Genomic DNA, 142,304 nt, shown 5'->3' with positions numbered 1-142,304 from the left:
CTTGGATGCTTCAGAGACTGGAGGAGGATCAAGGTGAAAGGTAGGCCCTGAGCTGGGCCTTAAAGAAAAGGAAATTGGGAGCCCCTGGAGTCCATTAAAGTTGTGCTGTGAGCACAGTCAACAAGAGAGGGGAGACTGCAGGGCAAGAATGGATATTGAGTAATTCAATTAGACTAGAATGTAGACAGTTTATGAAAGAGTCTTTGTATGAGAGAACATTGGAAAGACAGGTTGGAACTATGTGAAGAGAATACTGAATGAAGGATCAGAAGTGTCTTTGTTCCCCAAGCAATGGGAAAGCAATAGCTTTCTATTAAAGTGACACAGAGTAATTCACTAGAAAGATTACCCAGGCATTGGTATGAAGAATGAGTTAGGGAATAGACTGGAGACAATCATTTTGGCCTACATTGGAGAGCATTGGGAAGAACAAAGGCTTCGGGAGTAATAAATTCAAACCCCAGCTTTGTATTTGCCAACTATGACCTTGGACAAGTCATATCACCTCTAGGCCTTGGTTTCCTCAACTAGAAAGGAGAACTTGGACTAAATTTAGGACCTATTAGGTCCTTTCTAACTAAATTTAGCATCACTATAATGACCAATAACTAGTGAGCTGAGTAGTTTAAGATAAGATTCCAAACCTGGGATCTGTGAACCTGATATTCTTTTAAGTACTTTGATGATTGTATTTAAAGCTGGTTTCCTTTGTTATTCCTATATATTTTATGTATTTAAATGCACCCAATAAAGGTTGACTTCCTTTTTAGGGAGACTTCATAATGAAACATGGACAAGAGTCTATCATAAAACTGAAGAAACGGCAATCTTTCAGTGCAGGGTGTAATAATTTGGGTTTATATACTGTAGTTGCACAGATACATAAGGATTAAAGCCTGGGGTTTGTAAGCTCATCACACTTAAAACTGGAGAGGTGGGGGCAGCTGGGTAGCTCAGTGCATTGAGAGCCAGGCCTAGAGATGGGAGGTCCTGGGTTCAAATCTGGCCTCAGACACTCTCTAGCTGTGTGACCCTGGGCAAGTCACTTGACCCCCATTGCCTAGGCCTTACCACTCTTCTGCCTTGGAGCCAATACACAGTATTGACTCCCAGACGGAAGGTAAGGGTTAAAAAAAAACAAACCTGGAGGGGACTTTAAAGACCATTTAGAGAAATTCTTAACCTTTTTTGCATCATGGACCTCTGACAATCTAGTGACCTCTATGAACCTGTTCTCAGAATAATGGTTTTCAATCCATAAAATAAGATATGGGGGATTACAAAGGAAATGAATTCTATTGAAGTACAGTTATCAGAACATTAAACTCACAGATCCCTGGATAATCCAACAGTAATATTTTGTAGATGAAACTGAAGCCCAGAGAAGTGAAATCATGCCCAGTCACCCATAGCAGAACTGCCCTTTGAATCAAGTTATTCTGCTTTCAAATCCAGGAGTCAAACCACCGTGCTACACTGGTTTCCCGACTCCTAAGTCCTGAACTTGTCCCATGTAGAAATCTCACGTTGGGCCCTTAGCTCCTGAAATCCTTGTGCAGACTCAACTGAGAAAAGATTCGAATCCCAGAGCTTTGGAATATACCCACAGGTAGGGTCATTATCCTGACGATAACTCGGGCCAAAAAGGCTAAGAAGGAATGGTTGGACAGTGAGGAGGAGAAGCAAGATAGAACATATCACAAAAACCCAGAGAAGAGAATGTCCAGGGGAGAGAACAGCCAACAGTATCAAATGATGCAGAGAGGTTGAGAAGGAAGAGAGCTTGGCCACAAGTTCTAGCCCTGCCACTTTGCCTTTGACTGTGTCAATTTACCTCTCTGAGGACCAGCTTCTTCATCCCTTAAAGAAGGAGGTTGGTGGGACAGCTGGGTAGCTCAGTGGATGGAGAGCCAGGCCTAGAGATGGGAGGTCCTGGGTTCAAATGTGGCCTCAGAGACTTCCCAGCTGTGTGACCCTGGGCAGGTCACTTCACCCCCATTGCCTAGCCCTTACCACTCTTCTGCCTTGGAGCCAATACACAGTACTGATTCCAAGATGGAAGGTGAGGGTTTTAAGGGGGAAAAAAAGGAGGTTGGTCCCAGCTATCTAAAGCTGTGAGTATCAAGTGAGGTCATGGATAGAAAGAACTTAAACCCCCAAGAACTGATACAGATGTCAGCTGGGGTCAGAGGACCAAGGTTTGAGTTGTAGTGAAGCTAAGGGACTGGGCAAGTCGCCTTTCTCAGCCTCACCTTCTTCTGTAAAATGGGGGTGATAATATTTGTACAACTAACCTCACGAGGTTCTTTGAGGAAAACATGTAAATATGAGCTATACTATATACTACTGACAGTCAGAGTTGAATCATTTTACTGATGGGAAAAAACTGTGCCCTAAAATGTTAAGTGGCTCCCGCTAGAGACTAGAAATCAGGCTTTCTGACTTCTGTCATCTGTACAAAACTTGTGGTTCCTAATGCCTCTCTCTAAGACTTGAGTTGGACTGAAGCTTATCTCTTTGGAAATGGAGAAGTGACTTGTCCAAGGTCACATAGTAAATTAGTAACTGTACCTCTTTATTTTTCCTTGATCTGTAAATATGGTCTCTAAGGTCTGGTCCAGCTCTGACATTTTGTGTTCCAAAGGTTATTTGAAGAAATGGATGAGATGATGTATTCCAGGCTAGCTGACAGCCATGGCAACAAGGACATGGGGTTAGGAAATGGAATATTTGGGAGAAAACAAAAGTAGACCAGTGTGGCTAGATTGTAGAAGAGAATAAACTATAAGAAGATGGGAAAGATAAGAAGAGGCCTCATTGGGAAGAATTTCAAATGCCAGAGGACTTTCTATGTTTTCCTAGCAGTAATAGGGAGCCACTGAAGTTTGAGGAGAGGGTGACATAGTCATACCTAACTTTAGGAAAATCACTTTGGTAGCTGAATGGAAGATGAACTCCCAAGGAGTTGGGAATAGACTTGAGATGAACCAGGAAGCTATTCCAGAAGTCTAGGCAAGAGCAAATGAAGGTCTGCACCAGAATGGCTGTATGAGTAGAGAAATAAGGATGTATACTGGAGATAAGGAGGTAGAAGCCAAATAAGATTTGATAGCAGATTGAATAAGTGAGGTGAGAGGGAATGAATAGTCATGGATGACTCCCAACGTTTCCAGCCTAGGCAGCTGGGTGGATAGTGGTACCTTTCAGGTCTTGCTACCTTAAAGCACCTCTAATGACTAACTTCTTTACTGTGCTTTACTGTAACATTTACAAAGCACATTATTCATATCTTGTTTGATCCTCAAAATAAATCTCTGAGAGGCGATGTAGCTTATTTTTCTACACTTCCCAAATGTGGAAACTGGAACACAGGTTCAGTGACTTGTGCAAGATCACACAGCCAAGAAGTGGTCGAGCTGGGGTTTGAATCTAAATCTTCTGGCTCTAATTACAGGGCTTTTTCCATGGAACCTCCAGTTATCAAAGAATGGCCAGAGCTACCCTCCTCGCCTTAAATCAGAAGTGTCCATCCTCATCCCAGGTTAATGTCAGTGCTCCTGATTTAAGAATTTCTGCCTCCTTGTAATAGAGATCAGTGGATTAATCATATCACACCTCCTCTAGATTTTAGCAATGGCGCTATATTGCTTGTACAGAGTTGTTTGCATGTTGGCCCCCTATTAGACTATGAGCTACTTGAGACCAAGGGCTGATTTTTTTTTCTTTCTTTGTATTTTCAGCACTTGACATGGTTATGGCACATAGTAGGTGGTTAAAAAATGCTTGTCAACTTGACAGAAATTTGTATGATTTCTGTTGGAGTTCCTGCTCCATTACTAATGCACCATGGGACCTTGGGCAAGACATTTTCACTTGGTCTCAATTTTTTTTTATCAATTAGTTAAGACGTATTTAAGTCCCTACTAGGTTCTAGGTATAGGAAACACAAAGACAAAAACCTCACGTCCTATTGGGGAAGACAATATATGCTTAGATATGTTTTACAAAATAAGTAAATACAAGGTAATTATATTAATTATTAATTTATTGATATTATTAATAATTAATATTAAATTAATGCTGACACTCAAACCGCTGGAAATCAAGAAAGGCTTCCTAGATGAGCTAGTACTTGAAAAGAATTTTGAAGAAAAGTAGGGATTTCCAAAGGCTAAGCTGAGGATGGAGTTACAGACAAATGTGAGGGACAATCTGTATAGTGATACTGAAACAGGGTAGAATGTTGTGTGAGGAATAAATTAGCTAAAAGCCAATTTCACTCTGTTTGGAATATGTGAAGGAGAGATATGTGTATCTAGACTAGAAAGGTTGAAGCCAGGTTTTATGGACCTTACATAACAGACAAATTTGTATTTGGTCCTCACACAATAAGGTGATCAATTACGTGATCTCCAAGGTCCTTTCTGGCAGGAGGATTATGATTTTAGGCTTTATTGAGGAAATTGTAGGGAAAACCCTCAAGTTAATGTGGTTGGTGCTGAGCCTATGGCTCATCTTTGATCTGTGTTCTTGCTTCCCTTGCTCAAAATATTCAGAAAGATAAGGTTAACTTCAGGATTCCAACTTTCCCTTTTCATATCCCCCAGTGAGGAAGAATCATTGCTATCTTCCTCCTTCCCTTTCCTGGTAATCCTGCTTGGTGAACTTCCTAAGTTCTTCCTAAGTGCAACAATCAAAGAACTTAGAACCCTTTGTACAAGTGTTTTTGTTTGTTTTATTGTTGTTTTGCTTTTGGAAGGCAAGAGGAAAGCATGTAGATAGAGAGAGGGAGAAAGAAAGAAGGAAGGAAAAGAGAAAGAAAGAAAGGAAGGAAGAAAGGAAGAAAGGAAGAAAGGAAGAAAGAAAGAAAGAAAGAAAGAAAGAAAGAAAGAAAGAAAGAAAGAAAGAAAGAAAGAAAGAAAGAAAGAAAGAAAGAAAGAAAGAAAGAAAGAAAGGAAGGAAGGAAGGAAGGAAGGAAGGGAGAAAGGAAGAGAGAAAGGAAGGGAGAAAGGAAGGGAGAAAGGAAGGAAGGAAGGAAGGAAGGAAGGAAGGAAGGAAGGAAGGAAGGAAGGAAGGAAGGAAGGAAGAGAGAAAGGAAGGAAGGAAGGAAGGAAGGAAGGAAGGAAGGAAGGAAGGAAGGAAGGAAGGAAGGAAGGAAGGAAGAGAGAAAGGAAGGAAGGAAGAGAGAAAGGAAGGAAGGAAGGAAGGAAGGAAGGAAGGAAGGAAGGAAGGAAGGAAGGAAGGAAGGAAGGGAGAAAGGAAGGAAGGAAGGAAGGAAGGAAGGAAGGAAGGAAGGAAGGAAGGAAGGAAGGAAGGAAGGAAGGAAGGAAGGAAGGAAGGAAGGAAGGAAGGAAGGAAGGAAGGAAGGAACAACAAAGAAAGACAGAATGAATGAACAAGTCCTGGTACTTATTTCTTTCTCCATGCTTCAGATTTGTTACTTGTTAGAGGATTAACCTAGGTTAGTTCTCTCAAGTTCTCTCTTAGCCTAAGAAAAATATTGGCTTCTTCATCAAAAATCTTGTTAGAAGCAAAACAAAGTTTATTTGACTTTTTTTAAAGGAGGAGAATAAAGTCTGTTTTATTTAAATTTTTACTAAAAATCTTAGTGGCACTACCAAAGAAATATAAGACGAGTCCAGTTAATAATAATAACACTTGGCGGTTGCCAGTGCTTTAAAGATTGCAAAGTTTTTCATAAATTATCTCATGAGTTTGATCCTCACAACAACCCTGGATGTTGTTATTCCTGTTTTATAGATGAAAAAATCGTGACAGAGAGGTCAAGGGAATTTGCTCAGGGTGACATGGAAACAATTTTTAAATTTTGTTTTGGGAATCCTGTATTGGTTCCCAGACAGAACAGTATGGACTAGGTAATGGGGAGTTGAGTGACTTGCCCAGGGTCACACAGCTAGGAAGTGTCTGAAGCCAGATTTGAACCTTGGTCTTCCCAACTTCAGACCTGGAGCTCAATGGGTGCTACAGAAGAAGGATAATCTCTTTTTTTCTTCTTCTTAAAAAAACCCTTCCCTTCTGTCTTAGAATCAATACTGTGTATTGGTTCCAAGGCAGAAGAGTAGTAAGGGCTAAGCAACACGGGTTAAGTGACTTGCACAGCTAGGAAGTATTTGTGGCAGATCTGAGCCCAGGATCTCCTGGCTCTCTATCCACTGAGCCACTGCCCTGACTTGGAAACAATTTGATGAAAGACTGAGAAACTATAAGATCACATTGCATTTAGAAATGGTCAATTTGGTGCCATCACTAATGAATGCCAGAATCATACATATGGTCATGATGGTTTTGAACTGCTGTGGAAACAAAACTATAATGCTTCAAACTTGCATGTGCTTGTCACAAAGAAAAGTGTATTTGTAACAAATTAGTCAATGATTGCTGCTTCAGGTTTTGTTAAAGGTTTTAAATTTAGGAATGTTCCATTAGAAGACATAAACAAATGAGAAAAACTAGTAGCTATTACCTATAAGATTTATGGATAGGAAAGGAATTTATGAATCAACAAGAGATGGGGAGCATTATGAGATGTGAAGTGGATAATTTTGAGCATATTAAATCAAAAGGCTTTTGTATTAAAAAAAAAACAACTTGCCAAGATAAGAAGGAAGGCAGAAAATTGGTAAAAAGAAAAAAATGTTTCCTATTTTCTCAGAGGTTTCATAGTTGAAATGTATAGAAAACTTTGTCAAATATATGGGAATAAGAGCCATTCCCCAAGCAATAAATGGGCAAAAGATATGAACAATTTTTGGATGAAGAAATCAAAGCCATATACAGGTATATGAAAAAATGCTCTAAAGCACTACTGATTAGGGAAATGCAAGCCAAAACAATTCTGAGATATCTCACATCTATCAAATCAGCTAGCGTGACTAAATGGCAAAATGACAAATGTTGGAGGGGATGTGGAAAAGTGTGGATACTCATACATTACTTATGGAACTGTGAACTGATCTAGCCATTTTGGAGAGCAATTTGGAATTATATATACAAAGAGAGCTATAAAACTGCATCCCAAGGAGATCAGGAGAAAAGGAAAAAAAACCTCACATTCCAAAATACTTATAGCAGCTTCCTTTGTGGTGACAAAGAATTGGAAATTGAGGGGTGCCCATCAGTTGGGTAATGGCTAAACAAATTGTGGTATATAATTATCATGGAATTCTACTTTGCCATAAGAAATAATGAGCAGATTAACGTTTTTTAAAACTTGAAAAGAACTACATGAGATAATGAAGAGTGAAAGGAGTAGAACCAAGAGAATGTTGTATACAGGCCCAGATTTAATATTTGAAGAATGACTTATGAATATTCACCTCTAGAGAATGTACTGAAAAATGGAAACATGAAAGACATTATCTATTTAAATACATATCTGTTTGCTGGATGATGCCTCCTATGCTGTGGGCAAGGGAGGGGAGGCCTGAGATACCTGAAAATAAATTCTTTTTAATTTATTTTTATTATGAAGATATTTTATTTTACAAATTACATATAACAACATTTCCACATAAGTTTTCAGAAGTTATTCTATCCCTTCCCTCTCCACTCCCAGAGCTGGCAAGCAATTCAATCTTGATGGTACAGGTATTATCATGCAAAACACATTCTGGAAATAAATTCGATTAATAAATAAATTTAAAAGGTAAAAAAAAAATTGTTAAAAACAAACCCCTTGGACCTTTGTCACAACCCCCAAGGGATTTCCGTACCACTAAATGGGAACTATTGGCCTAGCATATGTGTTTGTCCATCCTGAGTGATATTTTTCCTTTTTATCCCATAAATCTTCCACTGAAGGCCCCCCCAATGTGCCTGCATGCTGGAGGCCATCCTCACTTTCTTCTGACTTTGGGAGAATGTCAGAAGAACATACAGAGTGTACACTGATTTCCCCTGACACATTCCATGTGACTAACCCATTCCCTTTTTCAAACAGTGCCTCTTTGATGACATCCTGTCTTATAACTCTTTGCTTGCAATGTGTTACAGCCCTTGGGTGGACGTCAGTTCCAAATGTTTACAACTGAAATTATTAAGCATGGCACAATGAAAAAGCATACATACCTGGTTCCAATCTTGATTCTGCTACTTAGTACATGTGGCAAATTTACTTAAATTCCATGGATTTCAGTTTGCATATCTGAACAATTAATAATTTAGTAGACATTTCATACCATGCACTGTTTTATTATTTATCCATAATTGCTGGGGGACGCAAAGGAAGACAACTTGTGACCTCTGCTCTCAAGGGGCTCAGACTAATGAGAGAAACAACATGAAAACCATTACATACAAACAAGCTACAGAGAGAATAAATTGGGGATAATTAACAGAGGGAAGACACTAGAATGAAAGGGGATTGGGAAAGGTGGAATTTTAACTAGGACTTGAAAGAAGTCAAGGAAGGCAAGAAGCAGAATGATGAGGAGAGAGCACATTCCTAGGATAGGAGATATCCACTAAAAAGATCCAGAACTGGGGGATGGAGAGACTCATTCAAGGAACAGGAAGGAGGCCAGTGTTGCCGGATAGCATAGTACATTGGGTCTGGGGGGCAGAGTGTAAAGTAAGAAGCCTGAAAGTTGAGATGGGGGAATCAGATTTTAAAGGACTTTGAACACCAAACAGATGTTATATTTGGTCCTGGAGGCCATAAGGAGCCATTGGAGTTGATTGAATAAAAAGATGACACAGTCAACCTGTGCTTTGGAAAGATCATGTAGGCAGATGAGCCAATGACGGACTGGAGTGGAAGCTTGTAATAGCAAGCTCTTGTAATAGTCATGGGGTGATGTAATAAAAGCTTGGACCAGGATGGTGGCAATCTTGCATATGAGATACGCTAAGGTAAAATGTCAGGGCTTGACAACAGATGAAATGTGAAGGATGAGAGACAGTGAATAATCAAGGATGGCACTTGGGTTTTAAATCTAGTTCAGAGAGAAGAGAATGATCAACAGTGCCAAAGACTATAGAGAAATAGAGAAGTATGAAAAAAAGGCAATGAGATTTAGCATTTAAGAGATTGTTACAATTAATTTAATTGTAATTAAGTAATTACAATGAACAATTAAGAGATTGTTAATCCTGGAGAAAATTTCAGTTGAATGATGGAGCTGGAAGCCAGACTACAGAAGTAAGAGGAAAGGACGTAGAGGGATCTATTGCAGACAGCCTTTTTAAGGAATTTAGTCACAAAATGGAGGAGGGATAAGAGAAAGCCACAGGGATAGATGAACTGGATGAGGGAGATGGGCATGGTCATTGGTCCCTAGATAGAGTTTGAAGATTAATGAAAGAATGGAGATGGTAGGGGGTGAAATCTGCTGAAAAGGGTGGCTTGGGTGGGATGGGACCTCTTGTACCTCTACAAGGGTTTGCTTTAGCAAGGAAAAGGGCTACCTCATATGAGACAAGGGTGAAGGAAGATCATGGCAGAAGGCATCTGGGAGATGCCAGTTAAAGAGGAAGGATGAAGTGGAAACTCTTGGAAAGTGGGCTCCTTTTTTTCAATGAAATATGAGTCAAGGCTCTCAACTGAAAGGGTGAGGGAAGAGAAACTGTGAAAGACTTGAGGGTCCAGAAGAGTTGCTGTGGTTAGTGAGATAGTCAGTAAAGGAGATTTAAAAGAATTGCCTTGTTGCAGGGAAAGCCCATTTGAGGTTACATACATTTGTAATGGATCTAGTGGAGTTTCATGACTTTCTTCAACTTCATTTGGCAGCACATGAGTCGGAGGTGAAGGCAGTGGAAGGAGGGAAAAATACAGAACTAAGGCTTGGCAGGGTAAGATCAGTGATAGGATAAGGAGTCAAGAAATTCAAAGGAAGAGAGCCTTGTAGAGTTGAATAGGTTCAATAATGGATCAAAATGGGGAAAGGAACAGAGTGTAGCCAGTGCAGGGGTAATGGCCTGGGAAAGAACTAAAAGATCAAAGGATACAGGAGATCCTGGGTTCAAATCTGACATGAGATACTTCCTAGCTGTGTGACCCTGGGCAAGTCACTTAACCCCCTCTGCCTAGCCCTTACCGCTCTTCTGCCTTGGAACCAGTACACAGTATTGATTCTAAGACAGAAGGTGAGGGTTTACAAAAACAAACTTCAAAAGAAATAAGGAATTCTCTGAGTGAACAAAGGACAGAAATAATTCTAGGCATGGAGGACAGCCAGGGCAGAGGCAGAGATAAGAAATGGAAGAATAGCAAAGGGTCAATTTAGGTAGACTTGTAGAATGCAGACAAAGGGGTAGTGTATAATGAGGCTAGAAAAGGAGGTTGAACTGGGTATAAAGGGCTTTAAAAGTTAAACAGGGATCAAATAGGGAATCATTTGTATTACTGACCCAGTTTTGTGGGGAAAGGGATTGGAGAGAGGAGAAATGAGGCAGGAAGACCACTGAGAAGGTCCCTGAAATCGTTTTGCCGAAAAGTAACAAAGACCTCTTCATTACTGAAGTCATGAAAAAGAGGATGCATGCAAGAAATGTTTTGGAGATAGAAAGAACCAGATTTTGCAATTAGATATGCAGGGGAGATGCAAGGGAGGAGTTAAGAACAACACCAAGGCTGTAACTCAGTGGTTGGAAGAATGGTAGTGCTTTGAGTAGAAATAGGCAAGTCTGAGATAATCCGAACTGGGTTTGGGGAGGGGAGATAATAAGTTCTTTTTTGGATATGATGAGTTTGAGATGCCTAAGGATATCCAGGTGAAAATATGCAAAAGGAAGTTTGCAATGCAGGTCTAAAGCTCAGGAGAAAGATTTGAGGACAGGAGAGTCATCTGAATAGAGATGATAAACCCATTGGAGTCGATGACATCTCCAAGTGAGAGAAGAGGTGGGAGCTAGGTGGTTCGATGGATTGAGTGCCAGGCCTAGAAACTGGGGGTCCTGGCTTCAAATCTGGACACTTCCTAGCTATGTGACCCTGGGCAAGTCACTTAACCCAATTGTCTAGCCTGATACTTAGTACTGGTTCTAAGACAGATGATAAAGATCTTAAAAAACCTCACAAACCCATAGAAGTTAAACTAAATCACATCTTAGGGTCTCTACCAATTCTAAGACCCTGGGATAGTAGGAGCTTTCTTTTTCTTTTTTTTTTAATTTAAAGATATTTTATTTTCTCAGTTATATGTAATAATTTTCAACATACATTTTCCAAAATTATAAGATTCAAATTGCCTCCCTCCCTGCTCTCAGAGATAGTAAGCAATTTGATCTGGGTTATACACATGTTATCATGCAAAACACTTCCATATTGGTTATTGTTATAAGAGAATACTTGTATAAACCAAAGCTTCATACTAAAACCATAAATAAACTAATGTGAGAGATGGCATGCTTTGACCTGCGTCTGCCTCCAACAGTTCTTTCTCTGTAGGTGAAGGACATACTTTATCATTAATTATATTGCTGAGAGTAGCCAAGTCTTTCACAGTTGACCATCGTCAACATGGAATCTAGAAACCCCAAACTTCTCGCCTAGTAAGATCTGATGAACCCCAAGTTTTAGGACTAGCATGTAAGTTGGAGACCCCAAACCTTGTCCTTGTTCCCTATTCCCTGAGAGTCATGACACTTTCTCCATTCTGGAGCTTTGAAGGCAAGAAATGTTGAAAGCGCTTCCCTGTCACAGTCTGTCCCAAAGAAGTGCAATCCTAGGAGATGATGGAGGTCCAACACTGCTGCTTGGATTAGCTTTAATCAGTTTGAAAGCCTTCCCCTATGGAGCCTGAAGTTATCAAAGAGTAGCAATTATGGCATCCATTACAAACCATTATTATATATATATATATTTTAACCCCTTATCTTGCGTCTTGGAGTCAATACTGTCTATTGGTTCCAAGGTAGAAGAGTGGTAAGGGCTAGGCAATGGGGGTCAAGTGACTTGCCCAGGGTCACACAGCTAGGAAGTGGTTGAGGCCAGATTTGAACCCAGGACCTCCAATCTCTAGGCCTGACTCTCAATCCCCCTCCCCCCACATTACAAACCATTATTGAATGCTGTTTTTCTCCAAGCCAGAGCCCAGTTTGTCAATACCCCATGATGGCTATTTCTAGCATTAGGCAAGTTACTCTGGGAACTTGGCCATTTGGGTATTTATCCTTTCTTGAATCAGGGATACCTGGGTTAGAGAGATAGAAAAATACATTGCTTCCATACAGGAGGGAGCATACAAAAGGACTATGGGATCTGGTGTGTAAAAATAGACTCATATCCAGGACTTAAATCCCCAGAAATCCTTGCTCCACTTCCCCAGAATGCCCTCTAATCTCACTGAATTCTCACCTGGGCCGAGAGCGAGATGGGGTATTTAAACCTAGTTGTGAATAGGCTCGGTCTCTTTTGGACTTTCGTTTTGGAGCAGACACGTCTCTTTCATGATGTGAGGTTATCTTGTCTAGGCCTCTCTGGCCTAGGCATGTGCTTTCTTATTCTGTATTTTCTTTAATCTTTAACCTTTAATAAAGCTCATAAAAATATAATACTCCTTGCAGAGAGAAACTAATTTCTACCTGCCTCAGTCTCCCCTAAATTTTAACTGTTACAGGTGTTAGCCAGAGAACCTTGAAATAATTTAGACCACTGAGAGAGGCAGTGGAGTGACATGTTGGATTTTGAGCCAGAAGATTTGGGTTAAAATCCTGACTCTTCTTCTTAGCTCTGCTAATCAAGGCAGGTCAGTTTCTTATGGGCCTCAGTATCCTTGTCTGTAAAATGAGGACAATGATAGCCTGCCTCTGTCACAGGACTTTTACTATAAAGCAGAGCAGATGAGGTGTTTGGGGAAGACTGGCTCCTCTGGGGTAAGGGCTTGCTGAGCCCTTTTCATGCCTGCTTTCTTTCTTTGGTGTCCACCTGTTACCCAGCTCTCACCTGTGGCTCCAAGAAGCTGTAATCTATTTCTGCAGATGGACTGACTCCGGTTGAGGGTAACCAACAGTCTTCAAACCCGTCGGTAGTTAGAGGGGATGTCTACCCCAGGCTTATGGAGACTTCTCCTGGTAGAAGGCACAGATGAGAACAATTTGTTCCAACAGCCCTGAAGGAGGCTAATGCAGGCACCGTAGAGGTCTTAGAGCTTAATTAGACATTAAAGAAGCCAAACTCATCCACTGCATCCTAAGCCATCACCAGTCAGCTTGACTTTTGTCTTGCCACTGAAAGTGGATGACTTTGGAAAAGACAATGAAGTGGATAACTTTGTGCAACTCTGCCTCACTTAAATCCAATTTATGCACAAATCAATAGATATCAACCAAGTGGCTCAATAGATTGAGAGCCAAGCTTGGAGATGGGAAGTCCTGGGTTCAAATCTGATTTCAGATACTTCCTAGCTGTGTGACCTTGTGCAAGTCACTTAACCCCCATTGCTTAGCTCTTTTGCCTTGTGTAAAAATGGAGATTTCAACCCTAGACTTCAATCCCCAGAAGCCCTTGGTATTTCCCAGAATTCCCTATAATCTCACCTGAGTCTCCACCTGGGTGAGATCACAATAAGTATTTAATTGGCAGTAATGCCTCCCATGCTCTCTGCTCCACCATTGCAATGATGTAATAAGTAAGCTTTGAATGGGCTAATTAGCCCTAGGCATGTGGTTTCTTATTTTGTATTTTCTTTATTCCTTGATTTCTAATAATCTTTAATAAACCTCACAAAATATATTTTATTACTAGAGACTAATTTAATTTTTACACTTGGAAGCAACATACAGAATTGATTCTAAGGTAAGGGTTGACAAAAATGATCAGTGATGTCATTTTAGTTCTCTTCAAGTATGAATTATAACAGCCATCGCTATCAAAGAAAAAGACATGGTGGCACATATTTGGAATTCATTTCTTAGATGGCTGAGACTGGTAATTTCTTGAGCTCAAGAGTTCTGAGCTACTCCAGGATAAGCCAAGCAGAGATCATTACTAATTCTAGCACTAACATGGGAAAACCCTGAGTGAGGGATGGGAGGTCGGGGCTAAGGGTAAAGAAGGGAAGTGACCAACATACCTAAGGACAGGTGAACTAACCCAGGCTAAAAAACAGGGTGAGTCAAAAATAAATAAATAAATAAAAAAAACAAAAACAAAAACAAAAACAAAAACAAAAACAAACCAGGGTGAGTCAAAACTCCTGTGCTGATGTTCAGCAGTGAGGTCAGACCCCTAATTGGCTAGGCAAGTGTGAATCTTGAAATTTCTCAGACTTGTGAATGTTAAAAATTTCCACATTGGGGAATTCTCCATTGGAACAATTCCCTACTAGGAACATTCCCCATTTTGACAGTGAGAACTCTACTTGGATCAGAAATGGGAGGACCTCTGCTCCACCCGTACTTGTGACTGCTTTGGGGGAGAGAACTCCTTGCTAAACAATTAAAGTACTTTAACCCATACTTATAATGAGGCAAAAAGTTCTTTAAGCCATGTCTATTTTTAGAAGTAATACAATGGGATGCTAGGTACCTATAAAGGTGGGGCAACTTGTAAACTTGCCAGGAGCAAAGAGGTGAAAACTTATTCAGAGGTTTTCTCTTGAGGGGATTAGTCGACTCAGCTGTGTTTTCTCTGGTTCAGACTTACTGAGGGGATTAGTCGACCCAGCAGTGTTTTTTCTGATTCAAACTTACTAAAGGGATTAGTCGACCCAGCAGTGTTTTTTAGAATGGGTTGTCCTTTGGAAAACGTCTACTGTGATTGGTAAATGGAAGAACTTAGGGGAGGTGACATAGGAGAAAACCCCCTATATAAGAAAAAGCAGAATCTCTTGAAAATCAATCCTTTTGAGGAAGATCTCTTATGAGAAATCCTTTTGGAAAGATTTCTTGAGAGAGGCTCTGGAGAAGGGAAGCTCTTGGAGGACAATCTAAGGAGGTCTCACTGGAGCTCCTCTGAGGGGACTCTGTCCCTCTGGAGGCTCTTGAGAGAGGCCCTTTGAAACAGTCTCTGGCTGGAAGGCTCTTTGAGGAAGACTCTGGCTGGAACTCTCTCTGAGGAGACTGTCACTAGAATCCTTGCTTAGACAGACCTTGTGGTGAGTGATAAAAGACTGACTGAGTGATCTCTCTCTCTTAAGACTCAGGTCTAAGCCATGTTGGATTAAGGCCCTTCATACTTATTTCCTTTCTTACTCTTTCTCTCTTTCTTTAATTCCTCATTGTATTATTAATTAAAGTCTCTATAAAACCCAGTTGACTTGGGTATATTCATGATTGGGAATATATTCCCTGGCAACCACCTTATATTTGATTAAAAAACCAAGACACTGTAGTGAAAACATATTTCCAGCGGTCACAATTTACTCACCCACTCTTATATCTATCATAATTTATATCTTCCACCATTTTACTCACTTACACCTTAACTCTTTTAATCACCACATTTTATGACCATAACTATTTTAACTATTACACAAGGTAGGGAGATCTAGTCTTAAAAAAAACAAAACAACTCCTCTCCAAATAAGCACCCATTATAGAAAGTATTTTATTTTTTATAGAAAGTATTTTTTTTAAAAAAGTAAACTATTGATTGCTGTTATTTAGCCAAGCAATGCACTTGATCCAATTGGAGTAAAGGAATGATCTGTTGAACTTTGATCACTTCTCTGTACAGGTTTGTGTTATCATGGAAAGGAATACTAGGTTGAAAATCCAGATATACTGGTTCTAGTTACAGCCTTGCCCCTTCCCCTCTCTGGATCTCCATTTTCCCTTCCGTATAATGAGAGAATTGGGACAGATTACCAGTAAAGTCCCTTCCAGTTATGCTATTCTTTATTCTCTGGTCAGTTAGTGACTGTATATATGTTGATTATATAATAATAATGGAGCCTCCCAAAGACTGTCTAATGGAAGCTGACACTGTACAAATAAGATATATGAAGGATAAATTGGAGATAATAGAGGGAAAGCACTAGCATTAAGGGGGAGTTAGGATAGGCTCCCTGTAGAAAGAGGACTTTTAGCATAGATTTGAAGGAAACCAGGAGGCAGAAAGAGAGTATTCCAAGCATGGGAGAGAGCCAGTGAAAATGCCTGGATGGGGCAGCTGGGTAACTCAGTGCATTGAGAGCCAGACCTAGAGAGATGGGAGGTCCTAGGTTCAAATCTGGCCTCAGACACTTTCCAGCTGTGTGACCCTGGGCAAGTCACTTAACCCCCATTGCCTAGCCTTCACCACTCTTTTGTCTTAGAACCAATTGATTCCAAGATGGAAGGTAAGCATTTTTTTTGAAATGCCTGGAGTTAGGAGATGAGTATCTTGTTCAAGGAACAGCAAGGAGGTCAGTGAACTAGTTTCTTCTGGTTCATTATACCCTGATTTTCCTGGAACAAAACTGGAAAAATCAGCAAAATAAATGTGTGAAGTATAGTATATGTCTCATTTTTATCAAATATAGGTAAAGGTCTTCACCTCCTAATAGGTACTCAGTGTACAATATGGATATTAGGTACAGTGCAGTAACTTTATTTCACTCCTACAGAAAATGAATAAGATGAAAAGGACTCACAAGAGCCTAGGAACAAATAAAAAAAAAAGAACATTAAACAAATCACGCAGCCCATTAGACTCCAAACCAGATCTCTCTTCTCCTCCTCCTCACTTCTCTTTATGTTATCATGACATAGTTTTAGTCTTTCAGCTGCAGAGTGATCTTTAGTGGGTGATCTTTTTTTTCCCCCAAGAAGTACTTTGTTGAGGAAACCCCCAAGAGACTCTGGACTGAATGCTCAGACGCAGGAATTTGTAAACTGAAGGTTACCCACAAGGCAATTCCCAAAGCTGATACTGACCAGGAAATGTCTCTTCTTTGGCTAGAAGGCTTGATTCTAGAGCATCATAATGACTAAGGAATCCAACATTTCTCTCTTCCTCAGAGGAATTTGGGAATCATGAACATTCTTGATGACACTATCTGTGTCTAATCAATGGGCTAATTAGAACAAGAACACATTTCTGCCTCTGCCACAAATTCCATGTATGCCAACTTGTGATTGTCTGTTCCTGGAGGAAAGGGAAGGGAGAAGAGAGAAATCTTGTCCCCTTTCCCCTACCTTCACATTGTCCCACTACACTTCTGCCTTTATAAATGACACAAAGGAAAAGGAAAAGGAAAAGGAAGGAGTCCTGAAGGTGGAGACAGCTCCTGGATTTCACTTCTCAGCTCACTGAATATAAACTGAAAAAAGGAGGAGGTCTCTTTGACAATAGTCTAGTCCCTCTGATTCTCAATCACCAATCATCTTGTTTCTTGATGTCTCCTGGATTAATTTGCTTCCACTCGCCCAATTCTAATTTTTGAGAAATTGTTTTCTTTGGTGAGATTTTGGATCTCTTTTTCCATTTGGCCAGTTCCACTTACTAAAGAGTTCTTCTCTTCAATGGGTTTTTCTACCTCTTTTACCATAAGGCCAATTTTTTTTTTTGAAGATATTATTTTCCTCAATATTTTTTGTGCCTCTTTTACCAAGCTGTCAATTTTCTTTTCACCATTTTCTTGCATCACTCATTTCTCTCTCCAATTTTTCCTCTAACACTCCTAGTTCTTTCTTTCACTCTTCCAGAATTATTATTGGGTTTGGGTATAATTAGCATTAATCTCTGAGGCTTTTTTTTGCAGCTGTTTCCACATTGTTGACTTCTTCTGAGTTTACATATTACTCTTCCTTGCCACCATAGTAGCTTTTTATGGTCAAATTCTTTTGTTGTTGTTGTTTGCTCATTTTTTCACTTTGAATTTTATGTTAAAGTTGTACTTTGCCCACCTGGGGGGTGGGGGGGAGAGGCACTGCCCTAAGCTTCAGACTTTTTTGTGCAAGTATTTTCAGAGCTAGTTCTGGGGGTCTGTAAGTTTTTTGTGCTTCCAAGGTGTTATGATCCTAGGGAAGTTAGAGTCAATGCTTTCCTAGTCTGTGCACAAAGGGCCCCTGGATCTCTGCAGCTACAAATGCTAACACTCCTCTGCTTTGGGACTGTGACTAGGATCCCTGCTTCCTTATGACCAACCACCAGTGTTCTTCTCCTTCCTGAAACTGACCCAGAATTGCTTATGGCCAATAGTGTTGCCAATCAGTACCAGCTGTACCTAGTGCCAGCAAAGGGTCCCCTGTTATCTTTCTGAACAGTTGTCTAATCTCTTTACCATCTCTGGGTTAAGAGCTTCCCAAGCTGTTGCGTCTGCAGATGCTGTAGTCACTTGCTACCACAGCACCTGTGGCCTCTGGGAAGGCCTCCACCACAATGACCCAGACTTTTCCTGCCTGCCGTTTAAGCTTTCTTAGACCAGTAAAATGTCTCACCTTAACCTTTTACTGGCTGTCATTTCAAAATCTGGTCTAAGGCTAAGAATTTAGCTGACAGGCTACTCCTAATCAGCTATCTCACCAATCATCTTTTTTTTTTTTAAGACTCTTACCTTCTATCTTAGAATCAGCATTATGTATTGGTTCTAAGGCAGAAGACTGGTAAAGATTAGGCAATGAGGGACAAGTGACTTGCCCAGGGTCACAAAGCTAGGATGTGTCTGATATCAGATTTGAACTCAGGACCTCCCATCTCTAAACCTGGTTCTCATTTCACTGAGCCACCTAACGGCTTCCCACCAATCATCTTGAAAGCAGCCCAGGTACTGAAAACCAACTAGAAGATTCTCCTATGTGCTTGCTTACCTCTGTGGGAGGTACCCTTCCTCCAGGCCAGGGCTCATACACTGACATTCCATCCAGTTGACAGAGGAAGACATGACATGATTCAACTCCTCCTAGTTCAACCAACCTTACAAGAACTTCTGGACCTGAAATCTCAAGTGTGGTGAGAGCTGGCTTTTGATTCACCCATGTTCATGTAGCCGCAGGGCTGCCAACAAACCTGGGGGTAGGTTGAGGACCACAGAGGCTTAGGCACTTCCTTCCAAAGCTGTGAAATTGGCGAGCTGCCAAGGGGAACTTATTGGATTCTGAGACACTCCTGACAGCTTGCCTGTACAACCCAGAGATCTTTCTTAATCCTGCCTTCCCCTCAAGAAGAGGAGGTGCCTCTTTCCAGCTGCTAAACAGCTGTGGAGTAGGGTCCTGGGAATGAAATTTCTTGCAAAACCAGAGTCCTGGGAGTAGAGAAAGGAAGTCTAGCCTCTTGGGGATTATAGAATTCACATTATTTATTGTTTCTTCCCCATAGACTTATAAGTTAGAGGTCCTAGACATCCTATCCAGCCCCTTCATTTTACAAATGAGGAAACTGAGGCCCAAAAAGAGGAAGGGATTTCTTCAGTGTCACTGAGTTAGTGACCAAACCAAGACTCAAACCTAGACTTCTCACTTCAAGTCCAGGATCCTTCCCCCTCTCTTGACAATGATAAAAGACCTGAGCAGGATGCAGGTGAAGAAGAGTTGCTCATGGCATAAGGAGGTAGCATGGTCGATAAAATGCCAGGAATGGAGTTGGAATGACCTGGATTCAAATCTGACCTCGAACACTTCCTAACTGTGTGACTCTGAGAAAGTCACTTAACCCAGTTTGCCTCGCCCTTGGGGTTCTTCTGTCTTGGAATTGTTACCGAAACAGAAGGTAAGGGTGATCTTAAAAAAAAAAAGTCACCCAGAAACTCCTATTCCTTTGGAAGAACAAAGGGCCCTGGGGTCTCATCTGCTGTCTTTTTGGCTATTTCCTATTCAGTTTACACTAATAAGGTTAGGAAAAGAAGGCATCAATGGCTTTGCTACCCTCAGCTGAACTCTGTGGATCTACCAGACTAGGGGGAAGTATCTCCTCATCTCCCTATGGGGAAGGTAAAAGGATTAGTATAATCTATGTTGCCATGGTGACATGACCCCAAATCTACCAACTAATATACATTTTGAAACTGGGACTTCTCAGATAGTATTACAGAAATTTCTGAGATAAAGTCTAAAAAACAGAGGGGAAGTAAGAATTAAGGGTTTGCCTTCCTTCTTGAATCTTGGAACACAGGGACAGAGGACATATGATGTTCTGGCATTTTCCCCCCCAATATTTCTGTTTTTGTTTTTTTTAACCCTTACCTTCCATCTTGGAGTCAATACTGTGTATTGGCTCCAAGGCAGAAGAGTGGTAAGGGCCAGGCAATGGGGGTTAAGTGACTTACCCAGGGTCACCCAGCTAGGAAGTGTCTGAGGTCAGATTTGAACCTAGGACCTCCCATCTCTAGACCTGGCTCTCAATCTACTAAGCTACCTAGCTGCCCCCCAAATTTCTGTTCTGAGAGAATCTAGTGTGGCATTGCCCCATTATCTGAGCTGGCTTGGGAGTACTATTGAAAAGTCCAATTCCTCATGCTTTCTAATCCAATTTATACATTTCCTTGGATCTCAAATCTCACTGCAAACATTAGCCACCATGTGGCAAGGATATGTGGCTGATAAGTTTTATCTTTTGTACGTAGAAAGAGGGAAACCTACATTTATTAAGTACCAGGTGCCAGAACTATATAATAAACACTTTACAAATATCTAATTTAATTCTCACTACAACCCTAGCAGATAGGTGCAATTGTTATCTTTATTTTACAACTGAGAAAACTAAGGCAGGCATCAGTTAAGTGACTTGCCCAGGGTCACATGGCTAGCAAATGTCTGAGGGAAGATTGGCACTCGAGTCATCCTTATTCCAGGCCCAACATTGTGTCCATTGTACCACCTAGCCAAGAATTTTAGATGCAGAAAGGGACTGACAATATTTGTGTAAGGAAGACTGATAAAACTGGGATGATCTCATCAGCTTCCATTTGTTCAGTTATTTTTGCTTTTAAATTACATTTATCAATTGTAGAAATGTATTTTCTTTCCCTCCCCATTGGGAAAAAAAAAGAAGAAAAGCAAATCCCTTGTAATAAATATGCAAAACAAATCCCTGAATTGGTCAAGGCCCTACATATAATCTCATTCTGCACAATGAATCCATCAGTCTCTAGATGAGCAGCCTCTTTCATCACATTAAATCTCATTTTGGGCCCTTAGCTCCTGAAATCCTCATGCAGACTCATCCTGGGAAAAGCCAACCTACCAGTAAGTCCTCTGTAACCCATATCCAACCCCACAGCCTAAAAAGGGAATCTCATAACCATCAAGTGCCTCATTCAGCCAAGGAAGATTATAAGTATGTTACAGCTCCCCTCCCTCCAGCAAGAAGTATGGGGAAGGATAAAGAATCTTGTCTGCCCTCAGTGTTTGCAGACATCAAAACCCCAGGCATAGCTGGTGCAAAGGCATGAAGAAGGGCAGTTGGGAGGGACCATAGTATTCATGAAGAGTAAACGGGAACAAGATAACAAAGCTAGATTGCAATCAGGTCATGAAAGACTGAATCCAAACAGAAATTTTAGATTTAATTCTTGCAGTGAAAGATATTAATATTGAGCTATGAAGTAATATGGTTCAGCCTCATTTCAGGAAAATCACTTTGGCAAGTAATTGGAAGAGGGGTTCAAATAGAGAGCCTTTAAAACTGGAGAGGCCAGTTAGAAGGCTATGCCAGTGGTCCAGATGAGAGGTAATAAAGACTTGAACTTGGGTGGTAGCTCTGGAAGAAAAGAAGAATGTGGAAGATATGGAGTGGGAAGGTATAAGAATTGGCAACTGAATGCTTACGTGGGATGAGAGAAATGAAGGATGCCTCAAAGTTCCAAAGCTGGGTGACTGAAAATATGGTAGCTCCCTCCACAAAAACAGTAGTTTGAGGAAGGCCCAGTTTGGTGAGGAGTTCCATTTTGAACATGTTGAACCTGAGATGCCTTATGAAACTTCCAGCAGGCAAGTGGTAATGTGGATCTGGAGCTCTAAAGAGAGATGGGCTGGATAATTAGATTTGTGAATCATCTGCATTGAGATGATAATTCAGCTCATAGGAACTGATGGGATCACCACAGAGAGAACAGTCAAAGATCAGAATTCTTATGACCTTTCAAAGTTTTTTTTTATAGTGTTGTTGCTATTTTATAAATTGTTTTCAAGGTTTTTCTCACTTTACTCTGCATCAATTTATACAAATTTTCTCAGGTTTCACTGAAAGTGTCCCTTTCATCATTTCTTATGGAGGGATGAAATGGGTTTGGGGGGAAAAAAAGATAATATTGAGATTGTAGAAAGCTTCAAATGAAGTTTGTATTTTATCTAAGAGGTGTGAAGATAGAATGAACTCTCCTTTTGTCTATTTTAAGTTAATCAAATCAAGAACTTAAAGTATCTCTACTTAGTACCTAGATAACCATTAAGGAAGAGAGCTCACAAGTCACTTACTAGTTCACACTCCCAAAGGCCACAAGCACTGACCCACCTTGGGCAGTGCTAGGCAAACTGGGAGCCTGTGATTGATTCCCGTAAAGTGGAAGAGAGATAGGAAATGATATGGGAAAAGGACTATTAAAGATGAGACCAAAGGACAAGACTCATGCTTGGCTTCCTTGGTTTTTTGGGGAGGAGACCCTCTCTCAGTTGGTGCTTTGGTGGGATACTCTCTTCAGTGTGAGCTCTGAGACTTGCTGGGTGAGTGACTAGAGGTGAAGGAAGAGGCTTGTGTTGGTGGACTCCTGGCCAAAGATGACACCAGTTCTTCTATGTGGAGATTGGGACTTGAGGGAGCCCCTGCTAGGGGCTGAGCTGGACATCACTAGAGAAGCACTTAGTGTGGTAGGCTAGACAAGGCTCTGTCCCTTCCTACATTTCCCATTTTCAATATCTCTACTTTGTTGTAAAATAAAAGTTGCTAACAGTCATTTTTGACTTAAGGGCTAATACTTTATAAATGGCGACCACAATCTCACTTTTATAACTTTCATATTGAGTCAAACCTAATTTTAAATCTTACAGAGGTAATAGCAGACCTATGAAACTAAAAAACAAAACCATTACTTTCTTGTCTTGTATCAATTCTAAGACAGAAGAGCAATAGGGGCTAGATAATCAGGGGTAAATAACTTGGCCAGGGTCACATAGCTAGGAAGTATCTGAGGCCAATTTTGACCCAAGGTCCTGGCATTCTATTTGTTGTCCTACCTGGCTGCCTTTTATGAAGATTTTTTTTTAAACCCTTACCTTCTGTCTTGGAGTCAATACTGTGTATTGGCTCCAAGGCAGAAGAGTGGTAAGGGCTAGGCAATAGGGGTCAAGTGACTTGCCCAGGGTCACTGGGAAGTGTCTGAGGCCAGATTATGAAGATTTTAAAGCATGAGACTGATACAGCCAGACTTGTGATTTAGGAATATTAATTTGTGCAGCAACAGGAATGGAGGCCTGTAATTTCGGTAAAGAGGGCTTGTTTGGGCAGGCCCAGTTTGCCCAATATAGTATTCCTTCTAAGAGTCTTTTGGAGCATGTCCAGATTGCCTGACATGGTGGCTTCTTCACCTCCTACCATGTGAGTTGGGGTGGCCTCCTTTGACTGACTGTCTGAGTTTAAAACAGGGGAGGCCCAGGAGTCTTTTTTTCCCCTGAGGCTCCCTTTATTGGCTACTTCTAGTTGAATCTAGAGGGCAAAGGTCACACAATTCCCCCACAGTTTGGACACTATGAGCTGAACCTATCAGAGGGGAAGGATTTTCTTCCTTTCTTCTCCCTCTTTTATCCTGGCTCCAAGAAATGGGTCTGGGGAGGTTGTTCTGTGTTGTTTGTCCTCCTCAGTTTCAGGTGCTGGACCTTGGAAGAGTTCTAGCCATGGAGAGTCAGGATTGTAGGCAGAAGCTGGTGCAGACAGCCAGCCTGGCATTGAGGCCCAGAGAAGCCAGGGTGTCTGGAACTCAAGTCCATGGTGGGTTTTAGAATTGGAATCACGGCTATGCTCTATAGAAACTCAGCTAAACTCTGTACCTAATCTCCTCTTTTCCTGAGTCTGAGATGCAAAGGGAGAGGGGGATTATACCATCCATATATTGGGGAATATGTTTGAATATTTGTGATTATACTTTCTGAAGTGAACATTTCTTTATAAAAACAAATCTGTTAGTTGCTAATGGAAGTGGGGTGCAGGGAACCACTCCCCTACATTTGAGGGAACACCACTGATGAGGGCCAGACACATTTGCAGAAAGCCTAGGCCCCAACCCCTAATTTAAGCATACGGAGGGACCCTGGGAAAGTGGCAAAATGTAAAGTATTTAGCTTTTAGGCAGTGGGGGTAATGGCAGCTTTTGTTACATCTGGAAGAACTTCCAAATCATCAAGGTTATATCCTTTACTACTGAGTAAATGCCAGAGCCAGAATTTGTTCCCAGTGCTCTAGCAATAAACAACAACAAAAAGAATGTTAATTTAGCAGCTGTCAGGAGGACAGACTGGAAGCAGAAAGAAAAATGAGAAAAGAATTTTTTTCTCCAACCTTGTAGATCACCTAGTCTTTGCTTAGTCCATAAGTGTTGGGGAATTATAGTACCTTTCCAGGCAACCCATTCCACTCTGGAAGAGTGTTGTTAGGAAGTTTTTCTTTATGTAATCATCATCAAACCTAAAGATGTCCCCTTTTGCAACTTCTACTCCTTGTTTCTAGTTCTCCTCTCCAGAACCAAACAGAACAAGTCTAATCTTGCAAGATCCAATCAGCTTTGTTACTCCCATCTCATTAGTAGCCTCTGATTGCAGGGTGGAGCCATACTTTTAATTTCCCAGCCAGCTGCTCTCCTTTTGGATTTTTATGGCTTCTCTACTGCCCCAGAGCCTTTCTTTCTTTTCTTTTTTCTTTAGGGTGCTTTCTTCCCCCATTAGAGTAAACACAGGGACTATCTTTTGTGGTATCTGTTTCTCCAGTCAGGCACATACTAAGCACTTAATTAATATTTATTGACTAGGATTATTTTTTCAAAATAAATTTATCATTTATTTTCCCATTACATGCAATAACAATTTTCAACATATGTTTTCTGAAATTCCTTTCCCCTTTCTACTCAGAGATGGTAAGCAATTTGGTCTGAGTTATACAAATATTAGAATGTAAAACACTAATTTTTAACATTTTTGAAACAAAATTTTGAATTCTAAATTCTTTTCCTCCCTCACTCATTGAGAAGACAAGCAATATGAAATCATGCAAAACATATTTCCATATTAGCCCTATTGCAAAGAAAAAAGCAAGAAAAGTAATGTGAAAAAAATGTACTATTCTGTACTCAGAGATCAGCTGTTCTTTCTCTGGAGGTAGATAAGATTTTTTCATTATAAATCCTTCAGAATTGTTTTGGATCACTGTAGCTAAATCTTTCACAATTGACCATCATTACAATATTGTGGTTACTATTTACAATGTTCCCTTGGTTCTGCTCACTTCACTGCCGTCATCCTGCTCATCATTTCTTTTTTTAAATTAAGTTTATTTAATTAATTAATTTAGAATATTTTTCCATGATTCCATGGTTCATGTTCTTTCCCTCCCCTCCTTACACACCCCTCCCTATAGCCAATGAGCAGTTCCACTGGGTTTTACATGTGTCATTGATCAAGACTTATTTCCCTATTATTGATAATTGTACCAGGGTCTACATTTAGGGTCTATTCCCCAGTCATATCCCTATCGACCCTTGTGATTACTGCTCATCATTTCTAATAGTAGTCATATACCACAACTTGTTCAGTCATTCACAATTGATGGACATCCCCATAATTTCCAATTCTTTGCTACCACAAAAAGTACTGTTATAAATATTTTTGTATATAAAAGTCCTCTTTAATTTGCTCTCTTTGGGATAAGGATCTAGTAGTGCTATTGCTGGGTCAAAGGGTATGCTGACTTTTATAGCCCTTTGAGCATCCTTCCAAAACTCCAGAATGGTTGGACAGGTTCACAGCCATGCCAACAATGTATAAGTGTATTGACTGATGATGATTAATCTCTTCCAAATGACCTCTCTGAGCCAACAGAAGACCTTTATCATGTTTCTTCCCAAGTCTTCTCTTCTCCAGGCTAAACATTCCGACCTTTTTCCTCACATGGCCTGAATTCGAAGTCCAACACCATTTGGATAGCCTTCCTCTGGATGCTGTCTCTTTTATTAGTGTGTTCCTAGTGCAAGGGAAGGCAGGGGATCTGCTCTGCTCTCTCAATGAGGTAGTAACAAAATCACAGATGATGTGTTAACACAAGACATTCACATTGTGTAATAAGCCAGAGGGGTTTCCTGGGGGACCCAACCACAGAGTGAGAGTTGGGGAGGAGGAACCAGAAGTCAGTCAATAAGCAGTGTTTAAGCACCTACTATGTGCTAGGAATGGTGCTCTAGAAGCCCGGGGGAGGGGGGGGGGAGGGAATGAAAAGAAAGGCAAAGAGTCTCTGCCCTCAAGGAGGTCATAATCTAATGGGGGAGATAAGGCACACACAACCAAATAAGATATGTACAAGCTAAATTCCAGATTATCTATGGAGGGAAGGTACTGGCTTGAAGTGAGATCAGGACAGATTTCTTATAGAATGTAGAATTTTAGCTTGGATTAGAAAGACAGATGAGGAGAGAATTCCAGGCACAGGAGACAGCTGGTGGAAATGCCTAGTCCTGAGATAAGAATGTCTTTTTTTCAAGGAACAATTTGAAAAAATTGCATAGGAGCTTTTGGTTAAAAAAAAAAAAGTGACTATAAAACATTACCTCTGGGGCAGCTAAGTGGGTGGGTGGATTGAAAGCCAGGAGGTCCTGGGTTCAGATACTTCCTAGCTGTGTGACCCTGGGCAAGTCACTTACTGTTCTTCTGCCTTGAAACCAATACTCAGGATTGATTCCAAGATGGAAGGTAGGGTTTTAAAAGAAATTAGCCCCATAACCCTGGGGGATAATCTCCCACAAGTGCACCAAAGGTCCATGGCAAGAATGGGAACAATTTTAGAGACATCAGAAATGAGGCACACACGTAGGGAACATATACGACCGATTCAACTCAATTCAGAACTTCGGACCTGTCCTCACTCAACATGAGGATACATTCCTTTATCAGCTTTAGTGTGTCGCTGGTGCAATGCCTATTCCTCAGATTCCGGCCCAGAGAAGTTCTTCAGAGCTGCTGTAAGGAGAGAAGGGAAAGGGGGGTGGGATGGGGGTGGCGTCCTGTCTCTGCCTTCCCCGTCTCTCCTGGTCGGGCCTGGCTTAGTGAGGGCCGAGCTGTTTGACGTGGCCCTCCTGCTGGGCAACTCCAGTCTGCGCTTTAGGAAGCCAGGAAGCGTCCTAGGGACGGAGGAAGTAAAGGATGCCTGCTGGCTCGGAGCCAGGCCTCCCCGCTGGTTTCTTTGCATTGAAATGCAACCACCTCTGGGGAAGAGAGCAGCTGCTGGGCCCAAACCTGTGGGGACTTCCCGGAGGGCCTGGCGGGAGGGACCGAGATCAGGCTCCCCGGTGTCCCAATGATCCATCTTTGTCCCTGTGACCTTTGAGGCCGACGGTTTTAGGAAAAGAAGGATTTGGGGGTCTGCATGCAGAAACTCGTCCCTGCTCTGTCTTTGAAGAAATTGCATCTACTATGTTTTATGTCGGATGGGGGGGGGGGGGGGTGTTTATGTGTGTGGGATAATTGTTTGATTCTGTCCTTTGGCGGTAAATGCCCAAAGTAGGTACTGACTTTTCTAACCCTTCCTCTTTCCCGGCTCCCCTGTAAATTAAATGGGAGAGCCAAAAAAAATCTTTCTAAGTTTGAAGGCTACAGCCCTCTTCCCATAGCTGGGGGGAGGAAGGTGGGGGTGGTGGGGAGGGCTTTACTGCTGTGTAGGGGAAAGTGGAGAGGGGAAGAGGGAGGGAGGGAAGGAGGAAGGGAGAAGGACAAGAGAGAGATGAGACAGACAGATGGAGGAGAGATGAGAGAGCGAGGTGAGAGTGAGAGAGAGCGAGGTGAGAGAGAGAGAGAGAGAGAGAGAGAGAGGGAGAGAGAGAGAGAGAGAGAGAGAGAGAGAGAGGGAGAGAGAGAGAGAGGGAGAGAGAGAGAGAGAAAGGGGGGAGAGAGAGAGGGAGAGAGAGGGAGAGAAAGGGGGGAGAGAGAGGGGGGGGGAGAGGGAGGGAGGGAGTCCTGTTGCTAATTTGTCAGAATAAACACCTTCCAAACAACCAGAGAAGAACAAGAACACCTTAAAACAAATCCTGAAGTGACAAAACCAATAGAAGAAAGGCTGAAGCAGGGCTAGGGCCCAGAATTGTGAGGAGGGACACCGTGGAGGCCTCATCTTCCTGGGTTACAAGAGAAGACAGCTGAACAAGCCTCCACGGAACCCAGACATGATCGGGCCCAGGGAAAGAGCAGAACTGGCACGGTCTAGCCTTAACTGGGGAAGAATGGAAACCAATACAACAGAACAGGCAGCGTTGGGAGGAACTGATCGCAACAAGCTCCGGCCTCGGTGGAATGGGGCAGAAGCCAGCGTGACCCAGCTGAAGCGACCAGCTTGCAAAGCTTCCCAGAGCAGGCCAAACTGGCCGCCTGTGCAGAGCGTGCCACCTGGGACTGGGACAGCTGAGCCCACGACCCCCATCACTGTACTCCCTCATCCTGGGGCTGCAGCTAAGCTTGAGCACTTAGACCAAATCAAGAGAGAAAATGACCCCTGAAAGAACAAAAGCCCGAGATGCTAGAAAAGGATTTCAAGGAGGGAGATGGCTCAAATGCAGGACTGCAATAAAGAAACGAAAACGTGGTGAACCTCAGAGGAAACAGTGAAAGGATGTCAGAGGAGCTCTGAAAAAGGGCAGAAAAACAAATAACCAGAGACTCCGAAAGAACAATTAAAAAAGAAAACGACCGAAGAAGAGCAGAGGACTTTTTAAGGGGGCAGGATCGAGTGTGATTCTCCCTCTTATAGGCCAGATGGCCCTGGGAATCCCTTCTTTCCTTTATTCCTATGTAAATTAGAGCGAATATACTCTCTACCCTTTAGGATTTTGCAAGGACCAAATGATACAATATGTAGTGTTTTGTCAAACTTGCCTCATAAGTGATATGTATTATTTTCTATCTGTTGCACTGCATTTTCCTCCTCCCCCTGGCCAGTGAGGGGTGGGTCGGCTGGTTTTGTTGCGGCTCCCTCCCCCATTTCCTGTCCCTCAGCAGGGGCCCCTGGTGGCATCTCCTTGGAGCTGCTACCCCCTGCCTTAGAAGGACAAGGATGCCCTTCTCCTGAGGCCCCTGAGAGCTGGGGGGAGGTTGGCTCCATTTCCTAAACACTTAAACCTGCCTCAGTTTAAGGCTCTGAAATGAGGTCTGTTTTAAATGAGTTGCTTCCTTGGCTTGGGAAAATTCCAGCATATTAAAAGTTGACTGACCAGGCAGGAAAGATTTAGGTCAGCTCCCAGGTCCACACACGTATCCAGGAAGCAGGAGAGCAGTCACAGGGGACAGGTGGGTTAGTATTCCTATAGTTGGGGCCTGAGGAAACCCCACATAGGGCCACGATGGGCAGGTGATGGAGCAGAAAGAACATGAGACAGGAGATCCAGTTCTGCAGCTTATCACTTGTGTGAGCCAAACGTTTCTCCTCTAAGCCTTAATTTCCCTCCCTATAATAGGGAAAGAGACTGGCTTTAGGATCAGAAGACCTGAGCTCTGCCACTCACACCTCCCCTGGGTCTCCTTCTCTCATCTGTAAAATGAGACTAGACTAGACTGAGGTCTAGAATCTTTGATTCTCTAGATGGCTCTAGAAAGTGTTTACCTACTATATTTGGGGTACAAGGTGCTAGTTCTTCTTCTCTGGGCTCCTCTCTGGACGTGGACTTTTGTAGCCTTCTCATACCCTGTATCTGTTCCCCCCCCAACTCCCTTTCTCAGATTGTCAATTCTTCCAAGAATCTTCATTTTTGTTTCCTTCTTGGATCTTTAGATTGCTCCATTTCTCTTCTGTTTTCTGGCTTCTCCTCACTCTTTTCAAGTACCTTTTATGTGTCTTCTTCTAGGAGAGTGTAAGCTCCTTGAGGTCAGGGAATGCCTTTCTTTTTTCTATTCTCAGAGTTTAATGTAGTGCCTGGCACATGGTAGGGGCTTAATACATGCTTGCTAATTTGCTAGTAAAAGACAAGACAAAGAAGAGTCTCCACCATAGACTCTGAGGAGGGAGGGTGCCAAACAAACGTAACTGGAAGAACCAGGAAAGGTTTCTTTTAGGTGGTGGAAGAACCAGTTTCACCTTGCTGGGACAGGGGGTAGATATGGAGGGCTTCCTAATCCCTATCCCATGGGTCCATTGCCTTTATTCCTTCTTTTCCTGCTATGAGACAGGGGCAGCAGAGAGGCTCCTCACTGGAGCCCCAGACAGAAATGGAACTGACTGGCTTGGAGCCAGCTGCAAGAGTCAAAGGAGCCTGAAGAGGACCCCAGGGTGCATGGGAGCAGCTGGCAGCAATATCTCTCCCCCCTTCCTCCAAATCGTCCCTGGGCAGCACACTAGGAAAAAGAATCACAGAATTGTAGGAGAGACTTTGAAGATGGAGAGAAAGGGGAGGGGGCTTGGGAATATGGAAAGGAACAAAGACTTGGCCATCACCGGGGTTAATCTTTCCCCTGCCCTCACCTCCTGGCTTGTGACTAGACTTGTCTCTGTGGTTTTGTGAGCCTGAGAAGTAGCCCTAATCTTCTTTCAGGAAAAAAAAATGACAAGTTGAAGTTAGAATTTGAATTGTGAACACTTAAGATTAAAAATGATCCATTTCAATTCATAGCAAGTGTGTGTTAGAGATTGATATAAATATGAATCCTTTTCTAGATCATAAAATGGTACAGTGTAAAGAAAAATGGTTTAAGAGATAGTTTAGATAGCACAGTGGATAAAGAGCCAGGCTTGGAGTTGGGAGGTGCCCGGGGTTGATTTGGGGGGAGGGTTGTGTTGCTTCCAGTTGTTCCCATGCACCCTGGGGTCCTTTCCAGTCTCCTTTGCTCTTGCAGCTGGCCCAAAGCCAGTCAATTCCATTTTTCTCTGGGGCTCCCTGCTACCCCTGGATTCAAATCTGACCTCAGACAGGTCCTAGCTCTGTGTAACTCCTTCTTGACTAGCCCTTGCCCTTCTGCCTTAGAGTTTCTAAAAAAGTAAGAGTTTTAAAAACAAAAACTGGTTTTAGAGTCAGAAAGCATGAGTACAAATTTTAGCTCTTCTATTCATCACTTATTGGTCTCTCTAGGGCTCTTTCCAAATAGAGGTCCTTCTCTGAGTATTATTTCAGGCCTCCTGGAGGCCATGATCTAGGCTAGACCAAGACCACCTGGCCATCTGGGGAGGACCTTGTAAAATACTGTAGGATGTCCAAGGAGGCCATGAATTAAATACTTTTTGATAGCTATACCTCAATAGTGTTGTTTTTGTTTATCATCCCATATGTTTTCTTTTATGCACCATAAAACATTATTTTGAAAAGTGGCCCACAGGCTTTACCACATAGCTAATGGAGTTTGTGACACCCTCCCCCCCAAAAAAGATTAAGAACCTCTATTGAGGGAGAAAAAGATATTGTCTATAAGTCAATCAATTTTAAGTTCTGCATCTAATTAGGTGCCAAATATACAAGGCAGTAGACGTTCAGGATAAAAATACAAGAGTAAGATATTCCCTGTCCTCAAGAAGCATAAATTCGAGTGACTTTTCTAACTGGTTTTTTCCCTTTTCACATCAGTTTATGCAGTCTCAAAGGAATTCTCTGAAAACACAAATTTCTACATATCTCAATCTAGAGCTTCAGTGATTCCACATTATCGACATCAACTTTTTAGTCAAACACTTCAGCCAGGTCTTCCAAGTCCTTTCCTGTTGGGTTCCATCTTATTTTTCTAGCCTTATTTTTGATAGCTTCCTTCCACTCAAATCTAAACTGACCTCTCTACTATTTCCCAATTTGGGCATTTTCCCTCTTGTCTCAGTCTTTTCACTCAAAGGCCTTTCCTTTCCATGTTAAGACTGAATCTAAATCTCACCTCTATAAAGTCAATAGGAACCACTGGGACTCATGGTGCAGTGATGGGATTCTCTCTTCTGTACTCCCACCAGCACAGTTTGATGTTTAGCTTACAATATAGCAGGGGTCTCATATATTTTCCTCTTCTCTAGGCATCCTTTATCCCTAATTGTGTTAGTACTGAGACATTATGGGGGTCAAACAGCCTTGGAGCACGTACTAGTCTTAGAATCAGAAGACTATATTTCTGATCCCACCCTAGCTCTGTGTGAACCTGAGCAATTCACTTAGAATTTTACAGTAGGAAAGGAACCTTAGAGGTAGGATAATAGTTAAAGCTGGAAGAGATCTAAAAAGGCCATAATCCATATCCTTTTAAAAAATGAGGAAATCTAGAGGGACTATAAAGATCATAGGTAGAAAATAGCAGATTCAGAAAATCATATTTAGAACTGGGAGAGAATTTAGAGGTAAGCAAGTCCTCATTTTAAAGATAAAAAAACTGAGTCACAGTTAAGCCACTTGCTGAGAGTCAAGTAGCTAGTAGTGCTGTACCTACTACATAATGCTGTTTCTCAAGTAAAAATGAAAAGTCAGGCCTTCTCACTTCAAATTCAGTGCTATTGTTATGGCCTGTACTTCAATGAGTGGTTATGATATAAAAGCTTTATAAGCTGTAAAGTACCTTAAAAATGTGAGTTGTCATTTTCACCCTTTACTGTGGAAACTGCAGGGATTCTATCTTCCCTATCTGTAAATTGGAGCTAATGACAATTGTATTACCTACCTGGTACGGTTGCAAAGAGGGGGACAGAATATTGGAGTTGTTATTGATAAGTTAATTGGTATTGCTGGGCCTGTTCTTTTCTCTGGACCATTCCCTCACCAACTTCCAGGTCTAATATCCAGTCCTTATCTGTCTCCTGAATTCTAGTTTTGCCCCAGGAACTACCTGCTGGTAGGCAACTCAAACCCAACACCTGCAAGACTATGATCTTTCCTCCTAAATCCATTCCTCTTCCTGTTCTGTTTTTGTTCAGGTCACCATAATTTTTTCAAACCCTTAGGTGTGAAAACTAGGATCCAGCTTGAATCCACTTCTTACCTCCACATGTAATCATTTACTAAGTCCTGACAATTTCACCTCCTTTAACATTGTTTTTACTCCATACCACAATCTAGTCAAGAAGCATTTAGGTGTTTACTATGTGAATCATCCTAGTTTTGGCAATCATCACCTCTCCCTGAGGTTTTTCTAACAGCCTCCCTATTTGTCTTTAGGAATCTAGTCTCTAGTCAATATCCACTCAGCTGAAATTGAGCACTCTTTCGACCATATCGTTTCCCTCCTCAGTGGTTCTCCTCTTGATTTTAGATTAAAATGCAATTTCTTTGGTATGAAGTCCTTCATAATCTGGTGTCAGGGCATCTTACTCTTTTGGTTACAAATTACTTTTGGGCTATATCTACTTTCCAGCTAAACTATATCTACTTTCCAGCTAAACTTGGCTTTACTTCCTGTATATAGTTCCTCCATCTCCAGCTCCTTTTTTCCCCCTGTGCTTTTATGTTCCCTGTGCTTCAAGTGTTCTTCCTCCTCACTTCTCTGCCTCTTAAGCCAGCTAGCATACTTTCCAGGTCCAACTTTACTGCTTTCTCCTATGAGATGACTTTCTTAATTCCCCTCAGCTTTGTACTCCACCATCACTGTGTAATTATTTTCCATATATCTTGCATTTATTTATCAGTTAGCAGGGGAGGAAATTCTAGCTTTTGCAATCTAGTGCCAGTCTTCTACTTGGATGGGCTGCTACAAGGATTTGTTAAGCTTGGTTGCTGGTCTCCAGTGTAGGGAATTAAAGGTTAAAGTATGTACTATCTCCCCAGTAAAATTCAAAAGACCTAAAGGGCAAGGACTTGTGTATTTGTAACCCTAACACCCAGCACAGTGCCAAGTACACACTTGACTCATTGGGGGTAGGGGGTCAGGTTTTATATTGTTTTGTGTCCCTAGTGCTTTGCTTGAACATAGTAGGAGACCCATAAATATCCAGTGGTGACTGGGCAGAGGGAATTGTTGGTTGCTATGGGAACTTTTTTTCTCCCTTTTCTGGTGAATAGGGAGGATTCTAGGGATATCTCCTAGATCCAGGGGACCAAGCTAGGTGGACTTTCCTGGAAATGGCCCAAAGAGATGCAGTACAAACCTTATCTGCAAGGCTTTTTCCTTCCTCCCTGTTACCCCCAATCACAGCCATAAGAGCTGAGAAGGGCTTTTAGAGGTGATCTAGTCTTGACGTTTCTAACTTGAGGAAGGAGGTCCCTGTAAGGCTTTCCTTAGCTTGCTTGCTGGCTTCAAGAATGGAGGAGTAAGCAGGTAAGGAAGATTACCTGGGCGGACCTTTAGGCCGAGTTCGACCAGGACTATTAACTTCTCCTCCTATAATGCGATGGCAAATTCATTTTTTTTCATGTGCCCTGCCCTTCTGTTCGACATCTAATTCTTGCGATCCTAGCCATCTCACATCTGGCTTCCTGAGCCCTGGGTCTCTAGGGAGGAGGGGCAGGAAAGGGCCCTGGGGAACTGAGTCCCAGCTGAGGTCACTCCACCCCACCCTTCCTTTCATTCCCTTCCCCCACCGCCTAGTAAGTTTCCATTTCTCTCCCCCAGCCCCTCCAACCCGCTTCCCCGCTCCCGCCACAAGCTGTAAGAGAGCACAGAGATGGAGGCGGGGTTTCTAAAAGGCCTTAAGTATATGGAAGGGGGCTACTTAGGGTGTCGGTTCAAGCGCTTAAAACTTCAAATGCATCGCTCCATTTCCCTTCTATGGCCCGGAAGAAGGGACGATCGCTAGCTAGAGGAGAGGATGTAAGGGCAAAAAAGGCGGATAGAAAGGAAGGGGGTGAGGGGGCAAAAATCTGTCCCGCCTCTCTAGAATTTGTTCCCGCCCCCTTTCCCCCCCTTCCAGACCAGTCTAGATTCTGGAGTTGCTAGCAAGAGAGCGAGTTTATTGTCGGGTCCAGCAGGGTGGAGGGAGGGCCAGCGCCGATCTCGGCCAACAGGGGGCGCCTCGAGGTCTTAGGCTTCTCCCTCCTGCCAGGCGTAGTGATGGCACTCCACTTCCTCCGGGCTTCCTGCGCGGCCGGACCCCATTTTTTTTCCCTCGCTCTATCCCTAGCATCTTGGTCATGCCCCTTTCTATTCCCACCCCTCGCCCACCACCCCAACTACCTCCGGGTCCCGCGAAGGGGAGGGGCGGCGGCCTGTCGCACGCCCCTCGACTAGGAGGGCGGGAGAGAAAGGATAAAAGGGGTGGAGGGGATGAGGTCAGAAGGGCTTCCTGCTCCTCTCCCCTGGGCGCCGTGCGCCCTCGTGCCGCTCCCCCTACGCGGGGTCGGGGGTGAGGGTCAGTAGCCTGGGAAGAGGGAAGGCGGAGGAGATTGGGAGGGGGGGGGGCGCCTGCGAGGTGGGCGCTAGCAAGCCTCGCCGCGCAGCCAGCTGTTGCGGGCGACCTGACCAGCGGAGGGTCGCGCGGACGGGCTGAACTGCAGCAGCTCTGCGATGAGCGCTTTGCAGCGCTCGGCCAGCTCGAGGCCGTCGGGGTAGAGGACGCCGCGCTTCTGGCGGCGGGGCAGGCCCGCGATGTCCGAGTCGTCGAAGGGCATGCAGCCGGTGACCATGACGTAGAGCACGACGCCCAGGCTCCAAACGTCGTACTTCTTGGGGTCGTAGGGGATGCCCAGGAGCACCTCGGGAGACGCGTAGGCGGCAGAGCCGCAGTAGGTGGTGCTGAGATCCGGGTAGCCGTGCGCCTGGCGGCCAAAGCCAAAGTCCGTGAGCTTGATGCGCCGCTCGTCGGGGCTCAGCAGCACGTTCTCGCATTTGAGGTCGCGGTGCACCAGGTGGTGGTCATGCAGGTAGCGCACAGCGCCCACAATTTGACCAAAAAGCTCGCGCGCTTGGGCGCATGGGATGTGCCCACTGCGCTGCACCACCTGCAGTAGGTCGGTGCCAGCAGCCTCCATGACGATGTACAGCTTCCCGTTGCACACTTCGATGAACTCGAAGACGTGCACGATGTGCGGGTGGCGGATGCCGCGCAGGATGGAGAGCTCCCGGGGCAGGAACTTGTTGACAAAGTCCGGGGGGGCCCGCCGCCGGTCCACCACCTTGATGGCCACCGTGCCCTTGTACTTCTTGGAGGTGGCCACCTTAACCTTGGAGTAGCTCCCCTCCCCGATGGTGCGGCCCAGCTTGTAGCCCAGCTCATTCAAGAGTTTGTCTCCAGACATGATGGACGGGGCGAGAGCGTCGGGAGGGTTTTCCGAATTTCGAATTGGGGCTTAACCCATGGCGCTTGGCACCCACAGACCTTGACCCCCATGTGCCCACTCCTGCCCCGGGGCCCCCCACCGCCCTTTATCGCCCAGGTAACAATTTCCTCCTTGTGAAGTGACTGGGGGCGTCACGGGCCGCAGCGAGGCTACCGCATGTTTCCTGGCCCTGAACGCCAGGGTCCGGTTTGTGACGTGGGCGGAGGGGGCGCACCTGAAGAGATAGAGATGCTGCTGGGTTAGAAGGTGGCAAGACGCCCAGACCTGGGAGCGTGGTAGGACGTAAGCGAAGTTGGGTTCCACTGATAATTGGAGCTCCGAGGCGGGTAGGAACTATCTCATCCCTCTTCTGCGCTACTCGTCCCCCTAGGTAGAGTAACTCTGAGACTGCACTCCCCCCTGGTGGCCTCAGTTGGTACAATGCAAGCGATGGGTCGGGAGAGGTTGGACCGTGAGCCAGTTTAGAACTGGAGGGGCACCTTAGCAAGACTAGCTGGATAATACAATCCGTTGTTTCACTGTTCAGAGGAAACTAAAGAGAAATAAAATTTGTCCAGTGGGGGTCAAGGTCAACGAAGAAGCCGGTTTGGAACTGGGACTGGAACACTTGTACTCTTAACACCTAGGCTCCTCTTGGGCATCCCCAATAGCCTTTAACCTAGTTAACAGAACTTCTTTCAAATCAGATAAAAGTTTGCAAACTTTAAAAAGCTACCTAACTGCCAGATATTACTATTAATATTAGCCGGGCTTTCCCTTTCGAAGGCGCAGGAGGGGTCTAGTCTTGGCTCCACCTTTTCCACACCTAAATGGAGCGTCTGCCCCTTTAAGAACTGCTTGTCGCATTAGGTTCCGCCACTCTTTAGATGGCGGAGCGTGCTCACCACCTCCTACCCCACTCCACCCCATCCGACGCCATTTCTGGATTCTTCCGTCTAGGAGCTCTGCTGCCGGAAGTGCTTTGAGTCGGCAAGATGGCTGCGTCCAAGGTGAAACAGGACATGCCCCCACCTGGGGGCTACGGCCCTATCGATTACAAGCGGAACCTTCCCCGCCGGGGAATGTCGGGTCAGTGCTTTGTTGGGGGAGGCGGGGAGCAGTGGATCTCTTCCCCGCCTTCTCCTGGAGACTTCGCCCCGCTCTATAGTATCTGCTCGAGGGTTCTTGTCACATAGCGGATTAACCATGGCGGCTAAGTGGGCTCCAGGCTTGGGGAGGAGGAAGGCTACCAGAGATCTGGACATCCGGGTGTCGAGGATTTCTAGTTCATTGCTTTGAGTTGCCTACACCGAGAGCAGTCTAGAGTTCTGTGGGGGAGGCAGAGGGGACCTTTGACCACTGCTCCCTCTTCACTCCCCCAGGAGTAGAGCCCTCTTAATTACTACTACCCATTCATTAATCCATCAACCTAGGAACTTTAGAGCATTGAATGGCCCAGACAGGAGAGAACTTAGAACACAGAGTGTCAGAGTTAGGAAGGCCCCTAGAACCCAGGGATGAATGGGCCCCAGGTTTTAAAATAGAGGCATAATGGATTTTTTGTTTAGAAGTGACTAAGGAGAGCTGGTAAACAATTTTTTTGCTTAGAATCGTAGCACATTTAAGAGATTTTAAGCAGAAATGGAAGTGGGAAGGCCATCTCATTACCTTGTGGTCCATGGTTAGACCTTTCAACCTGGGAAAGTAACTTAGAGGTCATTTGCTAAATGCCTTCGTTTAAGAGATGAGGAAACTGAGGTCTAGGGAGTGCCTGATCTGTTAGTTATCAATTATCCATCAAATATACCCCCTTATTATTATCTATTACAATATATACATACAAATTCACTCAAGGTCACCCAGCTATTCTGTCTCCAAATCTATTGCATTTTTCTTTTAGACATTGCAGGACATTCACTTATTAATGCTCATCTTAAGACCCCCATTTGTCTCTGTGTAGTATTGATTGTATCAACCTTTGGTAGATTTCTTCACTGGAGAGAAGATTGTTTAACTATCTGCCTAGCTAGCTACCATAGGAAATAGGGCTAGTAGAACAATATAGGAAGATAAGTAACAGATATGTAGTGTGGTGTAGTAGATAGAGCAGTGGACCTGAAATCAGGAAGACCCAGGTTCAGATCCCAGTTTAGACGTTTATTAGCTGTGTGAACTCTGATCAAGTACCTTAACTTCTCAGTCTGTTTTTTTGTCTGTAGTAGTGAAGATAAAACATAGGATATGAATTGTAAAGGTTTTTGAAAATCTTAAAGAACTTATATAAATGCTCCCAGATATATGTCTAGCCATAGTTTCTCTTTTGAGTATCTCCATTACCAGTTGTTGAACATTTCAAGCTGGCATTACTGAAAGGTTCTTAGAATTAGTGTATCTAAAAAAGAACTCATTTTTTAAAGTTATTCAATGACTCCACCTTGGAGTCAAAATTGAGGCTTTTATTCTACTTTCATACTTTCTGCGGCATTACTTTTATTCCTATTCGTATAGCTACCAACCTAGTTTCATGTACTCATCACCTGATCTCAATCTTTGGGTCTTTTGTTCTGTCATTGTTCATTCCCTACCAAACTTCACACCTGGATTCTTCTCATCATTTACTTCCTTCCCTCTTACATGCTGCTGAATGGAGCTAGAAGAAATCATCAAACTATATTGATTAGCTAGACTTCAGATTTGTTATCTAACCTCAGCTAAGTTCCCATTATAGTAATGCAGCCCTTTTATTTCTAATTTAGTTCCTCTCACAATCCCCTTTTTTCTTTAGGCCTCCCAGACTTCCCTTTCTTCTCTTAGCAGACAACCATGCCTCTTTCTTTACTTAGAAAAATGAGGCCAATTGCTGTCAGTTCCCACTCTTTCCCCTTCCCCTCCCTTTTAAAACCCCCCTGATATCATCCTTTATTCTTTTTTTTTTTAAACCCTAACCTTCTGCCTTGGAGTCAATACTGTGTATTGACTCCAAGGCAGAAGGAGTGGTAATGGCTAGGCAATGGGGGTCAAGTGACTTGCCCAGGGTCACATAGCTGGGAAGTGTCTGAGGTCAGATTTGAACCTAGGACCTCCCATCTCTAGGCCTGGCTCTCAATCCACTGAGCTACCTAGCTGCCCCTTCTTTATTCTTTTTTACTTAATTTCTGATATTGAGGTGATTCTTTTTCTCAAGGCATTTTATCCTGCACATGTATCCTTGTTCCTAACTCCTTCAGTTAATTGTCTTCTCAATGGTTATCATTCTTTTTCTAATGTTCAAGTTTTTCTATTTACCAATTCCTTCCCTATAGAAAAACCGAGTATATAGCATGATTCACACACTTTGAATGAGTAGGTTTTCAAAGAGCTCAGATAAACCTTAGGATATATAACTAGGATTCTGTGGCCTAAACTTTACAGGGAGAGCCAGTAAAAGAGGGATAAAGATAAAGAATAACGTTATATTGACAAAAATGATTCCTAAGAAGAAGAAAATAATGATAAAAGGTCATTGTGAGGGAACTTTTTTTAGCCTAAAAAAAGATTTTTTGATCCCTATAACAGTGCTGTGATATTGATGTTTTATATATTATTATCCTCAGTATACAGAAGAAGAGACTGAGTATAGTTGTGACTTATCCAAAGTTATCCACACTAGCCAAGAAGTGTCAGAGTTGGGATTCAACCAAAATCTAAATTCCCCACCATACCTGCTACTGCTAAGCCCTGGCATTTCCCTGGATGTTGTTTTTGAAAGAGATGAATAGCTTCTTTCAGGAACAGATTTGGCAAAGTCTCTGTCCTTGCTCTTATCATGGACCATAGTGAAGTGGTGTGGGAGATGATAGTATATGTAGGTAGATTTAAAATGAGGAACTCATCAAATAATTTAGATTTTTAAAAAGTATAGAGGAAACAAGGGCAGATTGCTTAGGACATGTGTCAAATACAAAATTCTATAGTGTAGCCTGAACCAGCTTAAAATATAATTGAGACATATTAAAAAAAATAAAACATAAAGTAGATAATGTTATTTTGTGGTTTTCCCACATGGCCTGTAGGGATCCATTTTTATTTGAATTTAACAACACAGAAATTAGGATGAATATGAAAATCCTATAATAAGACTAGCATTAGGAACATTTAGGCCAAAAACAAAACTTATTTTATGGGAATGGAACCAAGAAAATAAGGCTGAACTACAGATTTTTATAGGAAGGAGTGTGATTTTATGGAGTAGGAGGTATAGTCCCAAAATGGCTAATGGAATTGAAGCACAAGTTAAGGAGATTTGAGGTGAAAAGGGTACCTATCTATATGAAATGAAAGATCCCAGAGCAGTAACAGATCTGTTAGTGTTAGATAGGTGGTTCTGTTGGGGCTTGTGAATTTGGGGGACTAGGAGAGAGATTGAGCATTAGGCTAGAGAAGGGAAGCCAGATTTTGAGAAAAGAGTATTGGCTTTTTATGCAATAGTAGCTTAGTGAAGTTGACCGATATTCTTGGCAGAATTCTAGAATAGCTTATTAAAGGGGTGATTTGTAAGTACTTAGAACAAGGCAGCTTGGTTTGATCAAGAAAAAGTCATGCTTTGCTGTAGTAGCTATTGGTTTTGCTTATTTTGTTATAAGGAAGGGCTTCTTAGGGTGGGGGTTGCGTGGAGATGATTGTGATGTAATAACAGAGTTACCAGTCAAGCTTATTACAAAAGAATTAGGCTGCTACTAAGATAGCAACCACCTTCAAACAACTCCAACTTGGTTTCCCTTTTTGGTGAATTTACTATACTGGTAGGTTTGGGGGAACACTAGATATCACACACATACACACAGACAGACACACACTTTACCTTTCAGCAAATGACTTGTATTCTTCCAAGACAGAGTAGTAAAAGCTAGGCACTGGGGTTAAGGGACTTGCCCAGGGCCACATAGCTAAAAACTGTCTTAAGGCCAGATTTGAACCTAGGCCTAGCTATCACTCCATGGAGCCATCTAGCTGCCTCGTTCTATAATGTTCCAAGGGCCCTTCCATATGAATAGGACTTGTCCCACTCTGACATTTATATTCCATGTGCTAAAGGCCCTTCTATATTGACTCTGTGATTCCGAGACACCTTCCTCCTTTACTAGCTGAAGGTAGGCATATTAATAGAAATGTCTACCTGCCTTGCCTTAAGTGATAGTATGAAGACCAGCATCTGTTCCATGCCTCCCCTCCCTCTTCTTTCCCTTCCAGGCTATAGCATGTTTGCCATTGGCATTGGGACGCTGTTGTTTGGTCACTGGGGCATGATGAAGTGGAACCGAGAACGGAGGTATGGTCCTTACCTTCCTTTGCCTGCACTGGTTATACAGCATGCTCTGCCAAGTTGTCTCATAGAATCAGAGATTGATCCACTGTGGCCGACTTATGTCATGGTCCTACTGCTGAAATGTTGAAGTTGAGACCACAAGGTTTGATACCTGTGAAGGCCATTAGCTATTCTGTGTTCATTGATCTCAGACTCCACCTGCAGTTTCTCCTTATTCTTCCTATTCCTTCTCGTTGTGGTTTCTAACTGTTCCTTTTCACTTCAATCCTACTCTATGTGATAAATTGTTTTCCCTCTCTGACCTCAATTTTCTTTGTAAAAATGAAGGGATTAGGAGTAGATGATCTCTAAAGACCTTTCTACTTAGCAGTTTAGAGTTGGTTTCCCCACTTGTGGCTCCATATCATTTATTAGCCTCCTTCTGGGCCCAGGCCTCTCTCCCCATCTTTCTCTGAGTGTGTCCTACTGAAACAAAGAAGAAAGGGTCTTGTAATGTAGGTGACTGACCGCTTATCCCTAGCAGTGGGAAGCAAGCTTGTATAGTAGTATAGTCTTCTGATAGCAAATCTGGAGCCAACTTTTGGACATACAGGATTATCAAGACAGTCTCCAGGCACTTTGTATTCAAGTGAGCATGAGCAGGTCACTTGGGGAGAAAGATTATGCTTGTGACTTGAAAACAAAGTGAATTTCTTTCTTCTAGATGATGTAAATCTGGCATTTAAGTCAGTGACCTTTCTAATTTTGTTTGCTGTGGGACACAGTTATCACCAGAAATTGTTTTTCTTGTCATAGGATCTGAAAAATGAACCTTGGGTACAAATATGTGTGGTAGGAGTGGTATCTACTTTACATAGGCTGGGTTGGTTTCCCTTTAAGAGCCAAGGTGGCCACCCTTGGAGTTTAGTTAATTTGGAAGACCAAGGTTTGGATCATTGGTGGAGCTTCCTTGTCATCTGAGGAAATCTCTAGTTGCTACAGAATGGATAAGGTGGGGCCGGATCCTTATCCATCATCTAGAATTAGCTGTTGCACATTATGAGTTGGGTGATGCAAGGTAGTCCTTTTAACAAGATGGGAAGCACTCAGGAACGTTCTGTTTGTAAATGGAAATATTCTGTGTCATGTTCTTTTAGATTGTTCATAAATAGATTATACTTGTCATAATGGGCTGAGATCTCATGCCCTACCCCAATGCAACGCTCTGCTTCCTTTGCTTGTCAAATAGGCTTCTGCCTAGAAAGACTTGGCTTTAAATTTTTTAAAATTTAGTTTTTATATTTTTATTAATAGAATTTATCCACAAGTGTCCCAGCCCCTCCCCACATCACAAAAGGAATCTACTGGGGGATAGACACCTTTATACAATTATGTTTTTCATGTTTCTGCCTTTCAGTTTATTCTCTGGAGAGTTAACATTCGTAATTTATTCTTCCAATATTAAATCTGTAGCTCTGTATGATGTTCTCTTGGTTCTACTCATTTCACTGTTCATTATCTTGTTTGGTTCTTCCAAGTTTAAAAAAAATTAATCTTGCTCACTGTTTCTTATGGTGTAATAGCATTCCACCACCATCATATACCACAGTTTGTTTGGCCATTCCCCATGTGATGTGCATCCCTTCAATTTTAAAGAGAGTGACTATAAATATTTTGGAACATATAGGTTTTTTCCCTTTTTCCTGATCTCCTTGGGAAACAGACCCAGCAGACTAGGTTTTTGAGGAATGCTGTTTTTGCCTGGTTTATTTTTATTTTTATTTTTTTAAACCCTTACCTTCTATCTTGGAGCCAATACTCTGTATTGGCTCCAAGGCAGAAGAGTGGTAAGGACTAGGCAATGGGGGTTAAGTGACTTGCCCAGGGTCACACAGCTAGGAGGTGGCTGAGGCCAGAATTGAACCTAGGACCTCCCATATCTAGGCCTGGCTCTCAATCCACTGAGCCACCCAGCTGCCCCCTTTTTGCCTGGTTTATTGATGGTTCTGCCTGCTATGAGAGAAAAATGTGCAATTGCACCTTATCCATTAATCCAGTAATGGAGATTAACTGAAGGATGGCAGTTTCTCCCAGTGGATCAAATGACTGACTTGTACAAGAGCCTTGGGGTTTGAGACAGGTGGATCTTTATTTATACTGATTCTTCTAGTGTAGCTGCCTGCAGCCACAAATTAATATATTTGTGGGTGGACACCTGAAAAGGAGATTGGAAACTGAGGGAAAATGGGTAAAGGAGAGAGAGAGGCAGCAAAGGAATAAGTGGGCTCCAGCAGCTCTTCAGGTGATGGTCGTGAGAGAGAGAGAGAGAGAGAGAGAGAGAGAGAGAGAGAGAGAGAGAGAGAGAGAGAGAGGGAGCGAGCGAGTGAGCGCGTGCGAGTGCTGCACATGGTCCCAATCTTTTATAGTAAAATTGAGGAATTTGAAGTGGGAGGTAATGGGAAGTAATTAACGAATGTGATGTGGCATAGGTCTTAACATTGGTTCAATTGACAATCACATAATCATAGTGGGTAAGGAGTGTGGTCTAACTAGGAGGTAGTTAGTACCCTGTGGCAGTTAATGCCCTGCCCAGGAATTCTTTTGACCTTTGGACTGAAGATTTGGAAATACAATGATCAATAAGTAACATGACCATGTGTCTGGTATATGAGTATTTAGGTTACAATATCAATATATCAATAATGCTTTCAACATGAGACTATACTTGGGATGCTACATGGGGAATAGTGATAGAGCTGAATGAGTGGTCTAGGGTCTGGAGAGAACAGGGCTAGATAAGGTTCTCTTTGGGGTCAGGACTAATAGAATAATTTTGCTTATGCCTCCTATGGCCTACAACTGTGTGGGGGCATGCTGTTGCCCATTAGAGATAATTATAAGTTCTCTGACAGTTTAATACCCTATGAAAAAGTCAAAGATTGAGGTCTGTCATTAATCTGGACAATAGGGGCTATTATGAGTGATGCTCAGGTCAAGCGAGATATGATTATATAAATATATAAAATATAAACATATGTCTATTAGAAACAGAATGAAGAAGACTTAGTGTCCAGAGATAGCCACATGCATGTTTTCCCATAGGTTGGATTATTACATGTTTTCATTTACATTAACCATGAGACTAGAGGTCATGTTCCCACCATACAAATGACAAGAAATTATGGTATATGAATGTAATGAAATATTGCTCTATAAGAGACCATGAAAGGGATGAAGAAACCTGAGAAAATTTGTATGAACTGATGAACAGTAAAATAAGTAGAATCAGGAAAAATAATTTTTACTTTAGCTGAAATGTAAAGTAATTCAATTTTGAAAGACTTAAATCTGATCAATACAATGATTAACCAAATGATCAATTTTATCCTAACTCCTGGTTTTTGAGATAGAACTAATGAAACAGAGGTACAGAAAGAGTTTTTTGACAAGGCCAAAGTGTGAAACTTTTGCTTTTTGTTCAATTATAGTTGTTTGTTAAAAGGAAGGGCATTTAGTTTGTTTGAAAGAGTAAGGTTATGAGAGAGATTATTATGTTCTATGATTTATAGTCATTATCAGAAAAATACTGTTGTTAAAAAGACAGGTTTTTCTTTTTGGTAAGAAGCTTGGTGCCATTGAAGACGTCGTGGAATCTCCCAAATGTAATTTAGCAAGTTTTCCTTTTCCTGTGTAATTTTGGATTTAGATTATCACTTCTCTGCAGGGCATGTACAAGATACCCTATATATGGATTTGCCACCCATTTATATATCTGTGCTATAAGCATTCTTCATCCACTTATATTTTCCTATGTGCATTGTTACATGGAACTTTTTTAGATATCTCTGAATTTAATTTACAAGACTGAAGTATTTATGCTAACTATATCAGGTCCCGAATGTCATTTGGTGTACATCTACTATTCATGCTAGACATTTCCTATAACAGTGGTGAAGTCCTTTGAGCATATATCTTTTATGCATCATAGTCAGAAGATCATTGAAGAAAGTCCATCTCTGTTGTGTCCGTTAAGGAGTGTATAAAATGTAAACATATACGCGAGAGCCTCAGAGACTTCATTTTGTTCTACTAAATCAAATATTAAAAAAATATATATATAACACCATAGGATTTTATTCTCTGCACATGTTGGTGATATGACATTAAAGATGTCTGTTATAGGTTTTCTTTCTTTTGAAATAGTTTATTAAAGCTCAGTTGTCACTTAACAGTGACTCCTTCCCACTCAGCAGAATATTCCCTTATAGTAAGCAAGTTCAGTCAAACAACACAAATTGATGCACTGGCTGTGTCTGAAAATGTATGCTTTGTTTTACAACTGCAGTCCGGCTACCTCTTGAGAGACAAGAGGAGTGTATCTTCTGAAGTTACTGTTGAACACTGCATTCATCAGAGTTCTTAAGTCTTTCATTGTTATTTTCCTTTTCATTATTGTAGTCATGTAAACTATCCTCTTGGTTCTGTTTCTTTTGCTATGTGTCAGTTCATACAAATCCTCTCACGTTTCTCAGAATTCTTCATAGCTTTCATTTTTTTATGATGTTTCAATGTTCTACTACATTTGTATATGACAGTTTGTTCCGCCATTACCCAGTTGATGGGCATCTGTTTTCTGTCCACTTTTTTTGCGATTACAAAAATTGTTATACAGATTGGTAAAGATGACAAATGATGGGAATTAGTCAGTGTTGGAAGAGTTATAGAAAGACAGATAACTCATCATTGGTGGAGCTAATTTTGTACAGCTATTTTGGAAAGCAATTTGGAATTATGTGAACAAAGTGATTAAAATGTCCATATTTTTTGACCCAAAGATTTCACAGCTAGACATTCTCCAAGGAGGTCATTAATAAAAAGAATGGCTCCATAAATACCAAAATATTTATAACAGCACTTTTAGTGGTTACAAAGAATTGGAAACAAAGTAGATGCCCATTGATTGGGGAACAACTAAACAAATTGTGGTACATGAATGTAATGGACTATTAAGAAACAGTGAACATGATGAATATGGAGAAGCATGGGAAGCCTTAGATGAACTTAGGCAAAGTGAAATTAGTAGAGCCAGGAAAACAGTTATAGGTCATGATTCATATAATGTAAATAGAACAACCACCACAAAACAATTGGAACTGAACATTGTACAGTAGAAAGAACAAGTTTGTTTTTAAAGAATAGACAGGAGAAGATAGTTCCCTCAGATTGCTTGTAAGAGGGAAGTGGTCCGTAAGTGTGAATCTACATAGAATAGCAGAATTTTGGGATATGTTGTTTGCTTTTATTAAACTTTTTTCTCCTCTTTTCATTCTTTATTATAAGAGATAGCTCTTTGGGAGGAGTGAAGGGGAAGGATATAGGGGGAAAATGTAGATGTTGTAAAGACAAAAAAATCAATAAAATTTATTTTTAAATTTTTCTTTATTTGTTAGAAATAATTTTTTATATACAAGAATTTTCTCTCTGTTTTGGAACTCCTTGAGTCATATGTTTTAATAGTGGTATCAGTGTGCCTAAAGTAAGTGTTTATAATTTTTAACTCATTTGTTCCTCACAAGAGCCATGGGAGGTAGGTGCTATTATTATTTCCATTTTACAGATGAGGTGACTGAAGTAGATAAGTTAGATGACTTGCCCAGGGTCACACAGCTGAGACCAAATTTGAATTCAGCTCTTTCTGATCCCAGACCTAGCACTCTATTCACTGTGCCACCTATTTTGTACATATGGGACCTCTTCTTATTTCCTATGTTTTTGATCTCTTTGGGGTATTGACCTATTGCTGGGTCAAAAGCTATGGTTGTTTTCATTTTTTTTAAAAATAGGTTAAATAGCATTTTGGGCAGAGTTCCAAATTTCTTTTTGGAATGTCTGGACCAGTTGACAGCTCCATCAATAGTGCATTATTAGGGCCAGCTAGGTGGCAGAGGGAATAGAGAGCAAGCCTTGGAGTCAGGAGGACCTGGGTTTAAATTTGACTTCAGATACTTCTTAGCTTTATGACTGGGCGAAATCACTCCACCTTGGTTACTCAGCCCTTGCTCTTTTGTCTTAGAGTTGTTAGTAAGACAGAAAGTAAGGGTTAAAAACAAAAGCCCCTTCATTGATGTACCTGTTTTCTCACAGTACCTCAGCATTTCTCATTTTCCCCCCTACAACTTCAAGATGCTAGTCTCATACCCTGTGAGTATTTTATTAGCTGGTATGTTGTCTAAACCTACCTTTCTGAATCTCAGCCCAAGTCTATTTCTGGTATAACAAGTCATACACCTTGGGCTTCTTCATTCATTTAATTGGGCTGTGCTGGCTCTGGAACCACCACCATGATGGGACCAAGAGTACCCTACATAAGGGGCAGCTGGGTAGTTCAGTGGATTGAGAGTCAGGCCTAGAGACAGGAGGTCCTAGGTTCAAATCTGGCCTCAGAAACTTCCCAGCTGTGTGACCCTGGGCAAGTCACTTGACCCCCATTGCCTAGCCCTTACCACTCTTCTGCCTTGGAGCCAATACACAGTATTGACTCCAAGATGGAAGGTAAGGGTTTAAAAAAAAAAAAGAGTACCCTACATGGCTGCAGTCTCCTGGGACAATAGCTTGAGGTCTCAAGGAATCAGAAATGAGAGATTAGGAAAAATGATAGAATCTAGAAATGGGGAAAGTAGGGTGAGAGCTCACTTCCATTGCCTTTCTGGGGATAAACTGAGAGGCACCTTGAAATATAGATCAATAGCCTTATATAGCTGGATTTCAGAAATTATTTTGACCATATCATTTTATAGAATCTCCTGGAATCAGTATTCTGTCCCCTCAGACTTGCTGTTATGGACCTCTAGCTAACTTCCTGGTTTGAGGTCTAAGTGCTGTCTCACGCCCCTCATAGGGCGGGGGTGGTGGTGGGGTGGGGTGTCTCTGTGCTTTGGCTATGTCTATATTAGCTCTCAGAAGCGAGCTTTTGGGCATCTTTCTCAGGACTGAAGCATATTGGGAGACGTCAGGGCAGCCTTTAGCACCTAACACTTTGCCTGTGTTTGCTCTAGACGTTTGCTGATTGAAGACTTGGAAGCCCGAATTGCATTGATGCCACTGTTCCAGGCAGAGGAGGACCGGAGGTAGGAGCTCCTTAAAGTGAGGTTAAAAGGGGGCAGAGGAGGCTCACAGATGAGCTCTTCAAGACTGTGGGAAGATTCTGACAAGGAGAGAAGACCCAGACATGTTGTTCCCTCAGTCCAACAGAGAAAAGGCTATTGCAAGTTGTAGCGTGAGATTGGGGTTTCTCTTTTGTTACTCTCAGAATGAATCTGTGCCCACTCACAATGATTTTGCCTTTGATTGGCTAAATATTTCTAATAGTTTAAAGATTTTTACATTTCAGTTAGCATGGGACTCCCCATATTTTACTGACTCTATCTCTTTCTTTCTGCATGGATGTAGCCCAGAATGTGGACTGAGCTAGAAAATGCAAACTGGCACTGGACTCCCAGAGAATAGAGATTCAGATACTGTCCAAGGCCTATTTAAAGGTCCACTTCCCTCCTTTTGGAAATATATCTTTCCACAGAGGGGACAGGTGGTAGGCTGGCTGACCAGGCTTAAGCACCCCTTTCTCTACCAGCCGACTGCCCCCTGCCTCTCCAGTTATTTTAAGGGACCAGCAATGCTGTGTTAGTCTGGGGCTGCAGCTTCTAACTGTTGTCTTTCACCCAAAGGAAGCTTCGTATGTTGAGAGAGAACCTGGAAGAGGAGGCTATAATCATGAAAGATGTTCCTGGCTGGAAGGTTGGTTCCTTTAAGTGGGGTGGGAGAATCTATAAGCAACATCTAGCTGTGATACAGACTCTTGCTAGTTGATGTCACTTTTGGGCTGGGGACTAGTAACATTTTCTGAGTGGCAGGTATGGAGTCACACAGATAGGAGAGCACTTGGTTGGGGGCCAGTCTTCTTCTACGGAGGTTTGGGAGTCTTGGTAACAGCTCTTTCTCCCCAGGTGGGCGAGTCTGTCTTCCATACCACCCGTTGGGTGCCTCCAACTGTAGGTGAGCTTCACTGTCTACGGACCAATGAGGAGCGGGTCAACGCTAACTTTGGCTTCATATGGTATACCTAAGGATGTGCCAAGGCCTGTACCTCCTTCGGAGAGATTAAAGGTTCACTTGGAAATCTGTGTGTGTGTATGTATATGTGTGTGTTGGGGAGAGTGAGGGGCAAAGATCATCTGCCATGCTGTTATGGCTAAAACCTCAGCCTCCCCCCTGCTCCAGGGACAGATCATACTTGCTCAGTACTGGAATCACCATTAATATTTCCCAGGTGAAACAGCTCATGCTAATGTTCCCTCATTTTTAAGGGCAGTGATAGAGAGGCCTTTTCCCTACCTTCAGTTATACCTTCCATGCTTACCCTTGGTCTCCCTACTGTAGTAGGCTTTGGGGGAAGCCCTTTATGCATGTGCACAGACCATTCCAGACACCTCGGGCAAGCTAATTGATACCTCTAGATCCTCAACCCCTATCACAGACCAAACTTGACTGAGGTTAAGTCTCTCACCATGATTCCTGGGTTCATGAGCCACAGTGCAACCCTGTTCCCAGCCAGAGACTGATGCCCCATCCTTGTCCCATATGAAATTCTTGATCATGACCACAAATGAATTTCCCCATCACCACCGTGCTGTCCCCATGCCCACTCCTTCTTTTTTAATGCTTTCCCCTAATCTTCCTAATGCTTTCAGAACCTGTCTTTGGAGAATATGGAAGATGGATAACCTAGTTTTTGCTGTCTCACTTTAGGACGGGTTGGGAATGTGTGGACTCTGGCACTTACAACTTACTGATAGGGTCTCTTATTCTTTTTTTTTAAACCCTTACCTTCCATCTTGGAGTCAATACTGTATATTGGCTCCAAGGCAGAAGAGTGGTAAGGGCTAGGCAATGGGGGTCAAGTGACTTGCCCAGGGTCACACAGCTGGGAAGTGTCTGAGGCCAGATTTGAACCTAGGACCTCCCATCTCTAGGCCTGGCTCTCAATCCACTGAGCTACCCAGCTGCCCCCAGGGTCTCTTATTCTTGTACACCAGGGATAGCAGGAACCTTTGTGTGTCCCACCCAGAAAACTTTTTTGGGGGTGGAGTAGGAGAGAAAAACTTTGTTTGGGTTATGTGACCTCCCTTCAGAACTGCCACCTTCTTGTCTCTGGTTGGGGGAGGAAGGACTGAGAGTTTCTTTTCTGCCGGTCATATGGTTGCTCTGGATCTAGACACTCTAGTACTTTCTGAAGTAGTTGCTGGTGCCCTGGATAGTGGAAAGTGTGAAATGGACATTTCTGTCATGATGCTTGGGTGAGAGAGAGGAGGATGGACTAGCTCTGGAGTAAGCCTGGACCCCTAAGCCTGCTTGTTGGCTTTGCTTGCATCACTTTGAAGGCTATCCTCCTGTCTGCAAGTGGTTTGGGTCATGAAAGTCCTAGTCAGGGCTGGAAGGGCACTTTAGTAATAAGCTCAGCTATACCTCTTTGTTTTACAGTGGAATGGACAAGTTCAGGGAAGGGAGATGACTTACCAAAGGCCACTTGGTGAGTTAGTGGCAGAGCCCAGAACTGGGCTTTAGGTTTTTTGATGCCAAATTCAGTCAGTCCCACAATTCAAATTTGTTTTCCTATAGCAGTAACATCTATTAATCTTCCAACTGGCAGAAGGCTTAGAGGAAGCTAGTACCTAGCAAGGCTGTTCTTAGAAAGCTATGTGTGCCAGTCTTGGGTGGGATCTGGGGCTTTGAATAGTCCAGTTTTCTGCCAAGAAAAGTCTAAAATAATTCCCTTTCCCAAGGAGGTGCAATCTTTTCCTCTAATTGAGAGGTTTATACTAGGGCAAGTCCTGGAGGTGAGTAGTGCAGGGTGCCCTCTATTAAAGAAAGCCTGGTATATGTAGTTGCACCAAGGAATGCTTAAGAGTGAGCTTAATTCTGACCAAGAAAGAACCAGCTTCTGACCTAGAAATGAGTGGAACCTTGGGGAGGAATAATTGGACATACCCTTTGACCTGGGGGGAAGATCTGATTTCTAAGACGTCAGAGAAAAGAGGTAGTAGCATTTGATGCCCTATGATTTTTCTGTAATTAGCCCAAGAGTGGGAAGCTCTTAAGAAAGAAGTTTGAGGAAGTTTTAAAGATAGAACTGTTTAGAGACTGATGAAGATCCACAGGGAATTAACTCATCAACTTGGATTTAAAAAGGATATGTAGAAGGTAAATGAGATTGAATTATTATTATTAAAAAAAAATTTTTTTTAAACCCTTACCTTCCATCTTAGAATCAATACTGTGTATTGGTTCTAAGGCAGAAGAGTGGTTAGGGTTAGGCAATGGAGGTTAAGTGACTTGCTCAGGGTCACATAGCTTAGAAAGTATCTGAGGCCAGATTTGAATTCAGGATCTCCTGTCTCTGGGCCTGGTTCTCAATCCACTGAGCCACCCAGCTGCCCCCTAATGAAGTTGAATGAAAATGAGATGTTTAAGTATCTGCTATATGTAATGCAGTGTACCTACCTGGGTTCCCAACAGCTACCAGCAGGGACTACTTCTTTAGATGGCCCTACTTTCCATATGGGGATGGGAGCCCATAAAAAAGAGGCCCCTCAGTGGGTGTGGAAAGAGTAATTTTGGAGGGGAAGAGTCAGGAATAGCTTGATGAGGATCTGTCTTGTAAAGTATGTAGTAGTTCTGTTAAGAATATCATCTGTAGCAGTAAATCTCAGAATTAGCTAATGTGTTGATGGATCAGGAAATGATAGATACTGTAGAGAGCAGACAGAACTACTGATCCCTAGCCTTGCTGTTTTCTCCAGCCAGTGAGAAGGATCTCTGGTTAGAGCAAAGATGGTTAACAGTCAGGGCAGCTACATAGCAGAGTAGGTGGAACACCAAGCCTGGAGTTGGGATGACCTAGGTACAAATCTTGCCTCAGACACTTCCTAGCTATGTGACCCAGAGTTAGTCATTTAACCCCATTTGCCTAGCCCTTGCCACTCTTCTGTTTTAGACTTGACCCTAAGACAGAAGGAAAACATTTATTGAAAATAGGTGATTAGCAGAATTGAAAATTAAATTAGTGAGGAAATGGTAAGAGGGCAATTAGCTGCCTTCACTTGAGTGTGAGTCATCAGGCTTAGACTAGCTCTCCCCAGAGTGCCTAAGCAACTGGTGGATGTGTCAGGGGATCTTTGAAAGATCATGGAGAACAAACAAAAGGAAGGTGCTGCAGGCCTGGAAATGGGCAAATGTCCTAGTTTTCCAAAGGAAAAAAGGGAAGAAGGCGGAGCCAACAAATTATAGGCCAGTGGGTTTAGCATCAATTCTTGGCAACATCTAGAATGTATTAAAGAAATGGTTTGTGAGCAGAAAGGAAGACATTATTGGTAGACACTAACATGGCTTTGTCAAGAAAAGGTCATGCCAGAATAAGCTCATTTCCTTTTCTGACAAGATTACCACTTGGCATATTAGGGGAGTGCTGGATACCAAAGATCCTTAGATTTTTTTTGTGTGTGTGTTTTCATTTTTAAAGTTGTATTGATATGCTTTGTTTTTACATTTCAAAACATTTTCAGATCACCCCCACACTGTAAGAGGTCTCTTCTAACTGTAATAGAAATGTAATCTGTGTGACACTTTCTTGTTGCTGTAACTGAGTACTCTGGCTTGTGACTAGAGAGCTGCTGGTAGGGGACACTTGAGGGCTGCCTAGTTACAATGGAGGTAGATGAGAAATGTTGCTTGAGAGATGCTGCCACAGGGGAATGCACTGAGGTTTGCCTACTGATCTCTATTTGAAGGCTAATGGATCAATCTATTTCCTACCCTCTTCCTCCCTCCCTCCCTCCCTTAACCATCCACTTCTTGAAGCTTTTTGGCTTCCTCCCTCCCCCCCTGAGTAGACTATAAAATACTCTTGTTTTCTTTCTCAGGTTTATTGGGAAACAACAGGATAGAGAACTGAGGTGAGAGGGATGAGGGTTCCCCTAAACTATAAGGAGAATTTGAGGGTTTGGGAAGTCAGTCCAGTCACAGCTTTGACTCAAGGACAGTCAGAGAGATGGAGGACAGCTGTTATTCTTCTTTCTTCTCCACAAAGCCACCAAGGTCTCTCAGCCAAATTTCAGAAACCCCCCTCAAGGGTCCTTCAGCCTGGGACAAAAGCTAACAAGATCAGTTCAGCTTCTTCCCCCTACATCCACGCTTGCCTCCCTTGGTCAGAAAAAACTCCAGAGAGCCAAAGTCTCCTTTCTTGGTCAGTCACCCCTAGAGAGAGAGAGACAATCAATCCTCTCCCCTGACCAGCTTCAACTGCCTCCTCCTGGGAACATTCCATTTGGAATCTTCACCTTGATTTTGCAGATCAGGTCCCCAGCTTTGTTTCTTGCATGACTTGGCTTATAAGTCCTCTCTCTCTTCATTTCTTTTCCACATGACAGACAATTAAATACAACTAACAATACAGTGACCTCATTTGAAAATGCATACAACATTCCACATCTGTAGCTCTCCCCACCTCTTTATTTTAAAAGTGTTTTAAAAAAATTTAATAGAAATTTACTTTCTCTTCTACCTCTAACCCCATTAAAAAGAGGGAAAGAAAAAAATTTCCTCATTGACTACATACAGAAATACACATGTGAAATTCTATACCCTAAAACCGTTATTGGGAGGTAGACGATACATTTCATTATAAGCCCTCTAGAATCAAGTATGGGCATTATATTGATCAAAGTTCTTGAAACTTTAAAAACAACAACAATGTATTTTTTAATTAATTTAATTAATCAGCCGGAATATGCCTTCTACTTCCTGCCCCCTCCCTACCTCCTCGAGAACATAAGAAAACCCATCATAAACATGTATAATCAATTGAAACAAATTTCCACACTGGCTGTGTCCAAAAAATTTTGTCTCATTCTTCATTCTGAATCTTTTGCTTCTATCAAGAGGTGGGCCACATATTTCATTAGACCTCGAATCATGGCTGATCCTTATAAAGATAAGAGTTGGGCACAGTAATATTCCATCACATTTATAACCTTTAACTTGTTCAACCATTTCCCAATTTGTGGATGTCCCCTTAAATTCTTATTCTTTGCCACTCCCAAAATCTATAAATATTTTTGTAAATCTTTAGTCTGTTTTTGCTTAGGATTATTCCCTCCCTTCCTCTAATTCCACCTTTCCTTCCTTTTCCCCTTTTGCTTCCTTTTTTCCTTGTTGAGTGAAATGTATTTTTGAACCCAGCTCTGTGTATGTGTCTATATTCCTTTTTTTGGCCAGTTCAGTTGAGAGATTCAAATGTCAGCTGCTAATATCTTTCCCAAACTCCCTTTTGTCTAGATAGCTACTTGTGCACCCTGATTATGTGAGGTAATTTTCCCTAACCTCATTTTCCCTTCCTTTGAGTTATATTTCTTTTCCCTTCTCTTTACATTCTTAAGATCATTAAGGTATAACAGAAAATTTCTCAGACCTTGTGTATTTGGACTTTCTCATTTCTGATGGTGGTGATGGGTTCAGAAGAGACAGTTATATCAACTTCCCATTTTGTGATGTAAGCAGTTTATCCTTGTTTAGATGTCTATTATTATTCATCCATGTTTACCTTTTTGTGTTTCTCTTACTGATTGAAGTTCAAAGTTTGTGTGCAGCTCTGGTCTTTATAAGGATTGCTTAGAAGTGCTTTTTTAAATTACAGATTCATTTTTTCCCTTAAAGGCTTATACTCTTTTTTTCTGAGTAAACTATTTTTGGCCATAAGACTATATTCCTTTGCCTCCTGTAATAATTGTATTCTTACTTTTCCCCTCTCCGTAGTGATGGCTGCTAAATCTTCTCTGATTCTGAGTGTAGCTCTTCTGTATTTGAATTCTTGCTTTCTGGTTGCTTGCTATATTTTTTCTTTGATCTGGAAGCTCTGGATTTTGGCTATGACATTTCTGAGAGGTTGCATTTATTTAAGAACATTTTCTGTTTTTTCTATTTCCACTTTGCCCTCTGATTATAAGAGATCAGGGCAGTTGCAATATACATCCTAGGCTTTTTTTTTTGGTCATGATCTTATTGATCTTTTTTTTTTACTTTTAAACATTATTTTATTTGTTCATTTTCAAACATTATTCCTTGGAAACAAAGATCATTTTCTTTTCCTCCCCCCCTCCCACCACCCCTCACATAGCCGATGAGCGATTCCATTGGGTATCACATGTGTCCTTGATTCGAACCCATTTCCATGTTGTTGGTTTTTGCATCAGAGTGTTCATTTAGAGTCTCTCCTCAGTCATGTCCCCTTAACCCCTATAGTCCAGCAGTTGCTTTTCCGTGGTGTTTTTACTCCCACAATTTTTCCTCTGCTTGTGGATGGTGTTTTTTATCCTAGGTCCCTGCAGATTGTTCAGGGACATTGCATTGACACTAATGGAGAAGTCCATTACGTTCTCTTGTACCACAGTATATCAGTCTCTGTGAACAATGTTTTCCTGGTCTGCTCCTTTCGCTCTGCATCACTTCCTAGAGGTTGTTCCAGTCTCCATGGAATTCCTCCACTTTATTATTCCTTTTAGCACAATAGTATTCCATCACCAACAGATACCACAATTTGTTCAGCCATTCCCCAATTGAAGGGCATCCCCTCATTTTTCCAATTTTTGGCCACCACAAAGAGCGCAGCTATGAATATTCTTGTACAAGTCTTTTTCCTTATTATCTCTTTGGGGTACAGACCCAGCAGTGCTATGGCTAGGTCAAAGGGCAGACAGTCTTTTAGCACCCTTTGGGCATAGTTCCAAATTGCCCTCCAGAATGGTTGGATCAATTCACAACTCCACCAGTAATGAATTAATGTCCCAACTTTGTCACATCTCCTCCAGCATTCATTACTTTCCTTTGTTGTCATGTTAGCCAGTCTGCTGGGTGTGAGGTGATACCTCAGAGTTGTTTTGATTTTGTAAATCTTGAAATTTCTCAGACTTGTGAATGTTAAAAATTTCCCCATTGGGGAATTCTCAATTGGAATAATTCCCTACTGGGAACATTCCCCATTTTGACTGTGAGAACTGGCCAGGATCAGAAATGGGAGGACCTCTACTCCACCGGTACTTAAGACTGCTTTAGGGGAGAAAACTCCTTGCTAAACAGTGAAAGTACTTAGACCCATACTTATAATGAGACAAGGAGTTCTTTGAGTCATGCCTGTTTTTAGAATTGATACAATGGGATGCTAGGTACCTATAAAGGTCGGGCAACTTGTAAACTTGCCAGGAGCAAAGAGGTGAAAACTTATTCAGAGGTTTTCTCTTGAGGGGATTAGTCGACTCAGCTGTGTTTTCTCTGGTTCAGACTTACTTAGAGGTTTTTTCCTAAAAGGATTAGTCGACCTAGCTGTGTTTTTAGAATGGGTTGTCCTTTGGAAAACGTCTACAGTGATTGGTAGATGGAAGATCTTAGGGGAGGTGACATAGGAGAAACCCCCCTATATAAGAAAACGCAGAATCTCTTGAAAGACAATTCCTTTTGGAGAAATCTCTTATGAGGATTGCTTGAGAAAGCTCTTGAGATGATGCTTTAGGAGGCTTTAGGAGGCTTTTGGAAGGAGATTCTTTTGGAGATCGCTTGAGAGGAGCTCTTGGAGGAATTCTCTAAGGAGGTCTCTCAAGGGAGGTTGACTCTGGCTGGAACTCCCTCTGGGGAGATTCTGTCCCTCTCAGTCCCTTACTTGGACAAATCTTTTGGTGAGTGATAAAAGACTGACTGATTCTCTCTCTCTTAAGACTCAGGTCTAGGCCATGTTGGCCAAAGGCCCTTCATACTTATTTCCTTTTTCTCTCTTTCTCTCTTTTCTTTAATTCCACATTTGTATTAATTAAAGTCTCCATAAAACCCAGTTGAATTGGGTATATTCATAATTGGGAATATTTCCTTGGTGACCACCTTATATTTGATTTAAAAACCAAGACACTGTAGTGAAACATATTTTCTGTGGTCACAATTTACTCACCCTCTCTTATATCTATCACAATTTATATCTTCCACCATTTTAACTCACTACAGTTTAAGACCTCAACCATTTTAATTATTACAGTTTATGACATCCACTTCTTTTAAATGCCACAGTTTATGGCTCTCACTCTTTTAAATGTAATATTTTATGGTGACCACGAAGGGACTCGAACCCACAATCCCCAGCTCCACTTCCCCAAAATGCTTTGTAATCTCACAGGAATTCTCAGGTGGGCTGAGATCGAAAAGGGATTTAACCTGATGGCAGAGGCTTTTGACTCTCTTTTTGACTTCCGTTTTGGAGCAGAGGCCTCTTTTCCATGATGTGAGGTTATTTTGTCTAGGCCTCTGGCCTAGGCACATGTTTCTTATCCTGTATTTTCTTTAATCCTTAATCTCTAATAAACCTCTAAAAAATATAATACTCCTTGCAGAGAGAAACTAATTTCTACCTGCCTCAGTCTCCCCTAAATTTTAACTGTTACAATTTGCATCTCTCTGATTATCAGAGATTTATAGCACTTTTTCATGTGCTTATTAATAGTTTTGATTTCTTTGGCTGAAAACTGCCTGTTCATGTCCCTTGCCCATTTATCAATTGGAGAATGGCTTGATTTTTTATACAATTGACTTAGCTCTTTATAAATTTGAGTAATTAGACCTTTGTCAGAGGTTTTTGTTATGAAAATTGTTTCCCAATTTGTTGCTTCCCTTCTCATTTTGGTTACATTGGTTTTGTTTGTACAAAAACTTTTTAATTTGATGTAATCAAAATTATTTATTTTACATTTTGTGACTCTTTCTATGGCTTGCTTGGTTTTAAAGTCTTTCCCTTCCCATAGGTCTGACATGTATACTATTCTGTGTTTGCCTAATATACTTATAGTTTCCTTCTTTATGTTCAAGTCATTCACCCATTCTGAGTTTATCTTGGTGTAGGGTGTGAGGTGTTGATCCAAACCTAATCTCTCCCACACGTTCTTCCAGTTTTCCCAGCAGTTTTTGTCAAATAGTGGGTTTTTGTTCCAGAAGCTGGGGTCTTTGGGTTTGTCATATACTGTCTTGCTGAGGTCTGGTCATGATGTTCTAAGAGTCCGATGATTCTTAATTTTCCCCTCCTCCTTATTCTGTTTTCCAGGTGTGTTGTTTTTGCTATGTGATATCTTAACATTTTCTTCTATTTTTTTCACTTTTGACTTTGTTTTAATATTTCTTGTTTCTTAAAGCCATTAGTTCTCTTTGGTTCATTTTAATTTTCAGTGAGTTTTTTCCTTCACTAACATTTTCTAATTGTTTCCACAAGTGCTCTTATTTCATTTATAAAAATATTTTAAACTCTTTTTTAGAGCTCTTGTTTCATTTATTCCAGCTATTCTAGTTGAGCTGTTACCCAAGCTATGTTTTTCTTTAAGGCTTTGTTTTTAGACATTATAGAGTCATTCTTCTGGGTTTCTGTCTTGAGCTTTTCTGTCACCCCAGTAACTATGATGGGATTTTTTTTTGTTTGGTTATTTGTCCATTCTTTCAGTATACTTCCTGGACTTGATCTTCGGGTTGGATTCTTTGAAATTAGTGGAGGAAAATCTGGACATTCTTGTTGGGGTACTGAGTATTGTGTTATTTCAGGGTCTTAGCGATGGGCTGGAGACCTACAAACTTCTAGTGTTCCCAGAGTGGTCGGTTTCAGGATAAAGTTTAATTATTGCCTTCTGGTCTGAACCTTCCATCTCACTTTGGTGCACAGTCTCTGGGTGCTGGTGTATTTTGGCTGGACCCTGTGCCCAGTGTTCACAGACTTCCCTGTTTATCTCTTTGCTGACTTAAACTGGTCAAATGACTCATTGTAACTTTTTTTTTTTTTAATTTTGCCATCAGGATTTAGTCTGGTGCATTTTCTCGATTTTTATGGAGGAATTTGTGGAGGGGAGTTCTCTATACTGCTTCTTCCTACTCCATTTTCTTGGTTCTGCCCCTAGTCTCTGGATTTTGGCAAAGTATTTGACAAAATCAAAGGTATTCTTGTGGATGAGAGATATGTATTAGATAATAGTAGATTTGGAATTGGTTTAATGACCAGACACAGTGTAGTCATTAAGGGGTTGATGTCAACTTGGAGGGAGGACTTTAGAATTAAATGCCTCATCAATGCTATCTGACCCTGGGCCAGTTTTTTAATACCCATTGCCTAGCCCCATTGTCTTGGAGCCATTTCACAATATTGATTCTAAGACAGAAGGTAAAGATTAAAAAAAAAATTAAATGCCTCAGCAATCTGTCCTTGCTTCTTTTTTCTTTGTCCTTTTTTTCCACTCCTGGATGATTGAATGAAGCCATAGAGGGAATGTTTAGCAAATTTATAAATACTAGGAAAGATAGCTAATATGTTAGGACTCAGAAGATCTTGATAGTCTAAAATGTTGGGCTACATCTAATAAGATAAAATTTAGTAGAGAGGAATGTGAAGTCCTACTTGGGTTCAAAAAAGCAAACTTTACAAGTTCAGTCCAAAATGAAGGAAGATATAGCACAATTATTCACATGGAAAAAGAGCCTGGCATCTTAGTAGACTACAAATGGAGTATGAATGACATCTGCTAGAAATACTCATCTGATAAGATATTTGCACTTGTATATATAGTGTCTGGAGCAAGGGTAGTGTGAATCTCTTTTGTTCCGGTGTTGGGTATTGGTTACAAAGCTGGGAAAACTGGGAAGATGGTGGTGCCTTTGACAGAAACAGGAAAATTAGCAAGAGGAAAATGAGTTCAGTTTTAGATGTGTTGAGTTTAAAATACCTTCAATCTATTTAGTTTGAAATGTCCAATAGAGGAAAATTGGTGATGTGGGACTGACACGTGGAAGAAACCAGGGCTTGATAAATAAATTTGGCAGTCATCTGTATAGAGATGATAGTTAAATCCATGGGAGCCCAAAATGTTATCAAGAGAGAGTTTAGCAGAATAAGAGGGCCTAGAAAATCTTGGGAAATACCCACAGAACCTGTGGTATGTAGATGGTGAATAGGCAATAGGGACTAGAAGAAAGAGTGGTCAGAGTAGAGAACATCTGGGAGAATGGTAGAGTCACGTGTAGCAGATAGATTAAGAAGGATTAGGACTGAGAAAAGACCATTCACTGGCAATTCAGAGGTGATGGGTGACTGGAGAGAACAGTTTCAGTTTAGTGATAAGGTCTGAAGCCATCTTGCAAGGGGTTGTGGGAGAAGTTGGATGCAGTGAATGGAAAGGGCATTTTTGAGGTGTGTGACTGAGAAAGGGAGGAGAGAGAGGTTTCCTTCTAATTCTTGAGATGCTGTGATTAATGCTATGATGTCACTGGTATAGTGAAAAAGATGCTGAACTTGGGAGTCAGAAGACTTTGGTTCTCATTCCAGGTCTGATACTAACTGAATGTGTGATGTTGAGTAGTCATTTCTCTCTGGGCCTCAGTTTTCTGGTGGAAAATTAGGATTAGGGGTAGCCGATCTTGTGCCTTTCAGCTCAGAAAGGCTAGTTTCAGGCTCAACTCTGCTGCTATGACTTGAGACTCGGGCAATCACTTCACATCTCTGGTGTTTATTTGACTCCTCTGTAAAACGGATGAGCACTGGTCAGGCCCAGCTAATCTCTTAAAGGCTCCTCTGAGATCTTGTACTCAGGAGGCCAGCCTTGATGTTGCTCCCTTTCAGACTGCCCGAAGTGGCTGTTCTTACCCGAAGCCCCTGGGACATACCATCCTGTTAGACTTTCATCCTCTTCCACAGTGACTGGCTCCCTGAATTTCCTCTGGAAATTCCACCTCCATATTTGACTACTGTCTCCTCCCAAGCTCTGGGAATATCTGACCCCAAAACTTATCAACTTGGTTCTTGTCCCTTTTCTGAACTGGTAGCTTCTTGTAGGAGCCAGGCTTTTGTATTGCCTACCTCAAAGCTGGGTAAAGCTGCTTGTTATGTTGTATTTCACAGCAGTGAGAAAGATGGCCATCTTCTGTTGTGGGGACATCAGGACCCTGGTGCTTCATGGCTAGATAACATAGGAATGGGGCCTTTCCCTCATGTCATGTCCTCCCTGTGCCCTGTCTTGGTTCCTTGCCCTGGTGCCATGCTTGCTTGACCTTCAGTCTTCCTTCATCCTGCTGCCAGAGTTGGCCCCTACACTCCAGACCTCTTAGAACTTAATAAACAAAACAAAATCCTTACCTTTCGTCTTAGAATTGATACTGAGTATCAGTTCCAAAGCAGAAGAGCAGTAAGGTCTAGGGTTGACATGCCTAGGGTCACACAGCTAGGAGACATCTGAGGCCAGACTGGAACCCAGGACTTCCTGTCTCCGGGCCTGGCATTCTGTCCTCTGAGCACCTAGTTGCTCCTTCCCTTTTGTACTTGTTGCTGAGACCTACCTTCCCTGGTGTTTCTTGCACTTATCCACCAGGCTCTGGCCGTAGCTCCCTAACCCTGTTAACTGACATTTTCCACATTTGCCCCATTCATATTTCTCTTGGTTATCTAGCAATGAAACACTAGTGGTCATGAGGTCTCCTGTCTTTCTTATTGCCATGACTGCTGTTGATCTCAGTGGGTAATGCAGACATTTTTTTTAATAGCAAAAGACTTTTATTTCACTTACTCCATTCTTATTTTTTGTTCCACCAACACAAGCCTCTGCTCCCACTAACATGTGCTACCACAACCATCTGATGCCCCCCCCAACATATAAAGTCCTCATTCTGCTGAGGCTACAGCTGGAGAAATCCTTAATCCTACTACCTCGATTCCTTAATAGTCTCTTTTCTGGGTTTTCCTGGCATTTCTTTCTTTTGGTTCTTCTCCTACTTCTCTGCACACTTTCAGTCTCCTTTGTTGATTGATTATGTTCCATATCGTGTCCCTTCATTGTGGGTATATTCCAAGTCTCTATCTTGGGTTATTTCTATTGTCTCTACACATTTAGTGATCTCATCAGCTTTCATGAATTTAATTATCATCTCTATCTAAATGCCACAGTCTATAATCCATACCTTCTGTCCTTGGTGAGGACAACTAGATGGCATAATGGATATAGGGCACCAGGGTTGGAGGCAGAAAGACCTGAGTTTAAATTCAGCCTCAGATACTTTCTAGTGGTGTGACCCAGGGTAAGCTCTTAAAAAAAATTTTTTTTAAACATTATTTTATTTGGTCATTTTCATACATTATTCATTGGAAACAGATCATTTTCTTTTCCTACCCCCCCCACCCTCCCCTAGCCAACGCGCAATTTCACTGGGTATCACATGTATCCTTGCTCTGAACCCATTTCCTTGTTGTTGGCATTTGCATTAGGGTGCTCATTTAGCTTCTCTCCTCGATCATGTCCCCTCAACCTCTGTAGTCAAGCAGTTGCTTTTCATCGGTGTTTTTACTCCCACAGTTTATCCTCTGCTTGTGGATAGTATTTTTTAGATCCCTGCAGATTGTTCAGGGACATTGTAAAGCCATTAATGGAGAAGTCCATTACGTTCGATTGAACCACAGTGTATCAGTCTCTGTACAATGTTCTCCTGGTTCTGCTCCTTTCACTCAATGCAGACATTTTTAAAGCCTGAAAGGTTTATTGTGGAAAAAGGATAGGTTTGTTTGGTTGGCCCTAGTGGACAGAACTTGGACCAAGAGGTATCGTTAAACATCTTCCTACAAGCAATGTTCCAAAGTGGAAAGAGCTCCCTGTTATCTGAAGATGAATGGAGGAGAGCCTGGTAGGTCTGCTTTGAAGAGAGGGCCCCTACTTTAAGTTAAGGTTGAGTTAGATGGAAAGCAACTTGGAATCAGAAAGATCTGGGTTTGAATTCTGCTTGTGACCTTGGGCATGTCACGTGACCTCTTTGGGCCTCAGTGTCCTCATCTCTAAAACAAGAAAAGGTTGGACTAAAAGACCTCACAAGGCCTGTTCAGCCCTGAAGCTAGGTTTAAATTGGGAAATGGGTAATTTCATTGCTACCTTTCACCAATTTACTAATCACTGTGTTGGCTGTGTAATCTCTGAGTTTAGGATCTACTCTTGTACATGGAGAGTATTTATCTCACAGGTTTTCTTTGAAGACCAAATGAAATACTGTAGAGCACTTTGTAAAGCTACAAAATGCTCCCTAAAAGTCTGAAATGATTATCTGTAAAATGTGGGTTATAAATCAGTCCATACCCCATAGGGTTGTGGGTAAAGTACTCATAAACTTTAAGACATGGTAAAGATAAAATAATTCCTATTTACATGGCCCCTTAAATTTTGCCAAAGCACTTTTCTTACAACATCCCTGTGAAATAAGTAAGATTATTGTTCCTATTTTGTAGATAAGGAAATAGGCCCAGAATGGCTCTAGGATGGGGTGACTTGCTCGGGTTCCCACAGCTAGCATCACCTCCAGGCCCAGTCCTGAAGTCTTTTCATTTTGTAACCCAGCATGGGTTCACCTTTGTCCCCAGCCCCTGAGTTCAGCCTGTGCTGGGAAGAGAAGGGAGAAATGTGATATTTGCCCTTGCTGAGCGCTCCTAGGAGCTGAGCCTCAAGCACAGAACAGCCACTGGCTAGAAAGTCCCAGATGCCTTCCAGGACCCTGTGGTGTGGGGCAGGCTGTCAGTGCTGCCAGCTTTGGAAGGGACCAGCGATCCTGGACATGGGAATAATGGTGAGGTGAGAGGATGACTCAGAGGCTCAGGTTGGGTCCTGCTTGCCTCACCGGTGATTGGCCCACTATTTTATAAGGCCTCAGCAGCCATGCTTCTCTTCTTACTCCTGTAACATTTTGACTACCTTGCCAGCTCCTTGCTGCCCAGGGCAGCACTCCGGACTCCCCATCGTAACCACCAGGGTCAGAGTGCCCATCACTGGCACCCTCTCCCTTTGCCTGTTGTCTTCCCTAGTAAAATGTAAGCCCCATGAGGGCAGATACCATCTTTGCTCAGTATTTGTTTAATAAACACTTTTTCTTTCAATTCCAAGCCAGAGCTGAGTTCTGGGTTCTCCCACAGAACTTGGGCAAGTCTCCTGGACTCTCCAAGCTTTAGTTGTGTAGAAGGAAACAATTATCCTCCTCGAGTAATTTTCGGGGAATGCTCTGTACCCTAAAAGCTCCAGGAATAAGCTGTTGTCACTGGACATTTCTGACTTGCCAGGGACCTGACCAGAGAAGAGAGCCCTGCCCAGCTCAGCCCTGTAGCCCCAAGCTGCTAAAAGCCAGCTCCATCCAGGGAAGAGTTTTTTCAGGAGAGTTGTGAAGGGCCCAGGCAGGGTGGGTGAGGCTCTGCAAAAGGACTGGGCGGGAGTGGGAGAAGTGGGGTACCCCAGGGATGGTCCTAGGCTGCAGACTGGATTCGCCCTCTCTTGATAAGTCCCCCGGGGTTCCTGGTGCACTAGGCGGAAAACTGGTGGTCGTGGAAGCCAAATTGACCTGGGCACTGTGACCGCTTCAGATGCCCGGAATGATGGGATTGGAGGCCAGCAGTTTTTCGAGGGGCGGAGGATTGGGGGAGGGGGCGGAGCAGGCCTACCTGGGAGGGCGGACTCTAGGGCCCTTCCTTGCTTCCTCTGGAGCTGACTGAGCCTCATCCACACTGCTCGCGTCGGGAGCTCCGGGTTCCCACGGAACCCGGCCCAGCAGCCCCAGCCTAGTGAAAGCATCTCCCATTCACAAGGCTGCTACCGCCAGCGCCGCGAAAGGGTTAAAGGGCTTCTGGCTTGACTATTGGAGCAGAGGTTCCTCGCCTTCCTCTCCATCCAATGGCCGGGCTCCCCGAAGCAGCGGCTGCCTCCTGACTGGCTGGGCCGCCCGCCCCGTCGGGGCCTGAGTACCGCGCCGCGGGGGGCGCAGTTGCCCGCGCCCCGAGAATGCGAGAGAGAGGGAGGGGGTGTGGGAAGGAGCATAAAAGGAGGCGGCGGCGGCTGCGGGGCCGCGCACACTGCTTCGGCGGCCCAGGCGGAGCGCACCCTGTCCTCCAGACCCCTCAGCATGAGCGGACCCGCAGCCCCCGAGGGGCGGCAGCCAGAGCCTCCAAGGTTCCTCAGGTGAGTGGTGCCCACGGAAGGGAATAGGGGCGGGGGGCAGGCATAGGTGTCAGTGCCCAGCCCTGGCTGGACGCGGCATCTTCTGGGCCTTGAACGCTGGGGAAACTTCTCCAGCTCCTACCCTGGAAGGGTTAAAGGGGCTTCCAGTGCCCGGGCTGCGGTGAGGGAGGGTGGCAGCGATCAGACAGAGCCTTCTCGGGGAGGGGCGGAGGGTCTATGGACCTCGGCCATCCTTTGGGGAACGTGGGGACAACTGAACTCCTGGTGCCCAAGAAAAAAAGCGGTCTCCCTGGGGGGCCCAGTGCCTCTTCGGTTCTCCTCAGGAGCACCTTTGCACAAGGCTAGATGGGAATTAGGGGGGATTGGGGAATAAAGGGAGGGAGAGAGAGAGCCCCCTTGTCGTTCTCAGCCTCTGCCCCTAAGCTGACACGAGGGGGTGGGGGCTGCTCATTCTGACAGTTTCCCTCGAGGAGAGTTAGGAGAGTGACTGGTTCCATCCTCTGATGGGGCTCTGTGCCGGGGCTCTCTCACATTGCTCGGGTCTGGCCACTGTGGGGGCATCAGATTCTCCCCCTTTCATAATTGTACCCCAGTGACTGTCCTAGTTTCCGCGTTCAGCTGCTCTTCTGCCCACTTACTAGCCCCCACCTTTCCCCAGAGGGGATCCTGTTCTTTGCTGGAGCCCCACCTCCCCCTTACCCTTCCACACAGGGCTTTTCGGTCTGTTGTGACTCGGGGGTCCCTCCTCCTCCTTTCCCTCAGCTCCCTCCTTCCCAGCATTCTCACCCGTTTCCCGGGAAACTGCTATTGCTGCTGTCTCCTGTAAGCATGCCCCTCTTCCCCCAGCGAAGGCTCCCTTCTCCCAGGTCCCAGCCCCCTGGTGTTTCCTAGTAGGGGAGGGAGAGAGCCCATCCCTGACAACTTCCTGATCTCCCCAGGCCTCCACTTCACCCCTGGGGTCTGTTGGGGTGGGTGGTATTGGGAGCCAGACTTGGGCCTTCCTAGGTTACAGTTTCTCCCAGGGGGCAGTTAGTCTCCCCAGTAGGGTTGCTGGCTACTCTCCCAAGCCTTATTCCCACTCAGCCCGAGACATTCAGAGAGGTCTTGCAGTCAGTGGAGGTCATCTAGCCTAGCAGAGGCTGAATCCTAGAAACCAGGCTTTAAGAGTGGGGAAGGGACCCTGCCCCAGCTTCCTGCACATCCTCCCAGGCCACTGACAAAGGCAGAGAAGTTCTTTGAGCTGCTCTTTCCTTCGATGAACCAGAGAGGGAATTTGGGATTGCTTGATCATCAGCTTTCAGTGAGGCACCTTTCTTTTCCCTCTTCTCCCTTCCCCAACAAGAAGCCTCCCAGGCACACAGTACCAGAGAATCTGGACTCGAATTTTCTGCTTCTTTTTACCTTCCCTTCAGGTAATATATACTTTTTCTTTGGGTTCCCCTTCTGGGGACATAGTGCCTGGTAAAGAGCTCTTAAGTTTGCTGATTGGTATACGGGAAAATTATAGTCAAGCAATTCAACTTTAGCCAGTTACTGCTTTCTCTCTCTAGGACTCAGTTTCCTGCCCTGTACAATGAGAGGATTAATCTAGCCCCTTCCTGTTTTAACATTTCATGATCCTATAAGCTACAGAAATGCTGTTTTGAGAAGGAATCAAGGACAAAGCCCCAGGGATGGGGGAAAGGCAGGGAATGGCAGATGAGTATTCTTAGAGGACTTCTTGGCCAGATTCTTTCCCTCTGGGCACCTTTGGTGGGTGGGGAGCTGTCCTGGTGGGGAGGTCCTGAAGTCTATGATCCACAACCCATGTGCCCGCAGTACTGATGCCCATTTGGATCCTTGCTCCCTTCTCTCTGGAGCACTCTGGAAGGTTGTATAATGGGAAAGAGGAGTAAACTTCGAGTGAACAGGCCTGAGATCAGGTCTTGTTCCTCTTGAGACTACATTAGCTGAGGCTTCGTTACCTCATTTGTTAAAGGAGTAGAATTCTCTCCACTTCCTGCATCACATAGCTATTGTAAGGATCCTGCATTATAAACTTAGTGTTACAGAAGTGAGAGCAGTTCTGGAGTGTGGCCCTGAAACCTGCTTTCTTCATCTACAGAAGGCTGGGGAGCCCTTTGGAGGAAAGGAGCCCTTCTACACACTGGGCTGCTCAGCTTTCAGGAATAAGAATAATTAATAATGATGATGATAATCATAGTAACAACATATAGAATTTTCAAGTTTGCAAAGGCTCTTTATATATTATTTTATTTGATTCCACCAAAACCTTATAAGGCAGGTGCTGCTCTCCTTATGTCCATTTTACAGATAGGGAAATTGAGACTGAGAGAGAGTAAATAATTTGCCAAGGTACACACAGTCAAGTATCTGAGGAAGGATTTGAACTTTGGGTCTTTCTGAGCTGCCACCTAACTACCTGGGGGGAGGGGGTGGGGTGGAGATGTAGGGTTTGAGGTTTGATAAACATAAGAGGACCTAATAGACCTGGCCTCAACACTAAGACAGGGGCTTGGAGAGATGGCCTCAATAGTGGAGGTGGGTGATCCTGGCCTTCTGAAATCCCCTGGTCATCTGACTTACCTTTCTATCATGTATTTTGAAGAGATCAGAGGCTCATAACTTTAGGTCAAAAAGGACCTCAAAGACCATCTATTCCAGCTTTCTTATTTTATATTTTATAAATAAGGAAACTGAGGCCTATGGAAAAGTTCAATGATTTGCCAAGGCCACACAGTAATAAGCACTGGAGGCAAGATTTGAACTTGGTTCTTCTGTTCAATGCTTCTTCTGTTTTTGTGGGATTGTCAGGGTGGAGTGGGGTTCAGGCAGGGGTTGAGGACTATACACAACAGAAGGGACTTTTTATTGGGATTGATTCCTTCTCTGGGGGAAGCAGAGTCAGGAGTGGAATTCCCAGCCCCCTCCCCACCCTCACTTCCAGCCTCCCTTTCCCCAGCGTAGGTTGATTAACAGCCCCCACCTGGAGTTATTTCTAGGACTGGTGACGTGTGCCAGGAGGCTTCATTGTCTTCTGCTCCCCAGGAGCTCCCAACTCTGCCTCCCCCACAGTCCCCACGTGGAATCCCACCTTCCTCTCCACAGGTCCTCCAGCTCAAGCCCCTTTGCCACCCCTAAAACTCAATCTTTGCTCTCTAACGACAGGAGAGCTGGAGTTGTGGGTTCCAAAGTCACAGATAAGGAAACAAAGAGACCATCATCAGGATCCATGCTAGGCTGCAGATGGGGGGTTATTTACTTTGGGGTGGAGGGATGGAGATGGTCAGGGTTGAGGTGGTTAGGAATCTGGTAGGGAAGGGGAAGCAGTTCCTTCAGGTTCACCCAGGGAGTCAGCAGGAACAGGAATTGAGGTAGCCTGACCCTGGACTGTGTGCCTCTCCATACCTGGAATGTTGGATTTTGGCTCCTGGCTTCCCTGGCTGCCTTTGAGTCTTAACTAAGCTCCCAAGATTCTGCAGGAAGTGTTTCCCTGTCCTTGAATGCTCTCTCTGCCAATGCCTTCTCTTCAAGATTACTCTAGTTTACCCCCTAGATACCTGGGATACTCACAGTTGTTTGTATGTTGAGAAAGAGCATGTGCGCTCTTGGAAGTCAGGTACAGTTTTTTTTTTGGCCTTTTTTCAGCACTTAACACAGTGCTTGGCACATAGTAGGTGCTTAATAAATGCTAGTTACTGACTCTCAGGCCAGCACTTTCTGAGAGCCATCAGCCATCTCCCTTCCCCCATTCCACTTCATGGTTCCCTGTGAGTGCTTTAATTACCACTTAAGCAGGGAAATGATTCCCAAATTGGCTGGGGGAAGAGCTGGAGAGATGGCACAGTCTCCTGTCGGCCTGCTCCTCCCTTCCTTTTGTTCCCCCAGGGAGAGTGGAACTTTTGGGAACAAAGTGAGGGGAGGGGAAGGGAAGCAGGAGCAAACAATTGCTTTCAGCTCCCTCAATTTTCATCTTCCTACTCCCCCCTTCTAATTCTTCCAGCCTAAATTCAGAGGAAGGCTGGAATAGGTGGGATGATTAAGTGGCACCATCTTGGAAAGGTGATATTTCTTGCTGCACCTGCTGAAGTTGGCTTCCTTCTAAAGAAACCCACCAAGAATGGGGTTGGAACTTTGCCCATGACCACTGGTTCTCCTCCTACCTTCATTTTCTCCTTTCTTTATCTCTATTCTGCCTTCGGATGTCCCACAAGGGTCAGTAATCTTCTCTTCCTTGGCAATCTCAACCATTCCCATGACTCTACTTACCTGCTCCTTACTGTGTAGATGGCTGATTTTTTAAAAGTTTCTATCTTGGATTTCCAGTTGCCTGCTGGGCCCCTCTTGAAAGCACCACCTCACATTTGATTTGCTTTGGATCATAGATTTATTTATTGATTGATTGTTATTTTTTTTTATAAAACTCTCACCCTCCATCTTAGAATCAATACTGGGTATTGGTTCCAAGGCAGAAGAGTGGTAAGGGCTAGGCAATGGGGGTTAAGTGATTTGCCCAGGGACACACAGCTAGGAAGTGTCTGAGGTCAAATTTGAACCCAAGACCTCCCATCTCTGGGCCTGGCTGGGTCATAGATTTAGAACTGAAATCAACCTTAGAGGTCAGCTAGTCCAACTTCCTAATTTTATATTCAAGGAAGATGAATGACAATTGAATAGGGGCTATAAGTGGAACTGCTGAGATTCAAACTCAGTTCCTCCAGCTCTAAATCCAGCATTCATGATTCCTCAACATGCCCTAAATTGAATTTGACATCCCCCCTCAAATCTGCCCCTCCTCCTCCCCAATTCCCTGTTTCAGATGACATCACCTTCCTCCCCATCACCCAGGCTCAGAATCTCAGAGTCATCCTAAAATGTTCCTTCATCTTCACCCCCTCACATCCAATCATCTGCTAAATCTTGTTGATTCCACCTCTGAAACGTTCCTCGCATCTGCCCCCTCTGCTCAGCTCATGCATTCTCATTCAGTCTTCGGATGAATGTAATAGCCATCTGATTGTTCACCCTGGCTCCAGCCTCTCCTCTTAACAGGTCCATTTTGGAGCAGTAATTTCTTCCTTTTTAGCTAAAATTCACCTCCTTATAATGCCTTTTGGTCCATCCCTGCCTACCCCTTTCTTTCCTCTGGAACGAAGCAGAAAAAAATTGATTCTCCCTTCCTCTCTTACTCTCAATAGCTATAAGCCTGTTGACAGGAGACATTAAGAAGGGCACTGAATTTACTAGCAGTGTGAATGTGGACAAATCACTTCCCCTGGCAAGGCCTCAGTATCCCTCCTTTGTAAAATGGGCAGATCATCCTTGCTTTGTCTCCCCTTTAGAGCTGTTGGGAAGATCCAATGAAAGCTAGTGGTTGAAGAATCACTGTGCAAATGTAAAGCATTGTAGATGGTACCTTAGAGCTATTAGCCATGATTATTGCTCTCTCCTGACCCTCAGCAGCCTAAAGCTCTTAGCTGTTAGGTGGGGAGCCCTCTCTGCCCCAGACATCATCGCCTCCTAACCTCAGAAAGAGAGATTCGAGATACAGGACTACCGAAGAAAGAGCTTTTCCTCACAGCCTCTATTCCAGTTCCAAGGGTCTTTCTTGGGTGAGGGTCAAGGAAAGGGAAAGGTTGGATCCTTGTGTAATTCTTCTAGAAACATATACATCTCTTTGAGCCATTTCTCAGTGGAAATTCCATCCACTATAGAGAAAAAGGACCTGTTCTCACTGCCCGTTCTCTTCACTTCCATTCCTCCTCCCTCTTTCCCCCCTACCCTATGCTGGTCTCTTGGCTGAATCCTGAGAGCCCCTTCCCACCCAGCTGGGGAAATGGAAAGACGTGGTCAGCAAACATGAGCTTTGGCTCCTTTTGCTTCTCTTCCCAATGGTCCCAGGCCTGGGAGCTAGACCCTGTGGGATGCCAGCGCTTCCCATTTTCCCCTCTTCTCCTCCATTGACCTTTAGCACCTAAGTCTAAGTGTAAGAGCTACTGAACTTCACTGTCAGAGCTTCCAATGTCACAACTTACGGTGGGAAGAAAAGCTAAGGTGTAATCATAGCATTTTAGAGAGGGAAGGGAATGATCCAAATCCTTCATTTTACAGATAAGACTCTTAGGTGGTACAATGTTAGAGCTGTTATCAGAACCCTTAGAGCAGGGGGTTCTTGGCCATTTTTGGGTCCTGGATACCTTTGGCAGTCTAGTGAATTCTGTGGACTTCATCTGTTTTTTTGTTTGTTTTAAAACCCTTACCTCCCACCTTAGAATCAAGGATAAGCCAGGAAATATGAGTTCAAATTTGAACCCAGGACTTATCTCCACTGAACCACCTAGCTGCTCCTTCTCCCCTTTCTTGTCTGTCTGTTTTTTTTTTTTCAGCTCTTACCTTCAATCTCTGAATTGATACTTAGAATCAGTTCTGAGGCAGTAGAGTGATCAGGGCTAGGCAATTGGGGTTCAGTGACTTGCTCCCCCCCACCAGTCAAATAGCTGGGAAGTGTCTGAATCTGCATTTGAACCCAAGTCCTCCTGACTCCAGGCTACCTATCAGCTTTCTTATTAGAATTATGGCTTTTAATGCATAAAATAAAATAACATGCTGTTAAAAGAAAACCAATTACATTGAAATACAGTTATTGAAATATTAACAACAACAAAACAAATTCATGAGCCTTGCTACAGATTTTGCAGATGGGAAAACTGAGGCTCAAACAAGGGAGGTGACTTGCCCATGATCACACATTGAGTTGGGACAGAACTGGGAGGCTGGTTTATAATTACTGATGAATGGAGTTTTCATTGTCCTGAGCAGGATGGGCACAAGATAAGCCCAGGAACTGGCTGGTCTTTGGGGCCCAGCCAATGCCACACAGCTGCTACCAATCCCCTTAATTAGCCAGGCGGGAAATGAACAATGTATAAATGACCCCTTTCAGACTCTGGAGAACAAGGGGTGCTGACTGATGAAAAGACTCTAACCTACCATTAGCAGGGGGGGGAGAACGTGCTGCTCTTTCCCCCTTCTTCCCACTGTGACTGCCCACCCCTTCCCCTAGCCTGTTCAGGAATCAGCAGTTATTCCATGAGCCTATCACCCATCCAGGGCCTCCAGCCTTAGTCTCCATCCTCAGATTCCTTTACAGACTCTCAGAGTTGGAAGGGAGCTCAGAGGCCATCTGGTCCAACCTATACCTAAACAAGAAATCCCTTTCCATATTTCTAATAAGAAATGTTTCCATCTCTCCTGGAAGACCACCTGGGAAGGAGAACCCACTATTTCTGGAAGCAGTTTTGGGATAATTTTTTTTTTTAATCTCTTGCCTTCTGTCTTAGAATCAATAATGTATTATTGGTTCCAAGGCAGAACAGAAAGGGCTAGTCAATGGGAGTTTAAATGCCTTGCCCAGGGTCACACAGCTAGAAATGTCTGAGGTCAAATTTGCACCCAAGACCTCCCCATTTCTGGGCTCGATTCTCAATCAACTGAGCTGCCCCTTTGGGATAATTTTTAGTAATCTTAAACCTGTGACTACAACTTCTCACCATTGGACATTTGTACTCGGATGTCCTGTTAGCTTCACAAACTTGTATTGAATGTTAAAAAATCATTTCCTTCCTTTGGACCCATTCTTCTTCTAATTGAGTATTCATTATTTTGAATTGAATAGATGAATAAAACATTTATGAATCCCCAGATATGTCAGAATCGGTGCTATGTTCTGGGGATACAAAATACAGAGGCGAGATGGCCCTCACTGTCTTCAGGCAGCTTACGTTCTAATAGGGGGAAGATGGTGCATAAGAGGTGTCCAGGAAAGGGAATTTTGGTCTAGGAATTCACAGGGATGATGGCAAGAGCTCCAAGGCACTCGATTACCCAACTTTTCTTCTAGCAGTGATCTGATGACTCTTGAGAGCAAGAAGTGGAAAATGAGGGGGCAGTAGGTGAGTAAGAGTGACGGACAGATTGCAAGAGTTTGTCCAGGTTTCCTGGTGACAGATTGGAAGGGATGATTGGATTGATCGATTGAGTTGCTCCCATGGTCTAGGGACAACATGATATAATAAGTTATTTCACCTATCCGGACAGATGAACTTCAGTTCTAAGTTTGAAAGCTGAGTGGCTCATCTCCAGAGAGGGGCACCCTGGCCTCTGGAATCACCAACTGGAAGGTGCTCCATCAGGGGCACCACAATGTGCCCACTCAGATTCCTTGACCGGGAATCTTCCTCTGTACTCACTCTCTATGTCCTGTCATTTGTCAAGTTTTGTTTCTTCTGGCTGCATGGTATTTTCCATTTCTCCCTTCCTTTCCACTTCTTTTCAATGTTGTATGTTGTTTTCCCATCGACAAGATTGTCTTCCACATTCCTTCGTCTCTTTCTTCTCTTCCCCTCTCCATCCTAGAGGACTACACCTTATTAAAAATAATTTTATTTAAGCGTAAGGACAGAACTCCCCCCCCCCCACCAGAAAAATCAATGGACACATTGAGAAAATCTGGCATTACATGCAGTGTTTTCTACTTGTAAACTTTCTCCTTCACTTTGTTCCTCAGCCTCTGCAGAGGAGCAGAACAGGTATTTTCTCTTTTCTTTTTTTTAAACCCTTACCTTTCATCTTAGAATCTTGGTTATGAGGCAGAAGAGTAGTTAGGACTAGGCAATGGGGGTTAAGTGACTTACCCAGGGTCACATAGCTGGGAAGTGTCTGAGGTCAGATTTGAACTCTGGACCTCAGGTATCTCTTCATGTCTCATCTTTAGGATCAAACTTACTCTATACTTTCACAACATTAAGTTTTTTTTTGTTTGTTTATAGTATCACCCTTTATTTCTTTTCTTTTTCCTTTTCTTGGGAAAAATTTTTATTTAGTCAATTTAGAACATTATTCCTTGGTTACAAGAATCATATTCTTTCCCTCCCTTCCCTCCCCCCTCCCCCTTCCCGTAGCTGACACACAATTCTGCTGGGTTTTACATGTGCCCTTGATGAGAACCTATTTCTATGTTCACAACATTAAGTTTTGATTGATTTGTGGTAGTCATTCTTCCCAATTATTTATTTATTTTTATTTTTTAAAACTCTTATCTTCTGTCTTAGAATCAATACTGTGTATTGGTTCTATGGCAGAAGAATGGTAAGGGCTGGTCAATGGGGGCCAAGTGACTTGCCCAGGGTCACACAGCTGGGAACTGTCTGAGACCAGGTTTGAACCTAGGACCTCCCATCTCTAGGCCTGACTCTCAATCCACTGAGCCACCCAGCTGCTCCCTAATTATTTATTGTAGTCATTGTGCTTATTGTTTTTCTGGTTCTGCTTACTTCAGTTCATGCTTGTCATTTTCTTGTAGCACAGTAACTAAAGTATTATCAGGCATTTACAATCTTTCCCAAGCTGGCTTCAACCTTAGATCTCTCTGACCTTCCGTCTTGGAGTCAATACTGTGTATTGAAGGCAGAAGAGTGGTAAGGGCTAGGCAATGGGGGTTAAGTGACTTGCCCAGGGTCACACAGCTAGGCAGTGTCTGAGGCCAGATTTAAACCCAGGACCTCCCATCTCTAGGCCTGACTCTCAATCACTGAGCCACCCAGCTGCCCCCCTTAGAGTTATTTCTCATCATTTGACTTCACTCATACTATGGTCCAACCCTACTTGTTCCAAGTCTCTGCTCCCCCCACTTTCCAGTATCCCTCTCACCCTGCACATCCATACCCACACTCACAGGCTCACCCAGCCCCTCTCCCCAAACCACACAGACCTCATACTCCATTTCATCTCTTCTTCTGAGGCTTCGGAAATTCATCCTTGAGGCGTTTCCCACCTCTCTTGGTCTCACTTCCTGAAATGTAGGTCCTCCTGCCCAGATGGCTTAGTGGAGTGTGGCCACGGTGCATGCCGTGCATGCCGCAGCTTCTTGGAGCCTTGGTAGGCTAGCCACCCTTTCCCCGAATTCTTTGAAAACCCTTCTCTCGAAATTCAAGCATGCTCGTCAGACTGTGCCTGGCATTCATTCCCATTGTCCTCAGTCTCAAACTTGAGGAGCACATAGTTGCTCCCTCCCAAGGTCCCCCTGAACCACTCCTTTTTTTTTTTTTTTGCCCAGGAATGATCTCTTCCTTATTAAGCGAGATTCAAGCCCAGAACAGAACCCTGCCTTTGCTAGTTCTTTATCTTTCCAGAAAAGGTGTTTAGTACCTCTGGTGTGAGGGCTTGTGCAGGGCTCTTTTCAGGGCTGTCCATCCACCTTTGGGGTCCATCTGCCCCCCAGCCTTCCCCAGGGCTCCAAGGAGCTATAGTACGCCTCTCGGCCATGCCCCGGTAAACCATCTTGGCAGGTTGAGGGTAACCCAGGGACCTGAATCCTTGGGTGAGTTAAGAGGTGTCTATCCCAGACACCTGAAGACTTCTCTCAATGGAAGGGGCAGATGAGAGCAATTTGTTCTGATGGCCACGAAGGTAGCAGAAGCAGGTGCCGTAGAGCACTCAGAGCTTGGTTAGATACTGAGGGAGCCAAGGTCGCCCACTGCACCCCAAGCCACTGCCAGTCGTGTTGACTTTTGTCTTGCCACGGGACTTGGATGACTCTGGAGGAGAGAGTGAGGTCACTGGCTTTGTGCAGCTGCCCCTCTTAAATCCAATTTACGGCTGAGTCCGAAGATATCGCCCGGGGATCTCACGTTGGTTCTTTTTCAGTACAAAGGACAACAACCAACCAGCCGCCATCTTCCCAGACAGGTTTTCTATCCGATGTTCTTTTAATCTATAAGCTGGCCTTCTCTCTGTTCCTCGCACAGTACATTCCATCATTTGCCATCATGCATTTGCACCGAACCATCTTCCATGCCTGGAATACATTCATTCCTCATAGAATTCCTCTCTTCTTTTAGAACTCAGCTCAAGCACCACCTTCCATGTGAAGCCTTTCTGGATTCTCCCAGACTTCTTATGCCTTCCCTTCCCAATGACCTTATTTGTAATGGCAACTAGGCAGAGAAGTGGATAGAATGCTGTATTTGTAGTTGGGAACGCCTGAGTTCAAATCCTACCTCAGATACTTACTAGTTGGGTGAATCACTTAACCTCTCTCTGCCTCAGTTTTCTCATCTGGAATTACAAGAATTTGTTTTTTTGCCTATTTTACAGGAATCAAATGATAAATGCTCTGCAAAACTTAAAGCGTGATATCAATGTGAGCCATTATTTTTTTCTTGTATATATACTCATATGTGTCTTTGTCTTCCTTGTTAGATGCAAGTTCCTTCAGAATAGGGAGTTGTATGTGTGTCCTCACTGCCTGGCACAAAGCTGGCTTTTTTTTTTTTTTATCATACCTTACTTTTTGTCTTAGAGTCAATACTGTGTACTTGTTTCAAAGCAGAAGGTTAGGCAATGGGAATTTTTGCCCAGAGACACATAGCTAGGAGGTATCTGAGACTAGATTTGAATCCAAGACCTCCTGGCTCTAGGCCCAGTTCTCAGTCCACTGAGCCACCTAGTTTGCTCTTAATAAGTTCTTGTCTACTTGCTTCCATCAGTGGAGTCTTCCTTGGGTTCTTCTAACTCCCAGCTTCTCTGACCTTTCAAGAATAAAGGGGGCAGCTGGGTAGCTTTGTGGATTGAGAGCTAGACCTAGAGATGGGGTTCAAATATGACTTCAGACTCTTCCTAGCTGTGTGACCCTGGGCAAGTCACTTAACCTCCATTGCTTAGCCCTTAACTCTCTTCAGCCTTGAAACCAATACACAGTATTGTATTGTGTTATATACCAAGACGGAAGGTAAAGGTTTAAAAAAAATAAAGGAATGTGTATCTTGTCCAAAGAATAAATGTTTAACAAATAAAATAATGCAAATAAACTTAAATTATTAAATGTTTTTAAATTATTTAAATGCTTAACAAATCATTTAATTAAACTAAATTAAATGTTTAATAAATTAATTAAATGTTTAATAAATAAGTTAATTAAAATAAGTTATTGAAATATTTAATAAATTTCATAAACTTTAATAAATGTTTGTCAAATGCTGAATTGAGGGGGCACAACTGTTGAAAACAAAGGCCCGGAGGGAGCTAGTGCTGTGCATCATTCTCACCTGAGGTGTGCCATGCTGGTGAGAAATTCCCCCTTCCCCGGCTGCTGTTTGCCAGACTCCGGCCCAGGCTCTGATTCTAGTAGCCTAGTGGACCTGATTGAAGGCGCATCAATCTAGGTCCTTCTGTGACCTGAGGCAAGGCAAGTCCTATTTTTGAGCTTCTTTTTCTCATCTAAGTAATGGACAAATTGGATTACATCCTGGAAGATCTACAGTATGAGCCATAGCACAGACATAGCCTGCCTTGACCCTAGGGTGCAGTCGGCCTCAGATCTTAGCAAAAACATTTTAAATTTAATGAATAGGCACGTAGAACCTAATTACACACAAATCTCAGTTAGTAACTGATGCCAGGTGTTGTGGTAACAGGCTGGAATCAATTAGTAATTGCAATCAAAGCTGAGTGTCATTAATCAGAGGATTCAATTAATTTGGTCTACACGTAGGGATTTCTTTTCTTTTCTTTTTTTTTTAAACCCTCACCTTCCATCTTAGAGTCAATACTGTGTATTGGCTCCAAGGCAGAAGAGTGGTAAGGGCTAGGCAATGGGAGTCAAGTGACTTGCCCAGGGTCACACAGCTGGGAAGTGTCTGCGGCCACATTTGAACCCAGGACCTCCCATCTCTAGGTCTGAGTCTCCATCCACTGAGCCACCCAGCTGCTCCCCCCGCCCCCCGGCTTTCTGACCAGTCGGCCTACTGTATAAACACGTGAACGAGCCAAGATGCAGCTTCTGTTCCAAGGGCTCTCCCAGCTCCGATTATCTCTGTTCTAAGGTGCCTCGAAGCCCTGCGCTTCTGTTTGTAAGGCCACTCCAGCCGGGTCATTCTTAAAATCAGACACCATCCCAGTGCCATTCCCTGTTCTAACGATATAACGGAGCGACCCGGAATGGGACCACGAGGGGGCAGCAGCCTCCCATCGAAGACGCCACCAGGCGCGTGGGAGGAAATTGGGGCCACCAGCCTTCCGGCCTCGGAATTCGGAGCTCCCGGAGTTCCGGGAATTCTGGAGGTTTCTGCCCTCGGGAACAGGAACCCTGAGGCCCAAGGAGGGAACCGAGATTTGGGGGAAATCTGCCTTCTGCGCTGTGCGCGCGCTCCGGGCTCTCTGCTCGGTTCTACAGAAATAAATGTTGGCACCCAAGTGTATTCGTCTGGGCAGGGTGTTGTGCAAAGACCGGGAGACTTGAGTGTTTCGGGCCCCGGGCTTTATTCTATGTCTCCGTGCGCCCGAGGAAAAAACCCTGAATGTGACCTAAATTCCAGTCCTGGGTCGACTTCGGAGATCTGGGACCATTTCTCTGTTCATTTTTCTCATCTATAAAATGAAAGAGTCGAAACAGATCATCTCAATTGCCCAGCCAGCCTCCCGAGGAAGAGTTTGGGAAACACATCACAAGCCTGGCATGAGGTTTTCATCAGGGGGGAATTGGGACCGTAGACTTAGAGCTGGAAAGGATCTTAGTCCAGGGGATTCTTTGGAGAAAAAATAAAAATAAAAAAACGTTCTCCTCAATTATATGTAAAAACCAATTTTTAACAATTAAAAATTTTTTTGAATCCCAAATTCTCTTTTTCCTGTCCCTCCTCTAGTCCAACAGATTCTTTACCTTTTCTGTGTCATTCCTTTTAGGAGTAAAGCTTCTTAAAATCTTCTTAGAATCTTGTTAAATGTATAAAATTACATAGGATTAAAAGGGAAGCTAATTATAGCAAAATAAAGATCTATTTTTTTCTCATCCAAGTTCCTGGGTCCCCTAAAGTACGCTTTTTGCAAGTCTATGGACTCCAGGTTAAGAACCTCTGCTCTGGGGGCAGCTGGTAGCTCAATGGATTGAGAACCAGGGGAGGTCCTGGGTTCAAATGTGACCTCAGACACTTCCTAGCTGTGTGACCCTGGGCAAGTCACTTAACCCCCATTGCCTAGCCCCTACCTCTCTTCTGCTTTAGAACCAAATACACAATTTTCATTCTAAGATGGAAGGTACGGGTTTAAAAGAAAAAAAAATTATAGGCTATGGGTTTATTAAAAACAAACAAACAAAAAAAGAGCTTTGTTGGGGACAAGAGAAAGATCAAAGAAGGGCCAAGTTCATAGCTCCAAAGGGATGGGACAGTCACAAGGGAGGATGGAGACAATGAAGAAGTACTCAGCTGAATCAGCTCTTCTTTTGTTTCTGTTTTCTCTGCCAAGGACAAGGATCTTCAGACTTGGAGGAACAGAACAAAATGCCTGACAGGGAGATAAGTGGGGAGACGTTAAGGAAGCTCCTAGCCAGTCTCTGAATTCAAATGACCAGGCTAAGAAGGACAACATCACTGAACAGAGAAAGCATTTGCAGATGGGATTGCCAGCCTGATGCTGGTGGTCTTTGAAAGATCCCAAAGGAGAGGAAAAGGAGGACAAAGTCTCAATATCTAAAGAGGGAAGAGGGCATCCTTTGGAGATTATGGACCACTGAGCTTGCCTTGGATGACTGACAGAATTCTCGACAATGTTAGGAGAGGCACCGATTCTAAGCTTTTAGAAATGGAAGGGGTGATCAGTGAGAGCTAGCATGGGTTACTTAAGAATAGGTCATGTCAAATTAACCTCGTTTCCTTTTTTAACAGGACTCCTGGACTGGTAGATCATGTGAAGTCTGTAGACGTATAATTCTCTCTCTGGATGTCAACAAGGCATTTGACAAAAGTCTCTCATGTAATGCTTTTGAACAGGATGGAGAGATTAGATGATGGGAAAGTGAGGTGAAATAGGAAGACAACCTCAAAGGACAGTCATCAATGGATTGACATCAGCTTGGAGAATGCCATTGATTAGTGTGGCCCAGGGAGAGATCTTAATTCTATCCCATCAAGCATATGTTCATTCAAATCACTGATAAAAGGGTTGGTCAGATTTATGGATGACAGAAACCTGAGTGGGATAATTAACCCCTAGAGGAGAGTCATGAACCAAGAAGATCTTAACACGAGAGGTGATTCACTATTTTTTTTAGCAGTCAGAATGTCATGATTTATTAATATCTGAAGAAATTTCATTCAAACATGACCAACTTGTACATTTTGACAATCACTTCCCATTTGGAAACAGTTAAAAGCCACTGACTTCTTTTGCAACTTGGGATGCAGACATTTAGAATTTAGCACTGTTAATCCTTGTTTGGTTTCTTTGCACTGACCAAGCAAGCACTCATTATAACATTGTTTGTGGCAAGAAAAAAAGAAATGAGATGTAACTTGTAGCTTTTGCAACAACACTTTGAACATTGACATTGTTTCCTTTCTACAACAGATGATTCGGTAAGCCCCAAAGCTTGCTGAGGATGGCTAAATGAAATGGAATAAGGAGAAAAGCAAATTCCTTCACTTGGGTTCGGAAAATCTGCCTCAAATGTATAGAATGGGGAAGATGGGGGAACAGGGCTAGATAACAATTCTTTTTTTTTCAAGTATGTCATTCCCCTTAATTGAATGTCTCATCATTGCAGTCAGGATGAAATACAAAATCCTCTCTTTGTTATGTATAGAAATTTCGATTTTGGGCCCAGTCTATCTTTTTAAAACTTATCACACCTTAGTCTCTTTCATGCACTCAACTTCCAACCAAATTTAGACAACAATTCTTTTTTTTTTCCCCTGGGGCGATCACTGTTTTTATTTATTTATTTTTTTAAACATTATTTTATTTGGTCATTGCTGAGCATTATTCATTGGAGACAAAGATCATTCTCTCCCACCCCCCCCCCCCCATCCCATAGCCGACCGTGATTCCACTGGGTATCACAAGTGTTCTTGATTTGAACCCATTTCCATGTTGTTGGTGTTTGCACCAGAGTGTTCATTTAGAGTCTCTCCTCAGTCATATCCCCTCAACCCCTGTAGTAGACAACAATTCTTAATGAAAACCATTTAAATGTTTTTATGACCAATAAACTCAGCATAAATGTGTCAGATAGAAAAGCAAATTCAATCCCAGGCTGCTATAATAGTGTTTAAGGGGAGGGAGATCATAGACCCCTATGTGGAGCCTTGTGTTCTGGGTACCAGTTTAGGAAGGACATTATCTAGCTGGTCTTTATCCACAGGAACAGCAACTCTAAATGCTAAAAGAACTGAACACTTGGCCATATGCAATGATCAGTCCAAGGATTTAGGGCTATTGATGGAGGTAGATTCCAAGCCAATGAAAGAATAACTGTGATGCTTAGAGACATCAGAAGAAGGCATGGGAGATAGTGGATTCCCCTTTACTGGAGATCTTTGAGTGCTCTAGATCAGATTAGATGGTTTTTTTCTTTTTAAACCCTTATTTTCTGTGTTAAATCCATACTAAACATTGATTTCAAGGGAGAAGAGTGTGAAGGGTGGGGCAATGGGGGTTAAGTGACTTGCCCAGAGTCACACAGACCAGATTTGAACACAGATCCTCTTGACTCCAAGCCTATATCTCTATCCACTGAGCTACCTAGATGAGGTGGTTTTTGAAATCTTTTACAAAACTGAGATTCTGTGAGTCCCTTGATTACCGTGTAATTTCCAGTCCTCAAGATTCAATTTTCTCATATTTAAATTGGTAATAAATGATCTCTAAAATACTTTCTTATTTTATATTGATGCTTTTTCTAACTAACATTTGATCAGTTCACTAAATCTTAATTTTTTATTTAAAAACCCTTATCTTCTGTTTTAGAACCATTATACAGTACTGATTCAAAGAAGACTCATGTCCTTATGTCATTTGTGCAGAAATGAACAAAGTGTTTCCAACGAACAAGATCAAATCGAGATACTAAGTCAAGGAGTCAAATTGAACCGAGGTTTCATTTGATGTGTTTACTTTTACCAACTAACCAGAGAACCTAATTCAAAACAAAGCACTTAACCAAAGAGCATAATGAGAAAAGTAGGAATAAAACAACACAGGCAGCTAGGTGGTGCACTGGGAGATCTGAGTTCAAATGCTGTCTCAGACATTTACTAGTGATGCTCCTGGTGAAGTTACTTAATCCTGTTGACCTCAGTTTCCTCATCCGTAAAATGAGCTGGAGAAGGAAATGGCAAACCACTCCAGTGTCTTTGCCAAGAAAACTCCAAATGGGGTCATGAAGAGTCAGGCATCACTAAATGACCAATAAATAACAAGTAATAAAATGCTTCCCCTATAAATCTGGGGCATAATCTTTTGTAGTCATCAGGGATGAAGAAGGGACATCCCTAAGGAATGTGGGGAGGAGTGTGCATAGAGAATACATGTAGCCAGGGCAAACTCATAGAGGGGCCATGTAAACCTCCACTGCAACAGGGCTGTTTGATGTCACCAATGAGCTGGCTTCCTGTGGGTGTCTGGGGCTCTGGTCCTGGGGTCCTATCTGTTTGCTGCCTGGGATGATTCCACTGGACTTGAGGCTGTAGGACTTCTCTGCTTCCATCTTCTGGCTTCAGCTGGAGTAATCCTCCATCAGGGGAAGGAATCACAATCCCACTTTACACAACAGTGGCTACAACCTGTTTTAAATTTACTTTAAGCTTCCCACAGTAACCTCTCCCTCCACCCTCTCTGCTTAGGACTTTATCTCATCTCATCTCATCTCATCTCATCTCATCTCATCTCATCTCATCTCATCTCATCTCATCTCATCTCATCTCATCTCATCTCATCTCATCTCATCTCTCTCTCTCTCTCTCTCTCTCTCTCTCTCTCTCTCTCTCTCTCTCTCTCTCTCTTTCTCTTCTCTCTCTCTCTCTCTCTCTCTCTCTCTCTCTCTCTCTCTCTCTCTCTCTCTCTCTCTCTCTCTCTCTCTCTCTCTCTCTTCACACAGACACACAGACACACACAAGGCCATTCGTGGAGAGCTCTTGCTTCACTCTCCTTCAAGGCAAATTTCTATATGCTTGCTTGATTTCACTCCATCTCATCTATGTCATCACCACTTTCTCATTTTTAATCTCTCTCATTCCATGTTGCCTACAAACACACCCATGTTTTTCCCTATCCTTAACAAATTCTCACTTAATCCTACCATGCTGCTAGATATCTTCCCATAGCTCTCCTCCCTTTCATGTCTAAACTTGAAAAAGCCAACTCTATTCGGTGCCTCCATTTCTCTTTTCACCTTCTTTTTAAACCTCTGCAATCTGGTTCTAACTTCCTCGTTCAATGGAAACAAATACCTTTAGTTGTTCTCAAATCTCAGCCTTTATTTTGCTTACAGATTCACATAGTTTTGGGCTGCTGGTATTAAAAATAGTGATGTCATCATCATCAGCAATCTGCATATAATCTTTGCCCTTGGTGATCTCCAGGATGTCCATATCCACCTCATCCATACCCACCTGCTAGATGTGTAGCTTCCAAATATCATAACTCACAGGCACCAGCTTGGAGCTTCCCCAGACCAGTCCATCCAGCTGGATGGAGCAGACACAGTCCTCCATCTTTAATATGTCTGTTTCATCATTCCAAGGCCATCTAGAAGGATGGAAGACTTAGCAATAAATCTTGGCTTCTTGGCCTCTTCTGAGTATTACTGGAACTGCTATTCCTCTTCTTCCTCATCATCACCACCAAACAGGTTGATCTCCTTGTGCTCTGTTGGTGTGACAGTTGTCAAGACAGGTGATATGGTGGATTCCTGTATTTTCTGCATGTTGGGTCTGAGGAACCAGAGAAAGGTGGGAGGCCTGGTGAGTTGCAAGTCTTGTATAACACTCTAAAGGCTCTGGTTTTCCATCTCCAGGTTGGCAGTTCTGGTGACCAGCTTTCTGTGACCTCCACTCAGGCAGCTTAAGAAAGCTAATGCTTGCACTCTGGCAGGAAGAACCAGCCACAAGACCATTCATTCGTCTGCTTGAAGAGTTTTTTCTCTGCATCATCATCACTGAATTTGTCAAACCAGCTATTCTCAAGCACCAGAAGGCTGATTGCCATCTTTATTTGATGAGAAGGGGGGCTAGTACCAGGTGACCAGTCCAACATCAAATTAGGCAAGCAGGGATGGAGAAAGGCAGAAACTGCTCTTTCTAAAATGACCAATGATCTTTTCATTGCCAGCTCTAATAGCCTTTTCTTCTTCCTCATCCTTTTGGCCTTGTCTGTGACTTTTGTCACTGTGGATCCCCTCCTCCTTGTGACACTGCTCTCCTATGATTTCTCCTGCTACCTGCTTCTTCTAGGTGGCCTTTGCTGGATCTTTATAGATGTTACATCTACTAAATGTGGGTGTCCTCCAAGCTTCTGCTCTTGACCCTTTTCCTTTTTATTTTTTCTCTCTACTATCTTGCTTGGTGATCTCATTATCTCCCAAGAGTTCAATTATGATCTTTATATAGATGATACTCAGGTCTCTCTATCTAGTCCTATTCTCCTGAGTTCCAGGCTTGTAGCACCAACTACCTTTTGGACATCTCCAGCTGGGTATCCTGTAGGCATCCCAACTCAACATGTCCAAGACAGAATTCTTTCCCTTTCCCTCTTAACTCTCACTTTTTCTCAGTTTCCCTATTGCTATAGAGGGCACCACCATCTTCTCAGTTATCTGGGCTCACCAACAAGATACCCTCTTTAGTTCCTCATTTTCACATTTGCAGCCTGTTGCCAGATCTTGTCATTTCTACACTCACCATTCCTCTGGCATACATTTGCTTTTATCCCTAACAGCAAGTCCTCTTGTTCAGGAGCTCATCATCTTTCATGGGGTTGGACTCCTATAATAGCTTCCTATTTGTTTTGCTTCTGTTCTCCCCGGACTCCAATCTCTCCTCTGCATGTCGTTTCTACTCCCACAGTTCTTCCCCTGAATGTGGATAGTGCTCTTTTTCATAAGTCCCTCAGCATTGTCCTGGATCATTGCATTGCTGCTAGTAGAAAAGTCCATTACATTCGATTGTACCACAGTGTATCAGTCTCGGTGTACAATATTCTCCTGGTTCTGCTCCCTTCACTCTGCATCAATTCCTGGAGGTTGTTCCAGTTCACATGGAATCCCTCCAGCTTGTTATTCCTTTTAGCACAACAGTATTCCATCACCAACATTTACCACAATTTGTTCAGCCATTCCCCAATCAAAGGGCATCCCCTCATTTTCCAATTTTTTTTTTGCCACCACAAAGAGTGTGGCCATAAATATTCTTGTACATGTCTTTTCCCTTATGATCTCTTTGGGGTACAAACCCAGCAGTGCTCTGGCTGGATCAAAGGGCAGTTTCTTAGTGTCCTTTGGGCATAGTTCCAAATTGCCCTCCAGAATGGTTGGATCAATTCACAACTCCACCAACAATGCATTACTGTCCCAATTTTGTGTGGCAGGGCTTCTTAATCTTATTTGTATCACAAATCCTTTTATCAATGTGGAGAAGCTTATGGAACCTTTCTGAACCTTTGGCCCCTATATGAGCCTTTCTCAGAAAAATGTTTTAAATGCATAAAATAAAATAGGATTACAAAGAAAATAAATTATACTGAAATATAGTTATAAAAATATTAAACAAACAAAGCAAGTTCAAAGAGGTGTAGCACCTCTTAAGGGTGGTGGTTTCATTTAAGAAAGTCAAGGAAAGTTCATTAGAGACAGTCAAAACTTCAACATTATTATAGACTGAAAAGAAAGCCTCAGAGAGGAAGCATTAAGTAGGCACAAGACAGGAGATGATTGAGGGACCAAGGCCACCCCCAAAGGAACAGGGTAAAGGACAGACAGGTGGGAGGGTTAGCTTTAGTAAGGACGGGGTGGTGGTGATGGTGGTGGATGGGATAGGGAAGAGAAAGGAAGAAAATGGAATCCAAGATGATGCACTGACCGCCTCTAAAGCCTGAGACAAAGTCCAGGTGCCCCTACCTTAATGATGGTCCTGCCAGCCAGTGATCAGTCAGCCTCTGCTTAGCCATCTTAACTTGGCAAACTTAACCTTAACTTAACCTTTTGCTTCCTGAGGCTGCCCATCCCACTTCCGACAACCCTAGTGATCATCAAGTCAAGTCAGCAAGCATTTATTTATTTTTCAAAAATGTATTTATTTATTTCAGTTTCATGTAGAAACAATTAAAAAAACAAGCAAACAATCCTTATCTTCTGTCTTAGACTCAATACTGTATATTGGTTCCAAGACCGAAGAGCTGTAAGGGCTAGGCAATGGGATTTAAATGACTTGTCCAGGGTCACACAGCTAGGAAGTGTCTGGGGTCACATTTGAACCCAGGACCTCCCATCCCTGGGACTGGCTCTCTATCCACTGAGCCCCCTAGCTACTCCTAGAAACAATTTTTGACAATTGTTTTCTGACATTTTAGGATTCAGAATCTCTCCCTCTTTCTCTTCCTGCTGTGGGTAAATAGTCTGATACAAGGTTATACCAATGTTTGCGTGCGATACATATTTCCATATTGCTCATGTTGTGAGAGAAGATATGTATCACACATACAATAAAAAATTTATGGAGGAAATAAAGTGGAAGATGGCATACTTTCATTTGCACTCGGGCTCCAACAACTCCTTCTTTAGCTATGGATTATGGCATTTTTCACTGAGTCTCCTGTGATTTTCTTGGAGACTTGCTTTGAGTGAGCACCGCCGATTAAGCACTTAATATATACCAGAGAAGGTACTGAGGATACAAAGAAAGCAAAAGATGATCTCTGCTCTGGAGGAGCTCTCAGTCTAAGATGGGAAACCACAGGCAAATAACTGTGTACCATTGGAGCTAATCAAAGGGGGAAGCACTAGCCTGAAGGAGCACCAGGACAGGCTTCTTGTAGAAGGAGGGATTTTAGCTGGAAGTTAAAGGAAGCCAGACAAGCCAGCAGTTGGAGATGAGAATTCTAGGCATGGGGGACAACCAGGGAGACTATCTGGAGGAGGGAGATGGATAGTATTTAAGGAAAAAAAGAAAGTCACTGGCTCTGGATCATGGAGAATTTGGGGCAGAGGAACAAGGGTCAAGGATACTGGAAAAGCTAGATTACACCAGATCAAATTGCCTGCCAGTGCCGGGAGGGGGAAAGGAAGGGAAGGAGGGAGATAAATTCTATCATATAACCATATGACCATAGGAAAACTTGTATAGAAATTTGTTATTATATGTAATTGGTAAAAAACAATACTAATTCAATAGCTCTGAAACAAAGAAAAGCCAAGTTATAAAGGGCTTTAACTGCCAAAAAAGGATTTTATATTGTTTTTTAGAGGAGATGGGGAACCTCTGGAGTTTATGGAATGGGAGGAGGGTGACATGGTCAGACCTACAACTTTAGGAAGGTCACTTTGGTGGCCGAGGGGAGGATGGATTGGAGTGGGAAAAGTCTTCTGGCAGACTGACCAATCAAAAAGCTTTTGTAGCAGTTCAAAATGTGAAGTGGGTCAGAGGAGAAGAAGGGCTAAATGGACAGGACATGACAACAGACTAGATCCAAGGAGTGAGGGCAGTTGAGGATGAAATCTACGTTGTGAATCTTGGTGTCTGAGAGAATGCTAGAGTAAGAGGAAAATAAGGAAGTGGGGAGAGCTTGGGAGTGGTAGTACAGATAATGAGTTCAGTTTTGGACATGTTGAATTTAAGAGATCATTGGTGGGGCAGCTGGGTGGCTCAGTGGATGGAGAGTCAGGCCTAGAGAGAAGAGGTCCTGGGTTCAAATCTGGCCTCAGACACTTCCTACCTGTGTGATCCTGGGCAAGTCACTTGGCCCCCATTGTCTAGCCCTTACCACTTTTCTGCCTTGGAACCAATACATAGGAATGATTCTAAGCTGGAAGGCAAGGGTTAAAAAAAAAGTATCATTGGACTATATCCAATTAAAGATGTTTAAGAGTCAATTAGAGATGCTAGCCTGGAAGTTAGGAGAAAGTTAGGGCTAGATAAATTAACCTGAGAATCATCAACATGGAGATGATCATTGAATCCATGGGAACCCATGAGATCACCCAGGAAAATAGTATAGAAGCAGGAGAGAAGAAGACCCAGGATAGAGTCCTATCATTAGTAGTGACCTGATAAAGATCCATCAAAGGAAACAGGAATGGTCAGATAGGAGAAGAATACTTGGACAGAGTAGTGTCACAAAAACTTCGAAGAGAGAATCAAGGAGAAGAAGGTGATCTTGACAGTGTCCAAGGCTGCAGAGGGGCCAGCCAAGATAAGGATCAGGAAGAGGCCATTAGATTTGGCGATGAATATGATCAATGACAACTTTGAACCAAAAAAGGACAATTTTGGTTGAATTGGTCAGTAACCATACTATAAACCGTTAAGGTTGTATGACCCTGGGCAAGTCACTTAATCCCAGTTGCCTAGCCCTTGGTGCTCCTTCTACCTTAGAACTGACACTAAGTAGGAAGGCAAGAATTTAAAAATGCTTTAAGAGAGTGAGAGAAAACAAATGCTTCTCAGGGAGTTTAGCCACAAAAAGGAGAGATATGGGATGATAGTTGGTGGGGATGTCCCAGATGGTAGCTACCTTTTCTTCTGAGGACTGACATAGCTTTTTGCATCGTCTTGATGCACTTATCCTATAATATTACTTATTATAGGTATTTCTGTTACCCAATGTGCTATTTCTGACCCAGCCTGGGCTGCTGTACTGTCTCAGTTAAGAGGAAGCCATGTTTCTGGGCACATAAGTGTCTTAGCCTCTATAAGACCAGGAAGCTGATGAAGTAGAGAGACCATGTTCCCCAATGATTTGCTCAGCATCCCACATACATGAGGTGCTCATTAGTTAATAAGCAATTATTAAACTCCTACTATATGCCAGGTACTTTTCTAGGCTCTGGGGTTACTAAGAGAACAGTAAACTCTCCTGGCCCTCTAGGAGTTTACATTTTATTGGAGGAGACAGCACAGACTTCTATAAGTAAACACAATAAACATTTGCTGAATTGAATTGTCTCTCTTCTCTTTGGCTTTCCATCTGCCTGTGTCTCCTCCCTGGCCCCCAGCAAGGTGGAGGCTGTTGCCATGGAAAAGGAGCTCATTGAAGACTATCGGTTTGGGCGGCAGCAGCTGGCAGAGATGTGTGGGTATGCCTGCGCTGTGGCTGTGACCAAGGTAAGTCCCTCGCCTGTGCCTTCCTCCCTTTCCCTCCTATGAACCTAGAAGGGCTCAGATTCCTGAGTCATGGAACAGCTGTCCTTTTCCTATCAGTACTTGGCCACAAGTAACTCAGCTTAAGGTTCTCTCTCTAATTGGGAAGTGATAGCCATGGCTTGTTGATCCATGAAGGTACTGGCCTAGGAGAGACTTTCTTACCCTTCAGGGTTTCCCCTCCCTAGTGGAGTGCAGTGTGGACCCATGGTCCTCTCTCTCTCTCTCTCTCTCTCTCTCTCTCTCTCTCTCTCTCTCTCTCTCCTTACCTTCTGTCTTAGATTGGTTCTAAGGCAGAAGAGCGTAAGGGCTAGGCAATGGGAGTCAAGTGACTTGTCCAGGGACTCACAGCTAGGAAACATCTGAGGCCAAATTTGAACCCAGGACCTCTTGTCTCTAGGCTTGGCTCTCCATCCACTGAGCCACCCAGCTGCCCACTATGGTCCTCTCTTAAAACTTCTTTTCCCCCTGGTGGGCCATCAAATGAACCACCTTTCTCTTCTCTTCTCCAAAAACTTTTGGTTTAGAAGATGAAGGCCCTTTGTTCTGCTCCAGGGCATCTGCTCTGAGCCTCCATGGTCAGAAAAGGCAAAGACAAGCCTTAGTGGTCAGAAGGATGGGGGAGCAATGAGCATAGACTGAAAAATTGGTTCATCTTCAGGCAGAAGAGATCCTGATTGGGTGGGGACATGGCTAGTCTAGCAGGAAGGGGTATATAAGGAACCATGAGTTTTCCCTCCAATCCCCAGGCTTATAAAAGCTGTTCCCAGATGGAGTTGAAAGATGAGAGCTCAGTCATAACAGAGATGTCCCACATCCTTTGTCAGGGAACACAGAGTGAGAACCTAAATGGGTTCTTGTCCTGGTTCTGCTGTAGGCTTTCTCTATGACCATGAGGAGGTAATTTTCTACTATACCTTGATTTCTTCCCCAAAATTCTATGAGCCAAAAGATCTCTTTTAACACTGACATGTTTTCCAAGCTCTCTCCCAGCTCTGACATTCCCTGTTCTAAGGTCTCTCCTAGCTCTGACATTCCCTGTTCTAAGGACTCTCCAGCTCTGACATTCTCTGTTCTAAGCTCCCTCCCAGCTCTGACATTCCCTCTTCTAAGGTCTCTCCCAGTTATGACATTCCCTGTTCTAAGCTCTCCCCAGCTCTAAAATTTTGTGTTCTAAGCTCCCTCCCAGCTTTAACATTCCCTGTTCTAAGCTCTCCCCCAGCTCTGACATTCTCTGTTCTAAGCTCCCTCCCAGCTCTGACATTCCCTGTTCTAAGCTCTCCCCCAGCTCTGACATTCCCTGTTCTAAGGGTCCTCCCAGTTCTGACATTCTCTGTTCTGTTTTGTTCTAGTATATTCTAATGATCCTTCCACCTTGACCATTCCATGTTCTAAAAGAGGAGAGTATCCAGGAGCCTGTTCTGGTTGCCTCCACCAGCTACATGGGCTTTTGGGTGCCAGACTCCTTGACGGATGGCCCTTGGGTATGGAAAAAAGACCAGATTCCACAAGGCTGGGCAAACAAGTTTAAGATAAATAAACTTTCACTGGGGCTTGAATTGGAAAGGCAAGGCCTGTTCCTTTTGTGGCTTGGCAGAAGGCCCTTACCCACAGCAAGGAGAGAATAATAGCATGGGCGTACCCAGCAAATGTGGTTAGGAATAGACCACCCCTCACCAAGCCCTGGGGTTCCTAGGACAAGGAGCATCAGCTGCCATGAGGGATGGGCTAGGGGTGTCTAGGCACTTGGGTCCTTCATCTCTGGGCTCTGGGGAAGGAAGCTGCCCCTGGGGGCGGCTCAAGGCGCTCCACAAAAGAATGTCTTTCCCTTCAGACTCTGAAGATCCCTAGGAGGAGGCCCCTATTCCTAGGAGGGGACTTAGTAATATTCCTCTTCCCCTTCTCTGTTCCTCCTTCCCCTGACCCCAGCTCTAGCCTAGATTATAACATTGTAGACTGTTATAATTAGGAGAGACCAGCTTTAGAGCATGGAATGCCAGCGTTGAAAAGGATCTTAGAGTAATTTTGTATGATAGAATGTGTATGTTATTTTAAAGTTTGCAAAGTATCCGTATATAAAAATATACATATATAAAATCTCATTTGGTCCTCACAATAACTCCACAAGTTAAGGGCTTGTTATTTGCCTCATTTCACATATGATAAACTAGCAGAAGCTAGAGTTGAATCCAGGTTTCAGAGTCAGAGAAATTGACCTTGAGTCCCAGCTTCGACACTCACTGGTTATTTGACCTTGGGTGTCACTTCTCTTTCCTGGGTCTCAGTTTCCCTTTCTGTAAAATCTTGGATTAATCTAGGAGGTCTTTTCTAGTTCTAACATTCTAGAATCCTAATATTTATGCACCCCAGGAGAGTTTTTTTAATAGAAAATTTTTATTTAATTAATTAATTTATAATATTTTTCCATGGTTACATGATTCGTGTTCTTTCCCTCCCCTCCTCCAACCCCTCCGGTAGCCAACACAATTCCACTGGGTTTTACATGTGTCATTGATCAAGACCTATTTCCATATTATTGATATTTGCACTAGAGTGATTGTTTAGAGTCTACATCCCCAGTCATATCCCTATCCACCCTTGTGATCAAGTAAATGGTTTTCTTCTGTGTTTCTACTCCCACAGTACCCCTGGAAAGTTTAAGGATGCTGCTACTGCTAGCAATAAACAATAATAATAGTTCAAATTGGAAAGAGGAGAGCCATAGACATTTTTTAAACTCCTACCTTCTGTCTTAGTATCAATTCTAAGAAGAGTGGCAAAGGCTAGGCAATAGTAGTTAAGTGACTTTCCCAGATCATATAAGAAGGAAGCATCTGAGGCCAGATTGGAACTCAGACCCTCTCAATTCTAGACCCAGCACTGTGCCACATAGCTCTTTTCCCCCATAGGCATCTTTAAGTCTCACCCCTCACTTTATAGATGGAGAAACTGAGACCTATAGTAGGAAATGATTTTCTCAGGGTCACAGAGCCAGAAATGGAATGTAAGCCTCCTAGCTCTTGGTCATGAGCAATGATTCTTTCATCTTGCCCTGAGGAGAGGTCCTGAAGAAGCCATCTTCCCCACTTGACTGCCCCAATTCTTCCTATTTTTCTTCTTTCTATCCCTGGCTCTCTGTACTTGCCATACTTGCCCAATCTCCTCATTGTACAGATGGAGAAAGTGAGACCTAGAGATCATAGGATTCTAGATTTAGAACTGGGAGGGACCTGATAGGTCAAGAGTCCAGCTCCTTCACTTTATAGGTCAGGAAACAGAGGCACTGGCCAGGCATCATCACACAGAGAGTCAGTGATCATGGCAGAATTTGGACCGCTGCCATATTCACTCTGCCATACTTCCTCAGGTAATTCTTTCAGGGTCATACAGCAAGGTGTCCACAAAAGCAGAGACTAGAACCTGGATCTCCAGGCATTCCCTCAGTTGTCCCTGTTCTAGACCTGTGATCCATACGCAGGGTCCTGAGGACTGGTCGAGGTATCCAGCAAACTCAGAATGGACTGCCCTTGGACGCAATGGCGTCTTTAGGAGGGTGGGATGTTTGGCCATGGATCAGCTTCCTTAGGATCTCCTTAGAAATAGGATAAATGGTACCCAAGGGGACCAGAGGAAGTCCAGATGCTACCTCACTGTGTGATCTTGAGTTTCCAACTTTCTATGGACCTCAGTTTCCCCCATCTATACAATTGGAAGGATGAAGAAGGGCAGCCAGGCATGAAGGGTTGGGGCAGGGAGGAAGTCTTTGGGTCCTTGAGGGTTCATCAGGGCTCTATCACCCCTTCTCCAGGTGTTTCCTGTGGCTGCCCTTTCCCGGAAGCAACGTACAGTACTGGTAGTGTGTGGACCTGAGCAGAATGGCGCCATCGGATTGGTGTGTGCTCGGCATCTTCGGGTATTCGTAGGTATCAATGCTGTTGGGAAACTTCCTTAGGACCCCTGGTGTAACTTTCCTGGGAATTCCTGTCATCTTGGGGGGGGCCCTTTCAGAACCTTTTGGTCATACCCAGAAATCCCCTCTAAGACTCCATTTTCTCCACTATTTTATTTTAAAAACCTTTACCTTCCCTATTAGTATTGGTTATTAAGTATAAGGCAGAAGAGCTGTAAGGGCTAGGCAATAGGGGTTAACTGACTTCGTCCAGGGTCATACAGCTAGAAAGTGTCCGAGACCAGATTTTAACTCAGGACCTCTTGTCTCCAAGTCTGGCTCTCTATACGCTGAGTCACCTACTTGTCCCCCCACCTTCCTATTTTGTTGTTGTTTTTGTTCTTCTTTTCCTTCTCCTTCTCTGTCTCCTTCTTCTCCTTCCTTCTCCTTCTTCTCCTTCCTTCTTCTCCTTCCTCCTCCTCCTCCTCCTCCTCCTCCTCCTCCTCCTCCTCCTCCTCCTCCTCCTCCTCCTCCTCCTCCTCCTCCTCCTCCTCCTCCTCCTCCTCCTCCTCCTCCTCCTCCTCCTCCTCCTCCTCCTCCTCCTCCTCCTCCTCCTCCTCCTCCTCCTCCTCCTCCTCCTCCTCCTTCTTCTTCTTCTTCTTCTTCTTCTTCTTCTTCTTCTTCTTCTTCTTCTTCTTCTTCTTCTTCTTCTTCTTCTTCTTCTTCTTCTTCTTCTTCTTCTTCTTCTTCTTCTTCTTCTTCTTCTTCTTCTTCTTCTTCTTCTTCTTCTTCTTCTTCTTCTTCTTCTTCTTCTTCTTCTTCTTCTTCTTCTTCTTCTTCTTTCTTCTCAATACTATGCTCTGGTTCTAAGGCAGAATAGAGGTAAGGGCTAGGCAATGGGGGTTAAGTGATTTGCCCAGGGTCACACAGCTGGGAAGTGTCTGAGGCCATATTGGAACCCAGGACCTCCCATCTCTAGGCTTGGCTTTCAATCCACTGAGCTGTTCCCCCTTGTGATTTTCTTTGGAACCACACACATGTAGAAGAGATTAGATGATAGGATCCAACAAGGACTTGATGTGGGAGGACAATGGGCCAACATTAGAGGGATAGATGTAAATTCTACACTCTGGTTCAAAGAATGAATTTTACAAGTACAGGACACAGGAGGTATGAACTGCTACCCCACAGATTCTGTGGGAAAAGTATAGGGATGCTGGTGAGCTGGGACCTCAATATGATTCAATGATGAAACGTGGCAGCCCCCAAAAGCTAACACAGGAAGGAAGCCACAAAGTAGCAGATTTTCCACCAGGACATAAAGGAAACATTTTTAGCCGAGCTGTCCCGTACGTCTGCTGGGAAGGGTAGTGAGTCCTCCTCCCTGGATGTCTTTGGGCAGAGGCTTGATGACCCATTTTAGGGGATCCTTCTAAAGATGCTGAGCCTAGAGGATGTCTGAGTGTCCTTCAGACTGGGAACCCAACATTCAGAATTCCCCATTTATGTACTGGCTCCCCCACTGCATGTGCCCTGGGTTCTGGGCCAGGGCCTTGAGCTTCCCTCCTCTTCTCCCTGCCAGGAGTATGAGCCCACCATCTTCTACCCCAAGCGCTCTTCAGACTCTCTGTCCAAGGATTTCACCACCCAGTGTGAGAAGATGGACATCCCCTTTCTTTCTTACCTCCCTACCGAGGTCAGTCATCGGGGAGCCCCATGTTGAGGGACGGGGCATGGAGTGGGCTTCCTTGGTGGGTCCAGCCCTGTGGGGCCTGTGCTTGGGTAGGACTGTTTTGGTGGGGGAGGGTCTGCTCTAAGCTGGGCCACACTCTTACTGGGTTGGGTTTGGGGAATATGGATGGGGTCCCCCACTTGTCCCCACTGTAGGCTCTGTGAGGGTGGCCCAGCCGGCCAGGGCCAGGACGAGAGGAAGGGATGAGGGACGCTTCATCCATCATCTGTGACAGGCCCCACGGGCTCGGGGTGGGGGGGAGGACACGGCTCTCGGGGCCCTGGGCTGCAGCCTCCGTGGTGGTGGCTGGGAAAGGCATTACTGAATCACATTTCCTCTCTGCGTTCCTCTGGCGGCCTCTGGCATGTGACCTCAGAGCACCGGCCACCTCGGGGGCACAGACGCCCACAGCCACGCCTGGCACCCACCACAGACAGCAGGGGATGGCAGGAGAGGGCACGCTGGGGGGAAGGGAACATCAGAGGGAGGGGTGGACGCGCCAAAGGGAGAGACCCCGCGGGATGGCCGCAGAAGCCTAGAGGACATGCAGGCCGGTGCCCGAGGGTCTCCTGCCACCACTGCATCCCTGGCTTCTTAGGTTCTTGGATCAGAGTGGAGAGGGCTGCTGGGGGCACTTCTCCATGGTGGGGGGCAGGAAACTCGCCTGGGAGGGTGGGGGGAGAATTCCGTCGGGGGCACCTTGCCTGCATCCCCTTTGGGGCCACAGAGGGCCTTTCCTCCCCTTCCCACATCTTGGTATGGCTGGCCCTGGCTCTTGGTTTTCGCTCCTCCCCACCGGGCATCTCCAGCTGTTTTCTTCCACTGTCTGAGACTCTAGCCTGCCATCTTTGGAGCCCTTGAACCTTGCTGAAGAGGTGGGCTGTAGGAGGAGCTTGGGGTCCCCCTTCTCTCCTCCCAAGCTTTCCTCCCTGCGAGGCTCTGGAATGGGAGGCTGGCCGGGCTGGGCGCAGGGTGTTGGTTCTTTGGTTTTTGTGATCGAGAAGGAGTGGGGGGGCTGGCTTTGTGCAGGAGGATGGGGTGGGGTGGGGGTGCAGATCCTGGGGGTATTCTTCCCTTAGGAGAGGTCTCCACGCACATTTGGGGTGTGGAGGTGCGCGTGCACAGCTTTGTAGGAATTGGCATCTAAGTCATCTGCATCTGTGTTGGGCGGGCAGAACACCTGGGCTCGGAGGGGCTACACCGAGTGTTCCCCCTGGAAAGTGGGGAAGATGGGAGCAGCCCCCCTTTTTCCCTCCCCTCTCCAGGGACCAGAGTCCTTGGGAGCAGCAGGGAGGGGGAAGGGCCTGCCACCCTTAGGTCAGGGATGGTGAGTTTCCCCTTTCCACAGACGCGGGATTCTCTAGGAGGGATGCTCTGGGGGCCAGCAGCCCCGCAGCCGGGGACAGGTTTGACCATCCCATCCTACAGGTCCAGCTCATCAATGATGCCTACAGCCTGGTGATCGACGCCATCCTGGGGCCCGGGGCGGAGCCTGGGGAGGCCAAGGAGCCATGCCCCAGCATCCTGGCCACCCTGAAGCTGGTCAAGATCCCCATCGTCAGCCTGGACATCCCCTCAGGCAAGGGCTCGGGAGGAGCGGTGCCAGGGCACTGGCTGGGGATGGGGGGACCCTGGATGGAAGCCCTCTGCCAAGGGGCGGCTCTGCTGGGTGTCAGGAGCCTTCCTGAGGGGATCCCCGGAGTCTTCAGGTCGGTGCTGGCCCCCTGGGCCTCCCTGAAACAGAGGCGGACAGGGGAGAGGTGCCATCCGCCCCCTGCAGGTGCCCAGGCCCAGAAGGGTAAACACGTGCCCGCCTGCTCCCGGGCCTCGGCTAGCCCGACTCTAGCAGGAGACATGATGTAACTGAGCAAACACCCTGCTGGCCTGGCTGCCGCCCCAGCCCCGTCTGCTAGAGCCATTAGGAAGGAATCTGGGAAGGGGGAGAACAAACAGCCCCTGTCCCAGATGGAAAGGGGAAAATTCCCACCAGGAAAAATGTTCCCAGAGGCCAAGGCGGGGGCAGGCCAGGCAGTACCCCGGGCTGTGTGTGTGTGGGAGGCCCCCATCCCGGCTCCCTCCTTCTACCCCTGATCCATCCTCGCATCCAGGACATGGGAGAGGGCAAGAGGGACCCCCGCGAGGGCTGTCAGGGGAGCGGGATGGAGGTCAGGCCTCTGCAAGCACCTCCAGATGAAGGAAGGAATCGGATTGTGTTCTGGGGGATACCACAAGGTATTCCTCCTTAGGGATTCCTAAAGGGGAAACTAGGAGCTCAAAGAAACGGGTCCTAGTCTTGGAGGCCTCTCTGTAAAACGTAGAACGTGGACTCAGGCCTCCAGTTCAAATCCTGCCCCTGATGATGAATATCTGTATGACCTTGGGCGAGTCACTGACTTCTCTCGTTTCTGTTTTCTCAATTGTAAAATGAAGGAATTGGACCCTAAGATTTCCAGGGTTCCTTCTAGCTAAGCCCACGACCCTATGATTCTCTGCTGCCGATTTGGCTGACTCGGAACCCGTCCCTCCTCTTTTTCTTTGAGGCTCTCCAAGTCCATTCCAGCTCTGTAAGGCATCTGCTCTCTGGCCTCCCCGAGGCGTCCTGGGTGCTGCCCCCCTCCCCTGGCCTGGGGAACCCCCCTTTCAGCCTCCCCTCCCTGAACCTTCCAGGTGAATAGCTTTCTTCACTTGGTACTGGCCTGTGTCCAGGTGTGTGCCCACGGGAGAGGGCCAGGGCAGAGTTTGGGTCCCCTTCTCCGTCTAGAGAAAGAAGGAGTCCTATAATCTCGTTGAGCCTCAGTCTTTTCATCTGTAAAAGGGGGGGAGTCATGCCGATGGCACCTACTTTGTAGAGATGTTGTGAGGTTCACATGAGAGTATGTGGGTGATAGGGCAGCTCGTTGGCACTGGTGGATCGAGAACTGGTCCTGGAGTCAGAAAGTCTCCTCTTCCTGAGTTCAAATGTGATCTCAGAGATTGACTGGCTGTGTGACCCTGGGCAAGTCACTTACCTTTGTTTGCCTCAGTTTCCTCTTCTGTAAAATGATCTGGAGAAGGAAATGGCAAATCTCCGCAGTATAGTTGCCAAGAAGACCCTAAATGGAAGTCATGAAAAGTGAGAAATGACTGAAAACTTCATTCTTAAAGAGAATTTCTCTTTAAAAAAAAAAAAGGAAGTCTGTAGGTGAGGCGTTTTGCAAACTTTAAAGCGCTCTCTTCCTCTTTCTCTGTATGTCTGTGCACGTGTGAGTGTGTGGGGTATGTATGCATACACACGCAGAGACATACCTGTACACGTGGGTGTGAATCTGGTGATTCTGATGAGGCTCCGGAGCCTCCATGGGACGTTTCTGAGCCAGCCTCCCTGGCTCAGGGGCAGCCCTTTGAATGCTCCTCAGGGGAGGCAGACGGAGCCCAGGTCAGCAGGGGAGACTGCAGGGAGCGAGACCAGAAAGGAAGGCATTTGGGGGCAGGTAGAGCCATTACGGACCCTTCACATTCCAAATCTCTGCGACATCCAAGGCATACTTCCTCTGCTGCCTCCATCAGAGGGAACGGCACCAAGAATTGTGTTGGAAGCTGGAGCCCAACCAGTGGGGGTTTTGTTTTATATAGTTATTTTATTTTATTTTAATTTTTTTGTTGATGACACCACTATGCCTTCCAACCTCGCCCCCACCAACGACTTCAGGACAGAGAAAAACAGTTAAGCAAGATAAACTAACCCAGAGGCTGCAGAAGTTCAAACCTGTAGCCTATAATGTCTTTTTTTTTTTTAAACCCTTACCTTCCGTCTTAGAATCAATACTGTATATTGGCTCCAAGGCAGAAGAGTGGTAAGGGCTAGGCAATGGGGGTCAAGTGACTTGCCCAGGGTCACACAGCTGGGAAGTGTCTGGGGCCAGATTTGAACCCAGGACCTCCCACCTCTAGGCCTGGCTCTCAATCCACTGAGCCACCCAGCTGTCCCTGCCACCTATAACTTCTTGATGAGAGGAAGGACATATAGAACCAATTGCTTTTTTTTTTTTAAGTTTTGGAAAAGTTTATTTAATTAATTAATTTAGAATATTTTCCCACGGTTACAAGATTCCCATTCTTTCCCTCCCTTAACACACAATTCCACTGGGTTTTACTTGTGTCATTGATCACAGGTGCTTTTCTTTTTAAGATGCTTTATTGGTCCTGTTTTCTTTGTAAAAAATCACTCTCACTGCCTATTGACTCTCTGCCCTCCCTGAAAAAACCACTCTCCTATTTTAGCAGACAGAGATCATGTTAAGTTTTTCAAATTGTGTTCTATACACAACCTCCTTTGAGCGGGCTCAGGGACACAGGGAGATCTGGGCTCTTCTCATCCATCTTTTCCAGCTGAGGAAACTGAGGCTTGGAGCTAATAAGTGCCTCCGAGGGTGAAATAGTGAATAAGGGTCTGAGGAGTGATTCAGGCCCGGTTCTTCCTGACGCTAATGTCAGTGCCCAATCCATGAACAAAATAAATCAATCCATTCCCCATCGCATTCATAGAACCCCCATCTGGGAGCCGGGTCTCCAGGGAGGGGTGCCCACCTTTCCTCTGAATTCTTTGCTCTCACAAAACATGCTGTTGAGAAGAGTGTTGCATATGTGGGACTTTCTCCTCTGCTTTTGCCTTCCTCGAATTATATTCCTAGGAGCAGGAATCTTGTCAGGGGGTGTGTAGAGCTTAGCAACCTTTACCAAAAGTAGACTGTAATTCTGAATTGTTTTCCAGAATCTACCGTTTGGCTCCAATTGGGGCTTGTCTGGAAAAAGCTGGCCCTGGAAAGTATCCTTTGGGACGGGGTACTAGGGGAATCCTCAGAGGGATTCACAGGGCCTTGGGTGTCTTCTTTTATTTATTAAAATGTTATTTAATTAATTAATTAAGAATATTTTTCCATGGGCCCATGATTCATGTTCTTCCCCTCCTCGCCTCCTGGAGCCTACAAGCAATTCCACTGGGTTTTACATGTATTGTTGTTCAAAACCCATTTCCATATTATTACTATGTGCACTAGGGCCATCATTTAAAGTCAACGTCCTCTTCTTTTATTTTTGAAAAGAAGCTTAGAATACCAGAGCTGAAATGCACCTTAGTTGGGGATCTCTTCTCCAATCCCCTTATCTGACATAGGGGAAAACTGAGTCCAGAGACGTGATTTAGCCCAAGGTCGAAGACTGACCAACTGGTACTAAAATCTAGGTCACTTGATTCTCAAGCCAGGGTATTCTCTCCCCCCACCCCATACCCTCCTGAACTTTTGGGTGGGAGCCTCCGAGGAGCCAGGGTGGGGTTTGTCAAGCCTGGGAACAACCTGTCCTGCCTCATCTTTGCTTTTTCCTCCTGAAACAGGGTGGGATGTGGAGATGGGCAGTGAAGATGGGATCAGCCCTGAGGTGCTTGTGTCCCTGGCTGCCCCCAAGAAATGCGCTGGTCGGTTCTCAGGGAAGTACCACTTTGTGGCCGGACGCTTCGTCCCTGATGACGTGCAGAAGAAATTTCATCTGAATCTGCCTGGCTACCCGGGCACAGAGTGCGTGGTGGCTCTTTAATGGGACTGGGGAGCAAAGGGAACCCTTGGGCCTCTCTCACTCTCTAAAGAAATAAACATTAATCATTTCAGATCTACTGGGTTTCAAGGGAATCTTTCTTGACCCAGAGGACACTTGAGGGATAGAGCAAGAAAGATTAAGATGCAAAGAAGAGGGGCAGCTGGGTGACTCGGTGGATTGAGAGTCAGATCTAGAGATGGGAGGTCTTGGGTTCAAATTTGTCCTCAAGACACTTCCTACTTGTGGACCCTGGGCAAGTCATTTACCCCCCCCCACCCACCCAATCACCTAGCTCCTACCGTTCTTTTGGCCTGGAACCAATACACAGTACTGATTCTAAAACGGAAGTCACTTAATCCCCATTGCCTAGCCCTTACCACTCTTCTGTCTTGGAACCAATACACAGTACCAACTCCAAGATGGAAGTCACTTAACCCCCATTGCCTAGCCCTTACCACTCTTCTGTCTTGGAGCCAATACACAGTACCAACTCCAAGATGGAAGTCACTTAACCCCCATTGCTCAGCTCTTATCATTCTTCTGTCCTGGAACCTATACACAGTACCAACTCCAAGATGGAAGTCACTTAACCCCCATTGCCTAGCCCTTACCACTCTTCTGTCTTGGAACCAATACACAGTACCAACTCCAAGATGGAAGTCACTTAACCCCCATTGCCTAGCCCTTACCACTCTTCTGTCTTGGAACCAATACACAGTACCAACTCCAAGATGGAAGTCACTTAACCCCCATTGCTCAGCTTTTATCATTCTTCTGTCCTGGAACCAATACACAGCATTGACTCTAAGGTGGAAGGTGAGGGTTAAAAAAACGACAAAGTAGGACTTTCTGAATGGCACATCTCTTTGGAATTGGCCTGGCTTGTCCTGAGCTGGACAGGATTATGAAGAACCTGGGTTACCCTGGTAGCACAGAAGCAGGCGGTTAGTTAACATTCTCCCATTCCCAGGAGGAGGCTGGACCGAGGGGAGAGATATGTCTGTCCTAGGAGAGCATCCCCTCCCCAGATAGAGCTGAGAAAGGGTCAGCTAGACCTTACCACCCCAAGGCTGATAATTATATGGAAAGTGTAGTTAAGGTGGTCCAAGATTTGAAGTTCTCCAGTCTTTGAAAAAAGAAAGACAACAAAAGAAACAAAAACAAAAAAGCCGTGTTTGCAGGAAGTGGAGGGCAGCTATAGCTACCCAGTCTACTCTCCTCCCCTCAACTGTGTCCATGTGGCTCCGAGCTCCTGGACAGTCCTGGAAGCTTCCCAGCTAAGCAGGGGAGGAGCAGAGGTGTCTGTGGACAACACTCCCCCCTCCTATATGAGAGTTCCCATTCTCTAGTGTTTTTGGGATCCCAAAGCGCTTTCCTCACAACTCTGGAATTTAGTGCCATAAATATGATCTCCATCTTACACAGGAGGGAGCTGAAACATGTCCCAGGTCAGCGGAAGAGCCTGGAAGCTGCTCTGGAGAGCTGCGCAGGGCACATTATTTACATGCTTTAGGACAGCTCCCCTTTCCAAGTACCAACCCTTTCCCTCTCCCCCATTCTGGGCTAAAAGAATTCATTTGAGTGTATTTGACCCAGTGTAAAGGGCTTGCCTTACAACAAGCTACCCTGTTATGACTTTGGTCTTGTCCCAAGCAGAAGACTCCCTGGTGTGGCCCTTCCTTCCACAGGTATAGATTGGCAAATCATCCCGGATGTGTTGTCTCTGAGGGCTTGTCCTTCTGTGGGCATACTTGCCTGCATCAGGGGCTACTGCTGTATCTAGGTTCCTGAGCTCAGTTGCCACGTGCCCCAAGCCTTTCACAAATCTTTAAGATACTGGCTCAGGACAGGCCCCCTGAAATGGGGGGCAGATGTACCCCTGTGGAAGGAGCCTAGAAATCTCCTCTCCAGGGTTTTTTCCTCTTACCCCCAAACAGGTAGTGCAAGGATGACTGCTCCCATTTTATAGGACAGAGGTAAGGGATGGAGCTCCTTTTGGGTTTGAGGACCTGGGTTGAAATCCTAGTTTGGCTTTTAATGAATTGTGTGACCCTGGGTAATTAATGGGGATTCTAAAGGAGCCCCATTTCCCCCAGTGAGAAAAATGGTCGTTGGTAGTGGTCATTGATCTCCGAGTGGGGTTCAGCTCAGAATCCATGCTTCTTTTTGAAATGACGTGCTTACAAGTACAAAACTGCAAAGTGTTGGAGCAGGCCTGGAACCAGATCCCGGACTCTTTCCGCTATGCTCCTCCTCTCCAAGCCACCTGCGGAGTGACACAGCGCCTTCGGAAGGGCCTCAAGAGGATATACCCAGGGAGGAGGCAGCTCCGCGTCCCAAAGTCTCTTTCCTACCCCCTGGGGAGAAGGAGAACTAAACAGGAGGGCCACCAAGCCAGGGCAGACGTGGGTGTGGGACGTGGAAGAACAGCTGCAATTTTCCTTAGCCTCGGGTAGCACCTCCTTCTCATCCCAACCTACCAGCGGTCACTGGGAGCCCCCGCCTCGCTTCAGAGAGGCGGTGGCGGAGGTGGGGCGCACTCAACTCGCCCCCGCCCAGAAAGGCTAGGCCAGGGGCTTGGGGCTACACAGCCATCCGGAGGTGGGGAATGGGCAGGGGCCCCCTGGGCTTGGGCAGGGCTAGGCCAGAAGCCAAGGTCATGAGCACTTGAGCCTCCCCGGATTCCCATCCTGCCAAATACCGGGGTGCGGACTAGAAGGTGTTCGAGCCGCGAAGCTTCTGAAACGAGTAACTTTGTTTGAAAAAAGAAAAAAAAAACACTTACATCCCATAGCCACCCTAAGTGAGGGGGGGGGGGCAGCTTGGGGGCGGGGCTAGCGGGAGGGGGAGCAGGGAAAAGCGCGCGGCTGCCCGGGCGCAGCCAGAGGTTCCCAGGGTCCCGCGGTGCGCAGCGGAGTACTGGAGAGAGGAGAGGACCAAGGACAGGAACAGCGCGGCTCGGGTACCTCCTGGAAGCGCGCCCAGCTACCCCCGATTGACAGCCCGGTCCGGGCCATGGCGGCTTTCCTGCCGTTCCTGACTCTGTGCCTCGCCGCCGCCCAGCTGGCGGGAGCCCCAGGTGAGAGAGCTGTGCCCCTCGTGCCCCCTGGCCCTGGTCCTGCCCAGGAGGACTCTTGCTGAGTGCAACTTATGCGCCAGAGGCTGGGGCCGCGGGACGGCGCTGGGACTGGGGTAAATGGGGAAACGTGCCGGAATCCCGCTGGCTCTGACCCCTCTGCCTCGTGCGTCGTTTGGCCCGAACCATTGCCCTCGCCCCCCCTTACGGTTTTCCATGTACCTCTCCCATTGCTTCTTCCGAGCTCCTTCTAAAATCCCGGCGGCTGCTTCTCGCTCCCAGGTGCCCAGCTCCCCGTGCCTCCCAGGGTCAGGACCTCCAGAGCTACTCTCCAACTCCCCCCCCCCACCACCCTCCACCTTTGACAGATGAGGGAACTGAAGTCCAGAATTCTCGATCTCTACCTCCCCCTCCCCTTCCCCTTTACCTCTTACCTTAGGGCCAAGGAGATGAAGTGTGTGTGTGTGTGTGTGTGTGTGTGTGTGTGTGTATGATGGAAGGTGGGCAGCAGGGCTGAGGCTGGTGTCTAGTGATTGTCAAGGGGCTCTATCCTGAGCCTGACTCCATTCAACATTTCTGTCAAGTCACTTGAAGGAAGGCATGGCTGACACCTTTGTCAACTGATGAACAATTCATATGAAAAAGCCTTAGTGGGGCAGCTAGTACAGTGCATAGAATATCAAGCCTGGAGTCAGGAGGACCTGGGTTCAAATGTATCCTTAGATACATCCTGGCTATGTGACCCTAGGTGAGTCATTTAACTCCTGTTGCCTAGCCTTGATGCTCTTCGATCTGATACTAAGACAGAAGGTAAGGGTTAAAAGAAAAAAAAGTCTGAGTGCTCTTAATTGACTGCAAACTCACTTTGAGACAAGACTGACATTTTAGGCAAAAAAAAAAAAAGTTATTACAAGTTTAAGCTGTAAAAAAGTCCAGTGGCCAGAATGAGGAAGGAGCTAGTCTGTTGTTCTTCGTACTGGTCACACCCTATCTGGAATAAGGTGTTTAGTTCTTACTGAGTTCAACATTTTAAGAAAGACATTGACAACTAACTATATTCAAAGGAGTTTAACTAGAATGATGAGAAGACTTGGAGTACCTTTTCATGTGAGGATCTGCTGAAAGGACAACCGGTGTTTATCCTCTGTGCAATGGACTGTCACTTGGAAGAGGGAGCTATAAATTTCATTTATATCCCTTTTTAAAATTCTCTCTCTCTCTCTCTCTCTCTCTCTCTCTCTCTCTCTCTCTCTCTCTCTCTCTCTCTCTCTCTCTCTCTCTCTCTCTCTCTCTCTCTCTCTCTCTCTCCTCCCCACCCCCCTTATTTTCCTAGTATCAGTTCTAAGACAGAAGAGTAGCAAGAGCTATGCCGTCAGGTTAAATGACTTGCTCAGGGTCATGTGACTAGGACAAGTCTGAAGTTATATTTGAACCCAGGTCCTCCCGGCTCCAGGCCTGGTGCTCTATCCACTGAACAACATAGCTGTCCTTATTCTTTTTCTGCAAGGGAATTTCCAAGGGTTTAAACAGAGGCTGGATGATTTCCTGATTCTGAATGGGCGGTTTCAGTAGAGACTTTCTACCAGGTCTGAGATTCTAAGCAGAAGAGGATTGACAGTATGCCAGGACAAAATTACTACCCCCTTTGATGTACTGTGGTGCTGTGGTGCTGTGGAAGATATTGAAATGAGTAAGACTCAGTCTCTTGCCAGCAGGATGCTACTAGTCTAGGAGCTGTTTTGAGACATGTACAGTTAACAATACAAGGCAGGATGGGATAAGAGAGCCAGGGTGGGGGTGAGGGAGGGTAGATAGAACCCGATGAGGGATGGAGAGGAAGGGGAGCAAGACAGAGGAGGGAACTCTCACTGTAGGATGCTTCTGGGATACATAGGCATGTTTGACACTGAGATTGGTCTCACTGCATATGGGCATAGCATGTGAGAGGCAATTCAAGGCAGGACAGAGTAGAGGTCAAGGATGTTTCATACATAGAGTCTGTGCTGATGACACCAATCACAGTTTAAATCTTTGCAGTTCTCTGTATTCTCACAGACCCCTCTTGTCCTTTACTATCACTGGCAGACTCTGATGCTCTGAGCTCTGTCCCCACAGCCCAAATTTCAGCTCCAGGAGACTCCTGGTCCAGGGTAAGCTCATTTCCTCTTCTGACCCTCAGCCCTCCTCTTGATTGTGTTCTACTCCATCCATCAGAGTCAGTGCTAAAGACTCATTTTTAAGTTCCTTTCATTCTAAAGATGAGCTAGAGGGGGAAGGGATATGCCAAAAGTCACACACTAGAACCCCTTTGATTTCTCACAGCATTCTTGTGAAGTAGGTTGTTATATAAGTCTTGTCCCCATTTTGCAGATGGGCAAACTGAGTCTCAGAGAGGGACCAGATAAGTGGTACAGTAGCTAGAATTCTGGACTTGAGTCAAGGAGAGCCAAGTTCAAATGATGCTTCACATACTTTACTAGCTATGGTCCTGGGCAAGTCACTTAACTTCTTTCTGAATCAGTTTCTTCAGGTGTAAAATGCAACTAACTCAGTGGCACTCTCTCTGCATCTTTCCTCATTCTTTTATCTCTCTCTGTTTCCTCCTACAGTTCTTAGCACTGAGGTGAGGATAGGCTGGAGGACATTGGGTTGGGGACCAGGATACAGGGCAGAACCAGAGCTGGCTTAGGGCTGAAATAAGGGTGGATTCCCTTTTGTATTTAAAATAAAAGAATTGGCCCTACTATAGACAAGAACTAATTGGACTCCTTGATGAGACTAAAGGATCTAGTCTCATGTTCACATTATTTCCAGACAGATAGAAGATAGGTTTCTAGGTTTAGTGGTTAGTGTTAGAATTCCATTTAGGAATACCTGAGTTCAAATCCAGAACTTACTGTATGACTTTGAGCAAGTCACTTATCTCTGCCTTTCTCAGTTTTCCCATCTGTAAAATGTATAAAAGCCTCTGCCTCCCAAGATTATTGTGAGGACCGAATGAGATAACATCTGTAAATTGCTTTGCAAGACTTGAAATGCTATATAAATCCTGGGTATCATCATCAGTGCTGTTGTTATTGTTGCTTTCTCCTTGTTTCCATCTTTCCCATTACTCCAAGACCCTTGTGCCCAATTCCTACTTTGGGATAGTAGTGTGACCTGGGCCACAAGGGGTTAATGGACTATTCTGAGAGTCAGTCACTCCCCAGGAGTAGGACCCTCCCAGCTCTGGTCTCTGCCCTGTCAGAACCCCCGGAAAATCCCAAGCCCCAGACCCAATCCTTCAAGGTTTCCAGGAATGGAGACAGAGTGTTTATTGACAGGGGATGACTCACTGGCCCTGCTGGGCTCAACGCTGCCAGCCAGGCCAAAGCAACCCTAGTGCCCTCTCCCTCCAGTCCCTGCCTGGTGTCCTCCCTGGAAGAGAACGGTCTCTAGGCAGGGTGCCTGGGGAGTGGAAGCAGAGTCAAGCTTTCAAGAGGAACTTAATTCAACCCCTGGTTGCTAAGGAGCCTGTCTGTGTATTTTTCTCTGTGTTCTGATTGGATGGAAGGGTGCCGGTGATGGATAAGACTCCCATGCCTGCCCTCTGGAGGCTCACAGTCTAGTGGTTGCTGGCATGGACTCTCCCACCTGGGAAGTTGTGGGGTGGCAGGTTGACAGACAGTAAGAACTTCAGATTCAGAGAATCTCAGAAGTGGAAGGGAACCCATCAACCATCTTACCTAGCTGGTACTTGAACTGGAAGCCCCTCTGTGAGATTCCAGATAAGAGGTCAGCTAGGTGGTTCAGTAGATAGAGAGTCAGGTTCAGAAATATGTGGGACCACCATGCCCAGGGAGTTGTACGGTCAGCTAGATGACTCAGTGAATAGAGAGGGTAAGGCTTAGAAACAGATAGTCCTGGGTTCAAATGTGACCTCAGATACTTCTTAGCTGTATGATCCTGGGCAAGCTACTTAACCCTCATTGCCTAGCCCTTACTACTCTTCTATTTGATCATGAGAAGTAGGTACTATTTATTATCCTTACTTAACATATGAGGAAACTGGGGCAGACAGCAGATATGACTTGCCCAGGGTCACACAGCTAGTAAAGTATCTGAGGCAGGATTTGAACTCAGTTCTTGATTTTAACACCAGCATTCTATTCATTTAGACCTGTGCTTTAGGAAGATGCTTCTTAGAGCTAAGTAGTGGATGGTCTGGATTAAGGAGAGATGAGCCAGCAAGCTCTTGCAATAATTCAGGCGCATTTTGATTGATGCAGTGTCAGTGGTGAGAAGGGGACAACACAGGAGAGTTGTTGTGGGGACAGAAATGACAAGACTTGACCACTAATTGGATATGGTGGGATTAGAGTGAAGAGTTGAAGATGACATCTAGGATCATGGTAACCTCTACACTAATGGGATAATTAAGAAGAGAGACGAGGATGAGGGAAAGAGAATGAGGTTTTTTTTTTAACATGTTGGCTAGGAGGCGCCATACTGTCCAATTAGGAGGAAGGCTCAAATCCAGCCTCAAACACTAGCTCTGTGACCTTGGGCAATGCATATAACCTCTGCCTCAGTTTTCTTATCTGTAAAATGGGGATAATAATAGCAGCTCCCTCCCAGAGTTGTGAGGGTCAAATGAAATAATAATTATGAAGTGCTTAGCACAACGCCTGGAACATGGTAAGTGCTATATAAATGTTAACTATTATTGCTGAGTTTAAGATGTCTAAAGGACATCTGGTTTAAGATATTTAATAGTCAGCTGGAGATGTGAGAATGGAAGGTTAGGAGATATGTTAGGGCTGGATAAGTAGATATGAGAATCAGCATCAAGATGATAGTTGAACCCATGAGAATCGAGGTCACCAAGTGAAATAATATAGAAGGAGAAGAGAAGACCCAGGACAGAGCCTTGGAGTACACCCACTTTTGGGGAGACCAGTTCGGAGGCTTATGGGAACCTGATTGTTTTCTTTTTTCATTAAAATTTTTTATTTTATTATTAAAAATATTTTTCCATGTTTCCTTTTCTTTCTCTCCCTACTTCCTTTCCCCCTCCCAGATCTGAGAAGCAGTTTCTTTGAGTTGTACAAATGTTATCATTTGATACCTATTTCCACATTATTCATTTTGACCGCTTAAAGCTGGAACCCCAAATCATATACCCATATAAACAAATGATAAGTCATAAGTTTTTCTTCTGTGTTTCTACTCCCACAGTTCTTTCTCTCCATGTGGATAGCATTCTTTCTCATAAGTGCCACAGGATTGTCCTGAATTGTTGCATTGCTGCTAGTAGTAAAGTTTATGGAAAATTTATGAGAGATGGGGGGCTCACTGTCCTCCCCCATCTTGTATTTTCTTTCCTAAGACAATTGTGCTTCATTCTGTCTCACCCATATCTTGGGACCCAGGCTCCTTCCCCACCATCTTGTTAAGTTATTAGGCTTTGGACTTAGTACTGTCTGGAGGAGGTTATTCATTCAACAGAAATTCTCTCCTTCCTTCCCTCTGACTGAGGGACTGACTCCCTTCTCCCTCGGCATCCCCCAATTCTCGTAAGGCATTAGAAGATCTGAGGGAGCCCAGAGATCAGAGAAACCTTTCCTTTAACTTCCTTTCCAATCAAATTTCCACTTCTCATCTCCATCATGGCACAATTAGCCAATCAATCAAGAAACATTTATTAAGCACCTACTTACTATGCGTCAGGACTGGAGTCAGTTCCTGCCCTTGAGGAACTCACAATCTAATGGGGGAGACCACAAGCCAAGAAAAATATAGAAAACAAACTATACACATGAATAAGAAGAGACAATGAACAGAGGGAAGGCACTAGAATTAAGAGGAGCTGGGGAAGGATTCCAGAAAAATACAGGATTTGGTCTTTCTTCCATCTATCCTCTTTTCTCTCTGACTCCTGGCTTTTCTCTCTTGTTTACCTGTAATGTTGAAAGAACACTGCTTCTTGGCAGCCTGGTGGGGAAAATGACACCTACGCCAGTAAATAGCCACTTTCCCTCCTTACAGAAGCTCTGACCAGGAAGGATGCCCAAGGGCCTGATCTTGCCCGGGGTACATCTCAGAGGAAGATGGTCAGGCATGCCCCTTCCCCAGAAGACAACTTGGAAGGTGAGCCCCTTCCCTTCCACCCCAACCCTCTTCTCAGTTAGAACTTCCCTGGGTCTGGGGTGTAGGGAGAGGGAGTGGTGCTAGGAGGAAGCGGTCAAAGTTCTAACTCTCCTCTGCACCCTCTGGGATACCTAGTCCAACCATACCTTCCTCTGGGTGAGCTCAGACTGGCAGTACCCCTGGAACCTTCTCAAGAACAAGGGCTGCCTCTCTCCTCAGTTCACAGCCCAGCCTTGCGAGGCATTAAGCCTCCAGGAACTCAGATTCTAATCTGTAGCTCTCCAGTTTGGGACACTCCATAAATATCTGGGTGGATGAACACCAACCTAGGAGCTAGGCAGTGAGGTGGCACAGTGAATAGAGCACTGGACCTGGACTTAGGAAGACCTGAGTTCAAAGTCTACCTCAGATACTTATTAGCTATGTGACTTTGAGCAAGTCACTTACTCCACTCCCCTCACCAGCCTCAGTTTCCTCCTCCATAAAAATGGGATCAAAATAGTAACTCCCTCATGTATAAAGGGATTTAAAATGCTAGTTGTCATAATGCCATTGAGGGGAGCAGCCTCAGACTTCTCCTGGTGCCCGGGGACCCCAGCCTCTTAGATTGACCAATGGATTCATCAGCTCCAATGTCTGCTCCTTCCAAGAAGTGTAGAACACATGCCTTGAAATGGTGATTTTCTTGACTACTACTACTACTACTAACCACCACACATTTCTGTGTGATTCAAATATACTCATTTTTATAGATGACACGTGGCTTGTCTAGAGTCTCACAGTTAGTAAGGGAACAAAGTTGGGACCCCCAACTCCAGCTGCAGGTCCAGTGCTCTATTTCTTACCAGAAGGACAGGGTTCGAGGGAGGAAGACTAGAGTTAGGGGTGGGGATTGACACCCTGGCTTGGCGACCCTTGGCCAGCCTACTGGGTGGTATGACCTAGGGTCCCCAGTGTTCTCTCGGTCCCTCTGGGTCCCAGTCCTTGCCACTCCCTGCCCCACAGATGGTCTTGCAGAGTGGACATCCTGGTTCAACGTAGACCACCCTGGGGGGGATGGGGACTTTGAGAGCCTGGAGGCTATTCGATTCTACTATGGTGAGCGACTGTGTGCCCATCCCTTGGCCCTGGAGGCCCGGACCACCGAGTGGGAATTGCCTTCTGATGTGGGTGAACGGGTGCACTACAGTCTGGAGAGGGGCTTCTGGTGCCTCAACAGGGAGCAGCCTGAAGGCAAGAGTTGTTCCAACTACCATGTCAGATTCAAGTGCCCGCTGGGTGAGTGTTCTGACATCCCCCTGGGGACAGGGAGGGAGATGGAATGGGACAAAGAAATCTCCTGAGGATCCCTGTGACAAGATGGCAGGACTCGAACAACAGTATTAGCACATGGGACAAAGAACGCTGGAAGTCACTTCTTGGGGTGTGGGACCAAACTGGGAAGGAACTCCTTCAGTTTACAAGCCCCTGGGGAAGGGACCCTACCATCTGAGAGCTAACTCCCTGCTTCCTTGGCGCTAAGCTCAGTTTTCTCCATGCCCAAGCCTCACCCTGGTTATAGCTCTGTATAACAGGAATCTATCTCCTTACCCCCTTGCTCCTGGGCCAGACAGCCCGACCAAGAATTTCTCTATCCTTTTGACTCTGTGTTTTTCTTTTCCAATTTCTCTGTCTCTTTCTTCTTTCACTTGGATCTGCCACAATCTGTTTCTTTTTGCCTCTTTCTGGGTGGCTCTGCCTTGCATTCTCCTCTGTGCATCTCACTTTCTCCTTCCTTCCCCATCACTCTGTATCTGTTTCTATTTGCCTCTGTTTCTGCCTCTCTGTCTCCCCTCTCTTTCTCACTTATTGCCACCTCTCCTCCAGTCCCTTCTCCTTCTCTTGTGTCCTCACTTTGGGGAGAGAGTGGCCAGGACACCATTGGGTAGCAAGTCGGGTAGAAGGTTTCCTAGAACTCACACCTTGAAGGAGGGCAAGTATGAGGCTTTGAGCTCTAGGAGGAGGAGAATTACAGCCTCCCTGCCTTTCCTCACACCCTGGGTTGCACCAGATCCCGTGACCTGGTCTGCCTGGTCCTCCTGGAGTCCCTGCAGCCAGTCGACCTGTGGAGTCCGGAGTCTTGGGAGCCAGACCCGCCAGCGCCGCTGTCTTGGCCCTCAGCCCCTCTGGCTCCTCCAGCTCCCTCCGTGTGTGGGTCCATCTGAAGAGCAGAGACCTTGCCCTGCCTCTCCTTGCTCAGGTGAGTGCCTCCCCAGCCCGCGGGGCCCAGGGAGGGAAGGGAGACCAGCAGACTCCAAAAAGACCTTCTAGCTGCCTCTTCAGGCTCTTTCCTGCAAGAGAAGCCAAACTTGTAACAGTCGCCTTAGTTACATAGTCCGTAATTCTTCTTTAACCAAGACTCAGCTTGCTCATCTGCAGATGACTTCTCATTGGTCCTCATTTATGAGGAAAGTAGCTGGGAAACCTCAGAGGCCTCTACAAGCATTTGTCATTATTATTTCTTTTGCCAATAAACATTTCAGGAAGCTGCGATAATAGTGGTGGTATCCTCTGGGGGCGCACCTTAGCCGCGGCTGGGGTCTAAGCAATCCATGATGCAGAGGCTGACCCACTGGCATTGGGCCCCTCTGTGCTCAGGCTGGTCCTGGGCTTGAGGCCCCTCCACATTGGCAGAGAGTCCAGCGTCGCCTTGGAGAGCCTCCTGTCTAATCCCCTCCCATGCGGGATTGTAAAAGACGAGTTTATATAGTATATAATATACAATATTACTATGTAATATAATATAGTATTATAAATAATATATTGCATTATACAATGTAACACAATGCAAAATATAACATATAATTCTATAATAATAATTTTATAATATGACACAAAAATGTGTAACAACACAATATATTTATACTATATAATACATAAATATATATAATAGAATATAGATTAATTATACAACTTATATGATTACTGATATATTTATAGAATTTAGACCATAAGAATCACTTAATTTATATACTTATTTATATAAGTTTATATAGCATAGACTATTTATAGAATTTAGACCATAAAAATCACTTAATTTATATAAGTTTATATAGCATAGACTATTTATAGAATTTAGACCATAAAAATCACTTAATTTATATAAGTTTATATAGCATAGACTATTTATAGAATTTAGACCATAAGAATCATATAATTTGTATAATTATTTATATAATACTAGTTAGTATAGTATGTAATATACAATGCTTATAATTTATATAATTATTTATATCATAATAGTTTATATACTATGTAACAGTTGTATATAATAGTAATTTGTAATACATGATACAAAATTTATAATATACAACACACATAATACATTTTATAATATATAATAATACATAAATAGAATATATACAATAGAATGTGGAATGCTTATACAACTTATATAATTACTGATATAATAATAGTAATTTATAGAATATAGATCATACTAATAATATAATTTATATATTTATTTCTGTAATACTAGTTTATGTAGTATGTACTATACAATAATTTTATTTTATATAACTATTTATATAATAAGAATAATTTTCATACAATTCTATAGATTAGTATCATATATATACTAAACAGACACATGCCAATGTGTTTATAGCCCTTTCAGCCCTGTAGGGGTAGGTCATGCACATATTCATGCCTCCATTTTTCTCATGAAGAAAATCATTTTGGAGAAGCCCAGTGACCTGTCCAGGGTTGCCCAGCTAACAGGAGGCATCAGAGCTGAATCTTGAAGGCAGGTGTTTGAGGTTCTCAGCCTCGTCTTCTTAGCCCTACTGAGGACAGCCTGTCTATATTATTGGGAAGGCAAAGTAGCTCCTAGAACACCATTTGATGATACGCGTGTTCCAGAAACCAAGGGAAATGGTTTTGGATTGTACGTGGCCCAGATTCCCCTCTGCCTCTGCCAACAGTCCAGGTTGAAATTTGAGGCATTTTCCTTTGTGCTACTCTCCAAGCCCTGGTTGCTGATGACTTTGGGGTCTTTCCTTCCTTTCCTAGGACCTTCGTGGAGTGAGTGGGGGGCCTGGGGACCATGCTCCGGGAGCTGTGGGCCAGGACGACGTCTCCGTCGCCGGCGCTGCCCAGGAGCCAAGAAGAATGCTTGTGTAGGACGTTCTGTGGAGGCTCAGAAATGTGTGAGGGCACCATGCCCAGGTACTGTGGGAGGAGATGGGAGGGAAGTGGTGTATAAAAGATGCTCTGGGTCCAGATATTGGGGGGAGGGAGTAATAGAAGAAGGGTTGTAGGGGACAGCTGGGTGGCTCAATGGATTGAGGGCCAGGCCTAGAGACAGGAGGTCCTGGGTTCAAATTTGGCCTCAGAGAGTTCCTAGCAGTGTGACGGAGGTGGGGGGCACATCACTTGACCCCCATTGCATAGCCTTTACTACTCTTCTGCTTTGGAACCAATGCACAGCATTGATTCTAAGACAGAAGGTAAAGATTTTAAAAAGCAAAAAAAAAAAAGAATAAAGAAAGAAAAAGTAAAAAAAGTAAAGATTTTAAAAAGTAAAAAAAGAAGTTGTACCTTGGCATTACCAATGAGGCTAGTGGTAAGGAAGGTAGAAGGGTCCTGTCACTGTAGATTGTAGGGAACCCTTCACTCTAGGGATTCATTAGTAGAAGAGGAGTCTTGGGGCAGCCAACTGGACTTTCTTCATGCCTCTTCCCTCCTCGGTTGGTTAGGAAAATGCAAAGTATCCAAATTCTCCCTGTTTTGCTAATCCCAATTCACATACTCTTTTCTGCCTGGGCTTGGAGGTGCCTCCAGCTCTGGGCTCATGGGTTTAGGGATCTTGAGGCTGAGCTGATGCATGAATAGTTTCCACTGGAAATTTCCCTTTTATATGAAGAAGTGCCAGGATTTGGAAGGGGGTGGTGGTGGTAGAGACGAGGTAGTGAAGGAAGAGAGGAGGTTCTGAGTCAATGAAGCTGGATTGGCCCCCTCTTTTCTCTGACTCCAAGGCAGCTGGGTACATTTGGATATGTCTCCCTGTCCCTGTCCCTGAGGAATCCTTCCCCCTTACTGAGCCTCCTCTTTCTTTCTTAAGCCCCCAGTCCTTTCACTGAGTTCCCCATTTTCCCTTCACAGAGCCTCTCTCTTGCCCCATCCACCAGGCTGAGGCTGGTGAAAGGTATTATGTAGGCATCCAAGTTCTGAATATCCCTTTCCCAAAGGAGAAAGCTACCATACTCAGTCTGAGGTTATTTATGTCCTTTGAACCCTCCTTAGGACCTGCCTTTCAGACCCATCACTCTGGTAGTGGTTATAGGCCTGGGGGAGTTAGCTAAAAGCTTCCTCCTTCATTTCTTCATCAAGGGGAAGCCCAATCATAAGAGCTTTCCATATCCATGGTGGCTCTTCCCTATAATTTGAGGCAAGGGTGCCCCTTGTCTTTCCCTTCTCCCTGCTTGTTTCCCTGGTAAAGGGAGAATTACTTCCTCTGAGGCTATACTCCCATTGTTCCCTTGTCCTACTATTCTTCCCACCCCCATCAACCCCAAGGCATGGACCCTGGAGTTGGGAGACTAATCAGTCCTCAGGCTGGGACTATCCTTCCAGGTTGCCATTCCAATTGTGGCCATGGTGGAGCGGGCAAGGATTGCAGTGTCTGTGTCTGCCAGGATCACGTCCTTGTGGGCACTGTGGTCACCCCTACTGGTCGGCCTCTCCCTGGGGCCCGAGTGACTCTCAAGGGCCGTCCTAAGCCCTCCCTGGCCATCACAGATGCTCGGGGAAGTTTCCGAGTTGCAGGCATCTGCTCTGATGGTCACACCAACGTCAGCGTCCAGCTAGAGGGCTTCGCACCAGGTGTTGGCCAGGCTGTGGCCAACAATTCCACTATGGCCTCCGTAACTGTCATTCTCCGGACACTGGGTAAGTAGGGGCAGTGAAAGTCCTCCTAGAAGCCCAGGGTGATGTCCATACTGTGTGTGGGAAAGCAGGAGGACCAAATCTGATCTCCAGCATGGGGAAAGGGATGAGAAAACTGGGTTGACACAGGACCAGTGTCAAGGGCTTGGCTCAGTCTGGAAACAGGAATTCCCTCTTGGATAGAGTCATACTTGCTTGCTGGAGAGGGCCATTTAAAACCAGGACCAGTTAAGAGTGAATTGTGTTCCTAATACCTCCTCCAGCATTTAGCAGAGGGCCTCGAACTCTGCCTCTGCCTTCTGTCTGCTAATCCTTTCTTTCCTCCCCAGAGAAGCCCTATCTGGTGAAGCAGCCAGAATCCCGGGTCCGAGAGGCTGGACACCACGTGATGTTCTGCTGTAAAGCCCTTGGCACCCCCGTGCCCAAGAAATACTACTGGTAAGCTGTCTTCCCTACCTTTTGCACGGAGCCGTCCCCACAAAAGGGGGTAGCTCCTCTGTTGCTCACCTCTCAAATATCCCTCAGATCTCTGTTCACAGCCTACTTGTTGGAGGAATTGCGCTCTAGGGCCAAGAGCACTGGGTTTGGAGTTGGTTGACTGGGATACAGATTCAGCCTGGGATCCACAATGCTTAGCCTTGAGCAAGTCCCTTTTCCTCTTTAGACTTCCTTCAGGGTTCTCATTTGTAGAATGAGAAGGGCTGGCCTCCATGGTTAAAAGAAGATTTCAAGCATTAAACTCTGATTCTTCAATTCAAACAATGGCTTAGAATCATAATCACTTATTCTCTGAGACAGAAGGGATGTCAGCAGAAGCTCATCCCATCTACACCCTGAAAAGAATTTTGATGACAGCATTCACAAGGACTGGTTATATAACCTCTACTCAAAAAATGTGTGACCTTGGGCAAGTCACTTCACTTCTGCCTCAGTATCCTCAACTATAAAATGGGGACAATGATCTCACTTATCTCCCAAGGTGGTTGTGAGAATCAAATGGGATGATATTTATAAGCACAGAGACTGCCACAAAATAGATATTCAGAGGTTACTAGATGACTGAGTGGATGGAGAGGCAGACATAGAATTGCAAGGACTTGGGTTCAAATTTGACCTCAGATACTTCCTAGATATGTGACCCTGGGCAAGTCACTTAACCTTGTTTGCCTAGCCCTTTCCCTTCTGTCTTAGGTTTAAAAAAAAGTAGATGCTTAATAAATGTATATTTCCTTGTTTCATTAACTGTGGCTCTCCAAACTGACTGCAGTTCTACAGATGTGGTCTGGCCAGGGCAGAACACAGTAGGACTTCCACTACCTTCTTTTTTTTGGAGCTATGCTCTCTATCTCTGTCTCTGTCTCTCCCCCCCTCTTTCTCTCTGCCTGTCTCTGTCTCTCTCCCCCCTATTTCTCTCTGTCTCTGTCTCTTTTTGACTCTGTCTCTGTCTCTTTCTCTCTAACAAACTCTCTCACACACACTTTCTCCTGCCTCCCCTCTGTCTCGCTCTGACTTTGCCTCTCTGCTTCTGTCTCTTCTCTTTCTGTCTGTGTGTCTCTGTTTCTTTCTCCCCCTCTCTCTGCCTCTACCTCTCTCTCCTCTTTCTCTCTCTGTCTCTGTCTCTTTATCCCCCCATCTGTCTCTGTCTCTCCCCCTCTCTCCCCCCCTCTCTTTCTCTCCCCCTCTATCTGTCTCTGTCTCTGTCTCCTCTTTCTCTCTATCTCTTTCTCTCTCTAACAAACTCTCTCACACACTCTCTCTTGTGCCTCCGTCTGTCTCTCTCAGTCTCTGCCTCTCTGTCTCTGTCTCCCTTTACCTTCAGTTTTAGAAACAACATTAAGTATTAGTTCCAAGGCACAAGAGCAGTAAGGACCAGGCAATTGGGCTTATGTGACTTGATTAGTCTCACATACCTAGGAAGTGTCTGAGACCAAATTTGAACCCAGGATTTCCCATCTCCAGACCTATTTCCACTGAGCCACTGACTGCCCCTAAGCTATGCCTCTCTTAATGTAGCTCAAGATCATGTGAGCTTTTGGTGGAGGGGGTAGGAAGGAAAGCTGCCATGTCACACTGTTGACTCCAACCATTCTGTATCTTACAAGAAGAGGAATAAGACCATGTATTCCCCTTTTCCAATCCCTCTCTCCTCCACCTCCACCAAATCACCTGCAGGTCAATCAATAAGCATTTATTGAGCACCAACTGTGTGCCATGCTAAGTAGACAAGGAACAGTGATGTGAGGATTGCCCATATTTCCATGGAGAGCCCCCCTTGGGTATAGGATTTGGTAGGGCAGGTGGGGGCTCTGGGTTAATGAATAGGAAGTGCCTCCTGTGAGATAGGGGTTATCTTTGTGAATGTTCTCATTACATTGAAACTTTGGATTATTAATTAATTGATGTGATCATTGTGATGTAACAGAGAGGCCTGGAGTTCAGAAAATCTTGATTTTAGTCCTTGGTTTGTCATTCATTCATTCATCAAACATTTATTAAACACCTATATTATGTTCCAGGCTCTTAACTAGGTGCTTATATTTTAATGGGGTTGGGATAGGGATACAATATGATGGAAATAAGTATAATATAAGAGGAAATGCTGAGAGCTAATTGGATACCCAGGCAAAGCTCTCTGGGAAAACAAGGTTGGAGAGAGCATTTTTAGCTGAGAATCTGGGAAGACTTCATGGAAGAGGTGGTTCCTGAGTTGGGGCTTGAAGCAAGGGGTAGATATAAAAGGTCAAGGACATTCTTAGCCTGGAGCTTGCACAGAGGCAGAAAGGAAGGAGAGAAGGAAGAAAAAAAAAAGAAAAGAGAGAAGGAAAAATGAGGAAGGAAGGAATGAAGGAAGGAAAGAGGCAGGGAAAGGATGAAGAAAAAAGGAAGGGAAGGAGAGAAAAAAATGAGGAAGGAAAAAAGCATTTATCAAATACTCTAGGTGCCAGACACTGTGCTAAGCATCTTACAAATATCACATATTGTATTCAGGGACCAGCTAGGAGTCTTCTCTGGTTGGAACATAGTAGAGGGGAGTGACCTGAAATAAGCCCAAAAAAAAGGAAATTGGAGCTAACTTGTGGATAGGCCTTAAAGGCCAGGCTAAGGATGAAGCATTTTTTCTTAGAGGCAGTAGGGAGCCTCTGAAGAGTTTTAAGCAGAATAACATGATTAAGACTGTGCCTTGTAAAGACTTTTTTTAGCCTTTGTGTGAAGGATGGATTGGAGAAGAGAGACATGAGTACGAGTGGCCAGTTTAGGTAGCTATTAGAGCTCTCTAGGCAATAAGTGATGAGGTCCTAAATTGAAGGGATATCAGAGACATGATAGAAAAGAGATAACAGGTTCAGGCATATGATTAGATATGGGAAATTGGAGCAGAGTGACAAATCAAAGAGAACTCATTCAAGTCAACAGACTATTATTTTTAAAAAATCCTTACCTTCTTTCTTAGAATTAATACTGAGTATTAGTTCTAAAACAGAAGAGCAGTCAGGGCTGGCAATTGGGGTTAAGTGACTTACCCAGGGTCACACAGATAGGAGGTATTTAAGACCAGAATTGAACCCAGGTCCTCCCAACTCCAGGCCTGGCACTTTATCCATTGTGCCACCTCGATGCCCCTCAATAGACATTCTTAAGCTCCCCAATGGGATAGGCACTGCATAAGTGCTGGGGATTCAAAGACAAAACTACAAGGAGGTTGTCTTCTGCTGTCCAGCTAACCAGATAGCTAGACTACCAGTTTGTAGGTTAGGAGATAGGACCAGGGCTGGGGATCCCAAGGAGGGTTTAGGTTCTCCTCCTTTTGTCCTGTGCCATTGCTACGAGAATCCCAGTCCTGCATCCCTTCTCTTCCTCCGCCCTAGTGCATCCTCTCCCTGCCTTTTTCCTTCTCTCCCTCTACTCTCCCAGGTATCACAATGGGAGCCTATTGGACAGAAAGGTCTACAAATACGACAGTAACCTGATTCTCCGGAACTTGGGCCCGGGTCAGGCAGGCACCTACCACTGCAAAGCCAACAGTGATGCTGGTACCATCAAATCTAACACTGCTGTCCTGACCGTGTTGTGTGAGTATCCTTTATTTCCTCCCTTTGAGGTCTGGGACCCAAGGCCAGGTTGGGGATAAAACTAGAACTACTAGGAATCTGTGATGTGGAAGGAGAGAAGACAAGGTTTTACTGGTATTTTTTAGGGTAGTTATTGAGATCTGAGTCTGATGTGTTGGGTATTGTGGAGAGACCCAGGGGCATGGGTTCAGTCTTCTGAGGAGAGGCATGGAAGGAGGTTATTCTTTCCTGGTCATGGTACTGGTATGGATGACTGAGCACAGCCCTGGATTCTGTCCAGTTCTGGTCTTGAACTGAGCCTCCACCACTGGCTTTGAAAGGAGACCTCAGGCTTGGAAGGAGTTGCCTGCCCTGGCATGGGGCTGAGGTCCTTGTCCTGAATTGAGCCCCCAATCCCAAGTCGTGACTGAGATCTGACATTTTCTAGGCAGGTTGAGTCCCTCTCTCAAGTCATGGACCCTGCCTCTGGGACCAAACCTTAGTTCTGGACAGAGTCCCTGAATTTATAGACTGAGTCTTGCCTTTGGATTTAGCCCCAGCCCCAGATTGACTTCCTGGCCCCAGGCTAAGCCCTTGACCTGGTTACTGCTTTTTCCTCCAGCTCCAGAACAGCAGGTCTGTGATCCGAGGCCCCTTGAGCATCTCATCAAGCTGCCCGATGACTGCCGCCAGGCTGCTTCGGGATCTGCCTACTACAACGTGGGTCTCTGCCCTGATACCCGCTGCCCTGGCCGACCAGGCTCAAACCTCCGGTGTGGGGAGTCCAGTGACCGATGTTGTTCTGTGAGCCGTTTAGAGACCCGGGAAATCCGGTGTGCAGGCTATGTGCTGCCTGTGAAGGTGGTGGCCAAGTGTGGGTGTGAGAAGTGCATGCCCCCCAAGGTGCTGGTCAGGGGCCGAGTTGTGGCCGCTGACACTGAGGAGCCCTTGCGCTTTGCCCAGATCCTCCTGGGGAAGGAGAAAACTGGCTTTACTGGCTACCAAGGTGATTTCACCATCGAGGTCCCTCCAGCCACTGAGCGCCTTGTTGTGACCTTCATTGATGGTCGCCGGGAGTTTGTAGATGCGATCAAAGTCTTGCCCTTTGACCCTCGGGGAGGTGGAGTTTACCAGGAGGTAAAGGTCATGCGCAAAAAGGAACCCATCCGTTTGGATGCGGATAAAAGCAATACCATTCCACTGGGAACAGCTGAAGGGATGGACCCCATCGGAGAGATCGTTATCCCTTCCGGTGCCTTCTACTATGCAAATGGAGAGCCCTATAACGGGACCGTGCAGGCCAGTGTTACTTTCCTGGACCCACGGGACCTTGCCACAGCAGCTGCTGCTTCCAGTGACCTCAGCTTCGTGGACGATAATGGGGAGCTGGCGCCCCTGCGGACCTACGGCATGTTCTTAGTGGACCTTCGAGCGGAGGGCTCCGGGGAGGAGCTCCAGACAGGACGTGTGGAGGTGCGCATGGACGCTGGACAGATCCACATGGCAGGGCATGCCGAGGAAATGAAGCTGTGGTCCCTGAATCCAACGACTGGATTATGGGAGGAGGAGAGTAGCTTTCACATGGAGAATGCTGGGCGCAGAGTTCGGAGGGAGGAGCGGACATTCCTCATAGGAAACGTGGAAATCCAGGAGCGGCGGCTCTTCAATTTAGACGTACCAGAGAGGAGACGATGCTTTGTCAAAGTGCGTGCCTACATCAATGAAAAGTTTATACCCAGTGAGCAAGTGGAGGGGGTGGTGGTGACCTTGGTCAATTTGGAACCCGCGCCGGGTTACTCTGCCAATCCCCGAGCCTGGGGACGCTTTGATAGCGCTGTCACAGGTCCCAATGGAGCCTGCCTCCCTGCTTTCTGTGATGCGGAGAGGGCAGATGCCTACACTGCCTATGTCACAGCCGCCCTCGGGGGTGAAGAACTAGAGCCTGCGCCTTCTAGTCCCCAGCCTCATCCAGGGACTGTGGGGGTGACCCAGCCCTACCTGGACAAGCTGGGCTACCGGAGGACAGACCACGATGATCCAGCTTTGAAGAAGAATGGTTTCCGGATTAACCTGGCCAAACCCAACCCCAACAACCTGGATGAGATTCAAGGTCCCATCTACCCTTGGCGGAGCCTGCGTGAGTGTGAGGATGCTCCGGTGACAGCCAATCACTTCCGCTTCTCCCGGGTGGAGGCAGACAAGTATGAGTATAATGTAGTCCCTTTCCGGGAGAGTGAGCTGGCTTCCTGGACTGGTGATTACCTCTCTTGGTGGCCCAACCCCCAGGAGTTCCGTGCCTGCTTCATCAAAGTCAAGATACAGGGGCCCCAGGACTACATGGTCCGGTCTCACAATGCTGGGGGCAGTCACCCTCGCACCCAGGGCCAACTCTATGGGCTTAGGGATGCCCGAAGTGTAAAGGACATGGAGCACCCTGGCACCTCGGCAGCCTGTGTGGAGTTCAAATGTAGTGGGATGCTGTTTGACCAGCGCCTGCCTGATCGGACCCTGGTGACCCTGGTACCCCAAGGAAGCTGCAGACGCATAGCTGTCAATAGTCTCCTGAGGGAGTACCTGGCCCGCCACCCTCCAGTGGCCCCAACTGATGACCCCTCAGGCTTCTCCATGATTGCACCTGTAGACCCCTTGGGCCACAATTATGGCATCTATACAGTGACAGATCAGAATCCCCGGCTGGCCAAAGAGATTGCCATCGGCCGCTGTTTTGATGGTACCTCGGATGGCTTCTCGAGGGAGATGAAGGCAGATGTGGGCACAGCCTTGACCTTTCAGTGTCAGGAACGCCCAGCTGGTCAACGTAGTCTTTTCCAGAGGCTACTGGACTCTCCGAGGACTGCACTGGAAGACATTCGCCGTGAGATGGGGGGCCCTGGACGCAGAAGCCTGAATCCTTTCCCTACTCGCAGAATCCCTGGTCGCCGAAGGAGGATGGAAATGCTCCAGGCTGGGGCAGTAAACGAAACCGTTACCCGTAACCCTGAGGATGCCCCCTGAACCCAAGGACATCCCTTCTAGCTCCCAACCCAATGATAACATTCAACCCCAAGGAATTCCCTCCAGATCCCTGGCCCCAGGGATAATCCGCCACCCCTATCCCCTTCTCTGGGAAGCTCCCAACCCTTAGAGATACCTCTTGACTTCAAGGAAAGACCTCTGATCCTAGGGATATCAATAATTCTCATTTCTCCTACCTTCCTCAACTCAGTCTCCTTCATGCTCCCTTGCCCTATCTGTTGCTTAGAAAAAGCCTAGATTCCCCTGGAGAGGACTAGGAGGAAATGAATATATGTAGTCCATCCCTACTCTAGCCCAGGAGCAAAAAGGGTTCTTCCATTCTCCACTTCTCAGTCTAGTCCTTTGGCCACCAGGCCAGCCTTTAACTCCTTCCTTCTTGGGTTCCATAGATTACCCCCAGCTGGTAGTAACAGCTATTCCACTTCCACCCATACAGGTCCCTTAGGTTTGAACTTCAGGGTTAGTTTGGGATAGGACAGGGGAAGGAAGGGGCCAATCATTGAGAAAAGAAACAAAGGCAAGAGTGGTATAGGGTTGGAGAAAGAGCCCTGGATCAGGGGACAGGGACTAGCTTCTATTCCCAGCCTTGCTATCTCATTTGTGTACCCTTGGGGCAATATTTTTTGCACTAGACAATGCGGGATGGTATGTTGGAAAGAACTGGTGTCTGGCCCTTTCTGAGGCTGACTCATGGTGTGATCCTAGGCAAGTCACTTAAACTCTCTAAAGCTCAGTGTTCTTATCTGTAACATGGGATGATCTTTAAAGGTCCCTTCTAGCTTGGAGATTCCCTGGATTACAGAATCAGATGCCCCAGCCCTTCTCCATAATAGCAATGTCAAAATTGTTTCCCTGGGAGCAAATTGGATAGTGTCTGATAAGGATTCAGGCCCATAGACAGAGACTGGTCCCCATGGGGAACTCCAGTACAGGACTTCTGGGTTCTAGAGCAGTTGTGGCTCCATACTCCTGGTGGTACCACACAATTACCGGTGATCACTTCCTGGGGCCCCCAATTCTAGTCAGTTCAATGCACATTAAGTGCACCTGCTGTTTAGAAAACATTGTCCTGAGTGGGTTAGAATAGAGGAGATGAAGTTTAATAAAAGTCCCCACCTGCCCTCATGCAGTGCATAGTCTGTTAAAGGGGGCAAGAAGAAAACACAAATGAAATACTTATACAGCATTACTTGATAAGTGAATTACTGAAGGGTAAGCCAAGTGCTTTATCAGGTCTGTGAGGGAAGGTCAGTACCAACCAGGGAGTTCAAGGAAGACTTCCTGGAGGAGGTGGCAATTTGGCTTGACTTTAAGGGATGGTTAGGAATTCAGTAGGCAAAGAGCCATGGGGAAGGTATTCCATGCATAGTAAACAACACAGAAGAGCACAGTGTGGAGTTCAGGTTTTTGTTTTTGTTTTTTTTTTTTGGGAGGGAAGGAGAAGGGTTTAGCAGAATTCTCCAATTTGGCTAGAGCATAAAGTATATGGAAAGGAGGAACAAAAGGCTGGAATGATTGAGTGGCAACAGATGACAGAGGTCATAAATGCCAAGAAAAAGAATTTGAACTTAACCCTGCGGAGAAAAAGGGAATCCCTAAAGATTGGTAAACAGTAGACTGATGTCACTGAGTAGAAGGGGATGGACTCCAACTCTTGTCTTCCATCCACTCCAGCCCAGCGGAGCCCATTTGTCCAACCTGGACATTTCATAGTCTTCCAAGGTTCCTGTTAGTGGTGGATAGCTTGGGACCACACTCCCTCCCATTGGGCCAGCATCAGAGGGAGAAAGGACATGCCCTGGGTACCCCTTCCAGCTCAGGACCACCTCTTCTAGTCCTCAGACATCATTTGTTGGATGTTAAGGAATCATACCTTCTGTTTCTTTAGCACTTTAGGGTTTACAAAGCATTTTTCCTTTCAACATCCCTGTGAGGTTGGTAGTTTATACATTATTATCCCCATTTTACATACAAGGAAACTGAGGCTCTGAGAGACTGTGACTTGCCTTATGTCACACTGTTGGAAGGTACCAGTGCCAGGCTCTGGAATGAATCTAAGAGCCAATACTCTTCCCTTTGCATCCAGTGGTGTCACCCTGTTGTGGGAAGATCTGTGGGCTTTGCTCAGGTGAAGAGATTGGGGCAAGGAGTTGGAAATCATTACCTCTGCCCCATGAGGCTGGTGCTTATCACCTTCCCTTCTCCCCCCTTCTCCCACTGCCTGATTCTCTGATCATCTCTTCCCTGGGCTGACCTGACCTTCCTTCCAACATTCTATCCTGTGGGGTCACTCCTGGCTATGTCATTGGCCATTACCTCCTGTCCTGTTACATTCCTTGAAAAGTAAAAAAATTCTGGTCTGAGCTCTGTCCCTTCAAGGCTCCCTTCCCTAAGTCTGGGCTAGGGGTTCAGGAAAGGCTTTGACCAGCTTTTGGGGAGGGGGTGGAGAGGGAGGGAGAGGGCTAGGTTCAGTCCTGACTCAACTGATTTTTGAGGTCTTTGGATTTCCCACTGTGGAACCATAGTGCTCATTGGTGCTTGGCTATCCAGAAGATGGAAATAACTAGGTGCTCACGATTAAAGATGCTTCATTGACAAACCTGTGCCTTGGGAGTCTCGGTTGGGAGAGAAGGGATGTTTGGAGATAGGAGGTATATAAGGTTGGCTGTGTATACAAGTATCTTCCTCATTTTCCAGATGAGGAAACCAAGGCAAAGAAGGGGGAAGTGAATCCCAAGATCATACAGTGAGTGTATAGAAAATGTGGAACTCTAACTGAGGCCTCTGGACTACCTCAAAGCAAGTTCTTCCCTGACCCCTGTGTGTGTGTGTGTGTGTGTGTGTGTGTGTGTGTGTGTGTGTGTGTGCGCGCGCGTGTGCGTGTGCGTGTGCTCACGCTAAGGGTCCATCTGGAAACAAATGAATACAGCCATGCCCCCAATTACTTATTCCCGTAGGAGAGAGCACATCCAGATCTTGCACCTGCACATACCAGTCTCTCTAATAGAATCCATGGCTGAGGACAGAACTGCAATTTAGAATTCTTTACTCAAAGCAAAAATGATTTGGGGGAACTGGAGACCTTAGTGTGGTACATGGGACAGTGCACTCCAGAAAGAGTGCAGGTGATGTTCCAGAGGACTGTCTGACTAAAGGGGAAGTCAAATTAGGTAACAAGGCTCCTCATCTCTCAGAGAACTTAGCCTGAGCCCAACCCTCTAGAGTTGGGGGGAAGGTGGGTCCCAGGAGAGGGGGGAATAGAAATGAGACTAAGGGTGACATTTTAGGACCAGAGATGAGAGCCATGTGGCACATGCTTGGTGGACGACTTTTGGATGCCAACAGACACAGGTAAAGTTGTCTCCAGACCAATCAACTGGAGGAAGAAGTGCCCCACAACCTCAAACCCTGTCAGTCCTTTAGGACAAAGCCCCGGTTGTCTCACCCTGGTTGACAGCTCTGATTGGGAGTTGGGGGGGGGGGAGCAGGGCTTTTAGTTCTGATCTGACACACTCATGTGGCAGGGCGATTCACTTCTATTCTGTGTCTTGGTTGCCTCAGCTATAAAATGAGGGGGTTGAAAGAAATATTGACATACCTCTCCAATATCTTTGCTGAGAAAACCCCAAATGGGGCCATGAAGAGTCAGACAAGACTGAAATGATTGAATAACATGGAAAGGTCCTTTTCAGCTCTGATGTGCTGTGTTCTATATTCTTGAATCCGAGGCCTCTCTCTATCATTGATTTTCTATGTTCCAGATTTGATATTCTACGACCCTTTCAGTCTCAGACTTCCCAGTATTCTGAACCACATGTGCAAATCTGTGGGCAGACACATGCACACACACACACAAACATGTGCAGAGCTCCCCCAGCAGCCCCATGCAGCAAACACTTGTTAAGTAGAAATGTTCCCTGAATACAGTAGCAGCACTGGCTTGGCTGGGTCTCTGCTTATTCTGGGCTGCGTCCTAGGCAGTGAATAAGGTCTAGAGCAGCTCCCAGCTGGCCTGGAGGGGATGGGAGGGAAGGATCTGCTGTTTCAGGCTCCAGAAGCCTACCCTGAGCTGAGAGTTTAGTTCCTGTAGCTCTGCATCCAGTGAAGGCTAGTGACCCTACGAATGGCTGAGTCTCAAAGAAGAGCAAAGGATCAGAATCTCTGAGGATGCAGAAAACAGTCATCCAAAACTGGGAAAAGTCTTTCTAATGCTCTCTTTTTACATATGAAGAAAATGAGGACTAGGGAAGGGATGGAATCTGCCCATGATAAGCCCATCGTAGAGCTGGGGATTGACCTCAAGCATCCTGGTTGGCAGCTAGCTTCCCCTTCTCTGCCTCCATCCAGCTCCCTATTTATTCAGTCCAGGACTTCCTCTGATCCCTATGCCCAGGCCTTTCGCTAGGGCCAAGGAAGGGTCAGAGGAAACCCAGGGTTCTTTGGAGAAAAAGTCCCGGCTAACACTGGGCCAATGCAGATCAGCCAGTCAGTCACCTGATTAATTAATCAACAAACATTTCTTAAGCATTTACTATGGTACAGATACAATGCTAGACACTGGGTTATAAAGTACAAAGAATGACCAGTACTTACACTGAAGGCTCTTAGGGTCTAGCCACAACTTTGTCTCATAGTCTTATATGAAAGGTGAACACCTTCCCATTAAGACACAAGATATATGAAATCCAACTTTCAAGGGATCGATCTAGATGACCTCTAAGCTCTCTCCCAGCTCCGACATTCTCTGTTCTAAGCTCCCTCCTAGCTCTGACATTCTCTGTTCTAAGCTCTCTCCCAGCTTTGACATTCTCTGTTCTAAGCTCCCTCCCAGCTCTGACATTCTCTGTTCTAAGCTCCCTCCCAGCTCTGACATTCTCTGTTCTAAGCTCCCTTCCAGCTCTGACATTCTCTGTTCTAAGCTCCCTCCCAGCTCTGACATTCTCTGTTCTAAGGTCTTTCCCAGCGCTGACACTCTCTATTCTAAGGGTTCTCCCAACTCTGACATTCTCTGTTCTAAGCTCCCTCCCAGCTCTGACATTCTCTGTTCTAAACTCCCTCCCCCCCAGCTCTGACATTCTTTGTTCTAAGCCCCCCACCCCCCGCTCTGAATTCATGTATATGGAACATACAGTTTCTTACAGTTCCAACATTCTTTATTCCATGGACCTACTCTAATCCCTGAGAAGGCCTATTCTTTGGTACAAATGAGCAAATATGATTTTGAGTCCTTGCCTGGATTTGAGTGGTAGACATTTATACCTCAGGGCCTAAGCAGCATCATGGGTGCTCATCCCATCAAATTCACTTACCAAGCTGGGGACCAACACTCCTCCCAGATGATCATTGCTTAGTGGTCTTCACACTTTCTGCTGCCAAGTTCCCCTCTGTGGATTGGTCTGGTTCCTTTTCATCTCTAGCCTGAAGATCTCCCTGGATAAAAGAGATCACTGGTGCTCTAGCCAAGTGCCTGCTCCTTCCTTCCTGACCTGTAGCTCTAAGCCCCTAGGCAAAGGCCAGAGAATGGAATATTTAAGTTCAAGTTCCTTGCCCCAACACTTAAAATGCCATCCAGTGAGTTAACTATCCCTTCCTGCTTTGCATCATTTGTTAAACTGGGCAAGCACACCATTGACCTAAATCACTGATAAAGCTTTAAAATAACATAGATTTCTAGGGGCAGATTCCCAACGCACCCCATTAGAGACCCACCAAATTGCCCTCAAGCCCTTAATGTCTTCCCTGTGAATCTGACCAGAAAACCTGTTTCAAATCTACTTAACTGTACTATTGTCTAGTTCTCCTCTTTCAAGCTCATTCAAAAGAATAAATAACATGAATCATTTTGTCATTTGCTTTGCTAAAAATCTATTTGTCACATACCCTAGATATACCAATGACTAAACCCTCTTGAAAAGGGAAAATGGTTTATTTGTTATGTATGACCTGTTCTTGATGAATCATTCTGGATGGGGACATCTAGTTGGTTCAGTGGATTGAAAGCCAGGCCTGGGTTCAAATCTGGCCTCAGACACTTCCCAGCTGTGTGACCCTGGGCAAGTCACTTAACCCCCATTGCCTATCCCTTACCATTCTTCTGCCTTAGAACCAATACACAATATTGACTCTAAGATGGAAGGTAAGGGTTTTAAAAAAAAGATTCAGTTGCTATCAATTATTCTAATATCTATGAGATCTGGCCAGCTGACTTTGAACTCCACCTGTCTTGTTTCCTTTCTTCACTCATCTTTCATTCGCTTTACTTCATCTCTCATCTCCTTTGCCTCATCTTTCATCTCCTTTGCCTCATTTTCAAGCTGGTTGATTTTGGCTTTCAAGACACTATTTTCTGTTTCCAGATGACTTATCATAGGTTTTAAATCCTTGTCCCAATTTTCTTTAGCCTCTCTTAATTGTGTTTTGAATTGCATTTTGATTTCTTCCAAAACCTGTGTCCAATTTGCTGGGATTTCTGTTTTATTACTTGCCTCCTCCTGTATATTGTTTGTTCTTGGTTTGTTGCCTGTGCAGAAGCTGTCAATTGTAATTTCTTTCTTCTTTTTCTGTTGTTTGCTCATATTTACCCTTTATTTGCTCCCCGTATTTGTCTGTGCTCTTGCTCCTCTTATTTTTTTGGTTTTGAGGCTTTCTGTCAGTCTCCCCTCTTGGAGCTTTGTCAGATCTCTCAGTGCAGTCTCTGGGGGAGGAGTGTTGGAGTTTTCCCTTCCCTGTCCTCTGGAGGCTTTTGGTTGGATTAAAGTCCAGCAGTCAGTGAGGGAAGGGTGTTTGTGAATTTCAAAACTACTCAACCCTGTTCAAACCATTCTTTAGAGGATGGGATTTGGCTATTTCCTGATCAATAACAACAGAGATACTTGGAATGACAGAATCAGGTCTTGGAAACTACAATCTCCACCCTACTCAGGGTAACAGGATTTAGGAAGGCCTGCAGCAAAGCTCAAGATTTAATTATTTGGGAATATGACCTTCAATAGACATGTGCAAAGGGGACAGACCTCTGGGCGGTCCTGGGTTAAGCTAGAGCCACCATTGGCACAGGTGAGACACAGGAAGTGAGGTAGAGGACAGCTGAGGAGTCTGGGGACTTCCTGTGTGGAGGAAAGGAGGTTGTTGGAGCCTGGTGCTTGAGGTGGAGGCCCTGAGACTGTTTCTCCATTTTGGTCACGTGAGTGATAGGGACTGATCTCTTTTCTTTGCCTTGGCTATCTAAGGCCTTGGGCCTTTGGCCCAGCCTAAGCAGAGGGGGTATTTAAGCCCTATTCCCTTCTCTTCCCTTCTCTCTCTCTCTCTCTCTCTCTCTCTCTCTCTCTCTCTCTCTCTCTCTCTCATACCTTTCTTCCTCCTGTTAGTAATTAAAAACTCAATAAAAGGTTGACTGCTGACTTGAGTTTTCATTTAGGAATTACATAGCTGAATTCCTTGGTGACCTTAAATTAATATATATAAGTCTTTTAATGTGATTTCCATATCACATGTTGAAGTCTAGGCTCACTTGAGTTCGGAAGACTTTTGATGGAATTAAGTTCAGCTGGGTTGGGCTAGGTGTGCTCTGAGGCCAAAAACCTCCTGAAAGGCTAGAGCAGTATGGAAGATCTCCACGGCTCTGACCAGGCTGCAAGCTCCCTCTCCAACTCTTTCCCTGCCATCTGTGCTCGAGCTCTGAGCTTGGCAAGGTACACCCTCCAGACCAGCACTTTTGCCCGCCCAGAGGTTCCTGCTGCCGCTGGAGGCCCAGCGCTCTAGGTGGGGGGGAGGGGTCCTGGGACCTTCCTTCTGACTTCCCCTTAAACTTGAGTATTCTCAGATTCCAGCTTTGGGGGGGGGGCGTACCTTTTGAGTTGAGTCCAGAGGAGGGTTCCTTGGCTCTGTCTTGTTGTTAGGTTTGATTCTCAGTTCCCTAGAAACATTCAGTTTGTGATCAGTAAGGAAGGGTATTCAGAGGTCTGAACTTCTGCTCCTTCTATGTGGCCATCTTGACTCTTCACTCATCTATGCTGTTGTGTTCTGAGAGCCAGTGGCACCTAGCTTCTCTGCTCCTTCTTTTATCTTGGGCTTAGCAAATGTTTCATGAATGAATGTGGTCCCCTGAGTTCCTTTCTCCCCTACATGACCTTTTTTTTTTTTAACCCTTACCTTCCATCTTGGAGTCAATACTGTGTATTGGCTCCAAGGCAGAAGAGTGGTAAGGGCTAGGCAATGGGGGTCAAGTGACTTGCCCAGGGTCACACAGCTGGGAAGTGGCTAAAGCCAGATTTGAACCTAGGACCTCCCGTCTCTAGGACTGGTTCTCAATCTACTGTGCTACCCAGCTGCCCCCTGCTACATGACCTTTTGTTGGGGATCAAAGACCCATCTAGGGATCGATATGCGGTCTCTGGTTCAGCAGAGGAGACAGTCATCCTTCTCTAGAGGAAATTCCATATGCTTCTGCTTTACCTCAATGTCTTTCTGACACCATTGACTTCCTATTAGTCATTTTCATTCCATCTTTTCCAGACCAAGGTTTACACTCTTTGGAGGTGGAAAGCAGACATAAAACAAAGTCTTCTAGGTTCAGAGTTCTCTGAACTCTGCAGGGAATGAGATAGGGCACAAAAATATATTTCTTCAGGGTTACATACCCAACTTGCTATTTGGAATGGCTGGTTGGGTCTCCAGGAGGATGCCCAATACCTCTGATTCACAGACATCATATAGATTGTTCATCCAGTCCTTAGTGACTCACACTTAAAAAAACCAAACCAACCCTTACCTTCCATCTTAGTGCATTGGTTCCAAGGCAGAAGAGTGGAAAGGACTAGGCAATGGAGGTTAAGTGACTTGCCCACGGTCACACAGAGAGGAAATGTCTGAGGTCACTAAGTCTGGCTCTCTATCCACTGAGCCATCCAGCTGCCCCAGATATTCACTTTTAATAGTCAATAGATATGATTAACTGCAAACAAAGATATTTACCAAAAGGCTTATTGTAAGAACAATAGCTACTGAGTGTTCTTCCCATAAACCCAGGGGGTACTCTCTCTTGCAAAAAGGCACAGCATCATCATTGAGAAGAGTGGGCATATATGTAGGATGCACTAATAGGAAGCCTCACACATAAGGATCACACATGGTCTAAGCAATTCCTGTCTCTGGCCCTATGTTGTCCTTTCCCTCTTTATGGTGTCCTCATACTACTCGCATCTGGGCAAGGTGTCCCTTCTGGAAAGGTCACTCAGCTGGGCTCCTTGGGTCTGCTCTTCTTGGCAGCTTGGCTTTGTACTTTCTGGGATAACTGGGATAAATGGGATAACTTCTTCCATGGCTGAACTTGTTTGAACTTTCTCTGATGATTCTGTCTCCCTCTGACTCTCCTGCTTTGGGGTGTAGTGTCTGTCCCTGGCTGAGTGTACCTGCTGCAGGATGCCATGGGTAATGGAAAGAAGAGTGAAATCCCTCCCACCTCTCTGTGCCCCCTGGTAGAGGCAGATGGTGAAAAGCAAAAAGAGATGCCTTCTCAAGAACTAGGTACTTCCTCCACAGCTGCCTTTCCTCTAGGCTGCTGAGGTCACATTCCTTGAAATGGTCTCCTACCCTGACTGTCTCTGGAGAATGTGTCCTGTTTCTTAAAGGCCATCAGAGGCAGGCTGGATCTTTCACCCGTCAATGGCAAGCTGCCCCTCTAATTCCACAAACTCTTTCACACTTCATAAAGAGGTATAGGGGTATAGGGCTTAGACAAATCTTTGAATTTCATTTTACACATTAATATCTTGTTGCTTCTTTACTTGCCCCTTTTTTTCTCCTGCTTCCTCTCCACATAAAAATATTTAAAGAGAAGAAGAGAATTTAAGTTAGATAGGGTTTAAGGCATATGAGGAATCAAGGTGGGCCTGGGAGGATGCAGAGTAGTGGGAAATTGAGGGAAGAACATAGAAGACTGGAAAAAAATAGGGTCCAGGAGAATAGGAAGGATGAGAGTGAGGGACAAAAGACCAGACACCAGGGGCCTGGCTTTGGAGAATTTTCTCTTTAGAGTTATGATTAAAGAATCCAATTTATCAGGGATGGAGAAGCACTATGCATTGAATCTTGACACTGAGGAGAGCCTTGGAGCCTCATCTGGACCAATCTTCTTTCTTTTCCAAAAAAAGAAAAGAATTGTGGAGCATATGACAATTATCTACTAATATGTGAAGGACCTTCTGTGGAAGAGGCATGAAGGAAGAGAGAATTTCATGCATGCAAGGCAAAGTAAAGGATCTCAGCTGGCAATCAAAAAAAGAACATTCCAAATAGAATGTTCCCAGGAAAGACAGTTGGAGAGTCAAGCCAGGCTGAAGGGGGAAGAAGCTCTGAATTGGATCCCTGTTAGCTTCTGTCCTAGACTGAAGGACTCTTGGTGGGGGGGGGGGGGGGCGGCTTCTGGAGCTAGGCTGAGAAGAAATTAACTTTTGTTGGTGACTTAGAGTGTGAAGAACTGATTGTATATTTGAGATGTGAGTTTGAAGGAAGAAGTTGTCCTCCCATCTCCCTGACAGATTTTTGTGTTACAGATGTGACAGGACTGACATTTACTAAAATCCTCCTAACCCTCCTTATAGATTGGGGATAACCCTATTCCTCTCACCTCAATTTACATCCTTGTCCTGCTTTTCCCAATAAACCTCCTTACCTGAGAAAGAAGGAAAAAGTATCCTCTCTAAACCTCACAGTTCACCTTTGAGTTACATGGAAAGGGGGCTGACTGACAGGGGGGAGGGGAAGGGTGGCAGGAGAGCATGAGTGGAAAACTGGAAGGTGAAGGGTGGATGGTAGAAAATGTCTTGATCTATTATCCATCAGTAGTGATCAATAGGCAATCCCAGAGTATCCCCTCTAGTAGCATCTCTCTATCTCTCAGAAGTATCTCTATCTCCATTATAACTAGGTACCCTGAGATTTCCCTATTATCTCTCTAGTCACTCCAGAGTATCTCAGTTATTACAACTAGAAATAACTCCCACAATATCCTATTTCTAATACACTTCATAGAGCAGACTGCAGACTTGTTCTCTCCCTCTTCTGTCCCTGGATGAGTGTACTCTCTGCAGGATGCCATGGGTAATGGAAAGAAGAGTGAAATCCCTTCCACCCCTCTATGCCCCCTGGTAGAGGCAGATGGCAGAGGCAGAAAAACAAAAAGAGATGCCTTCTCAAGAACTAAGTACTTCTTCCACAGCTACCTAATGGGAAAAGATTAGGAATAATGAAGAGAAATTCTTCTTGTTTTTGTTCTTGTTCTTGTTCTTGTTCTCCTCCTCCTCCCTCCCTCCCTTCCTCCCTCCCTTTACTACACAAAACACATCTTCACAGTGGGCATATCTGAAAATGTGCATTGCATTCAGCATCTCTAGTCCATCATCTCTCTGTCAAGAGGAGAGAATTCGTTACTGATCTTTTGGAGTCATGGTCAGTCACTGCATTAAAAGTGCTTTAAAGTCTTTCAAAGTTGAATTTTTTCAATGTCTTGATTATTACATAAACTGTCAACTTGCTCATGTTTAATTTTCTTCGCAACACAAGACTTCCCAAATGTCTCTTAAATCTATCCCTTACATAATTTCTTATTTAGTCAAACAATTCACCTTTATAAAATACCTACTGTGTGACAGACACTGTTAATTGCTAGTCAATGTGCAATAATATTCCATTGCCTCCATATACTGTAAGAGTTGTTCAGTCATTTCTTTTTTTTTTTTTTAAATATATTTTATTTGATCATTTCCAAGCATTATTCGTTAAAGACATAGATCATTTTCTTTTCCTCCCCCCCACCCCCCATAGCCGACGCGTAAGTCCACTGGGCATTAGATGTTTTCTTGATTTGAACCCATTGCTTTGTTGATAGTATTTGCATTAGAGTGTTCATTTAAAGTCTATCCTCTGTCATGTCCCCTCAACCTCTGTATTCAGGCAGTTGCTTTTTCTCGGTGTTTCCACTCCCATAGTTTATCCTTTGCTTATGAATGGTGTTTTTTTTCTCCTGAAAAGTTGTTCAGGGACACTACACTGCCCCTAATGGAGAAGTCCATTACGTTCGATTATACCACAGTGTATTAGTCTCTGTGTACAATGTTCTCCTGGTTCTGCTCCTCTCGCTCTGCATCACTTCCTGGAGGTTGTTCCAGTCTCCATGGAACTTCTCCACTTTATTATTCCTTTGAGCACAATAGTATTCCATCACCAACATATACCACAGTTTGTTCAGCCATTCCCCAATTGATGGGCATCCCCTCGTTTTCCAGTTTTGGGCCACCACAAAGAGCGCAGCTATGAATATTTTTGTACAAGTCTTTGTGTCCATTATCTCTTTGGGGTACAGACCCAGCAGTGCTATGGCTGGGTCAAAGGGTAGATATTCTTTTGTCGCCCTTTGGGCATAGTTCCAAATTGCCCTCCAGAATGGTTGGATCAGTTCACAACTCCACCAGCAATGAATTAATGTCCCTACTTTGCCACATCCCCTCCAGCATTCATTACTTTCCTTTGCTGTTATGTTAGCCAATCTGCTAGGTGTGAGGTGATACCTCAGAGTTGTTTTGATTTGCATCTCTCTGATTATAAGAGATGTAGAACACTTCTTCATGTGCTTGTTAATAGTTTTGATTTCTTTATCTGAGAACTGCCTATCCATTTCCCTTGCCCATTTATCAATTGGAGAATGGCTTGATTTTTTGTACAATTGATTTAGCTCATTATAAATATGAGTAATTAAACCTTTGTCAGAGGTTTCTATGAAGATTTTTTTCCCAATTTGTTGTTTCCCTTCTGATTTTAGTTATATTGGTTTTGTTTGTACAAAAGCTTTTTAGTTTGATGTAGTCAAAATTATTTATTTTACATTTTGTGATTCTTTCTATATCTTGCTTGGTTTTAAAGCCTTTCCCCTCCCAAAGGTCTGACATGTATACTATTCTGTGTTTACCCAATTTACTTATGGTTTCCTTCTTTATGTTTAAGTCACTCACCCATTTTGAATTTATCTTGGTGTAGGGTGTGAGGTGTTGATCTATTCCTAGTCTCTCCCACACTGTCTTCCAATTTTCCCAGCAGTTTTTATCGAATAGTGGATTTTTGTCCCAAAAGCTGGGATCTTTGGGTTTATCGTATACTGTCTTGCTGAGGTCGTTTTCCCCCAGTCTATTCCACTGATCTTCCTTTCTGTTTCTTAGCCAGTACCAAATTGTTTTGATGACTGCTGCTTTGTAATATAGTTTGAGGTCTGGGACTGCAAGGCCCCCATCATATGTGTTTTTTTTCATTATTTCCCTGGATATCCTTGATCTTTTGTTCTTCCAAATGAACTTTGTTATGGTTTTTTCTAAATCAGTGAAGAAGTATTTTGGTAGTTCAATGGGTATGGCACTAAATAGATAAATAAGTTTGGGTAGGATGGTCATTTTTATTATATTGGCTCGTCCTATCCATGAGCAGTTAATGTTTTTCCAATTGTTCAAGTCTAGTTTTAGTTGTGTGGCGAGTGTTTTGTAGTTGTGTTCATATAGTTCCTGTGTTTGTCTTGGGAGATAGATTCCTAGGTATTTTATTTTGTCTAAGGTGATTTTGAATGGGATTTCTCTTTCTAGTTCTTGCTGCTGAGCTGTGTTGGAGATATATAGAAAAGCTGATGATTTATGTGGGTTTATTTTGTATCCTGCAACTTTGCTAAAGTTGTTGATTATTTCAATTAGCTTTTTGGTTGAATCTCTAGGATTCTTTAAGTAGACCATCATGTCATCCGCAAAGAGTGATAACTTGGTCTCCTCCTTGCCTATTCTGATGCCTTCAATTTCTTTATCTTCTCTAATTGCTACTGCTAGTGTTTCTAGTACAATGTCAAATAGTAGAGGTGATAATGGGCATCCTTGTTTCACTCCTGATCTTATTGGGAATGCATCTAGTTTATCCCCATTGCAGATGATATTAGCTGTTGGTTTTAGATATATACTGTTTATTATTTTTAGGAATGACCCTTCTATTCCTATGCTTTCTAGTGTTTTTAATAGGAATGGGTGTTGTATTTTATCAAAGGCTTTTTCTGCATCTATTGAAATAATCATGTGGTTCTTGCTAGTTTGCTTGTTGATGTGGTCAATTATGTGGATGGTTTTCCTAATGTTGAACCAGCCCTGCATCCCTGGTATGAATCCTACTTGATCATGGTGAATGATCCTTCTGATCACTTGCTGGAGTCTTTTTGCTAGTATCCTATTTAAAATTTTTGCATCTATATTCATTAGGGAGATTGGTCTATAGTTTTCTTTCTCTGTTTTTGACCTGCCTGGTTTTGGAATCAGTACCATGTTTGTGTCGTAAAAGGAGTTTGGTAGAACTCCCTCTTTGCTTATTATGTCAAATAGTTTGTATAGTATTGGGGTTAACTGTTCTCTGAATGTTTGATAGAATTCACAGGTGAATCCATCAGGCCCTGGGGATTTTTTCTTAGGAAGTTCTTTGATGGCTTGATGGATTTCAATTTCTGATATGGGATTATTTAAGAATTCTATTTCCTCTTCTGTTAGTCTAGGCAGTTTGTATTTTTGTATATATTCATCCATTTCTCCTAAATTGGTGTATTTATTGCCATATAATTGGGCAAAGTAATTTCTAATGATTGCCTTAATTTCCTCCTCATTGGAGGTGCTGTCCCCCTTTTCATCTTTAATGCTGTGAATTTGCTTTTCTTCCTTCCTTTTTTTAATTAGATTGACCAGTACTTTGTCTATTTTGTTTGTTTTTTCAAAGTACCAGCTTCTTGTCTTATTTATTAAATCAATAGTTCTATCACTTTCGATTTTATTAATTTCTCCCTTAATTTTTAGGATTTCTAATTTGGTTTTCTGCTGGGGGTTTTTAATTTGATCGCTTTCGAGTTTTTTCAATTGCATTTCCAATTGATTGATCTCTGCTCTCCCTTGTTTGTTAATATGAGCTTTCAGGGATATGAATTTGCCTCTGATTACCGCTTTGGCTGCATCCCAAAAGGTTTGAAAGGATGTTTCGCCATTGTCATTTTCCTTGATGAAATTATTAATTGTTTCTATGATTTCTTCTTTAGCTAAACGGTTTTGGAGTATCATATTGTTTAATTTCCAATTGGTTTTAGATTTGGTTTTCCATGTACCATTACTAATCATTATTTTTATTGCCTTGTGATCTGAGAAGGCTGCATTCATTATTTCTGCTTTTTTGCATTTGTGTGCTATGTTTCTGTGACCTAATGTATGGTCAATTTTTGTGAATGTGCCATGTGGTGCTGAGAAGAAGGTGTATTCCTTTTTATCCCTATTTATTTTTCTCCATATGTCTATTAATTCTAATTTTTCTAAGATTTTATTCACTTCTTTTACCTCTTTCTTATTTATTTTTTGATTTGATTTATCTAAATTTGATAATGGTTGGTTTAAGTCTCCCACTAGTATGGTTTTATTGTCTATTTCTTCCTTCAATTCTCCTAGTTTCTCCATTAGAAATTTGGGTGCTATATTATTTGGTGCATACATGTTGATTAATGATATTTCCTCATTGTCTAGAGTCCCTTTTAACAAAATATAATTACCTTCCCTATCCCTTTTGATCAGGTCTATTTTTGCATTGGCTTTATCAGATATCATGATTACCACTCCTGCCTTCTTTCTATCAGTTGAGGCCCAGAAGGTCTTACTCCATCCTTTAATTCTGACCTTGTGGGTGTCAACCCGCCTCATGTGTGTTTCTTGAAGACAACATATGGTAGGGTTTTGGATTCTAATCCATTCAGCTATTCGTCTACGTTTTATGGGTGAGTTCATCCCATTCACGTTCAAAGTTATGATTGTCATTTGTGGACTCCCTGGCATTTTGATTGCCTTCCCTAATTCTAACCTTTTCTTCTTCGGCTCTACCTTTTAGTCCAGTGATTTACTTTGAATCAGTCCCCCTTGTCCCCTCCCTTGATGTTTCCCTTTTTTGTCCCTCCCTTTTTGTTCCCTCCCCCTCCCCCCTCTCTTTCCCTCCCTTTTTGTTCTCCCTCTCCCCCTCCCCCCCTTGGTTTTCCCTTCTCCTTACCCTTGTTGGGTAAGATAGAATTCAAGATCCCAATGGATCTGGATGTTTTTCCCTCTCAGAGTTGATTTCCCTGAGATTGAGGTTTAAGTAAACCCCCCCCCCCCCTCTTCCTCTCCTTCTTATAGGAGTTTTCTTCCCCTCCCCTTCCCCTGTGAATCTTTGTGTGAGAACCATTATTCTATTTGGTCTTTCTTTACCCCCTATTTATACATTACATTTTCCCCACATATTAGTATACATAGGTTGATATAAATGTAGTCCTTATAGAAGAGAGTTTGAGTAAAAGAAGATAACATTTTTCCCCTTTCCTTAATATTTACCTTTTCAGGTATTCCTTGCTCTTTGATTTTCGGTATCAAACTTTCCACAGAGCTCTGGTCTTTTCTTTGCAAAAAGTTGGAAGTCTTCTATTTTGTTGAATGCCCATACTTTCCCTTGGAAGTATATAGTCAGTTTTGCTGGGTAGCTGATTCTTGGTTGGAGACCCAGCTCTCTTGCCTTTCTGAAGATCATGTTCCATGCCTTACGATCATTCAGCGTAGAACTTGCAAGGTCTTGTGTGACCCTGATTGGCATTCCTTTATATCTAAATTGTCTTTTTCTGGCTTCCTGTAGGATTTTTTCTTTTGTTTGATAGCTTTGGAATTTGGCAATTACATTCCTGGGAGTTGTCTTTTGGGGGTTTAGTGTAGAAGGTGTTCTGTGAGCTCTGTCAGTGGATGTATTGCCCCCTTGTTCTAGAATCTCTGGGCAATTTTCTTTGATTATATCTTGTATCACCATGTCCAGTTTGGTGTTTATTTCTGGCTTTTCTGGGAGTCCAATTATTCTTAAATTTTCTCTTCTCCCCCTGTTTTCCAGATCTATCACCTTGTCGGTGAGATATTTTATGTTCTCTTCTAATTTCTTGGTGTTTTGGCTTTGCTTTATTAGTTCTTGCTTTAAAGCCTGGTTTTCTTTTACAGTTTGGTCAAACTGGTTTTGTAGATGCGTGAATTTCTTTTGCATCATTTCCCACTTTTCCTCCCAGAGGGCTTCCATCTTTTTGGTCCTTTCTGATTCAAATTCTTCATGTGTTTGTGGAGAGTTTCTATTTCCTTTGGAAGATTTTGGAGAATTTTCTTGTATATCTTCTTCTATCTGCTCTGTATTTTGTATTTTGGCTCCATAGAATGTGTCCAGAGTCGCCCCTTTCTTCTTATTTTTCTTGGTATTTTGGGGCTTCTGTGCTTCTGTGGAGTTTGTCATCTCTGAACGTGGAGGATTGGCTTTTCTTGTCTTTGTCTGGTGATCAGAGGCTTTAGTCCTGGGCAGATGTTGGTTCTATGAGCGTTCCCTGGGTTAAACTGAATATGCCTCACTGGAACTGGAATGGAAGGGTCGGACCACGAGGCCACACTCTCCCCCTGGCTCGATTTCCGGAAGTTGCCTTCAGAATCCCTGGCCGTGAGGCTGTTTCGTCGGCCTGCGGGGGGATGGGCTGCCGCTTCCCCAAGCTCCGAGAGCACAGACTTTCACTGAGACTTGGATAGCAGGATCCAGCCCGTGAGGCTGTCTTTCCCGCCCTGAGGGTTGCTGTTGTTTTGACCAGCTCTCTGCAGCGGAGGCCCCAGGCAGTAACTTTCACCCGGACCGACCAGCTCTTTGCAGCGGAGGCCCCAGGCAGTAACTTTCACCCGGACCCCGGCTCTCTGCAGCGGAAGCCCCAGGCAGTAACTTTCACCTGGACTGGGACTTGGGTAGAAGACCCTGAGGGTTGTTGTTCCTCAGACCCTGCTCTCTGAGCCCGGCGCGGCTGCCGCTTCCGGGAGCCTTGGACTCTGCGCTCCTACCCCTGAGGTCCGAGGGATCTCGGGTTCTGGCTTTTAAGGGGAGCCGTACCTTTTGAACCGGGTCCAGGTCCAGGAGGAGGGTTCCCAGGGTCTGTGCTGTTGATCGTTTTGAATTTCGGCGCCTTAGGAGCTTCTAGTTTGAGATCGGTCGGGAAGGGTTTTCCGGAGATCTGAACTTCAGCTTTCTCTAAGCCGCCATCTTAACCGGAAGTCCCCTCAGTCATTTCTTAATTGTTGAGGTTCTACTTAGTTTCAGTTCTTTGTTCCAATAGAAAGCCAAATGTTTTTGGCTTCTTTTCCTTTGATCTTTTTGGGCTGAATACCAAGCTGCAAAACCAATGGGTCATAGAATATGCTTTGTTTAGTGACTTTTTGGTTAGTTTCAATTTTTTTTCCTGAATGGATGGACCAATTCACATATCCACCAACAGTGCTTTAATGTATCTGTCCTCCCATATCCCCTCCAACAATTGTAATGTTCCTTTTTGTCACCTTTGCCTTATTGATGGGTGTAAGGTAGAACCTCAGAATTATTTTAATTTGTATACCTCTTATTAGTGATTTTGAGCATTGTTCATATGGTTGTTGATAGTTTGCATTTCTTCTTTTGAGAGTCAACTGTTCATATCCATTGATCATTTATTTTCTGGGTAATGATTCTTACTTTTATATATTTGAACCAATTTCTTATATATCTTGTATATCAGTCCTTTATCAGAGAAGTTTGGTTCAAAGCTTCTCTACTCAGTTACTATTTCTCTTCTGATTTCATTTGCATTGATTTTGTTAGTGCAAAAACTTTTTGATTATACATAAAAACTTTCCATTTTGATCTCTCATGATTATTTCTATTTCTTGTTTGGTTCCCCCATCAATAATTGATAAAAGCCTAAACTGTGGGAGTTGTGGGAATGGAGAGAAGGGAATATTTACAAGAGATGTGAAGAAATAAATGACAAGGTATGTTGATGGATTAGAGACAGGGTGCATGAAAGTGAAGATTTAAGAATTGTACCAAACTTTTGAGCCTGAGTGATTGGAGGGGTGATAATAACCTAGATTTAAATGAGAAAGGTTAAAGATGGAGTAATTTAGGGGGAAGATAATGAGTTCTCTTTTGGACATGTTGAGTTTGAGATGTCTCTAAGAAGTGCAGTTTAAAATGTCCACATGACTAATGATTATACAAAAGCACCTACTGAAATGGCATACTAAGAACATGGG

At 44.3% G+C, this 142,304-nt stretch overlaps 4 protein-coding genes across 9 annotated transcripts; 3 read left to right on the top strand and 1 right to left on the bottom strand.

Annotated features, from left to right (window-relative positions):
- Positions 1 to 34,247: 34,247 nt before the first annotated feature.
- On the top strand, positions 34,248 to 49,663 carry NDUFA13 (NADH:ubiquinone oxidoreductase subunit A13). 5 transcript variants are annotated; one of them, XM_056822368.1, is made up of 6 exons: positions 34,248 to 34,266; positions 37,164 to 37,292; positions 41,433 to 41,511; positions 48,543 to 48,614; positions 49,212 to 49,281; positions 49,491 to 49,663. In XM_056822368.1, exons 2-6 carry the CDS (start codon positions 37,199 to 37,201, stop codon positions 49,608 to 49,610), a joined length of 435 nt encoding a protein of 144 aa, XP_056678346.1. In that variant the 5' UTR covers positions 34,248 to 34,266; positions 37,164 to 37,198; the 3' UTR covers positions 49,611 to 49,663. The 5 variants fall into 5 exon arrangements, with proteins under 5 accessions (XP_056678346.1, XP_056678347.1, XP_001366517.2 ...); XM_056822369.1 differs by lacking the exon at positions 34,248 to 34,266 and adding an exon at positions 36,302 to 36,320; XM_001366480.4 differs by lacking the exon at positions 34,248 to 34,266 and adding an exon at positions 36,416 to 36,550.
- Positions 34,878 to 36,182, bottom strand: TSSK6 (testis specific serine kinase 6). Its single transcript, XM_003340736.4, has one exon. The coding sequence runs from the start codon at positions 36,180 to 36,182 to the stop codon at positions 35,364 to 35,366; it is 819 nt and encodes a 272-aa protein (XP_003340784.1). The 3' UTR covers positions 34,878 to 35,363.
- Positions 49,664 to 62,803: 13,140 nt separating the features above from the next.
- On the top strand, positions 62,804 to 101,023 carry YJEFN3 (YjeF N-terminal domain containing 3). 2 transcript variants are annotated; one of them, XM_007489206.2, is made up of 6 exons: positions 62,804 to 65,573; positions 89,611 to 89,719; positions 93,564 to 93,674; positions 95,227 to 95,340; positions 96,805 to 96,955; positions 100,748 to 101,023. In XM_007489206.2, exons 1-6 carry the CDS (start codon positions 65,518 to 65,520, stop codon positions 100,945 to 100,947), a joined length of 741 nt encoding a protein of 246 aa, XP_007489268.1. In that variant the 5' UTR covers positions 62,804 to 65,517; the 3' UTR covers positions 100,948 to 101,023. The 2 variants fall into 2 exon arrangements, with proteins under 2 accessions (XP_007489268.1, XP_007489267.1); XM_007489205.2 differs by lacking the exon at positions 62,804 to 65,573 and adding an exon at positions 84,421 to 84,643.
- Positions 101,024 to 103,792: 2,769 nt separating this feature from the next.
- On the top strand, positions 103,793 to 125,761 carry CILP2 (cartilage intermediate layer protein 2). The gene is made up of 9 exons (XM_016432183.2): positions 103,793 to 104,026; positions 110,051 to 110,152; positions 111,158 to 111,430; positions 112,203 to 112,391; positions 114,203 to 114,358; positions 115,766 to 116,080; positions 116,407 to 116,515; positions 119,990 to 120,147; positions 120,749 to 125,761. Exons 1-9 carry the CDS (start codon positions 103,963 to 103,965, stop codon positions 123,139 to 123,141), a joined length of 3,759 nt encoding a protein of 1,252 aa, XP_016287669.1. The 5' UTR covers positions 103,793 to 103,962; the 3' UTR covers positions 123,142 to 125,761.
- Positions 125,762 to 142,304: the final 16,543 nt, after the last annotated feature.

Source organism: Monodelphis domestica, chromosome 3 (assembly GCF_027887165.1).
Source record: "Monodelphis domestica isolate mMonDom1 chromosome 3, mMonDom1.pri, whole genome shotgun sequence".
In the NCBI taxonomy this organism is placed as follows: domain Eukaryota; kingdom Metazoa; phylum Chordata; class Mammalia; order Didelphimorphia; family Didelphidae; genus Monodelphis; species Monodelphis domestica.
This window is presented reverse-complemented; position numbering and strand designations above follow the sequence as displayed.

What these genes read in the sequence shown, in the direction of transcription:
- CILP2 (XM_016432183.2), top strand. Translation starts at nt 103,963, where the DNA reads ATGGCGGCTTTCCTGCCGTTCCTGACTCTGTGCCTCGCCGCCGCCCAG. An exon ending in CAGATTCAAGTGCCCGCTGG is followed by an intron (nt 111,431 to 112,202) that starts GTGAGTGTTCTG and finishes GGGTTGCACCAG; the next exon opens with ATCCCGTGACCTGGTCTGCC. An exon ending in TGTCATTCTCCGGACACTGG is followed by an intron (nt 116,081 to 116,406) that starts GTAAGTAGGGGC and finishes TTTCCTCCCCAG; the next exon opens with AGAAGCCCTATCTGGTGAAG.
- YJEFN3 (XM_007489205.2), top strand. Translation starts at nt 84,480, where the DNA reads ATGCTTGCACTCTGGCAGGAAGAACCAGCCACAAGACCATTCATTCGT. An exon ending in GCGCTGTGGCTGTGACCAAG is followed by an intron (nt 89,720 to 93,563) that starts GTAAGTCCCTCG and finishes CCCCTTCTCCAG; the next exon opens with GTGTTTCCTGTGGCTGCCCT. An exon ending in CTCGGCATCTTCGGGTATTC is followed by an intron (nt 93,675 to 95,226) that starts GTAGGTATCAAT and finishes TCTCCCTGCCAG; the next exon opens with GAGTATGAGCCCACCATCTT.
- TSSK6 (XM_003340736.4), bottom strand. Translation starts at nt 36,182, where the DNA reads ATGTCTGGAGACAAACTCTTGAATGAGCTGGGCTACAAGCTGGGCCGC.
- NDUFA13 (XM_056822368.1), top strand. Translation starts at nt 37,199, where the DNA reads ATGGCTGCGTCCAAGGTGAAACAGGACATGCCCCCACCTGGGGGCTAC. An exon ending in AAGTGGAACCGAGAACGGAG is followed by an intron (nt 41,512 to 48,542) that starts GTATGGTCCTTA and finishes TGTTTGCTCTAG; the next exon opens with ACGTTTGCTGATTGAAGACT. An exon ending in CAGGCAGAGGAGGACCGGAG is followed by an intron (nt 48,615 to 49,211) that starts GTAGGAGCTCCT and finishes TTTCACCCAAAG; the next exon opens with GAAGCTTCGTATGTTGAGAG.